General features: G+C 46.6%; 1 protein-coding gene across 1 annotated transcript; it reads left to right on the top strand.

The window, feature by feature from the left end:
- The first annotated feature begins 46227 nt into the window (after positions 1 to 46227).
- On the top strand, positions 46228 to 122745 carry LOC146788894 (receptor activity-modifying protein 1-like). The gene is made up of 3 exons (XM_085629952.1): positions 46228 to 46485; positions 93280 to 93418; positions 122371 to 122745. The coding sequence occupies exons 1-3, from the start codon at positions 46440 to 46442 to the stop codon at positions 122642 to 122644; spliced, it is 459 nt and encodes a 152-aa protein (XP_085486078.1). The 5' UTR covers positions 46228 to 46439; the 3' UTR covers positions 122645 to 122745.
- The last annotated feature ends 21434 nt before the right edge of the window (positions 122746 to 144179 follow it).

Genomic DNA, 144179 nt, shown 5'->3' with positions numbered 1-144179 from the left:
GCGGAAGTGACATCACCCACTGTTCACTCAAACACACATGCTTACACATAAACACACTCTCACCGGCAGGCATGCACACAAAATACATTTTAAATCATTTTTAACTTACCTCCTCTGCGAGAGAGGATCATAGTCCAGCTAATTGTACTCCATTTTGTATTACATTAATACAGAATAATAGTGAATCGTATATTGTTATTCACCATTAGCATAATAAAACATTGACAACAAACAAAGATATTGGAGCCCCAGACGGTATTCATGGGCGGCCCCTGTGATCCTAGCACTTATTTTACTACTTCTAAGGCCAGGTGCCGCAAATGCAGTGCCAGGGATTGTAAGGGATAAACCAGGGATCACAACTGTGGCCCCGGTCGACCGCTAAATGACGTCCATGATTTCACAGTAACAAGCTGTCTTCTTCAACGAGGCAGGCCTTCTACTGCACTAACACGTCAGGCAACCAGAGGCTGGCAGGGTTCTCTAACTCTCCCCTTACACCCCAAAGCTTGGGACAGCATGCGGATCTGACTCAAACCTGTCCATGCTCCCAACTTTCTTTACTGGAAGATAAATACAGATCAAACAGCCCCCACTAAACTAAAAACTATGGGGCAGATTTATGTTCCCTGGCGCATCCCTGCAAATCAGCATGGATGCGCCAGGGAAGATGCGTCATGAAAGTTTACCCTTGCGACACAATAGATGCGCCGCATTTACAATGCAGCGCATCGTGGCGCAAGGATAAACAGATGCTTGACGCATCTGATGGCGGAAGGTTGGCGCATTGCTGGAGTTGCGTCACAAGCGCGACGCAGCTCCAGCAAGGCTCGGGGGTGCCCTATCGTGACAATGCTGCGTCAATCCTTACGCCTGCTTCAAGCAGGCACAGGGTTTTGACGCAGCATGGCCGGAAAAGTGACTGAGTGAAATCTTTTAAATTTCACTCAGCCACTTTTCGGAGGCGTTCCTGCGCCGGAATGCCCCTCCCCCTGTGCAGGTACGCCCACATGTGGCGCAAGCTTTACAACGTGACGCATCTCCCTAGATGCGTCACGTTGTAAATGGGGCGCAACATGGCGCAGGGTTTACGCCGCCGCTGCATCACAAAAGTGACGCAACGGAGGTGTAAAAGTGCCGCAAGTCCGTCATAAATCTGCTCCTATGTTCCGTCCACCCAGAGTGGTGCAGAGTGGAACAAGTTATACCTGGATACAAAAGTCATAAGACACACCCGCAGACCCCCCCATCATCCAAACGGGCATCATCATAAAATGGTACTTGTCATACAGATCACAATGGTGCTGGTTGTTCTGTATGTCCTTGGAGGTTAAGCCCAGAGGGCTGAAAGTGTTTGTGTCAATGTGTCTGTTATTTGTATAGTGTGAACCTAGACAGGAAGCAAAAGAGCACTGCAGAGGGTCAGAGGCAAAGATACAATCAAGGAATGACGGGATGAGCAGCAGGTTACTGACAGTGAGAGGGGACGTTACTGCTTCGGGATGTAGAGATCTTAGAAGAGGTGAGTCTTCAACTCTTTCCTAAATTGGAGCAGCGTTGAGGTGGTCTTTGTGGATGTATGGATCCCTTGAATTTATCCTACATTCTACAACATTTCTCAGCAAACCCATCCTGCACCAAGAAACACCAAATAAATAAACTGAATTGGCCCAGAATGGTGCCAAAACGTTTTAGATTTATTGGTCAGGAAAACCAGTCTTGAGGCACAGCTACCTGTACCAAATGCACTTTATAACATTGTCATTAATCTATTCCACAAACCCGGACAACTCTCTTGTGAGAGGCCAAATAATCATTTAACTGGATGACAGGAATGGTGCAAAGATGTTCAGTGATCCCAGTAAAATAACATTTTGCCAATTGAGCACTCCTTGCCGCTCTAATAAAAAAGCCACTTTTTTGGGCCTTGGCTTGTGACTTGATACCACCAAAGGATGGTGCTCTAAGACTTTTGCTGAGTTCAATATCACAATCCATTTTGCCAATGGTAATATCCAGAGTGCATTTGTTTACACGGTCAATTCTCACCAGGGACCATATTATAGAGGGTGCCCCAGGATCGCAATGGACATGTGCTCCCACTTTGTGCACCCATGGTGCACTTTGGTATTATAGAAAGGGCCACAGATGCTTTTGCGGCCCCTCCTCTAATACAAACAGCGCTGGCGCACATGTAGTGCCAGTGCTATCATTAGAGGGTGTTCCCTCAGTTGCATGGGTGCATAGTCCCATGCAAATGAGACAATCAATTTGTCTCTGTGCCCGCACCGTGTTATGGACGTAAGTGCAGAGGCAAACATGCCTTTAGGAAGTGCACTGAAAGTGCGCTACAAAAAGGTGATGCACTTTCAATGCGCTTTCTAAAGGCGGCCATCTTGAGGGGCGAAAGGGGGCCCCATTGAGCCCTCAGACATCTCCTTGAAGGCAGGTGCAGATACTTACTGCACCTGCCTGCAAGGGGATCTCTCTCTCCTTTTGAAAGTGCAAGCGGGTGCTGCCTGCACAGAGAAACACAAAGCGTCTTTTTTTTAAATTGATTTTTCATTGAAAACATTTAACAACATAACAAAGTTATGCCACATTTCTCAATTACAATATAAATCACACATCTAATGTTCTCTTTACTGTTTCATCTTAAAGTGTCTGCACATTCATTTTAGTCTCGGCCATTTTGCGTCTGTACACCAGCCGGGTCCAGAGCATCTGGGTGTTCCAACAGATATACTGCAAGTGGTTTCCAAAAGTCTTTGGGCTTGACATTTTAGGCAATTCTTCTTCATATGTTTTTAGTGTGTCCCTACAGTATATCATGTCCTTTATCCATTTCCGGCAGGTAGGTCTTACCTTGCTCTCCCAGTGTATTGACACCCTCCGTTTTGCTAATAGCAGTGCGGTCACCACTAGTTTCCTCTTTTTTTGGTGGTATCTGATTTAATAGACCTAGCAAACATATTTTTACTGAGCATTTCAAATCACAATCTCTAATACAGCTTAACATCGTTATAATTTGTTCCCAGTACTACCAACCTTCTTACATTTCAATGTTAAGTGCATAAAGTCTGCATCTGGTGCCACACACCTGCGACAATTTGCCTCTGCCCGCAATCCATACCCACATAGCCTTACAGGTGTGTGATATATCTGATGTAAGTATTAATAGTGTATAATGCGCAGATTTCCATTCTGGGTCAACATTCATGTTAGCTTACAGCAGAATTGCCATTCGTCCCTGTTCAGGGGTATATCTAGGTTATGGTTCCATCGCTCTCGTACTTTGTTGGTGTCTTGCGCTATTTCCACCTGCATTGTTCTATACAATTCTGTGACCATATGTGTATTTGTGGTGTCACTTATTATCATCTGCAGCGGTGTCAGTATGGGCGGCTCATTTGGAAAAGTTGGATATAGGACTTTAATTGCCACCCGTAGCCTGTGATATGTGAATTGGAATAATAACATTTGATTATTTACATAATTCAAATGGACAGTTTCTAGAAATGTACCATCTTTATTTAAGTCTCCCATGGTTCTCAGCCCCACCTGGCACAGCATTTCCATATTTCCTTTCTCTTGTGTCACTGAGATGGATGGGTGTTTCGCTAGTGGCAATGCTGGTGCGTATAATGGCAGTTTACGTGTCATCATAACCCCCATTCGGTGCCATCCTGTGTTTTTCGCTTGTATCGTGTTTATTTCTTTTCCGGTCACTTCTGCACTGTCTTGTGTCAAATGGTACTGAGCTATGTGGGGTGTGCGTCCCCTGCCTTCAACGCCAAATGGGGCCTATATCGCACTGGGTGGAACCAATAATGTGCGTACTGTGCTTGCGCACGTAACTAATAAAGCAACAGATAGGGCGCTGCAAAACCCCCTTGCTCGTATGGCAGTGTTAATGTTTTCCAATCGATTCTTGTTTGCTTTCCAGCCCAGACCAGCTTGACCATGAATGCCTTTGGCATTTTAAAGATTTGGGGCCCGATTCACAGAACTAACTTAAGACAAAATCCTAAACTTACTACCATTTTCGTATTCACAGAAGGCACTTACTCATTTTGGTATTCACAGAAGACACTTACTCACTTCGGTATTCACAGAAGTTAGGAGTCCTAAGTTTAGGACTCCTAAATGCCTTCTGTGAATACCGAAAGTCTTAAAATTAGGATTTTTCTCAGTTTAGGAGTCCTAAAGTTAGGACTCCTAACTTTACTACTACTAAACTGAGAAAAATCCTAATTTTATGGCTTTCGGTATTCACAGAAGGCATTTAGGAGTCCTAAAGTTAGGAGTCCTAACTTTAGGACTACGAAATTGAGTAAAATCCTAATTTTAAGACTTTCGGTATTCACAGAAGGTATTTAGGAGTCCTAAAGTGAGGAGTCCTAACTATACTATTACTGAACTGAGAAAAATCGTAATTTTATGGCTTTCGGTATTCACAGAAGGCATTTAGGAGTCCTACAGTTAGGACTCCTAACTTCTGTGAATACCGAAATGAGTAAGTGCCTTCTGTGAGTACCAAAATGGTAGTAAGTTTAGGATTTTGTCTTAAGTTAGTTCTGTAAATCGGGCCCTTGGTTTGGTAGAATTATTGGAATATTATTAAAAACAAATATAAATATTTTGACAGCACAACCATCTCCGCGATGGATATTCTGTCTGCTAAATATAGTGGCATTTGAATCCATTCGCTGACGTGTGTGTCCAGCTGTTCTATCGCTGTCCCATAGTTTGCTCTAATCACTTCCGTTGGATCCCTATGGATCCATATACCTAGATATTTAACCAGACCATTCTGCCATATTAGGGGGGATTCCAGCGGACATGGGTCAGTGGCTACCGTTAATGAGATCACAGTGGACTTGCTCCACTTCATGTTATTTGTTCCGATACCTGCCTATTTAACCGGACACGTGCTAGCGGTTCGGTGTATAGAAGCTTTATCCATTGTATCGACGCTTCTGGCATGCCCATTCTCTGTAGGATTGTGAATAAATAGGTCCACTCTATTGAGTCGAAGGCTTTGGCTGCATCAAGTAATACAGTCGCCGCCCTCAGCTCTGGGTTCGGTTGGTGCTGAAGTGCAGATATAGTTTGTATGTTATGTGATGTGGATCGCGTTGGTATGAACTAAGAATGGTCCGGTAATATAAGGTTTTGCATTAATGGTTGCAGTCTCGTAGCTATTATTTTAGCTAGTATTTTAGCGCCAGTATTGATAAGTGACAGTGGGCGATATGAATCGCAGCTGTCTGGTGCTTTGTCAGGTTTTAGTAGCGCTACTACCATGGCTTCTCGGAGGGTGGGTGGTAATATCTTTTTAGTGTATGCATCCTTGTACATATTCACTAAATGCGGGCTTAGTAAGTCGGCATACTCTTTGTAGAATTCACTTGTGAACCCGTCTGGCCCTGGTGCTTTGCCATTTGGCAATGCCTTAATGGCCTCACTTACGTCTTGCACTCTATTTGGTTGTGCTAGGTATTCCCTTTGGCCATTTGATAGCCATGCTATTGCAGTGTCCTCTAGGTACTCTGTGATCTCAGTCACTCCTGCCGTCTTGCAGGACGCATACAATTTACCATATGTCTCTGCAAATGCCGTCAGTATTCCTTTAGTGTCGTAATGTGCAACATCATGTTCATCCGTTATTTTTATTATTTTCTGGGTCATGCTTTCGGTCCGTATTTTTTTTTGGGCAGTGTGTGACCAGGCCTGCCCCCCTCACAAATGCCCTCACCATCTAGAGTTTCGCCATGTATTTGATTTTGTTTTCTGCAAATTCATTGTAAAGTGTCAACCCTCATAGTTCCTAGTATATCCGCACGGTGCGGTCGGTCATATTCCTCTTCTAGTTTTTTGAGTGTCTTTTCCAATTTCTGCAGCTATGTGCGTATGTCCTTCAGTATTCCTGCACTTGTGCCAATGCAGACTCCTCGAATGGTGGCTTTAAAGGCCTCTCATAACATGCTTGCATCAGTCACTGAGCTATATTTAACTGAAAGTATTCTTACGCTGCGTCCCTGATATCTTTATTGTATACTGGGTCTAACAGTGATGCTCCATTGAATCTCCATATGTACTGTGGTGGTGTGTATGTCGGCACATCTAAGGACAGCAGCACTGGTTTGTGATCTGAGAGTGTATTAGGGAGATGCTGAATGTCAGTCACACAATTGCTGCCCCCCCCCATGCTAGCCAGTAATCACTCCTGGACCAACTGTGTGTACTGTTGAGGTATATGTGCCTTCCTTTTTTGTGGGTTTCGCAGTCGCCATATGTCTACTATGTTGAATTCTTCCATACCATTAAGTATCACCTTCGCTGCTTGCTTGTGGTGTTCTCTTGCTATTAGTGATCTGTCATTGGTAGTATCTAATGCTACATTTAGATCTCCCCCCAACATGATATCCATCTGCGGTACCTCCCTCAGTTCATGTAGAACCCAAGGTCATCTGTGTTAGGCCCATATGTGTTGATCATCCCTATCCTCATACCACGCAATATTCCAATAAGAATAATGTACCTGCCTTGATCGCCCATAATGACACACTCTACTCTGAATTGCACTCCCTTTTTAATCAGAATCATGACACCTCTAGAGTAAGAGGAGTAGGAAGAGGCTATTGCTACTTCCGCCCACCGTTTCTCTACTCCATTTTCAGTATGTTTGGTTAAATGGGTTTTCTGCAACATAGCCATCTCTACCTGGTGCCTATCTAGGAATGCTAACACCTGCCTTATTTTTTGGGGGTTGTTCAGGCCTCTAACGTTCCACGTTATCCATTTCAGCGATGTACTTCAACCTTGACTATGCATTGGTGCGTTTAGTGTACATGCTTATGCGTATCTCAATGTGTGCTTTTCTGTCGTGTAATTCAGAAATGTGGAAATGGGTTTCTAACAGACTAAAGCGCCCCCCCCCCCCAACCACTACTGCATCCCAAACATGTTGCAGAAGTTCCCACAGAACAAAACAACACTTATCCATATATCAAATGGTACTGCATCTTTAAAGTTTCGTATCATCTAGTACACAACATTTCGGGGCTTACCCACTGTGGAGGCATGCCAGAGTCCCATCTCATGCCCCTACTTGGTGAGGGGCGGCCGTGAGCATGTGTTCCGTGTGACCATCCATCATGTTTCCTTTGAACGTATGTCAAGTCCAGTTAGTAGCATCTGTTGTGCTTCACCATTTTGTCTTCCATCCCCTCGTTGCCGTCCTTTCCAACACAGCACTTCCCGTTCCTTGTGAGTTAACAATTCAGCACCATTCCTTCAATCCTCTTCAGTATGCTGTCTCTTTTGCTTGTTGCCAGTTATTAGTGTATCCGTGTAGTGCATGGCTGCTTTTGGTGTTTGGAAAGCTTTTTCTTTGCCTGTATGCATTAGCTTAAATCGGGCAGGGTAAGAGCATTGCCTAGGATATTTCTGCTTTTTGCAGATGCTTTTTGGATTGTAGATACTCTTTCCTGGCCGCCTGCACTGCCATTGTAAAATCTGGAAAAGAATAGCAATGTGTTTCCCTGATGATTGATATCTCTTTTTTCTCTAGCTATCCGTAATATTGCATCTCTGTCCCTACAGTTTAAGAGTCTTGCAACAATAGGGCGTGGTTGTGCCCCAGGTGGTGGTCTGCGTGCCACGATCAACATGAGCCATAGAGCTTCTACTCCAAAGATGTCTTTCAGCAAGCATTCAACATAAGTCTCCATCTGTCCAGTGTTGGTTGAGTCTAGTACGCCTACTATGCGTATATTAATGCGTCTCGACCTCGCATCTAGCTCCTCATTTTTAGCTTGAATTACCGCTATCACTTTTTCCATATTCTGGCTTTTGTTACTCAATTCTTGTGCAGTGTCTTCATTTCGTTCCTTCTGATTATTTGCTTCTTCCATTTTGGTAGTTAAGTGATCAATTTGTGGGTTTAAATTATCTATTTTACCATCGATTAATTGCAGACTTTGTTGCATAGCTGCCACCATGGCTGCAAGGGTGTCTGTGGAGTTGCCTTGCTCTTCCATGTCTTTCGATGTGACTCTGGTCGCTCTTGTGACCTTTCGCGGTTCAAACGTTATCCTGGGCTGGGCTTTATCTATTTTCCCCATTGAGTTGCAAGGGTGACAGCAGGGCCTTTCCCCTCCGTATGTGCAATGTTTATTTCGCCCATATTACGTACTTTCGTCATGTGGTGTTGTTTATTTCCCTGAGTGTGTATAGCAATGGTCTCCTTCGCCTGTCCGCGAGTAGGCAGCTTCTAGTAGCTTTGTGCCTCCCACACTACTTATTTCCACATGGCTTACAAAATTATGTTGCGGTGTCCTCAGTTGTTTTTACATGCTGCAGTTTTACACTTTGGCCCAGCTATATCACCTTCTTGCTGCTTTTGCATTTGCAGATTTTTCAGATTTGCTGTGCTTATGCTGGCTAAATAGTCGCGTGTCCCCCGCCGCTCTCGACATCTCAAAATTTGTCAGCACAGGCTGTATTTGTCCTCACTTCACGGGACTCCAATCCATCCCTGCTCTGCAGTTAATCAGTGGGGGAGTCCAACCTAAACATGAAATTCCATAAAAACTCAAGTGACAATATACATGAGAAGTACACAAGCTATAACTGAGTATACTGCGAAAGTCAAGAGAAGTAGACTGGTGAATTATCTGCATGCCACACACTAGCAACTGTCAAGGGTTGTGCATGATAATAACGTGAACTGAGGAAGCAATTTCAATCATAATGACTTTATTAGTAAGCACTGCAAAACACGCAGGCAAACAAGGCTGAGGAAGAAAACTGATTGGGTGCTTCAGAACATTGATGCAGATGTTTGTCTGCTTTGATTTATCATTTCTGTAGTGTAAACAATGCTAAATACAAGATTTAAGGTAGACGTATTACAGACAAGTGCAAGCAACACCATAAATAACATTGCATGTAGAATAAAAACAAACCCTATCAGCAAGTACCTAATGACAATCTATATACAAACTGTAGTTGGTAAAGCAAAAGAAAAAGTGCAAATACTTTCAAAGTGCAAAATAAGGCAATCACCAGTCCAGCAATATACAAAAATCAAGCATGTTTTGTAAAACAATCCAACTTTCTTCTTGCATCAAGGTGAAAATATTTTCAAAGTGCATGGTAAAAACAAGTCTAGCAGTATGCAAAAATGAAGGCAGGTTAGTTAAACAATTCCCTGTTTGGTGTGCGCATAAAGGCACACATATTTCAAAGTGACTGATAACTACAGCACCATCCAATAATCAAACCAGTTTAAACTAACAATTCCCTTTTTGAAGACTCAAATATTTCAAAGTGACTAGCAAAACAGTAACAAGTACAGCAGATAGCAGCATACATAAATTAAACCTATTTAGTCAGACTAATTCCCCTTTTGTTTGTGCATGAAGGCATAAATATTTCAAAGTGCCTGGTAAAGTAATAACAATATAGCAGCATAAATATCAAACCCGTCCAGTCAAACAATGCCCCTTTTATTTGTGTATAAAGGTGCAAATATGTCAACGTGAGTGATAAAAACAATAAGTTTAGGAGCATAAACATTAAACCAGTTTCGACAAAGTGTGCCCCTTTAGTTTGTGCATAAAGGCGCAAATATTTAAGTGGCCCGCAAAACAATAACAAGCTCAGCAGCAAAATAAACAAAGCTGTTTACTCAAATAATGCCCTTTTGTCTGTGCAAAAGAAAGTGTCTGGTTAAACTGAATTCATTTCTTCTTGCCTCTATAAACGTATGTTCAGAATATTGAGGTAGCCTATATATAAGCAAACAATATTTAAAGTATGATATACTGGCAGAATACCATATTACTTACTGCTTCCTCATGGAACTCAAAGCAGATATATTTAGAAAATCAGACTTGAAGTAGGAACAGTACTTGCAGGAGCCTGATGAAATGTATTGCAGAGTTTGAAGGCTGGTACAGCAGAAAAAAATACTTAAAGAGTGAACACAAGGCCGAAGACTGCTTACACCAGGAAGAGTGACTGGCAAATTAGACTGGTGGCTGAAGGCTACTACTGCTTGGTTCACTGAGTTGGATAGATGCACTTGACTGAAAGAATGTTTGCGTCTTTGCCTTTCTTTGTGCAAACTCTTCTGTTAAAGCTTTCACATTTATTTTTTTTGCTCGATCACTCTCAATGCTTAAGGTTGCAAGCCCCGACAGCCTTTCCTGCGTCATTGTGCTTCGGAGATAGTTTTTGATTAATTTTAACTTTGAAAAGGACCTTTCTGCACTGGCTACAGTAACTGTAATTGTTAGAAAAAGTTTCAGTGCTGTTGCAACATCCAAAACACTGGGCAGAATTGCATGGTTTCTCAAAAATAAAAGGTCTGCCAGATCCTTTATGTGCCACCTGAGATAAGTTGTATTTGTTCTTTCAGCACTGCTTTGAAAGCGATGAGTTGTTGTGGAAACTCTAGGGACAAGTCTTTTTCGTAATGAGCTGCCAGGGTCATGGCTGCTTCAAACAACTCCTCCTCACTAGCTCTGAGCATTTCTGAAGGCATCATGAAATTAAAGCATTGGATTATGGTGTTCATACCCGCAAATCGAGTTTTTATCTGATTTACAACAATATCTATGTTAGCATAAAACACAGACACCTTAAAATTGTCTTCAGGATTGCACAGTCTTTGGTCTTCACAGAGTTCATCGAAGTGCTTTTTTTTGCGCCGTGGTCGTTTTTGTGTAAAATGCAATTGAATTCCCCATGCAGATGCAAGTAAAGATGCTGAGCTTTTAACATCTTCAAACTGTTCTCTGAAATTGGCAAACGTATTCGCTGCGCTACTTAACATATTTGATGCTTGTAAAAGGTCCAGATCTGTAGACTGAAGCAGTTTGGACACAATATTTATTGTCTCCAGCACTTTGGACTGGATTACAACCATTACCACAATCTCAAAAGTCTCCATGCACTTCCTAAGACCCTGAGCTTCTGTGCGCTCCTCAACCTTTTTAGACTGCAGTAAAATGGTAGTGAGTGCTTTCATGATGTCCATAAACCGATAGCGTACAGCATGGTGAGCATCATGTCTGGATGCCCAACGTGTTGGACAGAGTCTCTTCAGTGTTGGCTTTGAATGAGTTGTGCTCTCTATTGTAATGGTAAGAAGTTCCCACCGTTTGATGCTTTGGCTGAAAAATAAATATAATTTCTGTATAATGTCATAAAATTCTGCAATCTCAGGAATGTGCATGCATGCGTCATTCAACACTAAATTTAGATTATGGGCAGCACAGTGTACATAGACTGCATTGGGTTCTTTCTGTTGTATTCTGGTTTGCACTCCTCTATATTAGGCCTGGGCGAAGCACTACGCTACGCTCGCGTAGTTTGCGAAGTTCGCGCTACTTCGCGCTACGCGAACTGCACGTAGCACAGTGCGAACACGCGTAGCGTAGTGTTGCGTAGTGCTGCGGTCATTTTTTGCTTGCTCGCGGTCCTCAACGTCAAGTTGGCGACCGCGAGCAAGCAAAATGACATCCTGGCGAGACTTTTTCCTTGTTCGCGATCGCGAGCATGGAAAATAAACCTCCCGGCGAGATTCCCAACGCGAGAAGGTCAGGTTTCTCATTGCGAGGGGTCGCGTATGCTCGCGACCGCTCGCGATGAGAAACTACCAGTTCGCGTTGAGAAAGCTGCAGCTCGAGTAAAAATCTACTCGAGCAGCAGAAAACTACAGCTCGCACTGTGCAAGATGCCATTTTCAATGATTGCACAGTGCTGGTTGCTTGTCCGCACTGTGCAATCATTGAAAAAAACATCTTGCACAGTGCGAACATGTTACTTCGCAGTTCGCGAAGTGCTACGCGTAGCTCGCGTAGTGCGAACTTCACTTTGCGTAGCTTCGCGAAGTGCTACTTCGCGAACTACGCCCATCCTTACTCTATATATACCACTCATTGTGCTGGCACCATCATATCCCTGACCTCTACATTTATTAAGGACTAGGCCTTTGTCCTCTATAAGGTTTACAAGTTCCGTTGCTATCCCCTCAGCACTTTGGTCTGTAATTTGATAGAAACCAACAAAGCTTTCATTCATTTTGATTTCAGTTGGAATTTCATCAATATTAAGGCACAGTGTTACATATCGGATAACCAGGCTTAATTGGTCTTCTTTTTTAATGTCCTGTGTTGTGTCCATTATAACAGAGTAAAATGGTGCTTTTTTTATTTCACTTACTATCTCACTTTGCACTTTATTCGAAAGCATTTCAATCAGCTCATTTTGAATAGCAGGACTCAAGTATTTAACTCTACTCTCTGTTGTAATCAGATGGTTTAAAACAGGATCATATTTGGCCAAAAGTTCAATGACTGCCAAAAAGTTCCCACCATCTTTTTCTTTCAGTTTTTCTCTATGTCCTCTGAAAGGTAAATTGCAAGTTGACAACAGAAGTGTAACATCGATGATCCTACTCAGAATTTGTGTCCAATAGTTCACCTGCTCTTTGTAGTCTGATTCTAGTTGTGTATCGATCGTCTCGTCTTGCCTCCATCTTCCATGTACAGCACAAGCAGCTAAATGTGAGCGCGTCATTTCAGGTTCTAAATCGGACTACATTAACTGTACATGTATTCTAAAAATCTAGCAGCAGGCCCGGCCCTTATGGTCCCGTCCTACAACAGGGTAGACTGGACCTAACACAGCAGCTTCGTAATCCTTGGAACCATATTACCTTACACTTAATTTATTTATTTAACATAGTTTTGCATCTAGACCAATTGCAGGATTTCGCTCACTTTTCGGTGCAAATCTGACATGAGATGAGGGGTCAGGGGTGAGTGTGTGTAAGACGTCTTTCCCAGGGGGTGTCCATAGACAAGCCTGTTAGCCAATGTAAAACGAAGCAATGGGCGGGCAGCTCTTCACCGACTAGTCTCTATGATTTAACATCTCATTAGCTCAGCCAAAGAGAAGTCCCAGATCTGTGAGGGCGGAGCTATCAGCCATCTTGGCGCGTCACTTTCCCAGTAATTTTCAGCAGGTGATGAAAGGTGGAGAAGGTTAACTGCTTGCCCAATGCCCAGGATAACACAATGTGGTCAACTGTGTGAACGTTGGGATTTGAACCCTGGTTCTCCGTTCATGCTGCCTTCTTTTTCTATGTTAATGATACCTTGCTGTTGTTTCACCCCTTTTAAGAGCCCCTGCAGCTCCACTCTGCCTATTGCTTAAAGATTCAGCCCCCCCCCCGAAATGTTTTCTTAGCCCCCCCCCGCCCGAATTTTGTCTCTAGTTGCTGACTCGAAGGCATCTGTCTACTCACTGGCAGCGCAGCGGCAGGCAGCTCATCGCGCGCAGCATTGCTTACGGTAAAATGCTGAGGTTATGTTTCCTATGCATGGGTTCTGATGAGCAACAAGTGGTGGTAGGGCCCTGGCCTTCAGTAGAGTAGAAATAGCCTTAGGGTTTGACTTAGCATGTTTAACATTGTTATTATATATCTCTCTGTACGACAGGCCCGGCTCCAGGAATTTTTATTTGGGTGGGCCAAGGGTGCATTCGGGTCGGCCACTGCTGGCCTGATTTATCGCTTATATATCTAGCCAGGCCTGCTTCTGGGCCCTCTTTTATCTCTACTTAGTCTTACAAGGCCCAGTAAAATGCACTATTTTCCAAGTCTCTTTCTAAATGTTATCACTCTCAAAAAGTGTTTTTTTCCATGTAATGTCCCTTTGATGGGAAGAGCAGGTTTCTAAGGTGGGAGTATCAGGCAAGTGACACTACTCGGGCTCCCTCTGTGCGAGCCTTCAGGCAGAAACCCTCTTCATTACTACCTCCACCTGACCCCTGATTCTGCAGCGCGCTCCATTACAGGCTTGATTATCCACTTTTCTACCACCCCTCTCCATTGCACCTTATCTCACAGCTGACCTTGGGCCCCAGCCCAATATCAGCCACCATCCAGTTCCTCTTTCATTATTCCCAGTAGAAAACAATAGTAAAATCACCTTCAAACTTAAAAAATTGAATATAGCAGTGAATGTAATTAGCACGCACTTTAAAGTATGCTCCAAAGTTGTCCTAATCACCTGACTGTTAATTAAATAAACGAAAACAGAAAGGCCATGACAGGGCCGGCTTTAGTACTCTTTTTTGGCACACCACCAATGACCTCTTTCTCTGTAGATAACTTAACTACCACCCTCCAACATTGCCCTTCATCTCTCCGTAGCCCCTCCCCCTCATGGCCTCCTCCTCGGCTTCCCTCACTGCCATCCTTCACTAGTGCCCCTCATCTCTCTGTAGTCCCCCACCCCATGCCCCCCCCCAGATTACCTCACTGCCACCTTCCACCAGCACCCCTCATCTCTCCATAGCTCCCCCCACCCCATGACATCCTCCTCGGCTTCCCTCACTGTCACCCTCCACCAGTGCCCCTCATCTCTCCGTTGCCCCTCTCTCATATCCATTTCATTTGTTGTATAGCGCTACTCATATCAGTGTAGGGTGTCACAGTGCTTTACATAACAGCACACATTATACAGAGACAATAAATCAGTCTATGGGGAATGTTATATAAGCCAATGAGGATTACAGAGTGTAGGAATCGCATGTAATCCATACTGGTGGGCAATATATTTTATGAGGGTCTGGTCTGGAGAAGCACAAACACAAACTAAAGAGTACTCCAGTGGTTGGGGGTTGGCTTTACTGATAAAAATGTATAACTGCCCAAACAAACTCCTTTTAGTAACATTAGAATAATGAAAGACTGGAGAAGTTCTAACTATATCACAACACAAAAAAGCAAAGTTTGTATGCAGCTCTTTGATGACAGTTCATTGGTCACTGTCCTATGTTAGGATTGTAACTTCTGAACTGCAAGTAACACGAGGATCTCTATGACAAAGGCAGTAACCCACTGAGCTATTCTCATAAAATTCAGTTTATCAGCATTTAAAAACTACCAACAGACACATGGTTGCTCTGCAGCAGGATCGTAAATCACAAGTTATCTGTATTTGTTTTATTGTTGTTGTGCATCATTGGCAGATTCACTGCGAGGGGCAAGGCTCATGTTTGGGTGGGCCAGGCTCATTTTGATTGAGCCTGGCCCACCTGGCCCACCCTCTAGAACCGGGCCTGCTGTACGACCTTCAATTAAGCATGATTGAGCATAGGAAAGCGCAACCTGGCGCAAATGTATAACTAACAGAAACAGAATAAATCTGCATTGGAGTGTCAGGGCCCCATGCCCGGCCGGCGGCCGGATTCCATTAACCACCACCCCACCACCCACCTCTCTGAGGCAGAGGCGCTCCACTCAATCCACTATATCCTGACCTGCCTCCTCGGACATATTCAATTTCTCACCTCCTTAGGCCTGGCTGGCCTGCAGCTTCGGGGGAGGCGAGCGGGCAGCAGAAGACAGGGCGACTTGGCGAGACTAGCCACCAGGCAGGGGCTAGTAGTACTGTCCTCTACTTCTATAAATTAATTATCCTCCTGGCACGTCGGCGGCCGCACCCAACTACTAAAGTCACGCGCACTTTTAAATTACAATGCGCATGACAATGGCACGATTTAGTCACAAGCCCCGCCCCCACCCTGAAGATCGCGGCACCACGCAGACGTATTGACAACAGCTTCTGCGCGCCGCCACGTCCATGCATGCACCATTTTAATTATGAAGAGCCGGCCCCGCCCGGGCGCACGTACTGCTCACCAACTATTGTTTTAAATTAATTTTAAAAGGCCTAGGCAGGCCGGCGCCGGCAGGGCGTGCGCACGCACATGGCACCATAATTATGAAGCGAGGCATAGTGGCCGTCACATTGGCATGCAACCAACGTTTAATTTATGGGGACTTGGGGAGGAGGCAGACAGTGCGTGCGGGCGGTGCGGGCGTGCGCAGTTTTGAGCACCATTTATTATTTTATTTCCGAACACTGTTGAGGCTTGCCTTGCTCTGCCTCTTGCCAGCCCAGAGTGAGGGGTCGGGGGCCCCTGGAGCGTGGGGGCCCCGAGGAGGCAGACCGTGCGTGCGGCATGCGCGCAGTTTTGCCCGTCTCCCAGAGTGAGGGGGCCCCTTGAGCGTGGTGGGGGCCCCAAGGAGGCAGACCGTGCGTGCGGCGTGCGCGCAGTTTCGAGCACCATAACCATTTATTTCCGATTGAGATTCCCGAAGACTCTTATGAGGCAGAGGCTTGCCTTGCTCTTGCAGCCGTCTCCCAGTGTGAGGGGGCCCCTGGAGCGTGGGGGCCCCCCGCACCACGGGGGCTGCGGGGGCCTGTGTTACGCCCCTGCTCCTTTCGCCGCAGTATTCATCAGCCCTACAGCGCGTTCTACGAATGGTGCAAGCAGGCTAGACTGCAGCCGCGGCCTGCCCTTCCAGTGCTATCTGCGATATTAGCAAGAGTTGTTGGTCCAAGGCTCTCGTCCGGGTTACTCGGGCTCTCCTTTCTGCCCGTGGTCACAGTCCCCAGATCCGTTTATGTTTCAGTAGGCTCCTCTGCAATTGCTGATCAGTACTTTAGTCGGGTAACATCACCATTTTGCCTAGCCTCGCCTGGCACGGTCTCCGATTTCAGTATATAGCACAACTTCTTCTTGGTAATTTTCAGCTATATCGAGCCCTTTTTTGCTCCGGTAATATCGCCCAGCGTTTATTCTCATTTGCGCTGGCTGATGTCAGGATTATGATGGATTGCAAGATCACAGCCAGCTGAGCTGCACTAGGTTGCGGCCATCTTGCCGTGGGCTCTCTAGTGCCCCCAAGAAACACAAAGCGTCTTTGAAGCAGCCTCCCTATTTTCACTTGAGTGCGATGCCCCCAGGGCAGTGCGACTTCATAGCTGTGGTGCAAACAGAGAACGTGTACCCTTATGACAATACGGGCCATGGTGGTAATTGCCATTCAGACATAGGAATGAGAACTGGTTGTGTATAGCTCCTAATCAGCATTAGTGCAAAATTCAGTCCAAATACTACATGTGTCTGTTTTATTATTAGCACTAGGTCTAAATGAACCCAATTGTGGTTACGTTTTCTGATAGAAAACCCTGGCTTCATTTCCGTTCAAGTGTAAAGTGAACTGAGTTCTGCCTCCTTAGATAGACTTTTGCGGTTGTCCAAGTTCGTTGTACATTGTAACAAGGCCCCCTGGAACGATAGCAGTGTCAACTATTCAAGGTCTCAGCCCGTGCTTAATCTGCATAAAAATAAGAGCAGGTGCCCAAAAATGTACTTCAGAGTTAGCTTCCACCACTACCCAAGGCCAAGACTGTGTAATAGCAAGGCTAGGTTAGCTTTGTTTCCACCTCCTGTCTCTTTATCTCACTGTTGCTAATTCTCCCTGCTTTCCCCCTTTGGGGAATATTTTGCTAACGCCATGCTCCGGCATTCTGAAAATGCAGGGATGCACCGTATTTAAAATGGTACGGCACATCCCTGCGTATTCACTAGCACTGGCACTAAACTCAACTGCCTAGTGAAAGCACAGGCACCCTTGCACCATAGTGCCTGCATTGAGGGAGTGATTGTTTATGTGCAGGAAGGTGTCCCTTTCCGGCACATAAACAATCACTAATGGTGATTTGTACTTCTATATGTTCATACATGTGTGCATACATAGTTGCAAATCGTCTTTTTTATATGATTGTTTATGTGCAGGAAGACAATCATTAATGGCTTTTTGCTCTTTCTATGTGTGCTGCAGAATGCAAGCTGGGTGGGTGGGTGGCACAACCAGTGCTGAAAGCCGACCAGCAGCATTTGATTTACAAGCCCTGGGCACACATGGTGCACTGTACTAGGGTCTGACAAGTAAATAAAATAACCCAATCATGGAGTCATTAATCAATACATCAATTTAACATAGGGAGCACTTGCACTGTGCACTGAATAGCAGTGGCACAGTGCCCAAAGCATCTAAACCAGCAAAACATATCAAAAGCAGAGGAGGCAATCAGAAAAAATGGAAGGGAAACCCACGCCAGTGGTACCAGGTCTAACACGTGTCCCCTCAGCTGAAATGTGCGGAGAACTACCCTTCCCCTTGGGAGTTCTCTTCACCAGGGCGGAAAAATCTGGACAGACCATCAGCGTTGGGGAGTCTGTACCAGGGCGGTGTTCCACCGTAAAGTCCATCCCCTGTAGGGAAATGGACCACCTCAACAACTTTGGGTTCTCACCCCTCATCTGCATCAACCATCTGAGGGGCCTGTGGTCTGTATGAACACGGAAGTGAGTCCCAACCAAGTATGGTCTCAACTTCTTCAGCGCCCAGACCACAGCAAATACCTTACGCTCAATTGCACTCCACCTCTGTTCCCGTGAAAGTAACCTCCTACTGATGAAGGCTACAGGTTGGTCTAGGCCCTCTTCGTTAATCTGTGATAGAACAGTCCCCACACCATGCTCTGAAGCGTCTGTTTGAACAATGAATTATTTTGAGAAGTTGGGTGCCTGAAGCACGGGTGCTGTGCACATGGCAGTCTTCAAGGTGTCAAAAGCCTTCTGACAGGTGTCAGTCCAGTTCACTTTCTTGGGCTGCTTCCTGGAAGTCAGCTCAGTCAAGGGTGCAACAATGTTGCCATACCCCTTGACAAACCTCCTGTAGTACCCAGTGAGTCCTAAAAAGGCTCTTACCTGTATCTGAGTCTTTGGGGGTTCCCATGACAGGATGGTATCAATCTTGGGTTGCAGGGGTGCCACCTGGCCGCTCCCTACCTGGGCCCCAAGTACACCACAGAACCCTGCCCGATCTGTCACTTACTCGCCTTGATTGTGAGGTCTGCCTTGCGCAGTGCCATCAACACTTCCCAGAGGTGACACAGATGTTCTTCCCAACTGGCGCTGAGCACTGCAATGTCATCCAGGTAGGTGGCCCTGAATCTTCCAGTCCAGCCAATACCTAGTTGACCAACCTCTGAAAGGTGGCAGAGGCATTCTTCATCCCAAAGGGCATAACCCAGAATTGGTAGTGCCCATCTGGTGTGGAGAATGCTGACCTCTCTTTGGCCCCATCAGTCAAGGCAATCTGCCAGTACCCAGACGTCAAATCAAACGTGCTGAGGTACCGTGCAGCCCAAGACTGATCAATGAGCTCATCAGCTCTGGGGAAAGGGTGCGCGTCAGTCCTGGTGACTGAATTGAGCCCTCGGTAGTCCACACAGAACCTGAGTTCAGGTGTTGCACCAGGCGAGGCACCCTTTGGGACCAAGACCACTGGGCTGGCCCAAGGACTGTTGGAGGACTCAATCACCCCTAAGGCAAACATCTTGGAGACTTCCTCCTTGATGTAAGTCTTGACCTTGTCAGTCACTCTGTAAGCTTTGTGCTTCACAGGAGGACTGTCTCCAGTGTCATCATCATGGACGCACCACTCAGTGACACCAGGAACAAAGGAAAACAAATCAGAGAATTGTCCCAACAGTTGGCGACAATCTTACTGCTGATCAGGGGTCAGTGTGGCAGAGAGGCTGACACCATCCACTGACCCATCTTGCTCTGTTGCAGACAGGAGGTCAGGAAGAGGCTCAGTCTCTTCCTCCATTCCATCATCCGTTGCTAGGAGCATGGCCACTTCGGACCTTTCTAAGTGGGGCTTCAGATTGTTAACATGTAGGACCCGCAAAGTGTTCCTTGGAGACCGCAAGTTCACCAGGTAGGTGAAATCACTCTTGCGCTCCACCACCTCAAATGGACCGGTCCACCTGTCCTGGAGCACACAAGGCTCTACAGGGGCCATGACCCAAACTTTCTGTCCAGGTTGAAGCTCAATCAAAGTGGCATTCTGATCGTACCACCGCTTCATCTCTTCCTGGCTGGCTTCCAGATTTGCCTGAGCGAGCTCTCTGAATCGCCGAGTCTGGTTCCTTAAGGCCAGCATGTAACTATATACATCCTGGGGAGGGTTCCTGGGAGATTGCTCCTAGCCTTCCTTGACCAGACCCAAAGGTCCTCTTACCGGGTGTCCATACAAAGGTTCACAGGGGCTGAACCCTAGGGACTTTTGTGGCACCTCAAGGTAAGCAAACAGAAGGCATGGCAAGAGGATGTCCCACTTACGCCTCATTGGTTCTTCAAGACCCATGATCATGCCTTTAAGGGTCGGGTTGAGCCTTTCAACCAACCCATTACCTTTGGGGTGGTAAGGAGTGGTGAACTTTTAGGTAACACCACACTCCTTCCACAGGGACTTCATGTAACTAGATATGAAATTGGTATCACGGTCTAACACCACCTCTCTGGGGAACCCCACACGGGAGAAAATCCCCATCAGTGCACATCCCACCATGGGGCCGTCACTGTCCTGAGTGGGATGGATTCCGGGTATCGGGTAGCATGGTCCACCAAGACCAGGATAAACCTGTTGCCCATGGCTGTCTTGGGGTCCAGTGGCCCCACAATGTCAATTTCCACCCGTTCAAAGGGGGCACTGACTACAGGGAAAGGTTGGAGAGGAGCCTTGTGCTTCCTTCCACTTTTCCCACTTGCCTGGCAAGTTTGACAGGTCCTACAATGAGTATCTGAACTCTTCTGCATCTGGGGCCAATAAAAGTGGGTGACAAGCCTTTCAAAGGTCTTGTCCTGCCCCAGATGTCCAGCTAAAGGTACATCATGAGCCAACCCCAGTAGGAAGGCTCTGAAGCGCTGGGGTACCACCAGCACACGGACTGACCCAGGCTCAGCAACCTTTTGCTCTGTATACATGAGGTCGTTCTCCCAGTAGATCCAATGTGATCCAGACTGATCACCTGCTGCCTGGTCTGTGGCCTGTTGCCGCAAACCCACAAGAGAAGGGCAGTTCTTCTGTTCTGCACAAAATTCCTCCACGAGCAGACAGGCTTATCTCAGAGGCAGTGTGTTAAGCATTTGTGAATACATTCAGTAATACAGTGAAAACACTACAGATGGACACCACACAGGTTTTATAAAAAATAAGTATTCTTTATAGAGGTTTAACACAAGACCACAAACGACAAAAATCCACAATACTGTACTCAAAATTGACTTAAAGATGGTAGAGTTAACTTAGTTCAAGTTGTTGGTAAATGCGACACAGTTCTCACAAAAGTACCTGGATTCGTAACGCAAAATAAACAAAAGGCTCGCAGCGTTGGAGATGCGTCGGGGCCTTGCTTCGGGGGAGACGATGCGTCGCGCCTCCATGCTTCCGCAGAGTAGGGGATGCGTCTTGATCCTTACCGGAGAGGAGGTGATGCGTAGATTCTCGTGCTGCAGCCCAGTTGCGATGCGGCAAGATGGTGCCTCGATGCGATGCAAGAATCCGGTGCGATGTGATAAGATGGCGCCCTTGATGCGACGATGTGACACGCCCTGGCAGCCTTGCGGCGACTCTGTACTTTGGAGCCGTGACAGGCCCTGCGACACGCTTCTCCGATGATGCGACAGCAGACAGCTGCGACAAAGGCACGCTTCTGGGAGATGCGGCAGTGGCACGCTTCTCCGGCGATGCGATGACTACAGCTGCGGCGGCGACACGCTTCTTCTAGTTGCGTCGCGCTTCCAGCTCCCAGCGACACACAGGCTTCTGCAGATAGAATTCCCAGCAAGGGAAATTCAGAGGGGAGCTGGTGGAGTCTGTTGTCCCTGAGACTTCAGCAGGAGGCATGCACAAGTTCAAGCCCTTGGAGAAATATTCTGCAAGATGATGAAAGTTCTGTAAAAGTTCCTTCTCCTCTCCTTGTCAATGAAGACACCACTGCAGGCCAACCCAACAACACAGCACACTGGCAGGGGGGCAGTCCAACTCCTACAGCTTCCTTTGGTTCTTCTCCTTGGCAGAGGTTTCTTCGTGTTGTTCCAGAAGTGATCTAAAGTCTTGGGGTTTGGGTCCTCATATTTATACTACTTTTCTCTTTGTTCTCTGAAGGCAGAGAGGCCTTTACCTAGTCCAAACCAGTTGTGGTCAGTCCTGGAGCACATTGTTTACCTGACTCCTTCTTTCCTTTCAGAGTGCAGGGCAGAGACATCAGACACACCACAGGAGGTGGAGCCAGCATTGTGGAGGGAAGGCACAGCCCTATTCAGGTCCCAGGTGCAACTCCTCCCACCCATCTACATGCAGATGTTCCTATTCAGCCGTGTGCTGATTCACCCTCCTCCCTGGAATCCCCAGCCCCTGTCACTCACAGAACCAGACACACAATACAGAACCTAGCAGAGGCAGGCTTGGACAGTTAGGCAAGAAATTACCTACTTTCTAAAAGTGGTATTTTCAAACACAGAATGTTAAAACCAACTTCACTAAAAGAAGTATTTTATCATTCTGAGATCGGGCATACAAAATTCAAATTTTTACCATGTTCCCTGAGTCAGTTAGGACTATAAGATGTAATAATCAAACTGCCCATTCTAGCCTATGGAGAACAGGTAGCCTTGCAATAGTGAAAAATGAAAATGGCTGTAATTCACTATTAGGAAATGCCACACACACACCAGGGCATGTCCTACCTTATACTTACAATGTGCCCTGCCCTTAGGTCTACCATAGGGGTGTCTTATATGAAGATAAGGAAGGTTTAGGGACTGGCAAGTAGGTGCACTTGGTCAGTCAGCATGGCAGTACCAGACTGCACACAGGCTCTGCAATGGCAGACCTGAGACACACTTTACAAGCTGCTTCTGTGGGTGGCACAACCAGTGCTGTAAGCCCACCAGCAGCATTTGATTTACGAGCCCTGGGCACACATGGTACACTGTACTAGGGTCTGACAAGTAAATCAAATAACCCAATCATGGAGTCACTAATCAATACATCAATTTAACATAGGGAGCACTTGCACTGTGCACTGAATGGCAGTGGCACAGTGCCTAAAGCATCTAAACCAGTAAAACATATCAAAAACAGAAGAGGCAATCAGAAAAAATGGAAGGGAGACCCACGCCAATGGTACCAGGTCTAACAGTAGCGTGAAAGGGGGCCTTATTTACAATGTGACATTAAGCCACGTTAAGTGGCTTAACACCTCCTTCTAAATAGAGCAAGGGGCTTATCGCCACAGCAACGTCACAAAAAGTGACGTTCCTGTGGCGAATAAGCCCCTGTAAATATATTCTTTTTTTCCCCATGTTTTTCTGCATATTTTTGCCTTTTCTGCGCCCTTTTTCTTACTCTGGATCAAGGTTTCATGCTGAAAAATGAGTACTGGAGACCAAAACCTTCCCTCACATGCATAAAGTGAGCACTGGTTTCAGCGTGTGCTCTTCTAGTTCTGGCAGTATCAGTGCACGGGCAGAGGCCAAGTGCACGGGCAGAGGCCAGGCTTCCCAGGTAAAGTTTATCTTAAAAGTGATGTTTTTTATTGCCTTTATGAAGAGTTTGAAGGCTGTGCCTTCAAGCCTCTTGTGGCATTTCCCAAGAATATTTAATCTAGGGGGTTCACTTTTCTGGGCTCCTGGACAGTTTCTATGTGCTGTGTAGTGCCTGGGTGCTTGTGTAAGTCTGAGAAATGTTGAACATTTATGGAGCATTGCTTTGTAGGTGAGGCTGTCTATAATGATAACACAGCTGGCCATGACTGCGAGCCATTGTAAGGACATAAGACCTGGTGTTCTGTGGTAGGGGTGGTGAGTGCCCGAGATATGTCAGGTCAGTCTGCATTGATAAAAACCAGCCAGCATTGCCTTTCATTGTCTATCCCTGGCATGACCAGTGCCTGCACTAAGATGTGCAAGTTAGCCCCAGGGATGTAGGCTCTTATGTCTCTAAAAACATGTCTCTATAGATTCAGAATATATACACCAAGTTATACACGAGTGTAAGCAATTGGATTACTGGTTGAGGGGGTTGAACACCTACTTAAGCAACAACCACAATCCTTGTAGGGGTGCACCACAAAAGTCACTACATTTGCCTGTGCTTAACCCTCTGTTAGCGTGGCACAAAAGCAGTGAGGGGTTTAAGTATTGATGTAGCATACAAACAGTAATAAAGCGACAGCACAACACAAGAAAAGTCTCAAACCAATGTACAAAAATGGGATAGATTTTAATAAATAAAATGAGACCAGAACTACAGAAACCCGATCAGTAGAACCAGAGATATGCAGTTTCAAAAGTATAGCACATAAAAGCACAAAGCGCTACTTGCGGTTTTCTGGTCATGGTAGACTGGGGGAAAAGCACAAGTTCAGGCCAACGACGATGGAGCGTGGACCAGATACAGGGGCTGGGGCAGTTCCACTGAAAAAGTTACTGTTTCAAAGTCCGGTGAGAAGAGTCTAGTTCACGGTGAAGAAGGCCACGGAGAGAAGGGAGAGTGGTGCGCATGGTTGTCACTGTAGCATGAAGAGCCGGCCTGGCATCACAGTCAGTCATTGCTGTAGCACCCAGATGATTTCGGGAGTCACGGAAAGTGGTTGCCGGAGCTTCGCATTGGCAGTGACCACAGACCGCTGTTTCTTTAGTGTGAAGTGCAGATCACGCATTGCCGGTTGTGGCTGTCGGTTTATGTATCATGAAGAGTCGGGTTCACCAGAGCTGTGTGTTAGTGGTCATTATGGTGACGTGTCACAAAGGCCCCAAAACTTCAGAAGTTCTTCCTTGCTTTAAGAGGAGTACACTCTGATGCCAGCCAATCAACTAGGACCTGGTGAGTCACCTTTTGGGGATCAGAGACTCACTCTAGCAGAGGCCAGCAGGGCTCAGGCAGGTGTAGTTGCAGGTTCAGGCAGATCCAGTTGCAACAGCTTAGCAGGGAAATTGCAGAGAGGCCTCTGGAGCTTGTTGTGTCCCTGTAGCTCAGAGCAGGAGGCCGGTAAACTGCCCCTTGGAATCACCCAGGTCTTCCTGGGAACAAAGAGTTGGCCTGGTTATCCTTTAGAAGGGCAAGCACCAAACAGCAGGAGAGTTCTCTGGGGTCCAGGCAGGCCTCTAGAAGCAGTCCACTGGTAGTAGCAAGGTAGTCTGCTGGAGGTCCACACTAGCCTTTAGCAGCAGGACAGTCCCCTGGGGGACAAGGCAGTCATTCTGCAGTCTTCCTCAAGTCTAGGAGTGTACTGAAGAGTGGCTCATGAGGTCCAATATTTATACCTGGTGCTAGTCTTTGAAGTGGGAGAAACTCCTGCGTTGCCTCCACATCTGGTTTTGGAATGTTTCTTCCTTTCCCTGCCCAGGCTCCAATTGGTCTAGGGTGACAATAGGTTGGTGTCAAGTTCCTTTCTGAGTTTGCTGAAGGCACCCCTTTGAAATGTAAGTGGGGCAAAGTCCTTCTTCGAGGATAAGATCAGGACGATCTTAAAAGACATCAACAGCTCTCAGGAGTCGGAGATACCTCCTTTGAATGGAATTACTGCAGTTTCTGACTCCATTCCACCCAACAATTCCATTCCTGAATCTCTTAGCCTCTGGAACGACAAGTGACAGCCTCATGAAATCCCCATAGCTAGGTTGGACAGTTTTGATTTTATGTCCAAGGAAGGCTTTCACACTCTGTTTATGTCTATCAGATCCGGCTCTCCCTTGGACCTGCTTCCTCCCAATCAATGGAAAAATTGGGAGGATAAGTTACTGCCTCCAATGTTTCAACAGGCCAATTTCCCTCCTCCCATTTCCAATAAAGATCTTGGAATGATACATCAGTAAAATATTTTCCCATCATTTGGAGGACCACTTATTGTTAGAGGATGAGCAATTTGGCTTTAGACCAGACCACGTCACTGAGATTGCCTTACTGTGTGGCACTGATGAAATTCGTAGAATGGTGGACAATGGCCAATCAGTGGTGCTCCTCCTCCTCAATCTGTCAGAGGTCTTTGACATGGTGAACTGCCACACCCTGCTCACTAGATTAGCCTCAGTAGGTGCTGGTGGTCTCGTGTCAAAATGGATAAAATCATACCTACAAACCCCAGCTTTTGCTTGCTTCCTTCTGCTCTAGTTTTAGGAATATTCTACATGGAGTCCCACGGGGCTCCTCACTCAGTCCAATCTTGTTTAATGTCTATATCAAGCCATTGATCTTGCTTATCAAACCCTATAAGATCACTGCAATCAACTATGCAGACGATACTCAGCTGATTCTGTCACTCAATAGCAATCAGTCTGACACTACAAACAGCTTTCAGGCCTGTGTACTGGACATTTCAAATAGGATGAGTTCAAATTTGGTGAAACTAAATGGAAGTAAAACAGAGCTTTTCTGCTGCTCACCCAGTAAGGTTCCGGTGCCTCTGTCCTCCAATCTTTGGCCTTTCCCCATTTGGACTCCGCTCGGTTTTTCAGAGAAGCTTAGGAACCTGTAAATTTTCTAGATGATCATCTTTCTCTTGAAAAGCATGTCAACGGAGTAGCAGGAGTTTGCTTTGCTCTCCTTTCGGAGTCTTAGAAAGCTTTTCCAATGCTACCTGTCCAAGCCAAATTTCTAATTGCCGGGTGTTTCTCAATAAAAGCTGCCCAGGTCTGGAATAAGTTCCCGCCTCACCTAAGATATCAGGCTGACCTGCTTAAGTTTCAGAAAGCCTCTAAGACCTGGCTTTTCCCAAAATAATAATGATCTGATGACAGCTATCCCCCCTACCAGGACTTAAGCGAACCTAGCGCCAGGATACCAATCTGGTCACAGTCTTGTCTATAAATACACCATACATACATACATACATACATGCAGGGAACAGTTCTGCCTCACCTATCCTGGCAGGATGGCCCATCCTGCAAACACTTAGTCCAGTTTTCTCACTGTCTGGGAGGAATACACAGAGGGCAATTGCCAATTATTCACAGTCATGTGACCCAGGGCAAAGCCTGCAGGCACCAAATGGGTACATAACCCATGCTGCAACGGACGCGCAGCGGATTAGACTCTGACGATCACCTGTGTAAATGCTCTCCTCGGTGTTCTATCCTTAAAGTCATTTGCTGGGGAATTCTTAATAGCGCTTTTAGCCTTTGTTTTTAACCTGATGCTGCTAATTACTTTGATTGTTGTATTACTGTGTGCCGGGTGTCCCTTGAGGAACCGCGCTGTGTTTTTAAAAGCTCCAATTGCTTTTCTATTTTAATCATTGTGCTGCGTGTTTACCCCCATTCACTTACTTTGTTAAACTCACACACTTCCCCCCTGAGCCGCTTTCCGGTCCACCACAGCTGGTGCTGATTGTGTGGAGAAAGCTTTGGCTCTGCCCCGCCCCCTCAGGGTGGCGCTCTAGTTTCTCTCGTGCCTACATAACCCATGCTGCAACGGACGCGCAGCGGACGCGCGCCGCGGGTGCGCCGAAGGCGCGCCTAAGGCAAGCCCGTCTGCGCCCGTCCGCGCCCGACCGCGTCCAGAGGCCAGGATTCCTGGCCGGTTTAAGCACTACTCTAAGAAGGACCTGCTGCAGCTAAGACCCTTACCTTCGGGGACTGTCCTTCCTGTCCAGATGGGTAAGGCGCTGGCTGACGAGAATTTACTGCGGCTTCCAGTCGATAAGCCACACCAGTTGCAACCAGCTGCGCCGCTGGGACTGAAGACGGTCCTCCTAAACACAAGATCTCTCACCAAACATTGTCTCGAGGTTTTCACTCTGCTGCAAGATTCTGATGTGGATATCTTTGCACTGTCTGAGACTTGGTTGAATGACTCTACGCTACCTGACTTAGTGGCCTCCCTTCCCCCTGAGTTTACCGTTCTGACGAGCAATCGCCGAGGTTACAAAAGAGGTGGCGGGGTCGCATTGTTTAGTCGTGGCACCTTTGCCTCGGAAAACATTGTGGAGGAATGTCTGGACGGGGCGGAGGTGCTGGGCATTAAGCTTAATCTTACTTCATACTGCCTGATAGTGATAGTGGTGTACCGCCCCCCCCAACCTTCGCCTTTGTTTAATGATTTATTTTTTGATATTATGAGTGATCTCCGAACCAGGTATCAACATATCCTGGTTCTCGGAGACTTCAATTATCATTGGGATGTATTGCCAAGAGAAGGTGCGGCCAGCAGACTGGACGATGATTTGTCATCCTTAGGACTGCAGCAAGTTGTGAAATCCCCCACACATGAGAAGGGCCACATCTTAGACTTGATTTGGACTACGTCGACGGCCGATTTGCGGGCCGATTGTACTCCCTGCAGCTGGTCCGATCATTTACTGGTCAGCCTTCTGCTCCCTTTTGAGAACCGCCCTAAGCAAGCGCCAGTGGGGTGGAAGTCATTTCGGAATTGGAAGGCCTTAGATCCCACCACCTTAGAAGACGCCCTTAGGATGACGTCAGCACTCAGGCCGGGGTCTACAGACCCAGATTCGGCCTCGGCAGAGCTCTCTACCTGGCTGACAACAGCCATAGACGTAGTCATCCCCACCCAGAGGACTAAGTCCCTGCACAAAACTTCTAGAGTCCCATGGTACACTTGTGAGCTCAAAGGAGAAAAACAGGCCCTTCGTCGGGCGGAACGAGCTTGGAGGAAATCACTAGCTTCAGCCGATAAGGAGCGTTTTAAATCCAAATTAGCCCATTATAAGGACTCCCTTATCAAAACTAAATCAGCTTTTTATGAAGATAGGATTTGTAAGGCCAGTAACACGCTGTTAGATCTGGGGGTCTCTAGTTGGCAGAGGTAAGCACCTTAGACCAAATAGGGACCCTTGCTTCTAGTCAGGGTACAGGGACACACACGGTAGATAACCCCTGCTCACCCTCTAGGTAGCTTGGCTCGAGCAGACAGGCTTATCCCCCAGGCAATGTGTAAAGTATTTGCACGTAATCACCACAATGACCCCCCTAGTACCCCACAAACTGAGACCACACAGGTGAGTATATCAAAAATATAGCTTTATCTAGTTTCAGCAGTAAAACTCTATTATCATAGCATTGCACATTAATCTTCTGTTTCTCTTTCAGCTTCCTTGGATCGTTAGGTACGCAAAATAATTAGTCTCTAGTCTATTGAATGAATTCCACAAAGAATATGATCGCAGGTTCTGAGTTCTTAATACACGTTGTTCTGTTGTGCCCTTGCGCTCGCGACTGTAGCGCTCTTCTCCGGCGGTCCCCTCGATGGGAACCAGCTGATTAGACCTACGCGGCAGTCACCGAGCCCCCCCACGCTACGCGGGCTGTTCGGGACTGGCGAAGGATGCTACTACGTCACGGATCCCCTTTCCCTCTACAGACTCACCAGGATGGGGCCCGGGGTGTGAGGAATCGGCGCGTTGGAAGGTTTCTTCGGTGCAGGGCTCCTGCAACTCGCTAGCGCTGGCCAATCCGGTCGCGGCTTGTTCGTCGAGCCCCCAGTGACGTCGACAGAGGTCCCCGGGCAACAACCAATCGCAGCGCAGCTCCTCCGGCCAAGCCTCCACGAACCACCAATCGGGTCGCGGCCTTCTCGCTTCTTCCTTCGCGGCTTTACGGAGCGAGTGGGTCGATACGCCGCCGGGCTTCACAGCGGCTCAGGAGGCACCCACGATCTTTTAGGCTGGCAGGAATGCACGTGCCGATGGGCACGCCGATCTCCTCTCCACGGCAGCCGGTTTCAGGCAGGACTCGGTGCGGCGCTCTCAAGCAGAGCGGAGAGCAGCCAGCGCAGTTCACGGGCAGAACAGAATCTTGTAGTCACGGCAACCTTGATGTCCCTGGGTTGCCAAACAGGAGGCCAGTTCTTCTCAGGCCCTTGGAGATTCAGAGTTTGAAGACACAGCACACAGCAAAGTCTTGTTTGTAGGTCAAGCAGGTAGGGTCACAGCACACAGCAAAGTCCCTTCTCCTCCTCAGCTTCAGTTGTACAGCAGGACAGGTCAGCCCTTAGAGCACACAGCAAGGCAATCTTCCTTTAGTCCTTCAGCAGTCCGTCTTTCAGCAGAGGTTCCTCTTGATTGTAGAATCTAAAAATCTGTTGTCAGGGGTCTTGTACTTATACCCCTAAAAGTCTTTGAAGTCTTTGTGCAAGTGGGTCCTGAGCCCGGTCTGATCCAGTTCTGGGTGTTGCGGGAGCACTTTGTTTTCCTGGCTTCTGCTTTCTTTTCAGAGTGAGGGGCAGAGTCGTCAGCCGCCCAGCAGGAGGTGGAGCCAGCAGTGGGGCAGGCTGGCACAGCCCTATTCACTCCCAGGTGCTATCTCCTCCCTCCACTCTACTTGCAAATGTCGCCATTCAGCGAAGGGCTGACTCAGCCAACCTCCTGGGGGATCCCCAGCCCCTGTCACTCTCAAGCCAGACAGTCAATCCACAAGCATGCCAAACAACCTCTCCTAAAAGATGTGTTATTAAATGCTGAGCTCAGAGATATCAAACACTCATGTCTTATCTTGTTCCTATGGGAAGATAGGCGGATAGCCATTGGCACCAGCCTCCCCCATGTTAGCCTATGGAGCAAGATAACCTTGCAGCAGTGAACACACAAAATGTCCGCTGTTCACTACCAGAGCATGGTACCTGCACTAGTACATGCTCTACCTCTTACATACACTGCACCCTGCCCAGGGGGGTACCTCGGGCCTTCCAGAGGGATGACTGATGTGCACAAAAAGGGACGGGTTAGGCCTAGTCAGTGGGGACACTGACCAGGGTGACATGGCAGTCCGGGGACTGCAGGCAGGCCTGCGGTGGCAGGCCTGAGACATCATTTTAGGGCTACACAGGTGGGTGGCGCAATCAGCGCTGCAGACCCACTAGTAGCATCTGTCATCACCAGCCCTGGCACACACAGTGCACTTTACTAGGGACTTCATGGTGATACAGATATGCCAATAAGGTATATCCAATCAATATGATATTTTACACAGGGAGCACTTACACTCTGGCACTGGTTAGCAGTGGCAGAGTGTCCAAAGCATCTAAACCAGCAAAACGAAATCCATCACAGCATCAAAAATCCAGGTAGTAGAGGCAAAAGATAGGGGAAAAACCCACGCCAAGGATGTCAGGTCTAACACGTGTCCCCTCCAGCTGAAAGTGGGGAGAACTACCCACCCTCTTGGGAGTTCTCATCACTAAGGCGGAAAAACCTGGACAGACCATCAGCATTGGCGTGTTCTGTACCGGGACGGTGTTCCACCGTAAAGTCCATTCCCTGTAGGGAGATGGACCACCTCAACAGTTTTGGATTCTCACCCCTCATCTGCATTAACCATCTGAGGGGCCTGTGGTCGGTCTGAACACGGAAGTGAGTCCCAAACAGGTAGGGCCTCAGCTTCTTCAGGGCCCAGACCACAGCAAATGCTTCCCTTTCAATAGCGCTCCACCTCTGTTCCCTGGGGAGTAGCCTCCTACTAATGAAAGCTACAGGTTGGTCCCTGCCCTCGTCGTCCATCTGTGAGAGTACTGCTCCCACACCTTGCTCTGAAGCGTCTGTTTGCACAACGAACTCACTCGAAAAGTCAGGTGCCTTCAGCACTGGCGCTGTGCACATTGCAGTTTTTAGGGCATCAAAAGCAGTTTGACAGGCCTCGGTCCAATTCACTTTCCTGGGCTGATTTCTAGAGGTTAGTTCTGTCAAGGGGGCAACAATGGTGCCGTATCCCTTGATGAACCGTCTGTAATACCCGCTGAGTCCTAGAAAGGCTCTCACCTCTGTCTGGGTCTTGGGGGGTTCCCAAGCCAAAATGGTATCAATCTTCGCCTGTAGGGGCGCCACCTGGCCGCTCCCCACCTGGTGTCCCAAATACACCACCGATCCCTGCCCTATCTGGCACTTACTGGCCTTGATAGTGAGGCCTGCCTTTTGCAGCGCCCTCAACACTTCACAGAGGTGTTGCAAGTGTTCCTCCCAAGTGGAGCTGAACACAGCAATGTCATCCAAGTACGCGGCGCTGAATTGCTCCAGCCCGGTCAGTACCCGGTTGACCAGTCTCTGGAAGGTGGCAGGGGCATTTTTCAATCCAAAGGGCATGACGCGAAACTGGAAGTGCCCCTCTGGTGTTGAAAATGCCGACCTCTCCTTAGCCCCTTCAGTTAAGGCAATCTGCCAGTACCCAAATCGAAGGTGCTGAGATACCTGGCAGCTCCCAACCGATCCACGAGCTCATCAGCTCTGGGGATGGGGTGCGCGTCAGTCTTGGTGACCGCATTGAGCCCACGGTAGTCCACGCAAAACCGAAGTTCTGGCGGGTCACCGGGTGTAGCAGCTTTCTTGGGAACTAGGACCACTGGGCTAGCCCAGGGACTGCTGGAGGGCTCAATCACCCCTAACGCCAACATCTTGGAAACTTCTTCCTTGATGCTGGCCCTGACCTTGTCAGCTACTCTGTAAAACTTCTGTTTCACAGGTAGACTATCTCCAGTGTCCACATCATGGACGCACCAATTGGTGACACCTGGGGTCAGGGAGAACAGGGAGGCGAACTGACCCAACACCTGGCGACAGTCTCTCTGCTGTTCTGGGGTCAGGGTGGGCGAGAGGACCACCCCATCCACTGACCCGTCTTGCTCCTTGGTTGCCAGGAGGTCAGGGAGAGGATCACTATCCTCTTCCCCACCATCATCTGTAGCCATGAGCATTGTCACTTCAGACCTCTCAAAGTGGGGCTTGAGGCGGTTCACATGCAAGACTCTCAGGGGCTGCCTAGGAGTCTTCATGTTGATCAGGTAGGTCACCTCACTCTTGCGCTCTACCACCTCGTATGGCCCGGTCCACTTGTCACGGAGCGCACAAGGCTCCACCGGCGCCATCACCCACACTTTCTGCCCAGGATGAAATTCAACCAGAGTGGTATTCTGGTCGTACCATCTTTTCATCTCCTCCTGGCTGGCTTCTAGGTTCTCCTGAGCGAGCTTCCTGAAGCGCTGCGTCTGGTTGCGGATGGCCAGCACATAGCTGAACACATCCTGGGGGGTTTTCCCACGGGATTTCTCCCACCCCTCTTTCACCAGTGTGAGAGGTTCTCTAACAGGGTGGTCATACAGCAGTTCAAAGGGGCTGAACCCTAAGGACTTCTGAGGCACCTCCCTGTAGGCAAACAACAGGCATGGTAATAAGACGTCCCACTTCCGTCTCATGGGCTCCGCTAGGCCCATAATCATACCTTTCAGGGTGCGGTTGAACCTTTCAACCAACCCATTTCCTTGAGGGTGGTAAGGAGTGGTGAACTTATAAGTTACCCCGCACTCCTCCCACAGAGACTTCATGTACCTAGAGATGAAGTTGGTACCCCGGTCGGAGACCACCTCTCTGGGGAACCCCACACGGGAAAAGATCCCCATCAATGCACGGCCCACCACGGGTGCTGTGATTGTCCTGAGAGGGACTGCTTCCGGGTACCGAGTGGCGTGATCCACCAAGACCAGGATAAACCTGTTGCCTAAGGCGGTCTTGGGATCCAGGGGCCCTACGATATCAATGCCCACCCGCTCGAAAGGGGTGCTCACTACAGGAAACGGCTGGAGGGGCGCCACGCACTTCCCTCCGCTATTACCACTGGCTTGACAGGTTTGGCAAGACTTACAAAAGGTACCGACGTGCTTCTTCATCTGGGGCCAGTAGAAGTGGGTGACAAGCCTGTGATAGGTCTTGTCTTGCCCCAGATGTCCTGCGAGAGGCACGTCATGAGCCAGACCCAGTAAGAAGTTCCTGAAGCGCTCGGGTACCACCAGCACACGGGCTGCACCGGGCTCAGCAAACTTAGGCTCACTATAAAGTAAGTCATCCTCCCAGTAAATCAAATGTTCCTTGGACCCTAGGCCCGCTGCCTGGTCTGCAGCCTGCTGCCGCACACCAATGAGAGAAGGGCACTCCTTCTGAGCCTGGCAGAATTCCTCCCTGGAGGGACCACCCTCTTGCTGCCAATGGGTCAGCTCAGGCAATTCCCCCAGTTCGGCCACCTGTTCCCCTGTAGGTTCCAGGGCATCCCCCTCAAGTTCTGCTTCCTCCTGGACCGTGGGAACAGTGGGGGCCGGTTTCCCGCGCCCTCTGCCTCTTCCTCTCCTGACAGGTTCCTGGGCCATTGTTCCAGGCTCCGGTTCTACTAATCCACCCTTATTGGCTGTCATGGCACGTGTGGATACACAGATCCACGCTGGCAGTCCTAACATCTCCAAGTGAGTTCTGTGCTCTACGTCCTTCCATGGAGAACTCTCCAGGTCGTTACCCAACAGACAATCTACTGGCAAGGCATCACTGACACAGACTTCCAAGGTACCAGAGACCCCCCCCCCATGTAAAGGGAACACGCGCCATCTTGCAGAGGCGCACTGAAGTGTCAGCTGCCACTACTGGGCGGAGCACATTGGGAATAACTTGCTCTTCAGACACCCATTGACACCTGACAGATGTCACACTAGCCCCGGTGTCTCTCAGAGCCTCTATTTCCCTCCCATTGATGGTCACCTTTTGCCCGTATTTCTTAGTGTTAGCGGGTATCAAGGTATCCTGGACCATCTCTTGGTCTCCTAAAGAGAAAAGGGTCATCATAGCTAATCCCTCCTCCCCACTGGAAATCAAATCCCCTCCCAAAGCTACACTAGCTAACCCTGGGACTGGAGCAGCAGCTGGTGCTCGGGGTTTCTTGGGACATTTAGGGGCGATGTGCCCCACTTCCCTACAAGCATAGCAAGTAGGCGGTGGTCTGTTATCCTGTCTGCCCTTATGGGGCCAAGACTTCTTAGGCTTGGGGGCTTGGGACTCCTTTTCCTGGGAACTGTTTTGGGGCCCTTTAGAGAACTCCTTATTGTTACCCTTGTTCTCCCCACCTTTCTGCTGGGGACCCTGTCCACCCTTGGCTGGGATACTTACCACCCCTTTGTTGACCCTGGTGCTAGTCCAGCGGTCTGCCTCTTTAGCAAGCTCACTGGGATCAGTTAACTTGCTGTCTAAAAGATGCTGGCGCAGCTCTGGAACACATAGACTACTCAAGTGCTCCCAACTAATCAAGTGACACAACCCCACATAATCAGTAACTTTGCTGCCCTTTATCCAACCTTCCAGTGCACGCGTGTACATACTCACACACTCCACCCAAGTACTTGAATCAAGCTTCTTGAAGTTCCTAAACTTCTGGCGGTACTGTTCTGGTGTAAGCCCATACCTGAGGCATAAGGCCTCCTTCATAGTGGGGTAGCTTAAGGTACCTGCTGCTTCTAAGGGTGCTAAGACATCCCTCCCAGAGGCCTCAAAATGCTTCCACAAACCTGCCCCCCAACTCTTCTCAGGCACTTCATTCATCTTCAAGGCAAGCTCATAGGATCTAAACCATGCATAGATATCCTCACCCCTCTGATAATTCTGCTCCAAATCTTTCGGTATGTATACTTTACCCGCCTGTACTGGTTGTGCGCTGCCACCATTCGGACTGGACTCCACCTGTTTAGCTTTAATGTCCAGCTCCCTCATGCTCAACTCATGAGCCAACTGGAGTTTTCTCTCTTCCAAAGCGAGAGCATTCCTCCTCTCCTCCGCCTTCTTCTCACTGTCAAGGCGCAGTTTCCTCTCTTCTGCTTGAGCTTTGAGCTTAAAAAGTTCAATCTCATGGGCCCTAATCCTCTGATTCTCCTCCAGTTCCTCTGGAGAAAGGCCCCTACTGGAATGGGTGCTGCTCGCCCTCGAAGGCGACACATTTACTGGCAAATCATTGGATCCAAATCCATGCTCCTGTGTATCATCCTCTCCAGTAGTATCTTCTGTTACAAAATTTTTGGCCTCCCACCAGGCCCTTAGAGCTTTCTGTAGCTCATCTTTGTTAGCGCTGCCCTTCACTGGGCATCCAAGCTGTTTGCAGAATTGCATTAGTTGATCCTTCTTATATGTGAGCAACTTTTCTACTTCAAATTGCAATTCCACCTCCTTGCCTACTCCATTCAGAGACATGATGCTTCCTAGGTCTTCCAAAAGTAGGTTTCAAAAACTTTTGTGCAATGCAACTGCTAACTAGACTAGTGATGTACAAAGAATCACTGCAGGTCAAGTGCAAATACTGGTTCTAATCCGCACCGCTGACCACCAATGTTAGATCTGGGGGTCTCTAGTTGGCAGAGGTAAGCACCTTAGACCAAATAGGGACCCTTGCTTCTAGTCAGGGTACAGGGACACACACGGTAGATAACCCCTGCTCACCCTCTAGGTAGCTTGGCTCGAGCAGACAGGCTTATCCCCAAGGCAATGTGTAAAGTATTTGCACGTAATCACCACAATGACCCCCCTAGTACCCCACAAACTGAGACCACACAGGTGAGTATATCAAAAATATAGCTTTATCTAGTTTCAGCAGTAAAACTCTATTATCATAGCATTGCACATTAATCTTCTGTTTCTCTTTCAGCTTTCTTGGATCGTTAGGTACACAAAATAATTAGTCTCTAGTCTATTGAATGAATTCCACAAAGAATATGATCGCAGGTTCTGAGTTCTTAGTACACGTTGTTCTGTTGTGCCCTTGCGCTCGCGACTGTAGCGCTCTTCTCCGGCGGTCCCCTCGATGGGAACCAGCTGATTAGCAAAAACCAAAGGAAATGATGGACGGAGTGTTGAACATTGCAAGCACTCACCCCCAGTCAACCGATCTGGGTTTAATCCATCACCGTTCTTTAGCCCACTCTGCCACCCCAGTTCAGACATGGCCATATGCAAATCAGTCTGACCCTGTGCCTCATGGGAACAGTCCAGCCCGAACTGCCAAGCCATGTCTTCCCTCGACCGGAAACAAGCTTCCTATGACCGGTTTCTGGCATTTCAGCCGTCTTCAGCCAGGCTTGCTTGAATCCAGTGGCAAAGTGAGCAAGGGACTCACGTCTGAGCATACCCTGCCAACTTATGGCGAACAAAGCAAAAACCAAAGGAAATGATGGACGGAGTGTTGAACATTGCAAGCACTCACCCCCAGTCAACCGATCTGGGTTTCCGGTCCAGGGAAGACATGGCTTGGCAGTTCGGGCTGGACTGTTCCCATGAGGCACAGGGTCAGACTGATTTGCGTATGGCCATGTCTGAACTGGGGTGGCAGAGTGGGCTAAAGAACGGTGATGGATTAAACCCAGATCAGTTGACTGGGGGTGAGTGCTTGCAATGTTCAACACTCCGTCCATCATTTCCTTTGGTTTTAACCAGCTGATTAGACCTACGCGGCAGTCACCGAGCCCCCCCACGCTACGCGGGCTGTTCGGGACTGGCGAAGGATGCTACTACGCCACGGATCCCCTTTCCCTCTACAGACTCACCAGGATGGGGCCCGGGGTGCGAGGAATCGGCGCGTTGGAAGGTTTCTTCGGTGCAGGGCTCCTGCAACTCGCTAGCGCTGGCCAATCCGGTCGCGGCTCGTTCGTCGAGCCCCCAGTGACGTCGACAGAGGTCCCCGGGCAACAACCAATCGCAGCGCAGCTCCTCCGGCCATGCCTCCACGAACCACCAATCGGGTCGCGGCCTTCTCGCTTCTTCCTTCGCGGCTTTACGGAGCGAGTGGGTCGATACGCCGCCGGGCTTCACAGCGGCTCAGGAGGCACCCACGATCTTTTAGGCTGGCAGGAATGCACGTGCCGATGAGCACGCCGATCTCCTCTCCACGGCAGCCGGTTTCAGGCAGGACTCGGTGCGGCGCTCTCAAGCAGAGCGGAGAGCAGCCAGCGCAGTTCACGGGCAGAACAGATTCTTGTAGTCACGGCAACCTTGATGTCCCTGGGTTGCCAAACAGGAGGCCAGTTCTTCGCAGGCCCTTGGAGATTCAGAGTTTGAAGACACAGCACACAGCAAAGTCTTGTTTATAGGTCAAGCAGGTAGGGTCACAGCACACAGCAAAGTCCCTTCTCCTCCTCAGCTTCAGTTGTACAGCAGGACAGGTCAGCCCTTAGAGCACACAGCAAGGCAATCTTCCTTTAGTCCTTCAGCAGTCCGTCCTTCAGCAGAGGTTCCTCTTGATTGTAGAATCTAAAAATCTGTTGTCAGGGGTCTTGTACTTATACCCCTAAAAGTCTTTGAAGTCTTTGTGCAAGTGGGTCCTGAGCCCGGTCTGATCCAGTTCTGGGTGTTGCGGGAGCACTTTGTTTTCCTGGCTTCTGCTTTCTTTTCAGAGTGAGGGGCAGAGTCGTCAGCCGCCCAGCAGGAGGTGGAGCCTGCAGTGGGGCAGGCAGGCACAGCCCTATTCACTCCCAGGTGCTATCTCCTCCCTCCACTCTACTTGCAAATGTCGCCATTCAGCGAAGGGCTGACTCAGCCAACCTCCTGGGGGATCCCCAGCCCCTGTCACTCTCAAGCCAGACAGTCAATCCACAAGCATGCCCAGGCACACAGAAGGGTCAGACAAGAGAACAGCTACTCTCTAAAAAGTACTATTCTCCAACTCAGGATTTAAAAACAACCTCTCCTAAAAGATGTGTTATTAAATGCTGAGCTCAGGGATATCAAACACTCATGTCTTATCTTGTTCCTATGGGAAGATAGGCGGATAGCCATTGGCACCAGCCTCCCCCATGTTAGCCTATGGAGCAAGATAACCTTGCAGCAGTGAACACACAAAATGGCCGCTGTTCACTACCAGGGCATAGTACCTGCACTAGTACATGCTCTACCTCTTACATACACTGCACCCTGCCCAGGGGGGTACCTCGGGCCTTCCAGAGGGATGACTGATGTGCACAAAAAGGGAAGGGTTAGGCCTAGTCAGTGGGGACACTGACCAGGGTGACATGGCAGTCCGGGGACTGCAGGCAGGCCTGCGGTGGCAGGCCTGAGACATCATTTTAGGGCTACACAGGTGGGTGGCGCCATCAGCGCTGCAGACCCACTAGTAGCATCTGTCATCACCAGCCCTGGCACACACAGTGCACTTTACTAGGGACTTCATGGTGATACAGATATGCCAATAAGGTATATCCAATCAATATGATATTTTACACAGGGAGCACTTACACCCTGGCACTGGTTAGCAGTGGCAGAGTGTCCAAAGCATCTAAACCAGCAAAACGAAATCCATCACAGCATCAAAAAACCAGGTAGTAGAGGCAAAAGATAGGGGAAAAACCCACGCCAAGGATGTCAGGTCTAACACACGCAAAAAGAGACCTTCACTATTCTTAAAGAACTGAGTAGGCTGGCCGAACAGAAGCCAACCGCTACTCAAGTCGATTGTGATAAAATCCAGAAATATTTCCTATCTAAAGTTGAAGATATTATTCTGGCTATTAAAAACACATGTGTCGCCACGTGCCCATTAACAGTGGTGGAGGCACCCTTCGATCCTCCTAAGACCCCTTTCGCTCAGCTCCCGCTGCTTGAACCTGAGGCCCTAGCCCGGATAGTGTCTAGGGTGAAGTCTGGGTCCCCAGAGGACTTCTGCCCCCCTAGAGTGTTCAAGACGCTCTTCCCTCTGATCGAGACCGAGGTCTTGGCCATTTTGAACCTATCCCTTAGTTCCGGACTGGTTCCCCGGAAGTTCAAGGAGGCTATAGTACTCCCATTGCTGAAGAAAGCGGGTGCTGATGCTAAAAATTTGAAGAACTTCCGCCTCATTTCCCAACTCCCGTTCCTGGCTAAAGTCCTCGAATAGCATGTGCTCAGAGCTCTGACATCGTATACCGAGCAACACAACCTATTGCATCATCAGCAAGCAGGGTTCCGTGCACATAACAGCACCGAACTGGTCATGCTTTCAGTTTTGGACGACCTGCGGCTTGCAGCTGACAGAAAGGCCCACTCTGCTTTGATCCTGCTTGATCTCCCAGCCGCTTTTGATACGGTAAATCATGGGTGACTACTCTCCCGTATGCAGCGGCTGGGAGTTACAGGTACGGCTCTCCAGTGTTTTTTTTCCTTTCTGGAAGACCGCCAGCAGAAGGTCCAGCTTGGGGCTCTTATGTCCAAGCAGGGCTCCTTGCCCTGGGGGGTCCCGCAGGGTTCGGCACTGTCCCCCCTGCTTTTTAACATCTACCTCCAACCCTTGGTTGAGGCCCTGGCTGGGCTAGATTGTCAGGTGTTTAACAATGCGGACGACACTCAGTTAATAGTTCGCATCAACCACTCTTGTGACTCTCAACAGAATGTTCAGAACATCCTCAGGTACACCATGAATTGGATGACTCTGAACTCGCTAAAAGTAAACCCTGACAAAACTGAAGTCCTGGTACTCTTTCCAGATTCCTCCCCTTGGTCTGATCTGTTTTGGCCCCAAGAGTTGGGCCCTACCCCCATTCCGGTACCTACCGTAAATAGCCTAGGGATTATACTGGATTCCGGAGTGACAATGAAGAACCAGGTTTCCGCTGTGGTGGGAAGCTGTGTCGGATTACTACGTCAGCTCCGGAAACTATCGGCCCTTCTATCATTCACTACCATGCAAAGGGTGGTAACTGCCTTGGTATTGTCTCGGCTTGACTATGGAAATACAGTCTACATTGGGCTCCCTGCATCACTCCTGAGGAAACTCCAGGTAGTCATGAACGATGCAGCTAGATTGATTTTCAAGCTGCCTCGTAAAACACATGCCACCCCTCTGCTGCGGCAGCTGCACTGGCTCCCTATTAAACAAAGGGTATGCTTCAAGGGCTTGTGTATTGCTCATAAGTCCCTATTCGGCAGAGCACCCAATTATATCAAAGACCGTCTGAAGCCCTACATCCCAGGTCGCCACCTCCGTTCTTCGCAGGCCAGTTTTCTTACTTGCCCCCGCTTCAATTTATCGACACTTGGGGGTCGTGCCTTTTCTGTTTGTGTCCCGCAGCTGTGGAACAAACTCCCTGAGGTGCTCCGGAAAGATCTACATCTACTCTCATTTCGGAGGAGGCTGAAGACTATGCTATTCTCGGAGGCCTATGCGTAGGCTTACGGGATGGGGCCATGTTCAGAGTGTTACCTCGATTGTCTGTTGTCTAAATGTGAAGCGCTTAGAGACCTTGGGTGATTAGCGCTATATAAATTACAATAAACATAAACATAGGACAAGAACATGCCAATTTTTGGAAAATGGCATTTTCAGAATTCAGACTTGAAATCCAACTTTACCATTAAAGAGGATTTTAAATTACACTACTTTTGAGGCCAAACACGATATATCTACCTGTTCCAAATCAAACATTAGCCCTTATTAAATGTAATAAGGTAAACCAATGTTATCCTGTGCGAAGGGTAGGCCACACAGAAGTGAAAAATGATTTGAGGAGTTTTTCATTACCAAGATATGTAAAACTACAAACACATGCCATACCATTTAAATACAATACACCCTGCGCAATGGGCTGTTTCGAGCCTACCTTAGGGATAACTTAGATGTATTAAACAAGTAGGTTTCCGCTTGGCAAAAAAGGTTAAGTTTGCAAGTTCGCATTGCCAGTTTTAAAACTGCACTACAGGGTGCAATGGGAGGCCTGATACATGTTTTAAAGGGCTACTTAAGTGGGTGGCCCAGTGATTTCTGCAGGTCCACTATTAGCATTTAATTTACAGGCCCTGTGTACACGTAGTACCACTTTACTAGCGACAAGTATATTAAATGTACCAATTGGGTGTCAGTCAGTTTTACCATGTCTTAGGAAGAGAGCACAAGCCCTTTAGCACTGGCTAGCAATTGTAAAGTGCAGAGTCCTTGTGAGAAGTTGGCCTGGCATATGCTGTCCTCTAGTTATAGGGGACACCTTGCACCAGTCCAATTCGACTCTTAAGGTGATAGGTTAAAAGACAACCTTTAAAGAAAGCTATCCTAGTGGTAGCTGTGGAGAGCAGCCTTCAGGCTAAGTCTTGAAGGAGTGTTAAGCTTATTGTTTTACCATAGATAACCTCTTGAATGACCAAATGAAAGAGTAGTCCACACAGGTATATATATAAAATGTATGTATTTATTCTAAGAATAGTCCCACTAGTTTCTTTATGAGGCTAGAGGTAAAGTTACAATTCAAACAAGCATTGATAATTACAATAAATAGCACTGGAATCATAGGGCCCCAGGGGGGGATCAAACCATATATTAAAAAAGTGGTATAAGAACCACGACAATTCTACAGACAATGCCTAGGGCATTGAGGGTCTCTGGCCCCTTAAGAAACCACCCATAGTAGTGAGGAAGGGGGCCCATGGGAGACGCGTGCAGTGGTATAAGCTGCTATCGGCATCTCTACTAAACCCTATGGAGAATGTCGCAGTTGAACTTTACAAGATTAAAAACACTTCTAGCAGGAGTTCAAGTTCAAGAGTTTAGAGTTAAGCTTTTGAAGGGCCCACACCCACGAGAGTACCGAGGTACCACTGTTACCTGCCCCAGGGAAGCCGGGTGCATAGGTCGTCTTCGATGTCGAGTCGTGGGCTGGTCTTCAATGGGAAAACGTGAAGAACTGCTGCTAGCAAGAAGCGTTGTCGATGTCGTGAAGATTGAAGATGTAGATTTTGAAGAGGAGGACCTGAAAGCAGATGGGACAGAGTCTGGGTCACGGCACAGTGACCAGGGAGCTCAGGAGAAAGAGCCCTTCAATGTCGGGTGCTTCAGGTGGAAGATGAGTAGCTTGGATCAGCAGCCACGGGCTCCGGGAGGCTTCAAGGAAGGCCAGCTTCTGGAGGGAAACTGTCCCACGCAGGATGAGGGTTGCTGCGGTGTTAGTGTCTGGATTGGATCCACTAAGCCTTGGCAACCACAACCCACGCAAGAATCAAAAACAGCTACTGGTGCAGACCCACGAGGTCTGAGCGAGGTCTCCAGCAAGGATATTGAAGAGCAGGCCTGGGGCAACCAGGGGAACTCTTGAAAGTAAAGATTGACCTCTGCCAGGGCCCACCAGTCGAGAGACAAGGGACTGCGGGAGGCAGCAATTTGGCATGCGTAAAGATGCGCCCACGGGTCGCTGGAGCAGGCTAGGGCATCGATCTTTGGCACAGATGATTCTGATAGGTTGGCTCAGTAATGGGCCAAAGCACAACTTCCCCACTTGTCGGGGTCGGGTGCTGTGCAAGAGGTGGCCGGTGTCCTGGGGTATTGGAGATCTCGGCACCCACGGGGTCCACGGTGCTCAGTCTTGCTGTGCACACTCACTGGCCTCTGGGATGCTTTAGAAACCCACCTCAAGGTAGATAGGAGTCATTGAAGTCCGTAGGAGCAGCAAAGTTCCAACCGGGTCACTTGCAGTGTTTCAGGTGCCTGACAAGCAGGGGGGTAACTCCTTTACCCCAAGGGAGATTTCTTCAGTCAGCTGGGCAGCAGCTCATCGAAGGTCAAGTCTGTGAAGTCCAAGATTAATCTGAGGCTCTGGGGACCCTGCACCCACCTTTATCCAGAGGTAGAGGGGGGTGGCTAAATCAGAGCCCACCAATGAGAGTTCAGGCGGGAAAGGATGGCTACACCCTCTCCCCTTTGTGTGTTTCCCGCCTGGGCAGGGGACAGGATGCCCCTGAACTGGTTCCAGGCGGTGTATGCAGAATGTAGGCGCTGTAGCAGCCTACGTGCAACTTTGAACGGCATCCTATGGTGCACCCACCCAGTTCCAATCCACATAGTCTGTCTGGGGAGGTGGGAACACCTCCCTGCAACAAGATCCCTATTGTCCAGCTGCCGTGGCTGGAGTTCTGCCCAGCAACAGGCAGCCAGAGTCGTGTGGGTGGCGGGTAGCATCCATTTTGTATTACGTGTGCACTTTTAAATTGGTGTCTAAATTCTGCCGCTTTTCCCATATCGCCCCTCTAGCAGGGGGGAATCATGCCCTCATGCCCATGGCTGGACTGGGGGTATGATTCCTTCATGTTTGACACCAAACACGACATGGTTCTGTGCAGCCACTCTCAAGTTATCACGCTATCGCGATTACTTATAATGCGGTTAAGAGTATATGGTATGGCTGCCCTACAAACAACCTTGCACTAGTTTTAATGAAGGTTGCAGAGGGGCCCTACTCAGGTAGGGGTTCCCCCTCACACATATCTCAGCACCCTGCCTTGTAGGATTAGCAAGACCTGCTTTAGGGGTGACCTATGAGATTATATGTGTTGTAAATAGGTGGGATACAGGGTACCTGTATCCCTGTAAGGGGTGAAAGCACCACCTTACCCAGTCTACAGTAGTGGTCTGGTGGTGTCAGTTTTTTATGGCTGTCCCAGGGTGGCACAATAAGTGCTGCAGCCCTGGTAGGCCTCTGAGGGACTCATGCCCTGGGTACCTAGGGTACCATCTACAAGGGACTGACAGGGCATCCTCAGTATCCAATTGGTTTGTACCTAGGATACTCACATCGGTTTAGAGAGGAAGCAGATAGGCTGGGGTCCTGGATAGCAGGGCCACAGCCTGGCTAGAGTCATAAAACAGTCAAAACATCAGCAAAAAGTAGGGGGCAACTATGCAGTCGATGCCACTCTCCTACAGTCCTACAGCCAACAAAAACGAAATCCAGACAATAGGAGGGGAGAAGGCAACAAGTTTGGGGGAAGATCACACCAAGGATGTCAGGTCTAACAATGTGGCGTTTATGTTGTCAGGATTTAAAGCAGGCATTTTGGGCAATGTGCAAGGATCTCCCATCAATGGCTAATGCTGGCAGCAAGTTCTGGAGGTGAAGGTTTGATGTAGAAAGTGTCTGACGGAGAAGTTCCTTCTTGTATATATTCAGTTTGAAGGGGTGTGGGGACGATTTCACATCAACCAAGTAGAGGCAGCAAAAAACATCACCCAAGTAGAAGCAGCAATAAAGTAGAGACCTGTATCAGAGCTCCTAGATATGATATGCATAGTATTTATTTTGGGGCTCAAAGGTTTCCTTGGGAGGCTGCTGCTGGCACTGCCGAATGCTTGCTTTGCTGAAAACTAAGGCTGTCTAGTCTTGATTTTATCCCATACCTCTATATTGCACCACCTCCCACTTCCTCTTTCTTTATCTCACCCTTGCAGTGTCCTTTTCACACCTACTTTCTTTCTTTGTCACTGTTTTCCTTTCTTTCTGTGTTTTTTCTCCTTAGTTCCTGTTTGGTCTTTCTCATGGTTCCTCTGGGTCATGAGACTGATGATGAAAAATAAGTCTGGGCTCCAAAATTGAGTGTTGGTGCTCACCACTGGCAACAAGTGGCACAAATCAAGCTCTGGATATACTCCTCAAAGACCACAGCCAACAATATCGGTGCCATCTTGAAATGGGCAGAATTGAGAAAATGCTAAGCATTTTAGTGGAGCTTAGGGCCTGTCTTGTTAGAGAGATCCACCAGGTGAAATCATTCAACACTCAGGGTCCTTGTGCGCATGGCCGGAGCATTGAGATCTGACACAGAACTCCCACCCACCCACCACCAATCAGGAGCTGTGTTTTTTCATCTCGTCTTTTTGTCTGACCTTTGTTTTTGTGCAGCGATAAAAGAGCTTTTGGAGACCATTATATGGTTCGAAGAGTAATTAAGCCCTGTCAAAGCGAACTGCTGGAAGGTAAAAACGGGCACTTTGCAATATACGGGTGAGACAACACACATGCCCAACACACAGAGACAGTGAGGCGATGCCCTTCAGCTCCCAGTGAATCAGAGAAAGGATATTCTTTGACTCCAGAGACATTGTGACAAAGGTACAGGTCAACATTGCCCTCTCCATTAGCAGTTCTGAGTTTAGCCTCCCTGATGTGCCCTGCCGTGCATTGAGTTCCAGCGCCACCTCAGTGAATTTGAGTGACCTTGTGCCTTCTTCCAAGGATACCCCAGTTTTCAGACACCAAACTGCAGGTAGGTACCGCCATTTAAAGGTAATAGAGCTGAGACAGAGAGATGCCTTAGCAAAGAGAACCATGTTTCCGGTCCTGCAGCCAAGTTAGTGTATCCGGTGGTGGCCACCGCAAAAGTAAATTCGGGGGAGGAGGGGGCGGGAAATATTAATAATAAAATAAACGTGCCTATCACCGATACTGACAAACACCTATGTGGTTCTCTGCACCCAGTGGTCACTGCAAAAGCACAGGCTCCCTGCCCAATCAAGACGCTGCTCTCACTAGATGAGCGCAGCCCCATGATTGGTCTGAGCGGCCTGGTCTGCCACTCAGACAGTGCATGCGAGTCTGTGCTCTTTCTCCAACCCAGGCTGCATCTGTGCAACACAGCTGGGTTGGCAAAATAGAAGTGTGCATGTGGGTTTGGCCAGCCTAAGAGGGCTGGCCAAACAGGCATGTACACTTTACTGTGGCGATCACTCCTCTCCCTGCCATGGCCTGGCCCCGCCCCCACCCTACACCGGCATTGGCTCAGTCAGTCACAGAAAAATAAAATGATATTATTGTTTTATTATCATTTTATTTTTCTGTGGCTGACTTTGACCAGTGGGGCGACGCTCCTCTGCAATTAGTGTGGCTGTGAAAAATCGCCCCCGCCTTCCGCCTTCCGCCTCCCGAGGTGTCTCAGTCAACAGGCTTTGCCCTTTGTTTTTTCCTGTGTTGAGGCTGTTCTAGCAAGATGAGATGCGACTTGCCTTCTACAAGCTATTAGTGAAAAGGAAGTGACATCATCTGCAATATTTGGTGAAAGCGTGACACTCTAGAGTGCAGGGACATAAAAAGTGTACATACTCACAGCACCCCTTGACTTCTGATCGTGCTCACACAGGAGAGATCTGGCGCCATCCAAGAAGAGTGACCAGGGCTTCTAATGAAGAATCTCAGCTGTGCTTTGTTTTTCCTTCTCATATTCTTGGGTAAGTAAGAAATGTTAGAATGTTTTTTTTCGTCTTCCCATTCATAAGTTCGGGCGTGCCTGGGCTCAAATGCTGTTAGCGCCGCTCAGTGCCTGAAGGGCGATCGGTGCCTAAGGTTTGGAAATATTTCCTATTGGAGTTTCGCATTCTGTACAACTCTCTGCAATTGTTACTGCAGGATTGTCGTGAACTGGCAGAACTTTTAAAAAACAGGGTTCAGTCTGTGCTTTAATGCAAGTTAAAGTAGATATTTGGCAGAGCTGATAGGTACTTTAGAAGTACAATGTGTACATACGTATCCCAGTGCTAGCAGCATTTGTTTATGAGTATCTGAACGTGCACTTCTTGAACCCTCACAGGGGACTTACTTATCATCATTTCACACAACGCAACACAGCAAGACGCCCTGCTGCGCTGCATTAAAGGGAGGGGGCAGGGATGCACCATGTCTTTCAAGATATGGTGCGTTCCTGCTCTCTGCCTGCGCTGGTGCACAAACGGCTGCCTAGTGCCAATGCAGGCACGCTTGCGTCATGGTGCAAGACTGCATGTGTGACGGGCAGGATTGTATTTGTGCAGGAAGGGATCCTCTGGGGCTTTTTCCGCTTTCTATGTGTGCTGCAAAATGTAGCAAACATACAAAAAGGTCAAGAGGGAAAAAGAAGGAGAAATAAAGCTATGTCTTCTCGTTGCGCCTCCCCTGTGAAGGCGTAGGATTCGGATGCATTCCCAGGTCTACCAGTGTTGGTAAATCTGGGAATGCTTCAGAATACATGGGTGGGTGTGTGGGAACCCCCACGCTCCACCCATGGGATGCCTCAGTGGCCTGGCTTGGTAAATCTCATAATAGATTTTGTGTCACCCTGTGACCGCTTGCGTGGCACAAGGGCGACACAAAGCCCTTGATAGATATGCCCCAGGGTCTTTTGAGTTTTCCTGGTGCGTGCTCACATCAGTCAGTGGATGTTCTTTATGATGCTTACCATATGTACATCTTGTACGACTGCCATACTCAAGTTTTGGAATTCAATGAAATTCTCTGTGTTTCTTTCCGTGACAATGGATGACCAATGGGAAATCCAGGAATAGCCTTACATTGTAATCACGCCCTTGTGGTTTGAACTCTTTAGTTTCTACGTGGACTCTGGGAATTAAATAATTGTTTATAGGTGTAGCTCATAGTGAACATTTATCAACGGCACTTAAAAAACATTTGCTGATAAAGACACCTCGTCTTGCATCCACCACTGAGCAGGGTATTCCAGGAGGTGCATTGGTTGTAAAAAACTGCATTAAACTCAGCTTGACTGCAGCAGCATAGTAAGCTGTCAGGGGCCCTAATGAAAGCTGTTTTGATGGTACAAATAATCCATAATCAGGTGCAGCGGGCCCCTAACACTGCTGGACACTAATGTCACTGCCCCTATTCCACTAGGGCTAGTTATGCTCATGCGTGGCTGTGTTCTAAGGAGCGAGGGAGCCCAGTAGTATTTAAGGGACCATGGGTATAAGCATTTTGAGGAACAAGGGTCCTTTACTATGAAATACCTTAAAACTAATTGCACAGAGATATAATGAAATCTATGTTAATTGTCCAAATGGAGTTGCAGATGCATTTATTAAAACATATAACACATTAATGAGGTGGGAAGCACAATAGAAAAAAGGTCAGAAACCTTTAAGACTCAGCCATTTTACATGTGACCCTAATGAAGACAAGAAAATCATGTCACATATTGCAGAAAGTATCAATGCTCACATATCAAATTATATATCAGTCTTAAGAGTCATAGTAATGTTTGTCAATGACGTTTCGATCCCTTCACAGAGTATTGGGACCATCATCACGACATAAGGAATTATGCCTGAGATGAAAAAAAACTAAATGAAGAGGGCGGTCTCCCACTCTTGGCGTTCACGGCCAAAGTACACCTTACAATCCGGATGGCAGGTTATCTCGCCCTGTCTCGATCTGGTTCCTACAATGGCTAATTTTTTACGCTCTACTCAGATCTCACTGTGCCACTTTGGGACTGCTCGGGCTCGCGTCCTGGCTTGTCATTCGACCACTACAATTGGGTTGCTTCATCTCTGTATTACTCGCCTCAGGCATAATTCTTTATGTATATGTAAAATATATATACATGATTTCTGATTTCTCAATTTTTACTTTGCAACACAAAATTATAAGTCTTGCAGTAACTGTTACATTAACAGAAGTGTAATAATTTGTGCGATGCTCAGTATAAACATTATGTAGGACTGTAATCTGTAAATATCTCGGCTCCGCATGTTATACACACACATACCAGTACAGGGTGAATGAAAGGTTACAATTAAACCAAACCAAGCAATCGAGGAAGGGAAAAGATTAAAATGAGGTGTGGAAAATCCTCAAATAAAAGAAAGAGTGAAAAAATAGAATAAAAGAAAACAAATCAGATCTGGTGATAATTTCATGTTATGTGCTCTTCTGTGATATCAAGAGACCAAAGGTAGTGCAGGTAACGCCATCATTATGCCCATCTGTTTGGAAACCTGGAAAATTCTGCCCCCCCCCTTTGTCACAGAATGATTACTAGCCCGGGAAGAGTGCGCGGCAAGCTCGAACCATGTCCTTCCAGGCCAAAGTGTATCATTCAAATTACAGATTGCAAAGAATAATTTGTGGAAGCAAATATTGTCACCTTATGCTCACTCACACGGGAAATCCGTGACCCTCATCCACTTCTGAAGTCAAATGTGTACTTTTAATTTCTCACTGCAGGGTCTGGGGACCTATCATATGGAAATACAGACGACACAGGCAAGTTGTGTTTCTCATTAGGTCTCGCGTTTGGCAGCGCATGCGCTGCATGCGCTGTCTCAGCGAGACCTAAAGTAATCTATATGTTGGCTGAAACTTAGTCTATTTTGTTTTTCTGCTTGTGATTGGTTTAACTGAGGCATTGTGTTTGTGTTTGTGCTTTCTGTTGGCTGTTGATCCTCAAGTTACTTCCGTGTAGTTCCAAAGCAGCGGCGCTTAACTACAGTTTTCGTCCGCAACTCGCACTTGTTTTCATTAACTGCAGTGTGCCATCTGTTTCTCATGCCACGTTTGTTTATTTATTTAAGACGTGCTCCCCGTGTTCGCGATAGAACGGCGGCCTTCCTCCAGCCCAGCATGCTACTTTCAAGCCTGTTTTTTTATTTCCTACTCACAGCCGGGTCTGTTTCTTCTCACTTCCAGCCACCCTCGGCTCTCCCCTCTCTTTTTAATCTTTCTCTTCTGCGAGGCGCGGGCGCTCGTTTAGAACTTGTGACCTGCTTCCATGTAATTTGGCGCTTGAACACACTGAGCCCACGCCGAATTCATGCAGACGCTAACATTGACATTTATCAAAGGACAGAGCATGACTCCGCCTAACGCTGCGTCTGGTAAACACTGCACCGTTGACGGTCACTTTGTGCACACTCACCATCGTTATGCCAACAGATAAATCCTGCACAGTCAAAGGACTTGTTCTCAGGAGTGTTCTGGTTTTCGCTGCCCATGTACACAGATCGCTGTTCTCATTGTCTAAAACGTTTCATTGGTTTGAGATAGCGCATACACAGACAGTCAGGCCTGTCGCTTTAAAGAGCATGGCATTTTGGCAGTGTGTATGAAAGCGAAAAAGGTGTTAAACGAAACCAATATTTAATAATCTTTAACTGAAAGTAATGCATCCAAGGGCAGTCAGGTGTCAGAGCTGCCGACCTTGGAGCTGGGGAGCCAGGTTCTAGTCTTGGCGTCGACTCAGCGTCCTGCGATTCTAGGTACATCACTTAACCTACCCGTGCCTGCCAACAATGAATGTGTTCTTGTGTAATGTAACAGGTGCTCATTCAAAGCCCTCTAATACCTTGATGTCGTGTTCGCCCTATATAAAACTGAAAAAAAGGCTGTAAGTAAAGAACCAGGGCTCGATTCAGAAATACTTTTCTGTGACTTGTTCGTGGCTTATTCCACCAATCCAAAAGTGAGACAGATATACTCCTGCAATTGAGGCGTAAATCAGTAGTACTACAGGAGTAAGTCAGATGTAGTTGCCGAATCATCGATGACGCATTACTTTTCAGAGATGTCCTTAATGCTGTCTTCTTCCCTGGTGGCTTTAGCTTGTGTTTGTTTCAGCAGCTGCTTTTTTTTATATGTCAGCTGCTGTCTTGTTTTAGGAGCGTCCAACATGTTGAGAAAGGTCAATCCAAGCCGGGATTTCAGTAGATCCACATATGCTAATATTACATACAATGACTGGAATTTATTTGCATAGTCAGTGGTTACCATGAAAATCTCTTGTGCATCGGCCCCTACTGGACCAGGGTTGGACACCCTGAAAAAGCCCCTAATCATTGAATCTGCCCTGGACTCTTAGGCAACAGGGCCTGATACTGGCAAGCAAGCATCTGGGAAGGTGTCCCCTCCCGCCGAGGTATGTGGGTGCCTGCTTGAACTTGGCCTTTAGACCAGTGATAGCGCTGTGTGTCGCCCAGATATTTTAAAGTGACTTCGGTAATCCTTTAATGTATCTCACCTTTATACCCACGAGAAACCCTCCTTATTTTCGTTGCTGTAGGAAGCAAAGCTCTATCAACCCCTGCAACTCTCCTCGACTCCTCCAAACAACCATATATTACCAGAATTAACAGCAAATGGACACCCGAAAATAGTACTCGTGCAACAAACAGAGAGGATGGAACCCGGTGATAGTGCTTTCAGTGTATATGTGTTGAAGCGCTAGAATGTTATGCTGGGAACTCATGCCCGGAAGCAGCATGTGTAATAATAATCATGATCAGGGCCACTGGAATTATGCGGCAGGGAGGACTAAATTGTGCGATACAGCTGGATATTTTATGCAGCGTGAAAATGCTAATTATGTGGCATTACGTGGCACATTTTGTTGATTACCTCATTATTTTTGAATTGGTAGAAGTGTTAACACTTTCCATGTAAGGTTTCACCCCATCAGCACCACTTTGAAACACAAATACAGAAATAAGCAGCAGAAGAGTGAGCAGTCAACCTGACGCATTTTTAGTAACTTTGGCTAGAAACATGCCAGTCCTTGCCCCCTGCCAACTCCCGTCATTTGTAAATTGCTTATTCCCCTAATTGCTTGTTTTATTTAGGTTCAGGCATTTGAACACAGGAGGGTCCGGGACATGCTGGCTGAGCTGTGTTACCTGCTCATGTTTGTGTGTGTCTGCACCCCTCCCCGCCTCGCCACACATCAGTTCTTGTTATTATTCACGCTTCTCTTTACAAAGGTACAAGATATGTATCTTGGCACCTTTATAAGAGAGAGTACGGTAGTTGGTACGGTCCTGTTTTTCGTCTGCATGTCTACTAAAGACAGTATCAGGGCTGCTGTAGGGACACATTTGTGGTGTGCATGTATTAGGTGCCTTACGGGTGCTCCCTGCTCAGCAGTTTCTGGCCCCTCTCTGGGGACTTGCCACATACTACACAATCCTTGCAGTAGACTTGCCGCAGTGGCCGTTAGAGAGCATGCTAGCTCAGGGTGTGCTGCTCCGGCAATGGCTTCCCGCTGCTTCCCAGGTCTCTCTGAGATGTGTGCCGAAAGCTGCCTGCTCCTCTCTCGGCTCCGCTCAGCAGGGCCACCTGTATAAATGCAGGGAAGTCTCGATACCTCTGGTCACCCTGCGCACCGTCTGGATCCGGCCTCCTTCCAGCGCCACATACAGGGCAAGTGTGATCTGCGACACCACACACAGATAGCCCTGGCTTCTTGTTCTATATCTCTTCTGCCTCGTCACTAATGCCTTCTATTCTCTCTTCTCCCTCTCTCCTCGCCAGTGTTTTAGCTAATTTTTAGGTCGAGCCTGTAGCAACGCTCATGCAAAAAAAGCATTTGCAATGCAATAGCTATTGCTATTGGTGTTGCATTATTATGAGCAATGTCAAGATCTCAAACTTTAATAATGCGAGACCTATTGCATTGCAAATGCTTGTTTTTGAAGAATGCTGTTTACATGTATGTTTCAGCACCCGTTGGCTCTGTGCACCGCCCTGATTGCCTCTTTCCTACACACAGTTTCCTTCTCACTCAATGCTGCTTCCACCCATGTCCACTATCGACAAGATTCCCACGGAGCCAGCAGGGCAGATTAATAAAATGTTCCCGCCTGTAAAAGTGCTGGACAGCTATGGTTTAACAAGCATTTGCAATGCAATGGGTCTCGCATTTGTGGAAGTTTGAATTTTTGGCGTTGTAAATGATTTAGTTTTTTTATTTATGTTTAGTTGTTTGGAGTGGAGTGGATGGATGTTGTTTGAAGTGGAATTATGTGGTTTGAATTGGAATTATTAGTTGTTGAATTGTGTGAGGTGGAATTCGGTAGTATGTAGTGTATTTGTGTGTTGTAAATATGTGGTATGGTGAATAGATAGGGGTGAGAGCTGTATAAAATACATAGGGGCATATCAACAACAACCGGCGATAATTATCTCTAAGCGCACTTAGCGCTAGGATAATTATCGCCGGCTAGCATGAATTTTTATCGCTGAGATAGCGTGCTATTAGCAACGCTTATCTCAATAGCGATAAAAATCCTCACGCTAACAGGCTAACATGAGATTATCGCTGGAAACCCAGCGATAATCTCACGTTAGCTTGTTGATAGGGACAGACAAACTTAGCCATGATATCCTCCTTCCGTAGGATATCATGGCTAAGTCAGAAAAATACCAGACGTAAAAAAGCAGTGTTAACCGCGGTTAGCGCTGCTTTTTTTGTCTTTAACAGGGTTAGCGACATTCTTGATAATAGGAGAAATGTCGCTTAGCGACATTTCTCCTATTATTTTACTCTGGAACGCCCCCTTTGCATCTCATTAGAGATGCAAGGGGAAGCGTAGAGAGGGTGCTAACATGCAAATTTGCATGTTAGCACCCTGTTGTTGATAGGGCGCTAGTTTTATCTCTGCTTTTTTGGCTTTTAAAGCCAAAAAAGCAGAGATAAAGCCCTTGTTGATATGCCCCATAGAAAGTAAGAATGAGAGGGATAGGTAGTTTGTGTATGAAGAGGTTTAGCAAAGGAAGAAAATGAAAGGAGACAAAAGAAGGAATTGGTGAAAGAGAAGGACAGGGAGTATGTGGAGAAGAAGAGTGGGGTTGAGGTGATGTAAGTAATGAAGAGAAGGGAAGGAGGTAAGGAAAAGTGAAAGGAGTGAAGGAAGAGAAGGAGCGAGGAATGAAGCGACTGTAAGCAAGTAATATCTGATGAAAAGGTAGGACATAATGTGTTAGAGCGTGGATGGAATGGAGAAGAATGAGAGAGAAAAGAGGACTAGAAGATAGTATCATAGAAAGGCAGGAAAGGAGTGGAGTGGAGTGGAGTGGAGTGGAGTGGAGTGGAGTGGAGTGGAGTGGAGGCAGAAGGATGCCAGTAATGCTGTACGAGTATTGTGCTTCATACTTTGATTTTTGTTTTTAGGCTGACATATCGGTTCTCCTGTTCTAAATCTTACTTTCACAGAATTTAAGCCCAATTGTAATTATATGCCATGTCTAATCCCTGTTTCTGAATTTCTTTTTGAGGTCAGAGCCACAACATATAAACCAGCAGACATAGTGGAACTATAGAAACTGCATAAGAGACAAAGATATTGACAGAAAAATATCCCTAGAAATTAGGTTCTCATCCACAATTTAATTTAGCATTTAATGTATGTCCTATGTTTTCTACACTTAGAAGTGACAGCTGAAAATTTAGGAAGCGAGCAGCGATGCTGTGGCCAGGCGTCATGTTAAATTTGCAGTGGCTCGAGGAAAATTCCTTTACTAGCTAATTAACAGCTGTGTTGGATTATGGGTATTTTGTGACACTCATTTAGGGTTAATGTCTACAAGCACTGCTCACTTCAATGACACATAGGTGCAGTGGAGGAGTGCATAACAGGTGGTGCAGTGACAGGGCTGCAGTATTTGAAATGGCGAGTGCCCCAGAGTTGGTATTTACATTACGTATGAGTAGAGCCACTGAAAATATGCGTTAAGGGACGACCAAATTATGCGTTGGGTCTAACTAAATTAGGCACAAAGAAAAGGCAAATTCTGCAGCATAATGCAGCACATTTTGTGTTAGTATTGGCGATTTTACAGGTTCACATTACCTCATTTTGAGCAACGAGTTGAAGCATGCCTCGGGGCGCCAACAGCTCTTGAGATCAGCCGGAACCAATGACTGCATCTTGACGAGGCCGGATTATTTCTGACCTTTTGCCTGGTTCAGAGAAAGAGCTGAAATCAGTCCAGGGGAGAGGGGTGGGCTACTGCCTGCGATTGTGATTGGAGACCATAGAATGCAATGCAGGAAGTGGTTACCATGGCATTTGATAAGGTGCTATGGTGAGATGGCACAATGGGGCGTGGGGCAGGGGTAGAGGTGCAGAGGGCATTAGGTGGTAGAAGCGAATATCGAGGAGTGACCGCCCTAGGATAGTGATGTTGTAGATGTGTGGTAGATGTAGTGCTTTTATTGCTGAAGCACTAAGCATGGCGCTCCCCCGACAGAACATGGTGTGCGTGTGTGGGTCTGAACGCTAGGTTGCATAAGACACGGAGATAAGGGGCAACGTGCACGGGTGCGGGTGTCATGCACCAGGAGGCAGTACAGACTTTGTACTATGATAGGCCCCAGCATACCCCTGCGCTGCTGATAGGTTTTCAGGGCGTGTAGTGTAAGTAGGGAGGTGAGGGCCTGCCGGTCGTCTCCTGTGGCCTCCCCTCTTCTCACTGCTCCTCACCCTCACTACTAAGCACAAGACGGAGCCTCAGGCGGCAACATTCGAGAGGTCCTGGACTTTAATGGAGTAACTGGAGCATAATTGAAAGAAGAACTTGTACCCTCTTTGCCATATAAGATCTGCTAGACAAGAGGCAATAATGTATTAGTAAATCTTTGGTATTAGCAATGCTGCGAGATTTATAGGTGCAAGCAAGAGGTGCCCCCTCCTTTTGGGGTGCAAAAGGGGAGCAATTGTCGGGCCACGGGGGGCCCTGGTGCTTCTGCACCTGCTGCACTAAGGCGACAGTGGTCCCTGTGGAGCCGGATCTACGGATTGCCTTAGGGAGTAGAGCACCAGGGGTCCAATGACATTTGGAAGGTAGGAGAGGGTCTCTCCTTTCTCTGGTTCATTATTTCCCAGGATGCAAAGGTAGCTCGTAGTGAAAGGTTTTGGGCTTCATGCTGCTTAGCCGGCGTTTTTCTATGGGGAGAGTGTTTCCTGAAAGGGGGGTGGCTTGGACAGAAAGGCATACATGGATGCATCAAATGTTTTTTTTAAGTCCCTTAATTTAGCTGGGTTTTGTGGTGCCTTTCACAGTATTTTTAGGTGTCGTTCTATGGGCCGCGTTTCTTTTAGGTATCACAGCGATTTACACCAGCACAAGTTGCGTTACAGACTGATAGATTCTTTTCTTTAGACGCAGGGACAGAGCCTGGCTTAAAGTACTAGGGCGGCCGACATTGGAGCTGAGGAACCAGGTTCCAGCCTGACGGAGGCTCAAGCATCCTCTGATTCGGGGCAAATCCCTTCATTTCCCCGTGCCGAAAATGAATGTGTTCATCTGTAATGCAAATGGTGCCCATGTAAAGCGTTCCGATACCTTCCAGTCTAGTTCACGGTTAAAATATATATATATATATATATATATGTTCCACACGCACACCTTCGTAGTTCCGAAAGAAATTCCAGGACTCTCAGGATTCGTTAGAAAAGGATTTATTGGGCTGTGTCACGCCTCACCAACGCGTTTCGCTTGATAGCTTTTTCACGGTATGGCGGCAGTCTCATTTTCCCTGTTTACATACTGCCTCAAAAGGCTGACATAAAAGTAGGACTGAATTAATACAATGTTATTATGTTATAAATACAAGCGCCATCTTGGCATGTTGTTAACAGAAGCGAAGTTAATGCGCATTCTCAGAGATACAACAGCATAACATGGGTCATGAATAAAATATTAAGACCTAGTTACAAAAACAAAACAATATCGCAACATTTTATGTTGGCAATGTAATATATTCATCGTGAATTCGGAAAATTGAGTTCAATGTCAATCGCTAATTGTCAATAAAGCATTATTGACAATTTGAATTTCGTGCCCAAGTGGGCTTTAGTTACACTGAATCACAATGCCAGAGAAGGAATTCAGTCTGATGCGACTGATCACGTTTTAAAATAAAGTTGTCTCAAACTTTTGCAATTAATCACGTAATTAAGTTATGTACACGATTAAACCACCTATTTCGTGAGTGGTACTCATATTAAATCTTTTCACAACTGCGCATGAAAAACGATATCCTTCTATAATCAACACAAAAATATCAACTCAAGGAACTTTAAACCACAATAAGTTTACGTTTCACTTGATCTTGGTGTTGACTTAAGGCACAAGTGTTATGTTCTTTCGGTGCTGTTACTAACCTACATCATTCAGTCTCGCCCAAGTGGGCCAAAATGACATTGGGCTCATTATCTATGCAAACTGATGTCAGTAATCAATTGCTGTTGAAATCTCTTAAACAATTCATCTTTTACATTTTAACATTGTCCTACATTATGGGAAATAGAGGCATCCACCTCAATAAAAATTCATTTTAACTGCACAGGCTAAGATCCCTTATCCTAAAGTAGTTCTAAATAAATCAAAAAACACAATACAAAAATATATGTGTTAATAGCAAGATAACATCTAAATAAGCAGAAAATAGATCAGCACATGATTCTGACAACAATTCCAATTATCATAAGTGTACAGCCATTTCTTCACTCGAATTGAGTCCCTCGGGCATCATAGTGTCAAGATCGATTATGTATCTTGATTCCAGGCGTCTTAAAAGGCGCTGTCTGTCACCTCCTCTGTCTTGCCATACAATTGCATCTATAACGACATAGGATAAAAGTTTTTCATTTTGCCCATGTACATTAAAGAAATGACGGGCTACAGGGTACTGCATATCATGTTTTTTAATCGCGCGTAGATGTTCTAAGACTCGTTTCTTGGCTGGATGTATCGAGCTACCTATATACAATTTACCACATGGGCAAATTAAACAGTACACACAATAATCGGTTTTACAACTGAAATTTCCTCTGATTTCAAAATCTCTCTTGTTGCCTGATACTCTGAGTTTTTTGCAATCTACATTTTGGGTACACGCCTTACATCGTTTACAAGTAACAAAACCACTTGATGTTGATTGGAAACCCGTATTTTTGGCACTGATCATATTATTGCACAATTCATCTTTCAAGGATTGACATCTGCGAAAAGTTATCTGTGGTGAATCATTTAAATATTCACTTAGAGTCAAATCACTTTTTAAGATATGCCAACTTCTCTCAAAAAGCTTCCTGATTTGAAAAGCATTTTTTGAAAAAGTGGTAATAAATCTGACAGAATCTTTAGATTCAGGTAATACAGGTTTAGAGTGTAAGAGATTAGATCTAATTAATGAATCTGCCTTGGTGATCGCTTGTTTGATTATCTTATCAGAGTAACCACGTTGTTTGAATCTTATGCTCATTACAATTTTCTCTTGTTCATATTCTTCAGTGGTACTACAATTGCGCTTTGCTCTGATTAGTTCCCCATAGGGGATACTTCGAATCAGGCTGGATGGATGAGCGCTCTGAGCATTGAGTAAACTGTTTCCGGCTGTTTGCTTTCTATGCAATTTTGTAACCAATGAGTTGTTTAAAACCAAAATCTCCACATCCAAAAATACAATCATAGACTCACTAATTTGGGAGGTAAATTGTAAGTTCTTGTCATTGTTATTGAGAGAGTCAATGAAGGTTAAAACTGACTCCTCATCACCTTTCCAAATTAAAAATATGTCGTCTATGAACCTTGCCCATATAACGATCTTATCTTCCTGAGCTTCCCAATTTTGGGACACCTGCTCCTCCCACCAGCCCATGTACAGATTGGCATAGCTGGGGGCGAAGCAGGTGCCCATTGCGGTGCCTTGGATTTGTTTGTAAATGTTATTGTTAAATAGGAAGTAATTGTTTGTCAAACAATACCTCGTCATTTGCAACAACATTTCAGTGTGGGCTAGTAATGAAATCGGTCTGGCTCTTAAAAAATGTCTAATGGCCTGGATCCCCAGGTCATGTGGTATGCTTGTATACAGACTGGTAACATCCAAGGTTACCAGTAAAAAGTCATCTTCCCATACCACCCCATCAATTAGTGTCAGGAAATGTGTGGTATCCTTGAGGTATGCTGGTAAAGCACTGACAAAGGGTCGTAAATAATGGTCAATGAACTTAGATGTTGCTTCAAGTTGAGAGCCCATAGAAGACACTATGGGTCTCCCTGGAGGTTTCTTCGGATTTTTATGCAACTTGGGGAGCAAGTACAATACTGGAAGTTTAGGGTGTTTACAATAGAGACTACGAAATTCATCCCATTCAATTAAACCTGCATCATTCCAATTAACCAACATTTCATTATATTTGGTATATGAAGCTGACACTTCCGAATGATTGCTGATCATGTAACAGGTATTATCATCAAGTTGTCTTTGCCCTTCCTTCAAGTAATCAACTTTGCTCCACACCACCACATTGCCCCCCTTATCACGATTCCTGATAACAATAGAATTGTCATTTCGTAATTCCTCAATAGCTTTGTATTGTTTAGGGCTCAAATTACCTTTAGAGTTATTTCCTAACTTGAATCTCATTTTTTTGAGTTCCTTAGTGATGGTTCTATCAAACACCTCGATTGCATCACAATGTATAGATGGTATGAAGGTTGATTTAGGTTTAAATTTACTTGGTTCAGCATGGTCCACCACTGTGCCAAGTGCTTCCAAATTCCTTACTGGATCTTCATCATAAGGAATATTGGTATCTAACTGTGCCAAAGTATGTAAATTTTCAATATCCGAAATACACAGTGATCCCGGGTCTCGTGGGTTAATGTTAGGCTTAGTGGTTGCTTGAGCGTGAAACCATTTTTTTAATTTAAGTTTTCTCAGAAAACAAAAAACATCAATGCGAGTCTGAACGTAATCCAGGCGTCTAGATGGGCAAAAAGATAGGCCTAAGGAGAGTAAATTAGTATCAAGAACTGATAACTTACGATCCGATAGGTTCACCACATTCATTTGGCACCCCTCCTGGCTCGTGTTGACAATGATGTTGTTTTGTTTAGTTCTCCTCTTTCTTCTCCTTGACCGGGCTTTCTTGTTCCTGCGGTTCCGCCGCGCCCTCTGGTTCTCCCTCGAGCGCCACTTCCTCGGCCCCGCCGAAAATCCTGTTCACCTTGTGCTGCATTCATTTTGGCTCTTGTCATCATTTGGAATTGTTTTAGAAAGTTGTTCTTCCCCAGGTCGCTATCTTGTATGCTCCGTGCTAGAGTTTCTCCTGAGATTTCAGAGACATTGCTATCCGATACATCACTCTCCTCAGTGAGTTCTTCCCTTGCTGGTTTTTGAGGAAGTTGATTTGATTTTGATGATGATTCATTGAAGAGGTGGTCATATTTTTTATGGAATGTTAAAGTTCTACCTGCCTGGTAGTCTTTATAGTCTCTGATAAACTTTCTTTGTTTTTTGCAGGTAATTTCGTCTTCCAATTTGATGAGCTTTATTTGAACCTTGGCCATAAATCCATCGAATGCTTCCTTAGAGATCAACTTTAAAAGTTCTTCATTAATTTTATCAATTTCTTTAAAGATCTCAGCCCGATCTTTTAGGGCATATTTGATAAGAATTCTCATCATTACTGTAGAGCATTCTTTAGAGTTGCCTGCCCATTCTTCAAGCATCTCTGGATCTGGATTCTCGTGCGTGGGGACTGTGTAGATACGAAGTCCTCTAGGAACGCGTCCTACATCGATGTATTTTTGCAGTGATTCAGCCTCCCACCACTTCGACAGTTCTTTTTTATGCAGCTTTTCCAATTTGTCATAAAGAACCTGGATCAGAACTTCCTGATTGATAGCCGTATGTTCCTGGCTCGGTAGATTAACATTTGATGATCCATCTGATATTTGTGTGAAGAATAATCTGTTAGATGTTTCTTTTCGTTTGGCTTCTATTAGGGATGCCATTGCAACAAAGGCGTATGCGACACCTGCTCCAAAAAGTCCTTAATTCGCGTTATCCTGTGCCCGCTGACTAGCTTGTCAGCTTACAGTCAGCAAGGCTCCACTCCGCACGACATGCATCAGCGCGTCCATAGCCACCCAGGTTCCAGTTCGGACGAATCCACCTCCGTGGCGTCGCCCTCCGGTTCCCTTAGTTCGGCTGTAATCAACTTGTTGGAAATCCACACCTCCGATTGTGATAGCGCCGCGTTCACTCCTGTTTTAGATGCATAGATAATGAGCCCAATGTCATTTTGGCCCACTTGGGCGAGACTGAATGATGTAGGTTAGTAACAGCACCGAAAGAACATAACACTTGTGCCTTAAGTCAACACCAAGATCAAGTGAAACGTAAACTTATTGTGGTTTAAAGTTCCTTGAGTTGATATTTTTGTGTTGATTATAGAAGGATATCGTTTTTCATGCGCAGTTGTGAAAAGATTTAATATGAGTACCACTCACGAAATAGGTGGTTTAATCGTATATATAACTTAATTACGTGATTAATTGCAAAAGTTTGAGACAACTTTATTTTAAAACGTGATCAGTCGCATCAGACTGAATTCCTTCTCTGGCATTGTGATTCAGTGTAACTAAAGCCCACTTGGGCACGAAATTCAAATTGTCAATAATGCTTTATTGACAATTAGCGATTGACATTGAACTCAATTTTCCGAATTCACGATGAATATATTACATTGCCAACATAAAATGTTGCGATATTGTTTTGTTTTTGTAACTAGGTCTTAATATTATATACATGACCCATGTTATGCTGTTGTATCTCTGAGAATGCGCATTAACTTCGCTTCTGTTAACAACATGCCAAGATGGCGCTTGTATTTATAACATAATAACATTGTATTAATTCAGTCCTACTTTTATGTCAGCCTTTTGAGGCAGTATGTAAACAGGGAAAATGAGACTGCCGCCATACCGTGAAAAAGCTATCAAGCGAAACGCGTTGGTGAGGCGTGACACAGCCCAATAAATCCTTTTCTAACGAATCCTGAGAGTCCTGGAATTTCTTTCGGAACTACGAAGGTGTGCGTGTGGAATATAAGGGAAACGGAGCCCATCCGGGACCGCCACGTGAGAAGCTCCAGACTTCCGTATCTTAGCGTTCGGATATATATATGTGTGTGTGTGTGTGTGTGTGTATATATATATTCACTGAAAAAACCATAGGTTTCACACACGTTATAGTTACGAATCAGCATTTAAAAAACCTTGCAAATTCACTTAAAAAACCATAGGTTTCACACATGTTATAGTTAGCTGGACATTTCACTCGTAAAAAACCAATGAAATTTCCCCGTTATAGTTAGTGCAGGCAACTATAACTCACGCGACCGCAATCCTCTGCTGATGACGTCAGATATTACATCACTGTATTTAGACACTTATTTACCCATGTCTTCTTCCATTAATCTTTAGCTATACATATATTACAAATATTTATTTTTCAGAAAGACACATACGTCATCAGTGATGTAATATCTGACGTCATCAGCAGAGGATTGCGATTTTTAATAAATTAATATTTTTTTTTTTTCTCCCTTGGGGGTCCTTCTGTGACCCCCTGAGCAAGGCTAGGGGGTCAGGAACTGTCCACTCTGCCCCCTTTTCACGTTCTCCACCTTTGTTTTTCACCCCCTCAGACTGCGAGATACAAAATGGCGGCCGACACTTCCTGGTTTCGACTGATTCGAATGTTTACCGACATCTAACAACCAATCAGAATTGCGCTCGCGCACGGCAGGGTGCGCGCACTGTGCACGCACGGTGCGCGCGTGTAGATATTGATATGCTTTTAAATGCTATTTTCTCAGGAAATACTGAACAGATTTACACCAGACCTGCAAAAGGCACTTCCTTGACCTTATGGCTACCTCTCTGCCAAATTTCAAGTAATTCTGTTCAGCCGTTCGGGCTGTAGCTGTGTCTAAAGGTCCTATGGAAAAATGCATGGGGAAAATGCGTTTTGGGACCCCCCTTTTTTCTCGTCCCCCACTTTACGAATCACCCCGAGACTTTCAGGGTAGGAGCTGAGCGGAGCGCCCCATTAGTTTTGAAAATTTCGCAAGGATTCGTCAACCGGTGCCAAAGTTATTCAAAATAGAATTTTGAGATTTCCTATGGAAACTAGGTTGTAACTATAACTATCTACTGGCGACCGCCAGTAGATAATATATTATCTACTGGCGGTCGCCAGTAGATAGTTATAGTTAGGACCGTGTTTCCATAGGAAATCTGCAACATTCTATTTGGAATAACTTTGGCGCCGGTTGACGAATCCTCGCGAAATTTTCAAAATAGGTGGGGCGCTCCGCTCCGCTCCTACCCTGAAAGTCTCGGGGGGATTCGTCAAGCGGGGGCTGAGAAAAAAGGGGGGTCCCAAAACGCGTTTTCCCCATGCGTTTTCCCATAGGACCTTTAGTCCGAGCTACAGCCCGAACGGCTGAACAGAATTACTTGAAATTTGGCAGAGAGGTAGTCCTCAGGTCAGAGATGTGCCTTTTGCAGGTCTGGTGTAAGTCTGTTCAGTAGGCCCTGAGAAAATAGCATTTAAATCAATATATATATCTGTAAGCGCGCTCCGTGCGCTCACGGTAAGCTTACGGTAAGCCGTGCGCGAGCTCAATTCTGATTGGTGGTTACATGACTGTAAACATTCGAATCGGTCGAAATCAGAAAGTGTCGACCGCCATTTTCTGTCTCTCGCACTGAAAAACAAAGGTGGATAACGTGAAAAGGGGGCAACGGAGAGAGTTGCAGACCCCCTAGCGTTTGTCAGGGGGTCCACAAAGGACCAAAAAGTACGAAAAATACATTTAATAATTTTTAAAAAAAATCGCGGAGTGCGCGTACGGTAAGCTTACCGTACGCGCACGGCAAAAAAAAAAAATAAGAAAAAAAACCGAAATAACAATCACATTTATTAAATAAATTGAAGGACCCGCAAGGGAAAAAAAAAATTGTTACTGTGTAAAAAAAGGCGAGGCGCGCACGGTATGAACTGCGCAACGTGGGCGCTCGGTGCGCGAAGCGCACCAAGTGCCCACAGCGCGCGCAAGGTGCACGAAGCGCACCGTGCGCGCAGGGTGTGCGCTCTGTGAAAAACCAGAAAAAAAAATAAAAAAAAAATACATAACTTAGCATTTAAAAAACCGTACAAATTCACTGAAAAAAACATAGGTTTCACACACGTTATAGTTAGGAATTAGCATTTAAAAAACCTTGCAAATTCACTTAAAAAACCATAGGTTTCACACATGTTATAGTTAGCTGTACATTTCAATCGTAAAAAACCAATGAAATTCCACGTTATAGTTAGATCAGGTAACTATAACTTGCGCGACCGCAATCCACAATGTGTCATTTCAGATGTCATCATTGATGTGATGAGTGATGTCACTGACCATGTCATGAGTGATGTAATATGTGACGTCATCAGCAGTTTATTGTGGGCGCGCAAGTTATAGTTACCTGATCTAACTATAACGTGGAATTTCATTGGTTTTTTACGAGTGAAATGTACAGCTAACTATAACATGTGTGAAACCTATGGTTTTTTAAGTGAATCTATATATATATATATATATATATATATATATATATATATATAGCTTTGCCTAGAATCACAGGATGTTTTAGCCTGCCGCCAGACTCGAACCTGGTTCCCCAGCTCGGAGGTCGGCCGCTTTAGCCATTAAGCCACACCCTCTAAGATCAGCCGTGTGTCTGGAATGTCGGTGGCCTTCAATGTACAGAAAGACAATTGTAACTTTCAAGTTAAAAGAGCAGATAATGGTGTAAATTAGCTAACAATAGCATGTGCCGTTCACACACACTGACTCTTGCCTGACTGCAGCCGAGACGCGCAGATGTGACGCTGAAGTAGTCTCAATGAGTACGATGAGTTTGAGGTGCACAATCACAACGCACAGGGGTTGTGTGTGCGTTTGATGTAGTCTGTGGGTGTTAGGATGCTCGCTCATGACGCACAGATGTGGGGTGTCGCACTCACTGTACGCAGATGTGGGTGGACTATTTGTATTGTTCCCATGTTAGATGCATGCTTGGGGCAAGCAAAGCAAAATGAATCAGCACGCAAGGGCAGTCCATCTCCCCGGAGCCAGATGGCTAAGTGTCGAAACGGAGACCAGAGAGAGAGAGTTCCGCGGGCTCCAGCAGGGAACATTCCAGATGGTTCTTAATGTCAAAGTGCCTCAACCTGGGAGCTTAAGTCCCCCACAGCTCCGATCTCACCAGTAGGCTCATGCCATTTTGTTTATAAACTTCCCTTTCCTGGCATCCTTCAACTGAAATGAAGACAGAAACACACTAACAGTTAACCCAAATATGGTAGCAGCTTATAAGCCTGAGAGCTCAGCAATCTTACAAGAGGTGGACAGAAATAATAAGCAGCCTTGCTTCACAGGGCGCAATCTCTGTGACAGCACAAACTTTATGAGCGACCGGGCCTCTTCTTGCGCCAGTTTTCATATTGCATCTTCACAATAAACCTAACAAGCTATGGAATGCAAATGTTGCTTTGAAAGGCTGTGCACTTCAGCTGGCACTCGGTGCGTTAGCATCAGTGATGGTGAAAAACAATTTAAATTTGTTCTTTTGTCCAAGTACCTCTCACTGTAAATCAGTGACTGAGGAAATGCAGGAGTCTCTAACTGACAGTGTTTTGTGAGTGCGATTACTATAACTTTGTATGTGCATGAGTACAGATGTATGTACACACACACACACACGTGCACAAACACCCTTCACGAATGCCCATTATAGGGGGTTCCAAGAATTATATTTGTGGCCAGTTGCATCTCCTTCCCCTGTCCCCAAGCCCTTAGAAATCACTTCTAGAGATACCGCTGTGGCTGTAAACATCTGCGCTGTTTCAGGTCCACATCCCCCTGAAGTCTACTCTGACTTTCATCCTTCGGAGGTCGATAAAACGAGTGCTCTGTCTTTCATGCGAGCGTAGCTCTGCAGCACCGTTTGTAAAGCGCCTAGGCACTTTGGAAAGAGTGTGCCCAGAGCAGTGGCACCCAGCTGAGAACAGATGTGAATGCTTGGAGCAGTGAATTGGTAGCTGTATGCCTGAGAGGGAGGAGGATGTCTTCTCTCAGGAGTTCACCGATATTTAACCACAAGGGCAGGCGCCCACTTTGGGACAGAGTGCTGCGCTCACAAGCACATGCCTCTTTACTTAAAAATGCACGGCATGCAGGGGAACGTGTGGCAAAAACAGTTTACAAAGACTAAAATATATATTTTTTTTATATATATAATTTCTTTATTCGGCTTTACACATTGGAAAACCATAAAAGCAACATTTTTCTACAACGCTCCCGGTGATTCAGGACGCTACGCTGCTTTTGGGGTCCTCAGACCTACAAACCCACGGGACTGCGAGGACCACGGAGCATTGCGCTCCGCTAACTGTGCTCACCTGTTCCTCTTCCCGATGGTCTCTCCTCAACGCCACGCCTCGCGGCCCCCGCTGCGCGGGCGCCGCTCGTAGGCTTCAGCATTTAAAATCTTGGCTGGTGCACTTCAGGCTGGGTTTCTACAACGCTCCCGGTGATTCAGGACGCTACGCTGCTTTTGGGGGCCTCAGACCTACAAACCCACGGGACTGCGAGGACCACGGAGCATTGCCAAGGGCGGGCCCGTTGTATCCCGTTCAAGCCCACAAGAGTCCGGACCGGGCCACCTCTCTTTCATCCACGGACTTGTGTGTAGGTTCTAACTGGGCTCATTATTCACAGTGTTTGCATTGTTTGCTGGGTGACAGGGTTTAGCGGGTACAGCGGGAGCTAGGCATTGCATGATATAGTTGTGGGTGCTTCAACGCTTTTTTTCCCTATATTTCGATTTAAGCGCAATGGCTACCAAAGTGGGCAGGAATCTTGCTCGTAATGACAACCTCACGGGCACTCTAGACAATTTCATTATCAGAGCTAACTCAGTGATAGATCAGGGCATAGTTCTTATGGAACGCAGAGTTTCGCAAGAACTTGCTCAGGCCAGACGTTCTTCTCTGGGTCCTCTAGCCTCTGCTTGTACCCCCCGAGCCATCGAGGGTACTCCCAACTGCCCAGGCGCCAAATCATCCATACTCCCACTGACCCAATTCATAGATGACACACCACAAAGTGACACCACGAGCTGTGATGAATTGCTAACATCACCGAAAGCTAGATCCCCCCCACCGCTGTGTTCAGGCCCTACCCTGCGAAATAAGAAGGATAAAACTCTGATAATGCCTCCGAAAAACAAATCCAAAGCTCCTAGCGGGAAAAGAACCCATCCTGGGGGTACTAAAACTTCAAAGCGTCGGGATAATCTAACCACTGTAGCTCCCACTATGTTAAGTGAAGATTCCGAGTCATGTACCCCGCACCCAGCTGCTCCTACTGTTACGGTTGATGCAAGTGCCTCTCCCAACACTTCGCTTCAAACTGAAGGGGTTGCAACAATGTTGCAACTTAACTCATTGCTGCACACCCTACTTGATCCTATTATTAAAAGGTTAGATAGCATAACAACCCACCTGGCACAGCTTGAGATTCATATCAATGGTGCATTTGGTAACGTCCACAATACCACACATTTGCAATGCTCCTGCCAATGCACCCACAATAGTAGGACGGATGGGATAACACTAGCTGCACCTCCCAATCACCCAAATACTCAGCCACTGTCTAACCACCCTGCAACAGTTCAGGTAGCTCCTGATCTTATTGTCAACCCAGCACCTTTACAACTTGAAGACAGGCTCACTAACACCCAACAACCAGTTCCTAATATTCCAGTATCTGTTCTTGTGGCAAAAGGTAGTGATAGTGGAAGATCGTCAAGGAGGGGAGATCTGGGAGTGGTACTTGGGCCCACTTCGACAATTGATTTACCTCCCGAATCATGCCCCCTTGTGGTCATACTCACAGGCGTTCCTGAAATTAGTGAAGCTACCACAGAAGATTTTAATTCCCTAAAGAACAAGACGATGCAATGGTTGTGTATCCACAGGCCCCTGCCCCCCCACGTTAGTAGTGAGATTATCATGGTCAGAAGGGTGGGTTGGATAGGTCACACCCCCAAAACTATACAAGGTGACTGCGTCATAGTCAACTTCAGGGACCCCAGAACAGTGGAGTACATTTGCAGGTGGGGATCCTCCCACATTGAAACCAAAATCGCAATCTGCCCACTTACCTCTTTTTACCCTAGTGAATCTGCGATACGGCAAGAAACTGAATGGACCCTTGTACCCCACTCCCGATGGGGGCGTGTAGGAAAATCAAGGCGAGAAGCCCATACCTTGCCCCGCCCTTCTATCCCCCTCTATAACAGGTTCAGCCAGTTAGATCAGGTGGACTGACTGGTTAGGCCGATAGATGGAACCCAGGTTTCCAACCAGATTGAGGTAACTCGTGAAGGTAACATGCTTCCCTGTAACAGGGAGGTTCCTTCTCCTCCTGGAGGGATCAGCTCTGGTCATTCCCCAGAGAGAATTGGCTGTAGTCTCAGTGAGCAACACCTCACAGAAAAATCAGCCAACGATAGTATTGCTCCCGCAGACCCCATTGAATCTAATCCACCGGAGAGTCTATCCCATTCGCCTGTTCTCATATCCTCACCTATGAGCCACGATCAGCACATGACTATAACATCCTGGAACGTGGCGGGAATAAGCACCAAACTCAAGTGCCCTGAATGGGGCACCTTTGTAGATACCTTCGATGTGATCTTATTTCAAGAGACTTGGGCCAGGGAGGGAGCCCACAGACTGGGGTTTGTTGTCTTTAATACCCTGGCGCGATGGGGAGGCATCGGGAGGCCGTCCGGTGGCCTGATCACGTGGGTTGGTATCCACCTGGGCTGCAAAGCAGAATCAATTCAGACCAACTCAGCTGACATCCTATGTGTCTTATTGACATGGCCATCCTCCTTTAAACTAGCACTAATCAATGTCTATTCCCGCCCTACAGCACTGGCAAGGGAATCCAACACCATCAGGGAACTATCAGCTTTTCTCGATTCTCTGAATCGGGAAACTCAGTATATAATTGCAGGCGATTTCAACTGCCACTATGAGCCCTTAATAGGGATGAACGAGGGGGCCCTGATGGAAGAGGATGAGTTCTGGGGAATCCCTCCCTGCAACTCTGTTCCTGCTAAGGCTTGGTCTCCACTAGCCACACAGATTATGTCCCTTACCCTCCACAACTCAGTTAGGGCGGTTAATGGTAGGAAACCTTCGGACATCCCTTCCAGGTGTACGTATAATAAAAAAGACCACGAATCTCACCTAGACTATGTCATGGTCGAGACCAGGCTTTGGCCAAAGATCGTGGATCTGGAGGTACTGCCCAGGACGGACAGTGATCACAACGCCCTGGTGTTAAAGATGCTATCCCCCCTTGTTTTAAGGCGACAAACTGAAGTGCCAACTGACCCTGGCCTTGTTTTATCCAATAATAGGCGGCGAGTCAAATGGGCGAAACTGCGAGAGAAGAGGGATGCACTCTCCAGCCTATATTCAACTATCCTCCCTTTCCTCACCATGGCAAGGGACATCCTGATTGCAGGAGAGCATCCTGTTCCTCCTGTGAACTTGCTTACTCTTCACCAGGATCTGGTGGACACGTTAGCCGATATTTTTAATCCAACTGTAACAACCAACAAACCTATGGTGCCCCGCCTTTCCTCCTGGTATAATGCTGCGTGCAGGAAGTCAAAAACTAAACTGGTAAATGCAATTAAGGATGGTACTGATAGCTTAACTATTCGTGCTCTTAGACGCTCTTACAAGGAAGTAATGGAACAGGCAAAAATTGCCTGGGACTGGGAGCGCTGGCACAATCTTGCCTCTGCACTCACTAGTAAGGAATCGCGGAGATTCTGGGCAATTGTGAATAATGGGACTGCTGAACCCCGCAATGCAATAGAAGTAAATCTAGATCCTGGGGTTTGGGAATCCCATTTTAAGTCTCTTTATGCAGCATCCCCCGACCTAGACGTTCTGCATTTACATTCCTATATATCTGGAGACGATGAGGATGAGACCCTGGTTTTCACCCACGAGGATATCACCATTGCCCTGGGAAAACTGATGTGGGGCAAAGCACCAGGATTGGATAAACTTCCCGGAGATATGTTTAAGGATCAGCCCTTGATTTGGGCACCGTACCTGTGCGCTCTATTCAATACTATCCTGCGAGGCGCAGAAGTTCCAGGTTCATGGTTGGGAGCTGAAATTATACCTATTTTCAAAAAGGGATCACCCTTGCTCCCAGTAAATTACAGACCCATCAGCCTCATTGATGTCCCCCCAAAAATATGTGCGCGACTTATTCTAGATCGTTTGCAAGAGTGGATCAATGAGAACGAAATTCTGTCACCCTACCAGGCTGGTTTCAGGAGTAAAACATCTACTACGGATCAGTTATTCCGCCTAGCTATGCTGTACTGGAAGACTGTCACAATAGAGGGTGGCAGCCTCTATATGGTGTTTGTTGATCTCCGTTCAGCATTTGATACCGTGCCAAGGGGGAAATTGTGGGCTGTTCTCCGGGATCTGGGAGTACCCAATGCTCTGTTGGATATACTAGTGAGATTGCATACACAGAATTTTGCACAGGTCAGGTGTGCGAGGGGAGGAGTTTTGTCTGCGAGGTTCCCGGTAAACAAGGGAGTTAGGCAAGGGTGTGTCCTTGCCCCCACCTTGTTCTGCCTATACGTGAATGGGTTGATTTCCTGCCTGGATGCAGTATTAAACAACGACGCACCTAGGCTGGCAGGTAAGAAAGTCGCGGCCATAATGTTTGCCGACGACACTCTTTTACTATCTAAATCACCCATGGGGATACAGCGCATACTGGATGGGTTTCATGAATTTTGCATTGATCATGGTCTACAGATCAACGTAGACAAAACCAAATTCATGATTTTTAATCCCTCATGACGCACCAGACCCCCTCCTATCTTGGATACAGTCTCGCTTGAGAGAGTGCAGACCTTTCAATATCTAGGTGTCACATTGAGCGAAAACCTTTCCTGGGTGCCCCATCTCCTAAAATCTCAGCTCAAACTGACTCAAATAGCGGGCGGAATATTGAAAATGAATAATGCCTCAACATACAGGCCCATAAGCCCAGGGCTCGAAATCTATAAATCCAGGGCAAGAGCAGCGGCCTTGTATGGTGGGGAACTATGGGGGCACGTTGTGAGTCCCGAATTAACCAAAGCGGAGAACAGATTCTTGAGGCAGCTGCTATTGCTCCCACAAAGTACTCCCCTCATTCCTTTAAGGCTCGATCTGGGTTTATTCCCAATTCAGGAGGGACTATCTATAAAACCCCTTAGATTCTGGAGGAGATTATGGCTAATCTCCGAATTTATACAATATAGAACTGAACTTCAGGAAGTACTAAATTTGAGCAAAGCTGTGCACATTCCCTGGCTCTCCTATGTCAAACAGGAACTAATGTTAATGGGTCTTGCAGACATGTGGCATCAGCCAGCGATTGCCTGCAGTGAGATTTCAGGGAAACTGCTCACCCAGTCATATAGATCTAGACGTACTAGTGCATGGTTGCATGACTCATGTAATGGTTCTATGGTAAATTCATTCCTAGAGATAAAAACTGTATACTCTTTTGAGGATTATTTGAATGTAATTTACCCTGTAGTGGCTAGAAAGTTATATATTCAATGGAGGTTTGGCTGCCTCCCTCTTGCATGCTTTACTAACAAGTGGTCTAGCACCGGGGTTTCCAAATGCCCAGGCTGCGGCACGGACATAGAGAATGATTGTCACATCCTATTCTTCTGTCCCATGTACAGCAGAGCCCGGAAGCATTGGATTGCACCAGTATGTAGGAACCTGGGCTTCCGCAAATATGCAGATGCACTTAGAATCTTTAAATCAAACACAGCAGGTTATATTGTGTTTGCACTCTCTAAGTATCTCCATGCATTTTGGATAAAAAGGAGTTTTATAATTCGAAACAGTGCCTAGACAAACTTGGGTTATTAGCCGTAAATTTTAGTATTGATGTTTTCTATTGTGTATTTTAATGTACTGTGTTTTATATGCTGCTTTTATGGCCGAAACAGGTCGAAATAAAGTATTATTGAAAGATAAAAGCAACATTTGATAATACAATTTCATATTAAAAGAGAGATCATCTTACAAGATAAAATTCAGACAGACACAGATTAATATGTTAAAAACAAGGAATCAAGTTATTTCGTTACGTCTTCTGGGACTAGATCCAGCATAATTTTTACAGATTTTTCCTATGCTTCATAATGCATTTAAAAAAATTAAGGACATGACAGCAAACCGGTTCAGATTCTAACAGTTGGAGACGTAGCATTGCGGGGCGACATTGTCTAAGTCCCCATTGCCTTAATAGTGGTAGTAGCCAAATTTTCCGGTGTGGATGATGGAATTTACAAAGCAATATTGTATGTAAGTTGGTCTGTATTGATTCCTCATCACAGGAACAAGCAGTGAGAATTGAGTCCCACCTATTTCTCTCTGGAAAAGCTACTAGTCTATAAAAAAAGTCTAATCTGAATCTTGTCAATAACATTCTATCATATGTACTAATCTGTAGTGTTAAATAAGGCTGGATAAAGTAAGTGGTCTGGATCATGTTGGCATGGAGGACCGAGGGTTTTGTCGGCTCAGAGGTCTGCCTCAGGGATTCTAGGTGACTCAGAGCCAGTTGTTTCAACGCTCTCTTTGGTAGATCAATAATATCTTCGGGTTCAAGATAATACTTCTCCATGCCAATATCTTTGAGGAAGTTTCTGACATACTGAAGCCATGTTATTTTTAAGGATTGATCAAGACAGAGCCATTGAGTCCGCCACGATTGCCTGTGTCAGCGCATTTTTGTCAGAGGTCCAAATGCGCCGCCAGAGCAATAATGGTTGGATCCTTAACAAATCCTCTAAGTAAGGGATTCCAAGTTCCAAGTGGGATGCGTAGATTGATGTACGTCTCGGTGTAGCTAAAAGGAAACTGAGGAAGGTGTTTTCTGCCACCTGAAGGGCGCTAACATCTATGTGTCCCCAGACTCCCGCCCCATACAGCGCAATCGCCTGACACTTGGCGCTATAGATTTTTAGTAGCTCCACTGGTGCCCTCCCCCAGTCTCTGGGAGAATCTCATCAGGGCCACTATGGCTCTTTTAAAAAGATGGCACCTGGCCTCTACTGCTGGCCTCCAGTTTAGCCTTTCGTCGATCATGATACCCAAATACGGATACTGGGCAGTTACCTCAAGTTTTTGGTCTTTGAGATAGATATCCTTTGCTCGATTTTTCCCACTGCCTGCTATCATGACAAACGTTTTTTTGACATTCACATGTAGGTCCAGCCCGCCCATAAAATCCGCGTACCTATTCAGGGACTTCTGTAATTCACGCGGAGTGCGCGCCAAAATGACAGCATCATCTGCATAGAGCAGAGCGGGAATCAGGCGCTGTTTTACCCGCAGGAGATCCTGGCCCCCCCTCAACATCTCTTCCTCCAAGCCATTCGTATACAATGAGAAGAGAAAGGGGGCCAGGACACACCCCTGCCTGACTCCACGCTCCACTCCGAAAGACGCTGTCAGCTCCCCCTTCACGCCAAAGCGCACCCTCGCAGAGGCTTTGGAATAGAGCTCTCACAAAAAATCTAAAAGAGGGGGATCCACTCCCATTTGTCTCAAAACCATCCAGAGTTTTGCGTGTGAAACGCAATCAAAAGCAGCGGGCAGGTCTACATACACCATATAGACCGTGTCCTTCTTTGCTTGGATATATTTACCCACTATCAAACTAAGATTAAGGGCCTGCTCCACCGTTCCAAACCCCTCCCGGAATCCAAATTGGAGATCGGAAATAATGCCTCCCTCCTCAGCCCACCGCTGGAGTCGCTCAAGCACCACCCTGCCAACGACCTTGCCCAGAGAATCCAGCAGTGAGATGGGGCGGTAGCATTTGGCGTCCTGACGATCCCCCTTTTTAAAAATTGGGACCATGATAGATTTAGTCCAAGATTTTATCAGTCCCACTTTTGCGGCTGCAGTGCACACTCTAGTGAGAATGGGGGCCCAGAGATCCAGATTGAATTTAAAAAGATCCACTGGGACCCCATCTGGGCCTGGGGCTATCCCGTTTTTACTTGTTTCCAGTGCCACTAATACCTCGGAAATGTCAAAATGCAGGGATATTGGGTATTCAACTGTTGAATGTGTGATTGATGTCCCTACTGATGTTACTGTGTTTTTAAAGATTTTAGAAAAGTGGGACACCCAAGTATCTTCCCCTATGGCCAGTTCTATCTTGGGACTGTTATCGTCTGTTAGGTAGGGGGATTTGACTGTTCGCCAGAAAGCCTCACTGTTTTTAGAGACAGCACTAGTGTGCAGGTCGTTCCATAGTTTCTGTTTTAGTTCTTGTATTCTTTGTTTACGTGCCCTTCCATATTGCTGTCTAAGGAGTTGGATCTGCTCCGAATCTCTGACTGTTTTATTCAGGGCCACCTTTAGCTTAGTTAGGGCCACGGTACAACTATGGTTAAACCACCCTTTAGTAGTTGGGTTCGAGCTCTTTGGATTTACTGTGAGAAGTCCCTTAATTTTCTCTAATATCTGGGTAAAATTATTTAGGACTTCTTCATCCGTTTCTAGTAGATCCAGGCATTTAATTATGTTTGAGTGTGCCGCTTTTACCAATTTTTCAGTAATTTCGGCTGGGTTTATCTTCCCCCACTTTAATGTATATCCATTTTGTTTACCTAACTCCAATTTGTTCTGGGCAAGAGTTTTAGCTATGACTGCAGTTAGGGGTTGAGAGTTAATTAAATAAAGATCCATCCTCAGGGCAGAATGATCGCTTAGTGTGTTAGTCAGGACCTCAAGGGACCTAGCTCTGCGCAACAATCCAGGCAAAAGGAGGATGTAGTCGACTGTCGTTTTGTATCCCCTTCCCACATATGTTGGTTGCAGGAAGTTTGAGCCTAAACTTGGCTCGTTAGCTATTGAGAGTTCCAAGTCAGATAACACGTTGTTCATAGCAATCTCCACCTTGGTATGGGCAAAGTGCATGAGGGGAGCATCATGTTCATCCACTATCCCACAACAATTTTTCCCAGCATGTGGGCATGGATGCAGATTAAAATCTCCTCCCCATAGAAGATGAACCACCCCTTTTCCTGCCTTGAATTGATAAAAATGGGTTAGTTTCTCCTGGATGTTAAAGAGAAAGGTCAATAATTGGTCCTCCTCTAAATTATTGTAGAGGTTGAGCAAAAGGATAGACTCTTTGTTTTTAAAAGAAAGGGAAAGTAATTGAAAATTTGGATCAGAATCGACTATGGATACTTTTAAGTGGTTCACAGTATTTGCAATATACGTGGTCAGCCCTCCCTTAGGTCTGCCTGCAACACTGCCCAGAGCTGGGGTGAAGTATGTTTTATAACCCAGGAGGTGGAGCTCCGTCATGGACCATGTCTCCTGGAGGCAGATGATTTTACCCGGCTCCACGAAGTTCATGGCAGTCCCATCCTCAATTTTGGGGCGAAGACCCGCAACATTCCAGAAGAGGATAGGTATGGGCTGCAGTTCTGTGTTAATCGCCGCATCTTCATTTGCTAGGCAAATTGTTTTTACTTTAGGCGTTAAATGGGGTGTCTTAGGATTAGTAGATTCGGTCGCCGTTAGTGGTCAGTCGACCGTTTCAAGGCCACTAAACCTATTCATCGTCGGGATGCTGGACCAGGCATCCCAGCGAGGCAGCTCTCTATAGGCCGTCCTCTGTGTGTGCGGACCCCAATCATCCCATCCTCCTCCCAAATGACGTGGCCCCACTGTGTGCCAGGAACTATCATAATCATGGTGACGAGGGTCCACTATTTGCCTTGGGTTGCCATATTCACAGTGACGGGGAGCTGCTACTTCCCTGGGGCTGTCATGATCATTAAAAGAACCATTGCGATGTCTTGAAGGGTAGAAAAAGGAAAGTCGCTTGGTGCCTATACCTCCATTTACACTCGGGTACTCCCAAGAGCAAATATAATCTACCACTCGGGGGTCTTCGAATGTAATCACAATACAATCTCCCGGTATTGTTTTTCTGCCGTTTCCCACCTAGGGAGTCCTACGTACCATCAGAATCCTACATGGCCAAGTTGCTGGAATAGGGCGATTGGTATTTAGCCAATGTTGGGCCTTGTTTTTCAGTGACCACGTAGGTTCTGCATTGTAATCCACTAACTCGGGCACACCTGTCATTACAACTACAAAGGGACATGCTTCCGGTGGCATATCAACAGCGAATCTAGCTTCGGGAGGTCCCCTAGGGTCACCTCTGTTGGAAACTGGGGCCAAAGTTTTTGGGGCAGGTGTTTTGGGAGCCGGAGTTTTAGGCGCCGATTTTTTGGGTGCCGATGTTTTAGGCGCCGGTGTTGTTGCTGACAGAGCATTACCCTGGGGTAAGGTTATGGTAGCATTAGTGGAAGGTTTCGCTACTCTGTTAATATTTAATGTTTCAGGGGGTGTTGGTTTAGGTGCTACATTTAAAGGTATAGGTACATTCTTTTGTATGGCTGCGGGCTTGAGAAGAGTCTGTTTGTTTCCCCCCATTTTTTGGGCCCCTGGCACTTGCTTGGACTTTGTGAGGTTTATAAAATTAGATAGCTGGTTCTCTATCTGTAATAATCTTGCTTCTACTGGTGCAAGGAAAGATTTCAATAGATCTGCAATATTATTTAGCAGTTGTGAGTTATTGCTATCGCTTATTTCCTTCCTACAGGGTGAATGAGTGGAGAATTCCAGGCTAAAGGGGTCTGGAGTATCATGTGCGGACTGATTTATGATCACAGAATCTACTACCTGTTCAGCTCTAGGGGGTGCGTTCTCTTTCCTACTAGGCGTGTCACTGATCTCATTGGGGATGGGATTTTTCAGATCATTCTTTCTTTTCCTTATAGCGCCCTCCCTCCTCCCTCTTGCTTGCCTTGTTTCATCCGGTGTGATTTGGGGTATCAGCTCTGATGTCCTTTCTAAGTCTGAGCTTATCTGGAGATCGGAAAGCTGGGAGGCCGACAGGTCCACATTGTTTGGTAGGCTACGCCTACCCTCACAAAGCGTCCTTCGCCCAGAGTTGTTGTCTATTACGGGGGTTCTTGCATCCGCTAAGTTGCCCATGGAGGATCTCTTAGCGAGCGCTAAATCCAAAGACACCCTACCTTCCATCAGACTAATACTTTGGTCTATGAATGAGTTTGACTTGGTGATGAAGTCGTCCATGGGACCTAAAAGCTTGCCTCCACCCCCGATACTTTGGTTTTATTTCCTCTAGTTAAGACCATTGTTCCTGTTAGACCAATACAAGGAGTTAACGTCTTATATAAACAGATAGTCAGTAAAGCTGAATCTTTGGGAACTCACAGGTGCAATGTCAATAAGGTAACAGTACGTACGATTTTAGTGTAAGTTCCGGATGAATGGAAGTTAGAGAGATGGCCCGGTCCGGTCTCTCCCGTCCTCGAACGGCCTCAAACGGCCCACCCTTTGCCCGGGCTTAGCCACGGGCGCTCCCGCGCAGCAGGGAACTACGCTCCTGAATTAGAGAAAATAATGAGCGGTGGGGGCGTGGCGGTCAGGGAGAGCAGCCCAGGTGTGACTGGTTGGGCTCGCAGGGACTCCTGGGCAATGGAGTCCCCGCTGCTCGCAGCCCTGGTCAGGATACACTCGCCCCAGGTATCAGGCAGCCCCTTCTGGCAACTCCCGCGATAGTCTGGCGCGCTGCGGGACCCGCGCAGCGGGTCCGGCGAGTTGCTGGCTGGAAGACGACAAAGAAGAACAAAAGGACAACCCGACGGCAATCCAAGGGCCTCAAGATGCGGTTAGTGTCCCGCTGGTGGAGGGTTGACAGTCCGCTTTTACTCCCGTGGGCGGGGGGGCGTGGCGGTCAGGGAGAGCAGCCCAGGTGTGACTGGTTGGGCTCGCAGGGACTCCTGGGCAATGGAGTCCCCACTGCTCGCAGCCCTGGTCAGGATACACTCGCCCCAGGTATCAGGCAGCCCCTTCTCACAACTCCCGCGATAGTCTGGCGAGTTGCTGGCTGGAAGACGACAAAGAAGAACAAAAGGACAACCCGACGGCAATCCAAGGGCCTCAAGATGCGGTTAGTGTATATATTTTTAAAAAAGAGCACTGCATTGTCACCAATACACCGGGATTAAATGTGGGCGAAAGTGCGTTTTTTCTCCACTTGAGATATGCACCACTTTCGTAAAACATGAGTGTAATATGTGAAATACTCCTGGGCTGTTGTCTGCACGAAAGCTGAGCTCGAGCCTGCCCTTGCATGCAAATCCCAGGCCGGACACCAGCTCCACATATCTCCCATACAGAAGCTACAACGCACAGCCAGGTACATAGTTTGTGTAAGACATTTTCAGCTGCAGGAAGAAGAAGAGCGAGGACCGTCTCCCTCTTCCTGCCACACTGAAGTGCAAAACTGCGCCCACGCCCAACTCTTCCACAAATACCCCCAGTACCCTAAGATACTGGGGCAGCGGTGTGGACAGACACTAGATCGAGTGAGGCCAGGACAGTGGTGGTGGTGGGTAGCAATGGATGTTAGAAGCACGGAGACCCTCAGCGGCACAGTCACAGCTCACAAACACGCTGCACAAGCAGACACAAAGAGCAGACACAAAGTAGCATCCCTTGGCACATGTTAAAACAGAACCCCATTATAAATAGTAGAATTACTTGTGAACATGTGACTGTTAAGAGGCTCACAACACCGCAAGTGTTTGCCTGTTCTCAAATGTGATTTCACAAGGTTAGGAATTTGTTCTTTACTGCCCCAATAAACTTTGGCGAGCAACCATGTGTCGGAGCGTGACGAGCTCCGAAGGCTCCTTTCGCCGTTTCGTCCGGCGAAGCACTTTCTTATCTTTAGGGAGAGCAGTTATGGTCATTGGTTGTTATTTAAGGCCGCTGGGGAAGAAGAAGAATGGGTTGAAGCGACAGGAGCGATAAGTGCAGCCTAGGAAAGGTATTATATACGCTGCTGGAGGGAGTATATAGAGTGGGAGGGGCGCCTGCTGCAACCTGGAGAGGAGAAGGTATGCGCTACATACAGCATGGGAAGGTGGGGTGGAGGCCAGGACTGCTGGGCAGGTAGGAGCTGGCAACTGCAGTTTTAACAAGTCAGATCCCGGAGGCATTATGGAGAAGTATCTCGCCACACAGGCAGAGCAGGGGAAGCCGATGGTCTCCCGCTGCCCAGGAGCTGCAGAACTGCCGCAGGGCAGCGGCAGGAGGTCTTCTTGGATGTAGTGGGAGCAGCGTCAGCACAAGCGCTGCTCCCCAGATGGCAATCCAGGATCTGGGTGCGACAGGATTCCCAGCAGAGACTGCATCATGGGACAAACAAGGAAGTAGTCCCTACAGGAACAGATAACGCCGAGCAGCAGAACAAAACTATAGTTGGTCGGTGCTGCTTCCAGCCGAAGGGAAGCAAAACGGAAGTGCCGCATTGGACCGCAAGCCAACCATAAGCCCGCTAACAAAATAAATGCCACAGTTAAGGAATGGCAAGCAGCAGGAGAAACTACCGGCAAGAGGCGGAGTGTCACCGAAGTATACAGATTATGTAATGCCTCGTAGAGGCAGCGCATGCGCTGCCTATATGCGAGACCTAAAAATGGTTGTTTCTTTAAATGGCAACAAAAAGAGCTGGACCCAACACACACTCAAGTCTTAAAATAAAATGGTTAATGCATTGGATAAAAGTATTTCTGGTGGTCCAGTCGCCTATTTTGTGCTGCATTATACAAGTAAAAGCAAAGAATTTGCACAGAAATATTTTCCTCATAAAAGGCATATATAAAGTGAGCCCTTCTTTTAGTCCGGGCAGGTGAAGCACCACCCCTCCATTTCTAAAACTCACGTTTAATCCAACATTAGAACAAGGACAGAGAGCCCCTTGAACTCTACTGGCAGGCCGGCCGTGGGCATGTGCATTCTAGGACAACCACCCCCACAGTGATGGCCCTGTTGCAGTCCTAAGCCATGCATGGCCTCTTGGCCAACACCATAGCTGCTGGACTCCACATACTGCCGCCCAGCTTTGAAGAATCTCCAGGTTTCCCAATTGCACCAAAGTTCTTACACTGCAGTGCAAGGGAATCCCAGGGATTCTCTGGGATGGGAAATCACATGTTACCTTCTGTTGGATGCACAAACACCACCACATACACTGTATCAGCCAGGTAATCACAAAGACTCCCATTTTTATGGTCTGGTTTGACAGCGCGGCTGTTGCCAGACAATTATGTTACCATCACTACGAGAGGGACTTTGGCTTCGTCCTCATGTTGGGAGCCAGGAGTACATGTTTTGATTGGGCAGAAGTTGTGTGCTTCCACGCAGAAAAGTGCTTGCCTTCCACGCAGCTTTGATCAGGTTGTTTATTTATTCAGCTGCCTGAACTTGAACTTTCAGGGACACACGAATGACATTGTAATGCTATTAAATGTTTTTAAAAATATATGCAGTTTTTCTCTGGGAGCAGCACAGATGGGAGGAGGAAAGTCATTAACCTACATATAATTTTAGTCTGGCTTGGCAGTGAAACTGTCACCTGATCTTATAACCTACACCAATATTATTCTACAAGCTATTTGCTTGTATTGCTACACATTACAAAACAACGTTCCTTTATAACCAGCCCTATTGACATTGCCAGTGCTTTTTATGGAGCGTTGTGGCAACATGACTAAAGTAGTCCTAGAGGGTATTTCAGTACCTGAGAGTGCTGATGTGATGAAAATCTTGTCTTTGAAGCTCACAGAATCTCTTGCTCATCCTCCTGAAGCCTGCCATGCAAACAAGGCAGGAGAGCGAGGATCCCAGAATCCTGTTGTTCACTGAAGAAGTCTTGTGTATTGAGTTTATGCTAAATATGTGTTGGACCTGGCACCTTGGCGTGAGTTTCACTTCCACTTTTTGATGGTGTGCCTCGATTGTTTTGCTGGTGTTGTCCGCTCAGGGCGCCGCGCCACGGCTAATCCGTGTCGCAGCGCAAGTGCTCCCTAGATAAAGTGCTCATAATTGATATACATGATTGGTTTATTGGATTCACTGTCAGTCCCCAGTAAAGTGCACCCGGAGTGCCAGGGCTTGTGAGTGCCAATGCCGCTAGTGGGCTGCAGCGCTGGTTGCGCCACCCACACCAGCGGCCATGTAAAATGTGTCCTGGGTCTGCCACTGCAGACCCCGCGTGCAGTCCCGTACTGTCACGCTGGCCGGACAAGTGCACACACTTGCCAGCCTCCAAAACCTTCCCTTCGTCTCATGTTAGTCACCCCTCTGGTAGGCCCACGGGCAGGGTGCATTGAAGGTGTAAGGTAGGACAAGCCCTGAGTGTGTGGCCTGTCCTAGTAGTAAATTACCGCCATATTCGTGGTTCACTATTGCAAGGCTGCCTGTTCCCCTTAGGTCAGATGAGCTGCTGGAATTATTACATTCTATAATCCCAGCAGGCTCAGGGAACATGGTAGAGAGATATGTTTCATATGCCTGAACTTGGAATGATAAAATACTTCTTGTACCCAAGTTTATTTTACTATCCTGGGTTTGTAAATACGACTTTTAGAAAGTTAGTCTTAAAATTAGGATTTTTCTGAATTTAGTAGTCCTAAATTTAGACTTAGGACTACTAAATTGAGAAAAATCCTAATTTTATGAATTTCGGTATTCACAGAAGGCATTTAGGAGTCCTAAAGTTAGGAGTCCTAACTATACTACTACTAAACTGAGAAAAATCCTAATTTTAAGACTTTCGGTAGTCACAGAAGGCATTTAGGAGTCCTAAAGTTAGGAGTCCTAACTTCTGTGAATACCGAAATGAGTAAGTGCCTTCTGTGAATACCAAAATGAGTAAGTGCCTTCTGTGAATACCAAAATGGTAGTAAGTTTAGGATTTTCTCTTAAGTTAGTTCTGTGAATCGGGCCCGCAGTCTCACAGGAACCCTTTGAGGGTCCTACATGTTAACCGCCTTAAGCCCCACTTAGAGAGGACTGAAGTGGGCATGCTGCTGGCCACTGATGATGGAATGGAGGAGGAGACTGAGCCTCTTCCTGACCTCTTAGTAGCCTCTGAGAAAGATGGGTCAGTGGATGGAGTTAACCTCTCACCCACCCTGACGCCTGAACAACAGGAAGATTGCCGCCACTTGCTGGGGCAGTTTCCAGATAGGTTCTCCCTGGTTCCTGGTGTCACAGATTGGTGCGTCCATGATGTGGACACAGGAGACAGCTTACCTGTGAAGCACAAGGCTTACAGGGTAACTGACAGGGTCAGAGCTTGCATCAAGGAGGAGGTCTCCAAAATGCTTGCGTTAGGGGTGGTTGAGTCCTCCAGCAGTCCTTGGTCCAGCCCCGTGGTCTTGGTCCCCAAAGCTGCTGCGCCGGGAGCCACACCTGAACTCTGGTTCTGTGTGGACTACAGAGGACTCAATTCAGTAACTAAGACTGACGTGCACCCCATCCCCAGAGCTGATGAGCTCATTGATCGGCTGGGGGCTGCCCGGTTCCTCAGCACGTTTGATTTAACGTCTGGGTACTGGCAGATCGCCTTGACTGATGGGGCCAAAGAGAGGTCAGCATTCTCCACACCAGATGGGCACTTCCAGTTCCGGGTCATGCCATTTGGAATGAAGAATGCCCCTGCCACCTTTCAGAGGTTGGTCAACCAGGTATTGGTTGGGCTGGATGAGTTCAGTGCCGCCTACCTGGATGACATCGCAGTGTTCAGTGCCACCTGGCCCGAGCACCTGCGCCACCTCTGGGAAGTGTTGATGGCTCTGCGCCAAGCAGGCCTCACGATCAAGGCAAGCAAGTGCCAGATCGGGCAGGGTTCCGTGGTGTACTTGGGACACCAAGTGGGGAGTGGCAAGGTGGCACCCTTGCAACCCAAAATTGAGACCATCCTGACTTGGGAACCCCCCAAGACGCAGACCGCAGTGAGGGCCTTCCTGGGGCTCACTGGGTACTACAGGAGGTTTGTCAAGGGCTATGGAATGATTGTTGCCCCCTTGACAGAGCTGACTTCCAAGAAGCAGCCCCGGAAAGTGATCTGGACTGACACCTGTCAGAAAGCTTTTGACACCCTGAAGACTGCCATGTGCACGGCGCCCGTGCTCTTGGCCCCTGACTTCTCCAAGGAATTCCTAGTGCAGACAGACGCTTCAGAGCATGGTGTAGGGGCTGTTCTCTCACAGATGACTGAGGAGGGCTGGGACCAACCCGTAGCCTTCATCAGTAGGAGGTTACTTCCACGGGAAAGTAGGTGGAGTGCAATTGAGCGAGAAGCATTTGCTGTGGTCTGGGCGCTGAAGAAGCTAAGACCCTACTTGTTTGGGTCTCACTTCCGGGTTCAGACGGACTACAGGCCCCTCAGATGGTTGATGCAAATGAGGGGTGAGAACCCAAAGCTGTTGAGGTGGTCCATCTCCCTACAGGGTATGGACTTTACGGTGGAACACCGTCCTGGTACAGATCACGCCAACGCTGACGGTCTGTCCAGGTATTTCCGCCTTAGTGACGAGGAACCCCTTGGGCAAGGGTAGTTCTCCCCATATTTCTGCTGGAGGGGACACGTGTTAGACCTGGCACCTTGGCGTGAGTTTCCCTTCCACTTTTTGATGGTGTGCCTCGATTGTTTTGCTGGTGTTGTCCGCTCAGGGCGCCGCGCCACGGCTAATCCGTGTCGCAGCGCAAGTGCTCCCTAGATAAAGTGCTCATAATTGATATACATGATTGGTTTATTGGATTCACTGTCAGTCCCCAGTAAAGTGCACCCGGAGTGCCAGGGCTTGTCAGTGCCAATGCCGCTAGTGGGCTGCAGCGCTGGTTGCGCCACCCACACCAGCGGCCATGTAAAATGTGTCCTGGGTCTGCCACTGCAGACCCCGCGTGCAGTCCCGTACTGTCACGCTGGCCGGACAAGTGCACACACTTGCCCGCCTCCAAAACCTTCCCTTTGCCTCATGTTAGTCACCCCTCTGGTAGGCCCACGGGCAGGGTGCATTGAAGGTGTAAGGTAGGACAAGCCCTGAGTGTGTGGCCTGTCCTAGTAGTGAATTACCGCCATATTCGTGGTTCACTATTGCAAGGCTGCCTGTTCCCCTTAGGCCAGATGAGCTGCTGGAATTATTACATTCTATAATCCCAGCAGGCTCAGGGAACATGGTAGAGAGATAAGTTTCATATGCCTGAACTCGGAATGATAAAATACTTCTTGTAGCCAAGTTTAGTTTACTATCCTGGGTTTGTAAATACGACTTTTAGAAAGTTAGTATTTACTCGCTTGACCATTTCAGCCCGCCTCTGCTGTGCGTGTATCTGACTGTCTGGGCTATGTGAGTGACAGGGCTGGGGGGACGACAGGTAGCGAATGGCAGGAGGACACCTTGGTGGGAGGTGGGAGTGCCCCTTGGACTCTGAATAGGGCAGTGCTCCACTACCACAATGCTGGCTCCGCCCCCTGGGGAGCGACTGATGACTCAGCCTGCACCTGGCCCAGGACGGGCGAAGCGCTGTCCACAAGGTGCTCCTGCAAGTACTTGCCCCCTGAATGCCGGCTCCACCTCCTGTGGAGCGGCTGATGTGCCTGCCCCTCATACTGAAAGCAGAAGTCAGAGTACCCCCAACAAAGTGCTCAGGACTGAGAACGGTTATGCGAAGGCCCCCCTCGGCCTGAAAGAACAAAAAGAAATGTGGTATAAAAGTAGGAGCCCTGCTCCTTGCAAATCAGAATCCTGTTTACCACAAAGAACCTCTGCCCGACTAGGAGGAGAAGAAGACGCTGGAAGGACTGGCCTGCTGCTTCCCTTGCTGAGAAAGGAGAGGAAAAGACTTGCTGAAAAGACTTTGCTGCTTTGTGCTTGAACATTCTCCAAGGGCTTGTTCTGTGCTTGCCCCCTGAACTGAACCCCAGGACCAGTGGGTTCTCTGTGCTTTTGCTCGTCCTCCAATTCGAGCCGTGTGTGCATCCCGCTGGAAAGGGGCTGCGCCCCTCATCGCCCCCTCCTAGGGCCGTGACACTCGGGAGCTCGCCGCCTTAACCCCGTGAGAGCCCCGCTCCGTCCGGAGCCGCTCTCTGTCCCCGGGCTAGGTTGTCTGTGCCCCTGTCACCGCCTGTCACTGAAGCGTGCTGAAAGCGCTGTCATCCCTCCCGCCGGAATCCTTCCGACGATCGTGATCTTCGCCGGGCAACCAGCTGCACGGACCGTGCCCTGTGACCCCGCTTCGCTATCCTCGGAACACCTCAGGCCGCGCCGCCCCGCTGTGGAGACCCCCCCCCTGCACCGCCGTGCTAAGGGTCGCTGGCCGCGCCGGCCTACCTGCCCACACCCGCTGATTGAGGACCCAAGAACACTTCCCAAAGCTGAGCGTCGCACCGACCCGTGCCGACTCTCCACACAACATTGCTAAAGGAGTTCCAGTATCGGGATCGGGGCCCGCACCGCCTTACTTACCCGTAAATCCTCACCGCACCGCTCGCCCGTCTCACCTCCCGCTGCCCCGGAGCCGCCGGGGGGAGCTGTGCACGGCGCAGGCGCGCCCACGACAGATGCGTGAGCCGCGGTAGGCCTGAAGTAAGTCAAGACTGGAATCCCCCAAGTGACATTGGTAAAAGACTAAAGAAGCATCCGCTTAAGGAACCGTTTTGCCTGCTTTATAATCTGGTGGCATAGAAACAACGTTACTAGTCTTGTGATAAGTCTGCATATTGAGATAACTATTTTTATATAAAGAAGCGTATTTTCACATACCTAAGCCTGGTGTCCGTTTCTGGGGGAGATTAATGTCTTTACTGTGTGTATGATTATAATTGCTTAACCAACAACGCCTGAAGAATCGCCTTGGCTGCTCACACCACGCACCTAGAGGGTGAACAAGGGTCATTCCAAAAGGGGTTATCCTTTGCCCTGACGTGGAGGAGAGGGTACCTGCTTGACACAAGGACATCCTTGCGCCAATCAGAGATCCCCGATTCTAACAATATGGAAAAAGTAAAGAGGGGGAAACACATGTTGCCTGTTTGTGTCTGTAAAACTGTTGTTGATAAATAAGGAATGAGGAAGACTATGTCACAGAAATGAACGAGTAAAGAATAAGTCCAGAATTGCTTTTACATTTTTGCCAACAAGGTGTCTGGAATAGCCACAAGTGAAATCTTGATTGTAAGGTGAATACCAGGGGATTAAGAGGGGGATTAATAGGTAAAGGCGAGGAGAGTTAATATTGCTACTGTTGCATCTTGAGGTTAGGAGAATCACCAGTAGTATAGTCACAAACGTCAACAATGATTTTATTATAGGGATGAAAGACTGATCAGAACAAATGAGACGGACATGATTTGCTTATCATGTCAGTGGGATTGATGTATTTGATAGAGGAGTTCAAATGATTCAGGCATTACAAACTGGTCACATCATTTAAGATGGTCTAGATATGCCTGGTGGAGGAGATCAGAAGAGATAAACATGGCTGGCTGATCCTATCTTGTTGAGTGAGATCTTTATTTTTGGCACAGGAGGTCATATGAGGTAGACATAACGTTAGGAAACAAATAGGAAATAAGCATTTGGCTATTGAGGAAAAAAAACCTTGCCACTTTTGCACATTGAAATGCTGTTGAGGTCCGGTTTTTATCCTTTTTTACCAATCCCTTTAACAATGTGTCTCTTTGTACATAGTGTTTTATTCTGAAACATAGTCCATTTTTAGATACATTTATGATCAATTTTATAATTCATCAAATGTTTTACTTGATCCTTTTTATCCTGTATTGTATGTTGTGTTTTTATGATATTTTTTATCGAATAAAGCTTTACCTACCTAAATAAGCAGCAGAATCACGCGAAGGCCAGGCAAGCCGCGTCGAAAGATGTTTGAACTTTATCAGAGAGAGAGACTGGCATCACCTCACTCTCTGGGAATGCTGTTAACCTCACAAGATACGAGCGCACAGTGTACCAGCCGGCCTCCGGCGAGCTTTCATCAATCCTGTAAAGACAGCACATGCCAGTAGTTAGTATTACAGAGTATCTGAACAGAATATTACAATTTGCCATAAGTTATGTACAACAACAGGGAACGCGTTGTGGATACAATACAATGATCTGCTATACCTGGATTGCCTCTTTTCAGCAGAGGTCTGGACATAAGGCATGTGTTCCTTTGTGAAAATGTTAGTGCTCGTAATAACTTGTTCTCCAACCCATTTGGGAAAACACACACAATCAGTTCAAGTCCAATGAATCTGTGATGTCCCTGTCTCACCTGGAACACTCGCAATGGACAATACCTGTTCCTTTACAGGATACCCGTATCTGTCATCCCAAAGTCTCAATATTTACATTTTCTATCAGGGCTATTGAAGCGTTTTAATAGTTTGATTCTGTGGTCCATTACGAGAAGATTGAGAACCAAGGTGAATGCACTTCACGAGACACCTGTGTTTTACCTTGTTCCACGTAGCGACTTCTTTTGATTTTGTCGAGCTTCTTCTTGTCTTTCATATTCTCTTCGATTTCCAGTTGATATTAAGAAGAGATATGAGACTTGCAGGCTCTGGACTGGATCTATGGTAGAGGGAAAAGCAGGGTCCTTCTTGCTTGAAAATCTGTCTGTAAAGCAAGTTTGGGAAGCCTAAACGTGGCTTATATACCTGGTCCCATGTAGGAGGTCTGCCTTCCATGCAGGACTTATGAACCGTGCAGTAGTACGGTAAATCAAACAAAGAGCATTTGGGATGAGCCACATGCTAGCTCCACAGCCTTCATAAATCACTCAGGGAAGACCTACAGGTGATGAGACTAGAGGTAGGTCTGACACAGTGGTATTGATTGGTTGCTCGCTGTCCTTGATAGGGGAACCTTGGGCATGATACTACCATTAGATGAATGGTGATTGTGGGCAGAGAAATAAATGACATCTACACACATGGAGTAAAATCCCTGCAGTCTAACCCACTCCTTTGTTGTTTACCAGTAAGAACCTCCCACTTTGGGGATTTATTTCCCAAAACCAAAATTGAAGATGATTTAGCGGCCATGATATGGTGGCCCGCCTGGCATTACATTTATGATGAAAGTACTCTTGCTGTGTCACCTAATGCACTTTTGTCCGAAATACCTCAACAGAGTGGCAGGGACCTCCAAATATGGCAGATGGGGTACTGCAGTGCATTGGAAGTGAGTGAATTTTCATAGAAGAATTATAGGTCTGGGTTAAGATAAGATAGTTGTGCCTGTTGGACAAGAGTAAATGAAAGAAGCATGGCTAGGTGATTATATCATATGATGTAAATAGGCCAGGTGGGTAACCATGGGGAAGTAGCTATGAAATGGGAGAGTAAGAAATGGACCCAGAGCCTTCACCCTTGTAGTAAAGCAGTGTGAGAAATAATATCACATCTTAAATTGATCTTCCCTCACTACAGGGATGATTGGAAGAGGTGGCAACTTTACTTTTTTTTGCACATTAATATAAGCTGAGCTGCAGATGCCATTAAGTCTCGCTTCTCAACCAAGCTATATTCATCTGTATCAAACTTTTAAAGGGTTAAATGCTCTCTGTCGAGTACATTTTTAAAGATTGACTTGAAGAGCATTGGTTATGATCGTGGGGGTGTGGGCCGTCCAGGATGCTTATTCCATGAAACTGCGGACAAATAGTTTTTCTGTGCCCTGAACCTTGTGAATCTTATGATATTGTTTGTGTCCAGTAATCCTTCTGTATGCATGACATCATTCATGTCATATGATACCAAGCAGTTTTACATTGACTACAAGAATGGCTCGGCTTTCGCTGGGAGAGGCCCATATTGCTTTCTTGTTTGAATCAACACTTTACTTTCGTATAATGCCTATTGTGCGAGACTTGTTTTTATGGATAATGCTTGTCCAAAATGAACAAATTAATCATAATAGGTAAGCAGACTTTACAATCTGGTCACATAGATGGGCAATGCACAATTGTACTTAAGAGGGCCTGGAAGATATCTTCAAGCGAGACAAATGTGCGCTGTAGAGTTCCGTACACAGTTCATTTGCTCTCTGCTCTGATGTTACAGTTACATATCACTACATTGAGTGCCTCTACATAAAACCAGACCATTACATTCACTTTGTTATTACCTCGACCTGTCATGTCCTCATTCTGCCATGACCTTGACCTGGCACCTTTACTATTCTGACTTCAATTCTCCCAATGTGGACATTAAAACCATGACCTGGCAGTTTTACTACTCTATCTTCAGTTATCCCAGAGTAGGTGCTAGAGTCAAGACTCTCATGTGACCCATTTACTACTCTATCTTCAGTTCTCCTAGTGTAGATGCTAGAACCATGACCTGTCAGCTTTAGTACTCTATCTTCAGATCTCCCAGTGTAGATTCTAGGACCATCACATCTCAGTTTTACTACTTTGTCTTCAGTTTTCCTAATTTGGATACTAGAACCATGACCTGGCAGTTTTACTACTCTATCTTCAGTTCTCCCAGAGTAGGTGCTAGAGTCAAGACTCTCATGTGACCCATTTACTACTCTATCTTCATTTCTCCTAGTGTAGATGCTAGAACCATGACCTGTCAGCTTTAGTACTCTATCTTCAGATCTCCCAGTGTAGATTCTAGGACCATCACATCTCAGTTTCACTACTTTGTCTTCAGTTTTCCTAATTTGGATACTAGAACCATGACCTGGCAGTTTTACTACTCTATCTTCAGTTATCCCAGAGTAGGTGCTAGAGTCACGACTCTCATGTGACCCATTTACTATTCTATCTTCAGTTCTCCTAGTGTAGATGCTAGAACCATGACCTGTCAGCTTTAGTACTCTATCTTCAGATCTCCCAGTGTAGATTCTAGGACCATCACCTCTCAGTTTTACTACTTTGTCTTCAGTTTTCCTAATTTGGATACTAGAACCATGACCTGGCAGTTTTACTACTCTATCTTCATTTATCCCAGAGTAGGTGATAGAGTAAAGACTCTCATGTGACCCATTTACTACTCTATCTTCAGTTCTCCTAGTGTAGATGCTAGAACCATGACCTGTCAGCATTAGTACTCTATCTTCTGATCTCCCAGTGTAGATTCTAGGACCATCACCTCTCAGTTTTACTACTTTGTCTTCAGTTTTCCTAATTTGGATACTAGAACCATGACCTGGCAGTTTTACTACTCTATATTCATTTATCCCAGAGTAGGTGCTAGAGTCAAGACTCTCATGTGACCCATTTACTACTCTATCTAAAGTTCTCCTAGTGTAGATGCTAGAACCATGACCTGTCAGCTTTAGTACTGTATCTTTAGTTATCCCAGAGTACATGCTAGAACCATGACCATAACCTGGCAGTTTTGAAACTCTATCTTCATTTATCCCAATGTGGATGCTAGAACATGACCCTCATGTGACACATTTACTACTTTAACTTCAGTTCTCCCAATGTGGATGCTCGAACCATGACCCTAATTTAGCAGATTTGCTGTTCTAAATTCAGATCGTCATGTGCGACTGCTAGAGCTCTGACCCAGCTGAGTTACTATTCTACATTCAATTCTCCCAATGGGAACGCTAAAGCTATGTTGAGGTCATGGAAAGCACAGGAAATGGTCAGGCTGACGTATGGTTAGTGTTGTGGCTGCTGATGTGACAAGGCAGTGCTATGATATGGTATTAAAAGTAAAATTATCTTCTGCTGATGAATGCTACAACCCAGTTGCCACAGCTATCTATTGACAGAGGTGCTCCTTTCTTCCTCTCCTCTGTTCTCTAATAGAACCTATCAGCATTTTGCTTTAACTTCCGCAAAACAAGATCTATGTTTCTAGAGAACTGCAAACATTTACTTACTTAAGCACATGTCTGATTCTTCTTATATTTAACGATTGCTCTTGCAGGGGATGCTGAGACATCATTCGAAGAAGATGAAGCAGATCGTAGTTATTAGAAAAGTTTGTCTACTAAAGCAATACAGACTAATATATTCATGTACAACAGACCAGAAGTGCGGCTTACACAAAACAAGTGCCGTGGAAGTAGGACTCCAAGGGTAGAAATAATCTGACTTCCTAAGATCTTTGCCCCTGAAAAGTTTCTGTTTCTATATGGGGACCATACTTTAGTACCAGTTTGTAAGCTTTTTCTGGAGCATAAGGTAGGTACCCAGGTGGGAAAATATTATCAGGGCTTGCAAATTCTGCTCACTAAACAATTGGAATGAGATGATATCCGTGTCTGAAATGTGGGCAAAACATGCAGTGGTTGTAAAAGCTACTGATGTGGGTTACCAGGTGCACAGAAGAGTCATGGCTCCCGATGTGGTCATAGATGTATCCACACGTAGTACCTGCTGAGCTTGTGGTCTTTATTAGCAATAGGTCGGCTAGAAATAGGTGAGAGTCAGGCTTGCCACATCTCTAATTTTAACTTCAAAAGAAAAATGCACTTTTGCACCCTTTCCAGCTCCAGATGGCCAGTCTCAGGCCAGCAGTCAATGTCATATATTTCCCCGTGTAGCACCGGATTACAACACATGTGCGATGAATGGTACAAATTGCTCACCCAGTATCTATTATTTAATATTGACTTGCAGACCAAGGAATGAGAAATTATATGCTAACTATGCATGTTTCCTTCATCCTGAGGTATACAAAATGGGATGATGACCTATTTACCTGCCCTATTTACAGCAAATGTTATCTGCCGCAAACAGTGAGCTCACACCACACCTAGCATATTAGGAGCAATTTGTGTCATACAATTTCAGATGAGTGTCTCATTTTGGACCCAAATCTGTATCAGGGGTTTCCAAAAATCAGGGTAATGGAACTCATACATGGAAAGTACCAAAGTGACACCAAAAAATGGTGGACAGAATGCTTGATTTAATCGCAGCCACTGGTAATTACTCAGGCCACAGCCCAGCCCATCGTTATTTTGCACAACATTCCACCTCAGTTTGGACCCAGCTATATGCAAATCAGTCTTGACCCTGCTCCAATCAGAACAGTGCAGCCCAAACTGCCAAGCCAGGTCCTCCCTTAACCAAGCAAACTAGGACAGGTTTTGCCCTAGATATGGGCTCATCAGCCGGGTAAAGCTTGGTTCCAGTGACACAGTGTGCACTAGACCCACGTCTGGGCATACCCGTTCCATTTAGGGCATCACACTTAGGTATACTAAAATTGGTCCTGGGTTCCTTGTGTTCCGGTTCAGGGAGAACCTGGCTTGGCAGTTCGGGCTGGACTGTTCCCATGAGGAGCAGGGTCAGGATTGATTTGCATATGGCTGGGTCCAAACTGAGGTAGCTTGGTGAGCAAAAGAACGATGGGTTGGAGCGCTACCCCGAGTGATTGCTAGTGGTCAGGCTTATTGCAAGCAGCCTCCCATCACCTTTTGTGTGTTTCAAGCACCAAAGTGGCATCACGCTCACAGTAAGTGTATGCAAATTTCTTATTACATGAGACAAAATTAACGCGCTTCCTTATTACTGACCTAGGTCTAATTCCTATAGTTCCCTGATTTTCCTTTCCCTCTGTAATGAGCATAGGTTTTCTGTCACAAGTACCAGCTGGTTTTGAAAACTGCATGTGTTTTTTTTTCTTGCAACTATTGTATAATACAGTAATTTGTGGGCCTTTGGTAGGCATAGGGATCCCTTGCGTCCCTTTTAACTCTGAATGATCCAAATCACTCAGCAGGTGTGACGGAAAGGTACGGAAAATTACACTTGCATACAAAATCACACTTGCATACAATTACACTCTCATAGGAAAACATCACAAGTGTTGTTAAACCGTGTGTCACTAGTTGCCTGTAAGCGTCTTGCACAAAAGTGCATGCTTGGTGCAGAGGTTCCTCACAAGCGGTTCAACACTCACAAGGGCCCGGTCCTTGATGCTCAGATAGGCCACCTGGGGATGCAGTCTGTGTGAAGCAGATGTTCCCGCTGTTAGAGGGGCTTAGGTTATAGAACCCAATGACGACTGGTCCTACAGAATCAAGCTCCACGCAGTAGGATCACCCTATAGGTTACAGCTGGTGCCATGATGCCAGTGTCCATGTTGTCCTTTGTCATGCCTGTTTCATCAGCACACCAGTGTGTAGTAGAGCATCGTAGCCACGTCAGTTTTCACAACGTGCATATACATAAAGCACCCTAAATAGGCATATATCGACCTTGACCCAGTATGTACTTTAACACCAGAGTAACATCAATTTTCGTACTTTTCCATAATTCCCCAGAATGCACAGCACTGTGCCCTGCAGGTAAAGCCCCAGAGCCAGGCCAGTATTTGCCTGGTATGGAAAGTACCAAAGATATGATACAGGTACGAGCTAATTGCAGATCATGAGAGACTGAGATCCCAAGGAATTTCTGTGATATTTGGACTTCACTCACCTCTTCTAAGCAGACACATAATTCAATGTTTTATTCATAGAATTGTTTTGTAGAGCGCCTGTGATGGAAGTCACTGTACCGTGAATAAGTTGCTCCCCTTTCCTGCATCTCTCCTCAGCCTACTTCCGGCCGGCGGACGGGGACAGGGTTTGCTCTGAAGTCTACCCGGAGACGCTGCTGCTCTGTTGGACGGCCTTCAACGCAGCCATGGCAGCGGTACAGGAAGAGAACTGGTGCCGCTGGCCTCTTGTCGCCAGGTCTGTAAGAGAAATGATTTCTTGACACTACCTTGGTAGAGTTCAAGCTGCGTTTCCTTGAAGCTACTTTGTGAAACCCACTAGAGTGAGGCTGGATGAAGGGATGGATGCATATCTGTGACAGCCCACACTGATGATACTCTGTAAATGTGGATAGTGTTTCAAGTGTGACGTAATTCCCTACCCCCACGTGATGACGACACTGCAAAATCTCTGCTTCCTTATTTAATGCATAAAGGAATGTCCACTCGATGGAAACGTATTGAAAGTTCATTCAGAGGCAGAGATGAGGACCATAACGGTCCAGGCTGACCAACAGCTCGCAGAAGGACCACCAAAGCCAAACAATTCTAAATGACGTAGGCAGATTCAAAAGATATACCCATAATCTCCATACCATAAACAATATGCACATACAACAAAAACTGTAGCGTGAGCAATTAGAATACGATTAGGAAAACAATGGGGCATATCAACAACAACCGGCGATAATTATCGCTCGGCGCTCTTAGCGTGAGGATAATTATCGCCGGCTAGCGTGAATTTTTATCGCTGAGATAGCGTGCTATTAGCAACGCTTATCTCAATAGCGATAACAATCTACACGCTAACAGGCTAACGTGTGATTATCGCTGGAAACCCAGCGATAATCACATGTTACCTTGTTGATAGGGACAGGCAAACTTAGCCATGATATCCTCCTTCCATAGGATATCATGGCTAAGTCTGAAAAATACCAGACGTAAAAAAGCAGCGTTAACCGCGGTTAGCGCTGCTTTTTTTGTCTCTAACAGGGTTAGCGACATTCTTGATAATAGGAGAAATGTTACTCTGGAACGCCCCCTTTGCATCTCATTAGAGATGCAAAGGGAAGCGTAGAGTAAAAGGGTGCTAACATGCAAATTTGCGTGTTAGCACCCTGTTGTTGATAGGGCGCTAGTTTTATCTCTGCTTTTTTGGCTTTTAAAGCCAAAAAAGCAGAGATAAATCCCTTGTTGATATGCCCCAATGTGAATAATAAATATTGATCAGGGGCAGTATTACACAAGCACCCCCCCTCCCCCCAGGGCACAATGAGAGTTTGCGCCTGCTTTACATGCCACCAGGCACTTAGGTATTGGCCTGGGCGAAAATTTCGTTCCGTTCGTGGAAATTGCGATAATTTGACATTTTCGCGTTCCGCGAAGAGCGCGAAAATGTCAAAAATTCCGGTTTCCGCAGCTTGGCGATAATTTGTTGCTTGCTCGCGCTGTAAAATAATACATTCTCGCGCGCGCGCGATCGCCTTACCTGAATCCCTGCGTTCGCCGACAAGTTTTCTTGATCCGGTCGCGTTCTCCATGAGATGTTGTATTGTTTTTAGCCATTTGCGCTGTCTTGCGACAGTTCGCGCCCGCAGTGACGTCATGCGTCGCGCGATCGCGTCTTTCTTCTCGCGATCATGCACCGCGAGACAACTCAAAACAAGATGGCCGCGCCCGCAAGCAACCACATGGGTAAGTTGGCGACCCGCAACCATGCAGAAAATCTCGCGAACATGCCGGAAAAAAACTTCCGCATCTTCGCAATATTTCCGCTTGTTTGCGATAATTTTAAACATTTTCGCGATAATTTGCGAAAGTTAATTTCGCAAATTCCGCCCACCCCTACTTAGGTATACATATCCTTGTGCGGCCTCTTTTGTAATACAGATAGCACTTGCGCACACACAGCACCGGTGCTATCATTACAAGGCATTCCCTCAATTGCATGGGGGCGTGTCCACCTGCAAATGAGGGAATCACTGTGCCCACGCCGTATTATCAATGTGGGCACAGATGCAAACATGCCTTTATAAGGCGCACTTTCAGTGCACCACAAAAAGGTGGCTCTCTTTCAGTGCCCTTTCTAAATGCAGCCTTCTACAGGGATAAAAGGGGGTTGCTTGGACCTCCCAGATACCCCCTTGCAGTCACTCACTGCACCCGCCTGCAAGGAGATCTCTAATCCCTTTTAAAAGTGCTGGCACATTGTCGCCTACACAGAGAAACACTGAGCATCTTTTATACAGCGGCTCCGTATTTCTCTTGAATGTGCTGCCCGGGGGGCAGCGCGAGTTTGCGGCTGCCACGAAGGCAGCACATTCTTCCTGATCGGGTGCACTTCCATGCTTGTACTCGGCGCACCTGCTTTAAGGTGCACCCTAGCGCAAATATGCAAAGTGCGCCCTATCTGTAATACGAGTCCAGGTATTTAAAAATTAAAGTAACCATGTGCACTGTGCATGAGATGCATACCACGCATAGTAATCTTGCTCTACAAAAATTATATTGCAACAGAAATTACAAATCATTGACAGTTCAATATAACTCATCCAAACTGGTCTTCTCCTTGCATGCTTGGAGTTCTATGGCAGGACTGGAGGCTTCAGATTAGGCTGTATCTTTCTCCCATTTATTACACTCCAGCAGCCTTACAAAGAACCACAACGTATATTGAAACTACATTTCCAATGAACACAGGAAAAAGGGAAACAGAATACAAAGTCTAAACAGCATCAAGCCAATCCTGTGCAAGGACGCCTCATAACTTCCCCTGCGGACACTCTATCTCCCTCTTTCTTCGCTGCTCCAGCAGCATTAAGACGAGTGACTTTATTTTTCTTCATTCTGATTCTTAGATTACTGTGTTTTTATCTGTATTGCCTTCGCGATATAGTGAAACTTGTGGGTCTTTGCCTTGTGTGTCTTTTGATCTGCCATTAACACCATTCCATTTAGAAGTTCGGCCGCAGGAGCGTTTTTCCGCTCCTTCGAGGCCGCGACTAGGCGGAATTTGCGAAATTAACTTTCGCAAATTATCGCGAAAATGTTTAAAATTATCGCAAACAAGCGGAAATATCGCGAAGATGCGGAAGTTTTTTTCCCGCATGTTCGCGAGATTTTCTGCATGCTTGCGGGTCGCCAACTTACCCATGTGGTTGCTTGCGGGCGCGGCCATCTTGTTTTGAGTTGTCTCGCGGTGCATGATCGCGAGAAGAAAGACGTGATCGTGCGACGCATGACGTCACTGCGGGCGCGAACTGTCGCGAGACAGCGTGAATGGCTAAAAACAATACAACATCTCATGGAGAACGCGACTGGATCAAGAAAACTTGTCGGCGAACGCAGGGATTCAAGTAAGGCGATCGCGCGTGCGCGAGAATGTATTATTTTACAGCGCGAGCAAGAAACAAATTATCGCCAAGCTGTGGAAACCGGAAATTTTGACATTTTCGCGCTCTCCGCGGAACGCGAAAATGTCAAATTATCGCAATTTCCGCGAACGGAACAAAATTTTCGCCCCGGCCTAATGAAAATGACATGAAAGAAGCAGTCTATACCGTCCACGAATACTTACATCAGAAGATTTAGCCTGAAAAACACTCTTAAAACAGCTCCATTTATGTTTTACAGCCAGAGTTCCTGATTTAGATTTTGCCAAATATCATGTCTGTCGAAATATAGATCCCATTATATCCTATGGTATTTATATTTCGGCAGACATGATATCCATCACTGTTGTGACGGAGTAACCCATCCGCCAAGATTTAATACCTTCGCTGCAAAGGAACCATTCTCAGGACTTACTACATTTTTGCAATTTGATTGCATGTCTCCAACATCTCCGAACAAATCTATAAAACTCATTGTGCCATTTACCTCTGGATGATGCTGTCACTGCCACTCTTGCTAAATTATTTTCTGTGATCCTTCCTGAAACTCATCCAGTGTCTCATCCTTCATTACACATTTCATGACACATTGTACATTCCATACACGTCCATCCTGAGTTACTACTGTGTGGCATCTGACCGTAACTACTTTAATGGACTTGCCAAGCTTACAACAACCTTTGCAGATCCAGTCAGATTTCAAGATGCTCACCCAGCTGTCAGTGTTTTTTTTATATTTAAAGGACTGATTGATGGTTTTGGGCCTATGTGCAAGTCTTTAAAGATGAGAGCCCTAAACAAAAATACAGTATTTCATGAAATCCAGAGAAACCACATAGGAAAATCTACACTGTAAAATCCACACAAATCAAGGTTTAAAGTGCAAACTATGAAGGCGTATTTTGTCTAAGTATGATTACAGAAGACATAATGATTTATTTTAGTCAATCAATTTAAAATACCCAAATATGTAAATCAATTTAAACCAGCATGGGCAGTGAAAGCTGAGCCCTATCTAGATAATAATTAGAATTGAATATGGTCTAAGACAAAGCAAACAATGAGACAAATGGCTTTCTTTCATAAGGACTGCTCTATAAAATTGGAGGAGCGGATATAGATGCATTCTAAGTACATAATGATAAACAGACTAACATGGAGTCTGCTCCCTTAGGATCCAGAATCGTAGTTGTGTTTCACATCCAAAAAGGAGCCTTAATATACATTTTAAACAAAGAAAACTGTACGGTCAGTGTAGTTTGACATAAAGATACATTAAACTAACCAATAATAAAACAGATGACTAACCCTGCATTATGTTTTATAAGAGAAAACAAAAGTACATTCACAATATAAACAGCACCTCTGTCCGGTTGTAGGAAATGGCCTTTAATTGTTCCAGACAGACCTGTTCTTTCCTCAGGAACAACATGATCAGAAAATATTGCATTTACAAATGTTACAGTGCGAGCAAGACTGTAGAACAAATAGAATTTAATATAATTAATAAAACGCTGGAGGTCACAATTGCAACTCTCAGTGCACAGGCAGAGAAACATGAAAGCATACCATCTTTTAACTTGCACATCACACGCACTGGAAGGTGCATTTGAAAACTTGACTCGCCCGCTCATGTCAATTTAAGAACTCCATTATATTTAATACAGTGCAAACACTACATTTACGATTCTATCATGTTAATTAAAGCACATAATTATTGTTTTGAAATTTGCTACCACTCTGTGTTCCATCTTAAATCATGTTTTAAAACACGGTAGCTTAGCTGCTACTCTTCAGGAATCTTATCTGTTTCACAGCTGGAGATTACTCTTGATGTTATCTCTTTTTTTACCACTATTGATTCAACTTTGGCACAATAGCCATATCTTTTATCTCACAAACTGTTTCCATTCCACCTCATAGCTTTATACCAAAACCACACAATCTTTGAGGACTACTAAAACCAAAGTGTCCTTTGGTGCCTCTCCCTACTAAAAACTTCCGTAAGCCATTCAAAGACAATTCCTATGGTTTTATGGCTGACAAATGTCTCCTCCCACAAAGGCCCGTAAGCTCCCCAACAACTCTCTTTCTATCACTGTATATCTTCTTTCAGTGGCATTGAGAGTTCTGGAAGCAAATGTCATACTCCATTCACCCTTTCCTGACCCCCGAAACTGAACTATCCTCACACCATTGAAACTGGAATCTACTACCCAATAGACTATTTTCCTGCACAGAATGGTTTGAAATTTGGTGCCTCAATTTTATCCCACTTGACTTGTTCAAAGGTTCTTTGCTCTATATCTGTCACAAATTCGGTGTTCTTACTTAACAATAGTCTCAAATGCTGCAGGTTGTCTGAAAACTTGTTCACAAATGTGTTGGAGTACTTACATAAGTCTGCAAATGTGCAGTTGGGTCTCACATCCAAATTGGAACCTTATTAAACTTTTTAAACAAAGAAAATTGTTCAGTCAGTGTAGTTTGACATAAAGATACGTTAAACTAACCAATAATAAAACAGAAAATACATCATATGGTAAAATGACTTTTGCTCCATATCTAATGACCAAATGAGAGCAATGTTTCTAAATTATCTGGGGCCGACGATTTGAGTCAGGGATCTGCCAAAGCAAATTTAGGAATAACACCTCCACCTGAAAATCAGGTGGCCTAAATAATCTACTTTATCTTGGAATATATTACATTTCTCAATTCTGAGGGTTAATCTATACCAGTTCATATGCTTACAAACCTCCTGTATATGCTCCACATGTTCCCTTTCAGTTTTGGAGAACACAGATATGTCATCCTGAAAGCACTTAACATAGGTCTCAACATTTCTGAAAAGGTGAAATATGGCCCTTTGAAATACAAAGGTCGCTGAGTCTAATCCAAAAGGCATCCTCAAGAATTGAAACAGGCCAAAAGATGTAAGAAAAGCAGTGAGATGCTTAGAATCTGAAGTCAGTGGCACTTGATGATCCACAGAGCACAGATACAGAATGGAAAATCACTTAACCCCTTCAAAGGTGGATACAAACTCATTTATTTTAGGTAACAGATGACAATCAATAAAAATGCTGTTGTTTACAGTTTTCTCAACTTATTGTCTGCTTTCTCACTAAAACAATTGGTGAAAACCCTTTCAGTCAAATCCACCTCTTCAATCACCTTTTCATGTACCAGGCTCTCCAAAGACCCTTTAGTTCTCACCTAACGCTTATCGATATATCTCTCAACTTCTATTTTATTGGTTCTGCACTGGATTTCAATTTAATTTTGTGCAATAAGCCTTTCAATAATTCACGCTCTTTAGAGAACACATTGGAATCTGTCCCCTTAGCCATTCTTCTCTCCTGTATTTTATCAAAACCGGGACCTGTTTCTCACTTCTTGAGTTCAAGATGATGTCTGGCTTCCATGAGTCTTTTCATCCAAGTACATTTAGCCATTTTATGGGGCCATACATTTTTCTGCCAGAAGTTCTGTAATAAAAACTAAGATTAATCCTGCAAAACCCCATTATATCATTTTAACTCCCATCAAAGGCTTCAGCCACAGCATCGGATGGTTCCAGATCATTTTTAGAAATAAATTCACCAAAGGTTTCCTTGAACAAATCTATGGTAGAGCTCCTCCATGTAGATGCGGTATCAGCCACAAGAGCCAATGTCTTCCCTAAAACAACACTTGACACATAGGTGGTGTCCTTACTTTGGTCCTCTATCTCACTCCGTGCTTCCTTACAGTCATTAACAGCTAATATAAAACCTTTCAAAGCACAATGACGTTCAATGTATTAGGCTGAGCCACAACATCCTTACCCTCATTCACCTAGGCCATTCTTCCTCTTCTTGCTTTATTTATTTTCTTAGAAGCTCTGCACATTTTAGCAAAGTGTCAAGGCCTACCACCATTTTTCACTCTTTGTCAATGACAGGATACAATTTTGATGATGCCAGATGGCTTATACTGCCAAATTCGTACCACATAGGACTATGGTCATTTGGTTTTTTACACAGTGTTCCGATTTGTTTATTTCAAATCCACATTCATCTTTTGGACTGCTCACTCACCTCAGCAGTCAGATTCACATCTTGTGACTTAGGATGCCCTATTACCCAAAGTTGCTCCTGATTCTTCTTACTCCTCACATACACAACACTCTGATCCCTGATCAATATGTTTGTCATGGACCCACAATTACATGGCATGGAAAGACCCTCCAGGGCAGGTAAAATTTGTCAAAGGATTTACCTTCATGTTTTACTGTAGTGTAAAATTAATATCTATCAATTGCCAAGCTAACATTGGATTTAAATCTCTTTAAATAACAACTTCGACAACTTATATAAATTAAGTTTCATCTCTCCTATTCAATGGAATAGGTGAGTCTTACTTAGCCTGCAGAAATATTGGTGGAGACCCCAACTGCAGGATGAAACCAAACCCCTACACAAGGGAAAGAGAGCAAACAATCCATTAAAGATATGAGCAGATACCAATCAGCAGTATCAGTAGCAATAGCAGTAGCAATAGAGAGTCAATACAACAGTATCCTGACACCAAAGCACTCTCCTTCAAGAGCAGTATAGTCACTGCAAGTTATAAGATGTGTAATTGTAACGATGTGTGCACATCACAGATTGTTGAAACACTACATAAAAAAATAACACTCAGAAAGTTATATACATTAAAAGAATGGAGCTCAGTAAGGACCAAAGCATTTTTCATAATTCCATCAATACTAGACAACCTACAAAATTCACAGACCTTGCATTACTCTTGGAGAGCTGACAACATGCGATGACCTGGAAGAACCCTTGTGGTGCTAGCCTTGTACTGTGGTGTTCAGAGGTAGACAAATGGGTGGAGTGCAAAAGCACAACCCTGCAGTGGGAGGCATAGCACAGACTTTGATCACTGGACCATGCGCAGGCATGGGACACTACACTATGGGACTGTCTCCAGGTGGATGACTCTTCAGTCTTTAGTTGCTCCCCGAGAGTTCAGAGGGAGACTTAGAATGAGTGCGTGTACCTCTTCCTACCAACGGGGCGTGCTCATCAAATGTGCTCACCAAACTTACACATTCCCCTATTTTGCTAAGCCCTACCTCTCCTCACTTTTCCCCTTTTCTCTTTGTTGCTCTTTATTGATTTTGTTTGTGGTTTTTCTTGCAATAGTGGGTAAACCTCGTACATTGATCCATCTCCCCTAAGAGACACTGCTGCTTGACCAGGGTCAGACTATATTGGACCCTCACCACTCGCATCGCGAGACTGTTGTACAGATCTTGTTGTTTGATTTGTGCAAAATTGGGCGGGAAAACAGAGCGGTGTGACTGTATAGTAACTTATCCTATGTGCATGGAAGCTAATAAATTATGTTTTTAAAAAAAAAAAAACATTGTTATCTTCTTATGAATAGAAGATGGCCTTGATGGTTGTCACAAAATAACTTTAGGCTGCACAGAACGTTCTGTGAATACTAGAGGAAGCCTCAGTCCTCACACATAGCAAAGGTCCATGGGAAGATTGAAACAGCTCCACTTCGATGGCTCCATGGATCAGCAATCAGGTTGATCAAATGCAGTGCTGAGGTATACTTGAGAATGATCCCACTGTGCAGGCTTCAGGAAGGTGGCCTCAGACCACAGAGAACATCCGCGCCTGATTCCGTCGAAGTTAATAAACATCAATTTCTTGCAGAGTTCACTGCACCCACACCTGTGCCGGAACCGCCAGATAGGCACAGCTACAAATTGACATTTTCCATCACCCCAACTGTGAAATTGTGGTAAATTTAAATTACCTAGACTTAATTTATGCGGTAAAATACAATACGAATAACTCAGTAAAAATAAGAGGCAGAATCCGTGGTATTCGAGGGTATAATAGGGAATTTATTCCTTACAAAGGAATGATGGTTCGAACCAGGCAATCGAGTTCCGTCACCACGAAGGTTCAGGAAGGGATCAGCAATACATTATTGACAGGTTATAGCATATATAGTAATGCATTACAGTAAAGACAGATGCAGGAGGCGTAACAGCTGATAAGAATACACATACGTAATAGAAAAGGCGTTACAATAGGCGTGCATAGAGGCGTATACTAAAAACGTCATTATGATGATGACACAAGTGGGTGGATCCATAAGGGAATCCTGCAAAGTCAGCAAAAATACATGGCAGAGATGCGCGCGCAGCCGCATGACGTGTGATTGACGTGTAACTAGAGGGTGAAGGGAACTTGACATTTAGCCCTACATGAGGAGACAGAAGTCTGGGGTGTCAGGACAACCTAATCCTAAATCATATCTAATATCTTGTGTTTAAGGAACTATATTATCTGGAAGGAAAGGTCTTCTCGGACAGATCCTATTCTATACTGACTGCTAGTGCGTGTACAAGCGTCTAAGTGTCTACATGAGATGCGAGGGGGCATGGGCCTACCATGGTAACGAAAGTCATGAATTACTTGCACGGAGGCAGTAAGGCCGGGCCCTTTGCTCTGCAGCTGGAGGGATGTTTACCTAAGCTACTAGACAGGAATGCATTTCTTGAGGAGCGGAACAGATAACTTGAAGGCTGAATACAGTTTTGGCAGGCAACAGGCCGGGCTAGGCACCGTTAGCCGCGCAGGAAGTGTGACAAAGTTCATGGATACAGATGCAGGTCCAGGCTGGAGCATTCAGAGGCAGAAGCAGGAAAAAGCTCGATGGCAGAATTCAGGGCCTACCTTGCCAGAGCTGGAAAACGTGAAAAGTATACCATATAAAGACGGTGGCAAGGCATACTTAGGAACGGAATATCTGGCCCATTCATGGCAGATATGAAAGAGTACATATTAACGTTGGACACAATTGTATTTGCGTCTTCATAGCTTGAAGTGGAGGGAACATACATGTACTTGTAGCATGTACATGGAGTCGTTGGGGTCTAGATAGGGGACACAATTGACCATAAAAATTCATATTTCCTCATTCCCTCCTTGTCCCCTACGGACCCTCATGAAATATCGATCTTCAGGAATCCATCAATCTGTTCATGTAACATCATTTGCTCTTCTTTCTTCTTCCGGGATCTTGAATGAAAACTTGAACGTGGAATACACGATGTGGCACACAGGCCGCAAATCGCTGGTCCACATTGTAGACATAGGCAGCAACTGAATACTATGAGAAGGCCAATACCTAGGAAGGATAGGACTTTCCATCCCCAGGCTGACAACACGCTCCAGAACCAACCGGACCATGTCCAAGTGCCTGCATTCTGATGTATCTGGTTTGCAATCTTGTGAAGACGAGTTATAGCTTTATATACGGATGGCGCGTTTTCTGGAATGAAAACACAGCAACTTGATCCGATGACCCTACAAGCTCCGCCCCTATCTGCTAGGATGACGTCAAGGACAAGACGATTTTGGAGAACAACAATCCGCATCGCAGACTGCTCCTCTGTTAAGTTGCCTAGGGCAGAGGTAGTTTCATTCACTACTGCTTCAAGGGTTCTGGTTAATCTACGTATCAGTTTACTGTTTGAGACAACACCTATGTAAGGAAAGAGACCTTTATTGAAGTCTGTATATTGTTCCCATGCTGTTTCGGTGTAGTCAACAATCGGGATATCTCTCTGGGGTCTATGGTGTACTAGATTGGTATTTCTATGATAATCAGGAGGGGCTAGGAAAACAGGTGGTAGAAGAAATGCAATGTAACAGGTGCCATCCCAGTCTAAAGGTAGGCGTATATATGCGGTGTGACCACAGATGAAGTAGGAGTGACGGGAAGCTCTAAATGTAGACTTGCCTTTATCACTGAATTCGATCACAGTAGTACATTTACTATGACCCAGGTGTACTGAACCATTCTTTCTTACACATAATTCACCTTTGACTGGTAATACGGACATAGCAGGCAAGACCAGTGTAGCTCCAGATTCAATATTTAGAATCATGAGGTTAAGTGTAAAATTACCTAATCCATATACTTCATTTTCTAGGTCAGTTCCTGTTCTTTTGGGAAGTCCCTCCTTGTTAGGATAACAGGCTTTAAGCAAAACTAAGTTCAGGTTTCCCCATACCCAGTTGCTTTGGTAAACTACAGTGTTTGAATCTAAAGAGTTAATCAAACTAAACCATGCTCCACAGGAACCATTGTGTGTAAACGGGTACGGAAAGAGAGGCAGAACTCCTTTGTATTTCTGATAGGGAGGGAGTCGGCCACATATCCAACAATTTGTAGCATTGCTGGTCTGATGGGAATGATGTAACATACTAATGAATGTGTTGTTGCGCAGCGCAAATCTATAGGACAACTCATGTGGAGGTAGTTCACTAAAAGAATGTTCGGCTGTAACATTGTAAGCACGCTTGAAAATAGGATAGTACATGTGTAACAGTATACTTGCAGCAATAATAAAAAGACTTAGAAAAAACATAATCAACAATGTCACTATACAGTGACTATGAAGTGATTTACAGTATGCATGTTTCTTGAGCTGTTTCTGTCTATTTCTCTCTCTCATTCGGTCTAGAGGATACATGTCAAAGACTTAATTCAACCGATTCACCTTGGAGAGGACTTAAACAATCGAATTGTCTGACTTGCTAGACCTTAGTTTCAGTTTATAGTTTTGAGATTCGGTCTGTTCAACCAGGGGGAGTTTTGAATCAGTCTCTGGAAGGGGGCAGGGCTGAGAATTCAGATCGGATGGTAGTCCATGAAATTTCTTGATATGACTCGAGTGTAACCAACCCTTGCGACCCTCGACCTTCACTGCTGTCCTCGTCGTTAGAAGAACCAGTTTTGGTTGTTGCCAGCGAGGCTCCAACGGGCTCCTCCTGTCGAAGTTTCTGACGAAAACTAGATCTCCAGGAACCACTTCATGGGGCTTTACCTCGGTGTTGTCGGGAAAGGCTGCAGCTACCTGTGAACGGCAAGATTGTAGTGCAGACATCAAGGAAGCAAGGTAATCTGTCAGCATATTACAATCAACATCAGTTATTTTACGAGGTATAGGCGTCCCCCACATATTTGGTGGCCTACCGAAGACCACCTCGTACGGGGATAGCCCTGTGCGAGAATGTGCTACCATTCTCATGTAAAATAGTGCAACCGGTAATGCTACTATCCAGTCGACACCTTTCTCTCTACAGATTTTAGAAAGTCGTATTTTCAGTGTCTGATTATGACGTTCCACGAGACCTGCTGCCTCGGGATGTCGGACACAGTGGAATTTCCATTGATAGCCTAACAAGAGTGAAATGTGTTTCATTAGCTCGGATGAGAACGGCTGGCCATTATCTGAGTACACGATACGGGGCAAACCATACCGTGGGAAGAATTCACGAACTAATTGTTTGGCAGTAGTCGGGGCAGTGTAATCTGAGACGGGATACGCCTCTGTCCAACGGGAAAGAGCGCATACAACTACGAGGACATATTTGAATCCTCGACAACGTTCCATCTGGATATAATCCATCTGGAGGACTTCAAAAGGGTGATCGGGAGGTTGAAATCCACCCTGCTCTACAGGTACGCCTTTACCTGGATTGAACTGACAACAAATCATACAAGTTCGGACTTTCTGTTTGGCTGCAGCTCGTAAGTGTTTGTTGAACCAAATGTGTTGAATACTGTCTAACATGGCTTTTTCTCCTAGATGTGCTGGACTATGTATTGTGTTAATGATAACTTGAACCATTGAGTCGGGGAGAAACCATATAGATTTTCCCTTCGTCATCCATCCCTGATCTGTTTGGATCCCTCCTAATTCAGTCCATTTCTTTATTTCCTCTGGTGTAGCATGTGTCTGTATGTCAATTACATCAAGGGCGGGATCCTTAACTGTCATGCAGTGTGTCGGCGTCGGAACTATTGTCTTTGTCAAGTCAGTTGCATGGGTCTGATTCTGTGCTGTTTGCTTAGCTGTTCGGTCTGCTAGGTCGTTACCCTGGGAAATAATATCGGTGACTTTTGTATGAGCTTTACACTTCATGATAGATATTGAAGTAGGTAGATGTATTGCATCTAATAAAGCTTGAATGAGGGGACCGTGTTGAATGTTGGCACCGTGAGAAGTCAAATAACCTCTCTCTCGCCAAAGGACTCCGAAGTCGTGTACAACTCCGAAAGCATAACGTGAATCTGTGTATATGTTAACTTTTCTATTCTTGGCTTGAATACAGGCTTGTGTCAGAGCAATAAGCTATGCTGCTTGAGCTGATAATGTGTCGATACAATTTGTTTCAATGACTTCGGCGTCTGTCGTGACTGCATAAGCGGCCACTAACTTTCCTGTACTTGTTCTCATACATGAACCATCTACATAAAGTGTCAGGTCTGGGTCTGGTAATGGGACATCTGTCAAGTCTTGTCTGGGTTTCGTCGTAATAGTAATGACTTCAATACAATCATGTGCCAGTGGGTCTGTTCCACTTAATGGCAAAAGTGTGGCAGGATTCAATGTACTACAACGTCTGATTTCTATGTGTGGCTGAAACAATGTGAGTTCGTAACCGGTCAGTCGTGCTATAGTCAAGTGTTGTGTCTGTGTCCGGTTCAAGAGAACTTCTACTGCGTGTGGTACCTGTACTGTCAATTGATGTCCTAATACTATGGAATCACTTTGTCTGATCGCTAGAGCTGTTGCTGCAACTGATTTCAGACACGCAGGAAGAGCTTGAGCTACGGGATCTAACGTGCTAGAAAAGTAAGCACATGGCTTGTGTGATCCTGCTTGTTCCTGCGTGAGTACTGACAATGCAGTACCTTCACGTTCTGTAACAAAGAGTGTAAAAGGCTTACTGTAACATGGTGTCGCTAAAACAGGTGCTTGGCATAAAGCTTTCTTTAAGTCTTCAAAAGCTTGTGTATGTTCTGGAGTCCAAAGGAGGACAGTCGATGTCGCTGCCTCCTGGGTTGTCAACTGAATGAGAGGTTTTGCTAAAAATGCATATTGGGGAATCCACTGCCTGCAGTACGAAGTGAGGCCTATAAAGGCCCGTACCTCCTTTTGTATCTTGGGTGGTGGCATGTTTACAATTAACTGGATGCGATCAGGTGTGAGCTGTCTCCCCCATTTGGACAGCAAGTGCCCTAGGTACACAACTTGCTGGGCACAGAATTGCAGCTTTGAAGGGGACACCTTGTGCCCCTTGTCGGCCAGAAAATGTAAAACCGTCAGTGATGCTTTTTCACATTCGGGTTCGCTTCGGGCGGTGATCAGCAGATCATCGACATACTGAAGCAGTGCAGTGTTAACGGGCATGTGGATACTGTCAAGTTGTCTTTTCAGTGCTTGGCTGTAGATGCTAGGACTTTCTGTAAATCCTTGAGGTGCGCGTGCGAATTTAAAACTTCGTCCATTTAAACTGAATCCGAACAAATATTGGCTTTCCGGATCGATTGGGACGCTAAAGAAGGCGTTCTTGAGGTCAATTACAGTAAAGAACGTTGCCTCTGAATCAATAGCTGTCAGTAATGAAGAGATATCTGGGACCACGGGATATTGTGGTACAATGCATTTATTCAATTCGCGCAGATCAATAACTAATCGATATACTGGGGGTGCTTTCGGATCAGTTCGTTTAAGAATTGGAATAATCGGGGAATTACATACATTGGAGTCCGTTTCTACAACCACTCCTTGTGCAATGAGCTCGTCAATGATTTGCAGTAAAGCCACTACAGCATCTGGCGGTAACTTGTATTGTCGCATTCGTGGTAGTACCACTCCTGTTTTGAGTGTAACTCGATATGGTGTAATGTGCATACAACCTACATCAGTGGGGCCCTGTGCCCATAAATGTGCAGGTAGATTCTGTAACCGGTGATCCATGTCTCTAGACACGTAGTGACCTTTAAAGTCACGCAAAAATTGTCGTACTCCGTCCGGAGAACAACATATTATAGCTCCTAGAGCTTTCAATGTTTTTATACCTAACAAGTTTTCTGGACATGATTTCGTAAGCAATAGATCTGTAGTCCGTGTCAATGGACCGACTGTAAATGCAAGTGGTTGTGATACTTCGTTAATAGTGGGCTTTCCTGAAAAACCAAGGGAAATATTTTGTGAGCCTGAGAGGGGTGCCCCTGGGACTTCATCGTGACTTATAGTTGTTCTGCTTGCCCCTGTATCAAGTAGAAACTTTCTGTTTTTCCCTAATACTTGACTCTGCACATAGGGACCCTCTTGATCTACAGGAACCTCAATAAGGGGTAAGCCAACTTCCCTCTCTAGGCTGTTTCATGTGTAGCGCTGATACTCTGGATAGTCATTTTGTGCATACTGGTACATCTGTTGTGTCGTGTTTTGTGTTGCAGCAATAGGCTGTGGCTGTTGTTGTGGAACCACTACGGTCTGTTGTGGAACCGGCATAGGCTGTGCATGTTGAGGTGCTTGTTGTTGGATCTGATCCTGTCTAGGCGGACGTGGTCTCTCCTTCGTTTTACCCGTGGAGATATTATGTTTCAGAACTGCACAATCGTTTATATAATGACCTGGCTGTTTACAATAGTTGCATGTCCCTTTAACGGGAACCGCTGAGTTACTGGACTGTGTCGCACCCTTTTTATGACCGTCAGCTGGAATTGACTGAGCGACAAGCATTTTCATTTTCGTGTCTTTCATACGTCTTTGTTCGTGTTCTTGTTCTTCTCTAATTCTATTCTGGTGATACTGTAACATTTGTAACATTTGTGAAGGAGTGTTAGCTTGCCAAGTGCTCTCAACTTTCAATACTCTGTTTTTAACCTGTGGCAGGGAATTCTCGACTAGTTTTGTTACAAAAAGATGTGGATATGATTCGCTATTTGCTTTCAGGCCGCTATTGATACCAAAACATTTTTCAAATCGGGAATAAAAATCACTAGTGTCTTCATCAGGTTTCTGTTTACAAGCTGAGATTGCTCCCCAATCTTCCTTTTTCGTAGTTAATAAACGTGGCAATACTTGCACTAATAATCCTGGCAATGCTTTTGTTTTGTCCCCAAGCCCTACGCCTGCAGTTCTGTTATTTTCTTCAGTTTCTAATGCGGTCCAATCAATCTTTTGGTCTCCCACCTCCCATTCTTTTTCTTTGAGTTTCTCATAAATACCGGCAGGCAATAATACTTTCAATATTTTCATAATGTCAGGATAGGTATAATCACCCATGAGTAACATGTCCTTTAGTTCACGGTGAAAACCTGCTGGATCTTTGTCATGGCTGGGCACTAATTTTTTCATTTCCAATAGTTCTATTTTAGTTATGGGCGTGTACACAAACACGCGTCTAAATGTATTGTCATCATTTATGACTGGGTGTACTTCGCGTAAGGGATTCTGTCTGTCTATGTAATACGTTTTTCTCTCCATGGAAGGAGCTGGATCATGTTCTGGACACAAAAAGGCACTATATCTATGTCTGTATTCTAGAATTACTTTAATTAGATCGGTACCTAAACCTCTCCATTTATTCATGAGTAGTTCTATCAATATATCAGGTAGGGGACCAGGATCGGAGTGTTGGCCTTTATATAATATAAGGAGATGTTGTATCATGTATATACTAGCTAAACGCTGTTCGTCTGGGGCGAGATTCAGAAACGTGTGTGCTAGCGCATCATCACTGTATTTTTCAGGGCTGTCAGCCCATTGTACTGCGGACCTAGCTAATTCTTGTTCATCCATAGAATCGAGCACATGGTACCCCCTTCGTTCTCGAAGTAATTTATCAGTAGCCTGGAATAAGTGTTCAGGGGTCCTTGGATTTGTAATAACTGTTTGAAAAATTCTGTTACATTCTGGACGTATCGGACGTATTGTTTTATTAAAAGATCTTCCTTTTCCTACATAAGCTATCATTTGTTTAGCTGGTAATTCAAATTGTCCTGTGTTCATTTCTGACTGTTCCTCCTCCTCTTCCTCTGATTCAGTTTTATCTGCTTCTACTCTGCTTTCATGTATTCGTTCTACTTCTTTTCTGATCCTTCGGCACATGGCTTCTATACACTTCTGTTTATCATGTCTCCCGTCTGTTATATTCTGACCCCATTTGGTAAGTACTTGCATTTCCTCCGAATCTACCTCAGGCCTATCTCTGTTTCTGATCAAGCAGTTTATGAAAAAGCGTAACAATAATTTTTGCATGTCTACTTTCTGGTATTCCATGGCTTCGGCAATACTTTCAGGACCTTGCCCTGTTTGGATAAAGCGATATATTTTGTCTAGATGTTCAATCATTCCTGGTAACGTCATTAAATAGTTTGCAGCTCGTCGTAAACGTACTGAAGATAGCAACATTCTGTCGAGTTTTCCTGGCACTGGATCATATCTACAATCTGAAAGAGGCTCATTTAATATATTGTCTGATATTCTTTGGGGTGTACGTTGGTATGCTAAATCCCTATAAGTCAATCTAGTTGTTGGCGGTGGCGTGGAAAAACCTCCTGTCGCACCTCCTGAGGTGCCAAGTCCAAAAGGATTTGTTGGATGTAGGGTAGAGAGTGTGGGTGCAGGAAGGACTGTAGAAACAGATGGAATGGTTAGAACTTGAGTAGGAGTTTGTTGCTGCGGAGGTGGGTGCAGCTGATTTTGGGGTTGAGCGTCGTTAACGGGTGGTGTGCGTGGCTGCACATCATTAGCATATTCGGGGGCTGCATCGTCTAAATAGGAAGAAAGGAAAATGTCTTTTGCGGTCTTGGGATGTACTTTAATCGGGAGTAACGGAGGTGGCAGATCTTTTGGTACCTCCAAGGTGGCCTTAGGCAAACCCTCGGCCAGAAGAGGATACATACCATTCATAAGAGTGTTTCGTTGCCTATCTACTTGTTCTGTTTTTACCCCGGTACCTTCGTCAATTAAAATGTTTTCTCGGGCCTTTTCTGAATCTTCCCTACTCTTCTCTTCCTTTCTGAGCGCTTTCTCTGTGCGTCTATGCGATTCTTTACGCCATAGTTCAATGGCATCTTTCTGTGACTGTCTGGCTTTCTTTTTCCATAACGCTTCTTCTATTCTCATGATGCAATCTGCATCCCATGTTCCAGCAGAGGGCCATCTCTGACTCTCTGCTAAATCCTTGGTGTAGTCCACCCATAGATCAAGATATAATACGGCATCTAGGCCATGTTTATGGTACATAAAGTACCCTGGAGTGTCCCTAGGTGGGATGGGAACAGCTTCCTCGAGTATCCCTTTTCTAGTTTTTATCTGTCTTAATTTTGAAAATAACGGCATCTTGAACCTTGTTACTTAATTCTTACTCGGTTTTTGAACACAATAATTACAATAAACACAATAATGAAGATCGAACAATCACTCATACCACGACATTTAAAACATATCAAACATTTTAGAACGAACAATAATAATTAGAATAAAACTAGTTAACTGCATAATACTAAATATACTGTATGTACTGCTAAACAGCACAGATACACTGCTAACACAGTGCAGACCAGGTCTGTGTACCCAGACCCGTCTTGGCCGGCACAAACTAATGTGCACGTCTAGATGCGTCCCCAGCAACGGTACTCACCGGGAAGCACGGAACGGAAGGCCTCGGAAGTCTGGACTGGACTAGACCAAACTGGACTGGACTCGACTCGTGACTTAGATACTTCGGAACTTCGGAATCTGGTGGGCCTTAGTATACCTCGGATCTTGCTCTCTCAGCTAGGCTCTGGTCGGGATTCTCCGCACTCCTCACCGCCTCGTCTGGGTGTTGATCGCAGCCTCAGTCGCCCCCGTTGGCCTGAGGGAGATACAGGAAATCCTGCGGGTACGCGTAATTGTCCGTCCGGCTGTGGCAGGAGACCGGGTCTGCAACGCACCTCCGGCGCGTGGGGTGTGAGAGGGGTCCCTATTCGGGCGCCAATTATGTGGTAAATTTAAATTACCTAGACTTAATTTATGCGGTAAAATACAATACGAATAACTCAGTAAAAATAAGAGGCAGAATCCGTGGTATTCGAGGGTATAATAGGGAATTTATTCCTTACAAAGGAATGATGGTTCGAACCAGGCAATCGAGTTCCGTCACCACGAAGGTTCAGGAAGGGATCAGCAATACATTATTGACAGGTTATAGCATATATAGTAATGCATTACAGTAAAGACAGATGCAGGAGGCGTAACAGCTGATAAGAATACACATACGTAATAGAAAAGGCGTTACAATAGGCGTGCATAGAGGCGTATACTAAAAACGTCATTATGATGATGACACAAGTGGGTGGATCCATAAGGGAATCCTGCAAAGTCAGCAAAAATACATGGCAGAGATGCGCGCGCAGCCGCATGACGTGTGATTGACGTGTAACTAGAGGGTGAAGGGAACTTGACATTTAGCCCTACATGAGGAGACAGAAGTCTGGGGTGTCAGGACAACCTAATCCTAAATCATATCTAATATCTTGTGTTTAAGGAACTATATTATCTGGAAGGAAAGGTCTTCTCGGACAGATCCTATTCTATACTGACTGCTAGTGCGTGTACAAGCGTCTAAGTGTCTACATGAGATGCGAGGGGGCATGGGCCTACCATGGTAACGAAAGTCATGAATTACTTGCACGGAGGCAGTAAGGCCGGGCCCTTTGCTCTGCAGCTGGAGGGATGTTTACCTAAGCTACTAGACAGGAATGCATTTCTTGAGGAGCGGAACAGATAACTTGAAGGCTGAATACAGTTTTGGCAGGCAACAGGCCGGGCTAGGCACCGTTAGCCGCGCAGGAAGTGTGACAAAGTTCATGGATACAGATGCAGGTCCAGGCTGGAGCATTCAGAGGCAGAAGCAGGAAAAAGCTCGATGGCAGAATTCAGGGCCTACCTTGCCAGAGCTGGAAAACGTGAAAAGTATACCATATAAAGACGGTGGCAAGGCATACATAGGAACGGAATATCTGGCCCATTCATGGCAGATATGAAAGAGTACATATTAACGTTGGACACAATTGTATTTGCGTCTTCATAGCTTGAAGTGGAGGGAACATACATGTACTTGTAGCATGTACATGGAGTCGTTGGGGTCTAGATAGGGGACACAATTGACCATAAAAATTCATATTTCCTCAAAATGATGACATTGAGGTGGCAGGAACTGGTAAATTTCTTATTCCAACAAATAATTTACAATGGCAAAAGCAAACCATAGCATTTTAAGAACACGCGCACATAGCAAAGGGCCTAAGAAACAAACCCTGATGTATCACAAAGCCTTTTCAAAGGGTCAGTGTGCAGTAACGTAATCCTCGCGTGCCTCTCCTATGGGCATGCAGTGTTTTGCTGGTCTGCTCACAAAACTTTGGCCAGATTCTCAGAAGCGGTTGTATGGCAATACAACGCATTGCATACCTTTACTGCGCATCATTTACCATGCAATTTTTTAACACTCATTGCCTTTACCATGAATGCCTTTACCACGTAAGGTAAGTTTATTAAAGATAGGTTAAATCCATATGTATGTATATATTTTTACATTATTAAAATGTTTCCTTTTTATTTTTATTTGGAGGAGACCCCTATACTTTCCTTTTAAAGATTATTTTAATTGTCTTTTTTTTCAAATTGGAGGAAACTGCTAACAACCCCCTGTTTTTAACCTTACCACCCTATGCCCCTACCTGCCCCATAACCCTAAAACACCCTTACCACCCTATACCCCTACCCACCCCTAAAACACCCATACCCCGCTATACCTTTATCCAACCTATATCCTATAACACATTTACCACCATATATCTCTACCCACTCCTAAACACTAAACTGCCCTTACTACCCTATACCCCCACCCACCCCTAAACCCTAAAACACCCATACCATCCTATAGCCCTACCCACTTATAAACCCTAAAACAGCCATACCACCGTATACCCATACCCACCCCTAAACTCTAAAATATCCTTACCAATTTATACCCCTACCCACCCCTAAACCCTATTGATATATGTATGTATATACATACAAACACACATACCTTACATATACTTACCTTTAATGGTAAAGGCATGCGTGGTAAAGGCATATACCTTACATTACCTTACTTTAAATATACTTACCATGCATGTTAAAGGCATGCATGGCAAGGTCCTGATATTGTGTTGTGTCGTCCCTTATTTGGGTGCTGCCCTTTCCAGTATTTTTCATGACTATGATAATATTGAATTTATCTGTCTGTGCTCTCTGAACAAGTGTAAAGTGCTCTGATACCCAAAAGGGTCATGTTCACGCTATATAAAACTTTCACAATAAAAATAAATAAAAATATGTGTGGCATTGCATGGTAAAGGCATTGTGTGGTAAAGGATGCTTGGTAAAGGCATGCAGGGTATTGCTTGGATTGTAAAGGCTGTTTCCAGTCAGTGGCCCTCTCTCCAATCCCTGTAGAATCCACTCCAGTTATGCATAAGGGGTGGGGTATGGTGGAGTGTTCCACTGCCTCTTTCTCCCTTGTTCCCACCATTCTGCCATCGCTCACACAGAATCTACCTCAGACTTCCCATGGGGCAAAGAAGGATGTGCACTCCCTCCACTCCCAACGGTCCCACCTAAAGAATGAGAGCAGTGGCCCCTGTGTCACTACTTCAATAGTGATGGTGACATCAAGCATGGCTGCTCTTGGATGCCCACTCTGCTGATTGCTTTCATAGGAGATGGAGGACCTCTCTAAGCTGACAACTGCCCTGGTGTGGCTGGCTACAGTACTCCATCCTCACCCCTCAGGAAAAGGGGTGGAAAACATCCATTCAACCTATCCCTTGAATAAACATGGGGATGAGTTATATGTTGGCGTACATGGGTGTGTAGCTCATAAAGCCCTATGGCCCCTGGGAAGCATGCAATTCAGTGTAAACTTTTTTCTTTTTAAATCCTTCTTAGTTTTTGGGAACAATGGGAGATATTAAAAATGGAAACACTTTTGAAAGTGCTGAACTACATCAATTTTGTAACTGTAGATTGAGAACAATTATTGAAGTTCTTTAAATGTCATACGTTGTCACTTTTAAGAGTGTTCGATTTTACTAATCTCACAGAGTGATCGCAAACACTGAGCAAACTCATTATTAATTTTTAGAGGTATAATGCTGGAACCATTGATGCTTTATTGCAGCTATTGAAGATGCATACTTTCTGGGACTTCCCGGCACCAGTATTGATGCCCAATACTGCCTGAGACCATCGGTACTCATCAATAGGTGGGCAATTCAGCCTCAGTGCCTGGGGCTAGTAATCTTTATTGCTTCCAAGGGGCCACCAAGCCACCTTATTGTCTTGACTAAAGCTACCATAAAAGGATACAATCAATAATACAAGCAGCTGAGTAAAACACACATGTGATTCAGATAAAAATCCAATGAACAATGAATCATTTTAAGAACATCATATACAGTAAATCGGTATTCAGTCAGGTCTCGACTGCCTTGACATCCAGGCAGCCTGTAAAAAAATGATCACTGCAAATAAAACGTGAACGTTAGGCAGCATCTGCAAATAAACGAGACACACCTGGGTAAATTTTGAATTTTTAGCAGAGGGCCTTAAAACTGCTTCCTGGGCCTGCTAAAATAATCCCAAAACATTACAAAATGTAGGGTGTCCTGGGGAGACCGGTTGTCGCAGCCGCAGGGCAACCTACATCCTGAATGAACCCAACCACAAGGTGAGACCAAGAGGTGTGACAATTGACCAAATCAAAATCTTGCCAATAATAATCTGTCTTGCCTGTTGGAGACCAGTACTAAATAGTGCTCCATGCCATGAACTGTTTTAAGGAGCAAATGGTGTCTCACCAAGGCCCGCTCAAGAAACAACCCTTTTACAACCTTTAAATCTTGGGATGTCAATGAATGGGGACTCATAAATATGTCCTCTCTTCCTAAGGAGGCAAAAGCTCCCTTCACATAGGTTAACCAAGGGATTCTGTGGGCAGCATTGAAGGACAAGCAATCCGATAAAATCAGCCTATTAAGCTGTAGATCCTCCTTAGTCCAGATTGTTATCCAGCAATGTAAGGGACTAAGAGCGACTAGTTCTGCTATGCAAAGGCAACCCAGCTATAGATGGACTGAAAAAGCCGGTGTGGATTGTGGAACTTGGACAAGTCCTGGCTCTTTGACTGAACTGGAGGAGACCCAACCTACCCCACTCCCCCCCAAGCGATTGATTAATTGGAACCTGGACCAGTCACCTTAAAATTTCTATTACCCCGATTGTGTCCGTTTTTGCGTACCCCCAGATCTCGCTACCATACTGAGTGTGAGACAAGCATTTCGTTTGGTAGATCTGAAGTGAGACCTGGGGTCACCATGAGCCCATCCTGCTTGCAAAACTGGCCACACCCCGATGGTTTTGGCAAGATCAGCACACTTTCCCTCCAAAATGGGTTTCCAGTACTCTTTTAGTTTAAAAGATCTCCAGATAGGGGAATGGCAAAAGTTTTCCTAGAGTGTGTGGGCCCACTTTAATGGACTTAGTGGATCATGGGCCAAATGTCATGACATAGGATGTGGAGAGGTTCACCGTCAGGTGTAAACTGCCCATATAGGCCACAAATTGGTTCAGAAGGAGCTGCAGCCCCCGACTATACAGGCCAGGAGGACCACATAATCGGCATATAACAAAACCGGCAGTGACTTGGCACCTACCCTTGGGCAATCTGTCTTAACTAAAAGAAATGCAAAAACAACAATTGATGGACAGAATGCAGAACAATGTCATACATTCACCCCAGTACAGAGATCTGGGCCTAAATCCATCGTTTTTTTGTTCACCATGCCGTTCCAGTTTGAACGGTGATGGATCAAACCCGGATCTGTTGACTGGGTGTGAGTGTTTGATTGGTTCTGATGCTCCGTCCATCACCACCCCTTTTTGTACCGCTTTGTTCGCCATAAGTTGGCAGGGTATGCTCAGACGTGAGTCCCTTGCTCACTTTGCCACTGGATTCAAGCAAGCCTGGCTGAAGACGGCTGAAATTTCAGAAACCGGTCCTAGGAAGCTTGTTTCCGGTCCAGGGAAGGCATGGCTTGGCAGTTCGGGCTGGACTGTTCCCATGAGGCACAGGGTCAGACTGATTTGCATATGGCCATGTCTGAACTGGGGTGGCAGAGTGGGCTAAAGAACGGTGATGGATCAAACCCGGATCTGTTGACTGGGTGTGAGTGTTTGATTGGTTCTGATGCTCCGTCCATCACCACCCCTTTTTGTACCGCTTTGTTCGCCATAAGTTGGCAGGGTATGCTCAGACGTGAGTCCCTTGCTCACTTTGCCACTGGATTCAAGCAAGCCTGGCTGAAGACGGCTGAAATGTCAGAAACCGGTCCTAGGAAGCTTGTTTCCGGTCCAGGGAAGGCATGGCTTGGCAGTTCGGGCTGGACTGTTCCCATGAGGCACAGGGTCAGACTGATTTGCATATGGCCATGTCTGAACTGGGGTGGCAGAGTGGGCTAAAGAACGGTGATGGATCAAACCCGGATCTGTTGACTGGGTGTGAGTGTTTGATTGGTTCTGATGCTCCGTCCATCACCACCCCTTTTTGTACCGCTTTGTTCGCCATAAGTTGGCAGGGTATGCTCAGACGTGAGTCCCTTGCTCACTTTGCCACTTTTTGTACCGCTTAACTAAAAGAAAGGCATTCTCAAGCCCATTAGCATAGAGGTGAACAAGAACTGGGCAAGGATGCAGGCCTGCCTGACTGTCCTGCTGGTTGGGAAGGATCGGGTACAAGCAGCGACATTGGAAAAACATACTAAAGTGGAGGTGTCAGCGTAACGATTATCAAATAACAGCACTATGATCGGATCCACCCCTAGTTCAGGTAACAGGGACCATACTTTCCCACGATTCACCTGGTCGAATGTGGACATTAAGTCCATGAATGCCAGGTGGAAGGATTCTGACCGGACTACTGTATACTTCTTGATGGTCAGAGGTGGACCTACCTGTCCTAAAACCTTACTGAACATTTGACAATGGGCTGATGTTATCCTCCACCCATACCAATTGAGAATAAGCCTCCCAAGGACTGCATCAATCAGGAAGATGGGGCAGTAGCACTGGGGGTTATCCTTATCCCCCTTCTTTAACACAGGTACAATAACAGCTGTTGACCAGGAGGACAGGACCCCTCCTCTTACTGCTGCATTCAGAACCTGTGTCAGTAGGGGCCCCAGAGTTCAATGTCCTCCTGGAACAGGTCCGGGGGAATGACGTTGAGTCCAGCAGCCTTATTACGTGTAAGCGAGCTAATACCTGCCATTACTTCATCCAGGGTGAGGCCCATGGGGGTCCTTGCCAATGCGCCATCTACTGTGGCCTCTCTCACCGCTACCTCACCAAAATTATAGACCCCTGAAAAATGATCAATACTTTGGAGCTCAGAGATATGAGTGCATATTGCTGGATCCGTCGCTCCCCCAAAGCAAGGCCTATTAACAACTCTCCAAAAAGGAGAACTGTGTCCACTCTTGCTAGCCTGGGCAAGGTCTTTCCAGACTAGATCCTGCTAGGCGTGTTTACGCGTGCCTATCGCCTTCCAATATGTCTGCATAGCATGCTGATACAATGCTCCTATCTCTTGGGATCTGCCTCAGAGCTGCCTTCAGCTGCCGAAGACCCCTAAAGCAGTCTCTGGCAAACCACTTGGGGTCCCACCTACCCATATTGGTTTGGGGTACTGACAGTACAGCCAGAACTTTGCGGGCAATACCCTCAAATGCTGTCACGACAACCTTATCCAGGACATCTGCTTCCAAACAGGTGGCAACCTCCTGGGCACAACCTGAAACTAAAGACTCTTTAAAGAGTAACAGGTCCTCCTGGGACCACTTTAGTCTCCTTCCTTGATCGACAAAAGAAAGCCCACAGTGAACTACTGCCCTTGAATTAGTAGCAAACATAAAGCCAATGGATTATGATCACTGGATGTGGTGTGAATAATACTAAAATCAGAAATATACAAGAAAAGGGGAGCAGAAACAAAAATAAAATCAATAATCAAAGTACATCCCCTACCCTTAAAAGTTGGGACAAGGCAGGGATTTGGCAAGTTGAGCAATTTATCCAGTCCAAACACAAGGTTGGGTATTTCAGGAATCGCACCAAGCCAGCTTTAGAGTGAACCTTTGGATAGCATTCATTTAGATATAGGAGAGTCAGATGCTAAGGGGCTTTCACACGGATAGTCCCCGCTAGCATGATCAACTCACTCCCTCTGCCCTCCCCAATATCCATCCTGGATGTCAATTTCATATTAAAACCTTGGTGGCTGGAGGTCCCATCAATACCAACATTAGCATTGTAGAAAGTTTACGAGTAAAATATTAGCAAATCCTGGAAGTGAAATAATCATCAGGATCGAGAAACTTGGCAAATAACCAGCCAACATTTCATGACAATATACCTAAATGTGAATCAGTGAGGGGCACCACGCGGGGAAAGACAGGGGAGGTGGGGAGGTTGGAAGGGCATGGGGGCAGCTGCCAAAGAGTTGAGGGACAGAGACAAAGAGGGTGATAAATCTTTACCTCCCAGTCAGTCACACTGCTCCATATTGCCCAAAGTGGCAAATTGATTTGAAAGGTTCACAGGTAAAAGCTGCCCAGTTGTCATTCAAAACCTCCCCTGTTACCCTTGCCTCTGCCACCTCTGTGCCACAAAAGGATGACACACTGTTGTGTTCTGTGGTAGAGGTAGACACTGGTAGCCAAGTAGATTTAACATGTACCTTTAATCTGTAGTCGGTTCAAGTACATCCAGATGGTAGGTAAGTACATCAGACAGGTAGTCCAGGTAACAGGTGAAGTGTAAGTAGATTAGCCAGTAGTCAAGCCATTAGTTCCAGGTAGTAGGAAACCCCTTGTAGTAGCAAACCCCACCAGGAGCAGCCTGCCTACTGCTCAGCCCCTCTCTCTCTAACTGTCATTCCTCACTCACACAGACACCCAACATTCCATGCATCACTGCATTCCCAACATTCTACAGTAAACATGCACATTGGCTGAGCAGCAGGAAGAAAGGATGAAGTGTTGAAAATAGAATAACTATGCAGGGCATAACACACACCTTGTCAGGTTTATAAAAAAACAATGGGAGACCTACAATGCCAAGTGGATCAAGAGGCCTGTGTTAAGAAGAGGCATCCAAAATGTATGACTCAACCAAGGGATTATCAAAATTAACCACTACTCAGTCCCCCGCCCATTTCTTGCTGTCCTCGCCGACCCAGCTGGACTAGATATTCATTAGTACCTCAGCCCAGATTTGATATTTGTTACTGACTGGAACCAATGGTTGCCCTTACTCATTGTGGCCAGAGATTCCGACTACTGCCTGGGCCCAAAATTGAAACTCTCCACTGACTGGGGCTAATAAGTATCATCATTACTGTCTTTGGCTTTCCAGACTTATTAATGACAGAGAAATTAATGCTCATTAATTCCTGTAGCTATTGATACTAAACTGCTGCCTGGGGCCATTGATGCTTATTAATGTAATGTGCCATGGAAACTCTTTTTGTGGCTTAGGGTGCTGAATACTGGCCATGACCATTTATGTTCATTACACGATTGATGGTTTTCACTGTCTGTGGCCACTGGCAGCCATAATGATTTAAGCCACTGATACTCCTTATTGCCTTGGGCCATTGATGTTCATTACTGACAGCTCTTGAATTTTCATTTCTGGCTCGTGTAGTACTCTTGTTAATGCTTGTAGGAAGTAAAACTAATTTCTACCTGGTGACTTTGAGGTACATTCCTACACACTTTAATACCTAGGGCGGATAAAAAAACAAATTAAAAGTTTACTTTACTTTGTTTGGGACAATAATGGCAACAACACAAACCCTTACCAATAAAGGAAATTAACTGGGTAAGGGCAAGCTGACATACTCGATTTGTAATGTCACTTGCTGGATAGTCTCTCAATCCACCATTGATGTACTGTGCTCCATTGCATCCTACTTTCCTTTGCTTATCTCTATTTGAACATTTTCTGTAGCACTCCAGTCAGGTGTAATTTGGCATCATACACATAGAACAATAGATTACATGTAACAGCAGTAGTAATAATAACAACAATTCAACATGGGTATTAGAGAAGGGAAATCAATATACAAGACAAATGGCAGTCTTCATCTAAATATGCGAGGAAAGGGACAACAAGTGTATATCGGATGGAGTTAGCATTGAGGATCACTATGTTAGGAAGGTCTATTCTGAAAAGATGAGTTTTTAATTGTGTGCAGAATGACATAACGCTGAGGTTTTATCTTAATTTGCTGAGAAATTAATTCCAGAAGTTGGTAGCCACACCTTACAATGAATGATGTTGTGCATGTGATGGTCTGAAATTAGGGCAATCCGAGAGTAGTGTATTCTTACTGACCAGATCTCTTTTACTACCAAAGATTTTGAGCAAGTCAGTGAGGTAGGATGAAGTGTTGGGACCATTGCTTTGTACACGAGACAGCCCTGTTTGAACATACTTCTCTCCTTTTGGGAGCTAATTACAAGCAACAAATATGGAATGTGATGGAATGTGATCATACTTTCTTGAGGAAGGATGAAAAGAGTCTGGCTGCAAAATGGAATGTGGCTTTCAGGTGCTTAAAGGATTATCAGGGCAGACCTGCCAGGACTCCATTACAAAAGTTTAGTGATGATATAACTAAAGTGTATGCAATAATAGTAATAAAATATGGTAAAGGAGCATGACATCCGAGGGATTCATACCTGCTGACAATCTCCTCTCTCTCATTTATTCCCACAGAATTTATAGCGATCTCTCCGAATGTACTGAATATGCCGCCCTTCAACTGCACTGTTACTGGCCCAATCCTGAGATGGAGCGCTTCTTCCTTCAGATCCACATTGACTTCTTTTCATCCTGCCCTTCTCCAAGTGCTCCATTCAGTGATCCACCAATGGGCCACATCATAGCCATGACCCTTGTACCGACTTGTCTGATCGCCCCAGCCATTGCGCTTCTCACTTGGAAGAACAGCAGACCGCATGTAGTGAACATGGACCTCATGAAACGTTAGGTTACATCATTATGCCTGAGACTTTGTTATTGTGGTCTTACAGTGGGACAGAATAGAATATAACACGCCTCCTTTCTTACACAATAAATCACATAACAGAATACCTCTTAAAATAATAGCTCACGGTTCTTAAAGGAAATGCTGTCCAAGATCAAAGGTGTATGCATCAGGAATTCAAGGCCAGCACACTGATGTGCTCCAAGCCTGGAACTTCAAGTCAGTGAGAGACATAAGTCAAATGTCCAGAGTGCCTTAAATAAGGCATTTCCTATGTAGGCATGAAGCAGTCACCTGGTATATAGCAGACAGTCTCCCTTGGATGACCTCATGGGCTATGACTTCACCACGAAAAACGCGTGGGTATATCAGCATGTTAAAGAGAGAGAAAACTCCATTGTCCTACTTCCCATGTGAAGGATCAAGTGTATAAAACAAAGATATCCCTGTGAGTACTTTAAATGAAATGAAATGAAATGGTATTTGTATAGCGCATGGCTACCCAGAGGCATCCCAGCGCTCCGGGGTTGGCTAGAGAGCAGGTGGAATTACGGGAAAAGCCAGGTTTTCAGAAGTTTGCGGAATGTAAGGAGGTTGGTTTCCCTGCGGATGGTGAGAGGCAGGGTATTCCAAAGCCTGGAGGCGTTGTAGGAAAAGAGGCGGCCCCCTGTCCGAGTTTTCTTGATTCTTGGGGTGTCGGCCAGGTGAAGGTCATCGGAGCGTAGCTTTCTATTGGCTTTGTATGGTTTGATCAGGTTTCTTAGGATGGGGGGACCCTTGCCCTGGAAGATTTTATGCGTGATGCAGAGGGCTTTGAAGTTAACTCTCTCCTGAATCGGGAGCCAATGGAGTGATCTTAAGGCAGGCTTAGCCGAGCACCAATTTTTAGTGCCTGTGAGAAGTCTTGCTGCCAAATTCTGGACTACCTAAAGCTTAGAGATGACTGTTTTGGGGGCGCCCAGATAGAGGGCATTGCCGTAGTCCAGTCTGGAGAGGATAAGCCCCTGAATTAGGAGCTTTCTTGAGTGGCAAGGTTAGAGGGGGAGTATTTTTTGTGTAGTTCGAAGCAGACCGTAGCAGACACCAGCGGTTTTCCTTGCTTGGGTTTGGAAAGTGAGGTCCTGGTCGAGCCAGATGCCCAGGCTTTTTATCCCTTTTTTAGGGGGAGGCGCCGGTCCCATACAGGTCGACCACATAGATTTGGGAATGAAGTTTGACTGGTTGTCCAGCAGTAAAAGCTCTGTTTTTTCGCTGTTAAGTTTAAGGTGTGATCTGTTCATCCAGCTAGTAACTTCTTTGACGCAGGAGCATAAGTCCACCGGGAACTGATCCGCCTGATTCAAAGTTACGATTAGTTAGGTGTCATCTGGATAGGTAACCAGTTTAATTCCAAAAGGGGCTACTATTTCCTCCAGTGGGGACATATACACAACAAAAAGTGTAGGGCTCAGGGACGAGCCCTGGGGGACCCCACAGTGAAGCGAAATGGGTTGGGATCGAGTGTTACCTTTGAATACCTGGAAGGTTCTCTTTTCCAGGAACGATTTCAGCCAGGATAAGGCCATGCCTGTCACTCCTGCTTTGTTGAGACGGTGTACCAGGGTGGAGTGGTTCACCGTGTCAAAGGCTGCACTTAGGTCCAGGAGGATAACGGCTGCGGATCCTCCCGAGTCAAGAATCTTTCTCGCCTCCTCCACAACTGCTATCAGTGCGGTTTCGGTGCCCTGACCAGGGCGGAAACCCGTCTGGGAAGTCTGGAGTAGTCCACCGGACTCGAGGTGAGCAGAGAGTTGGTGATTGACGAATTTTTCTGTCACCTTACTGATTCCCGGTAGTAAGGAGATGGGACGGTAGTTGCCCATCTCAGTGGGATCTCGATGTTTTTTTTTTAGTAGTGCCTCTACCATGGCCTTTTTCCAGTCCAGGGGAACGGTGCCCCTTGTTAGGGAGGCATTGATTAAATTAATAATGGGGGAGTTGATGGTAGGTGTAGCTGACTTCAAGATGTTAAGTGGTGCCGGGTCGAGCGGGGAGCCGCTCTTGATCAATTCTAATATGGGGGGAAATAGTTCCTCTGTGAGAGGGGTGAATGATTCTAAACAATGGGTATTATTCTGAGGTTCAGGTTTGTGGGGCTCTAGGTAGTGATCATTGTTGTTAGGTGGGAGGTGTTTTAGGATATTTTGAATTTTGGTGGAGAAGAATTCTGCCAATTCATCGCATCGATGGCCGGAAGAGTCAGGGGCTGGGGATGGGTCAGGAACTTTCAGGAGTTTTTTGACTATGAGAAATGTTTCCCTGGAGGAGTTAGAGGAGGATCGAATTTTTTCTTCGTAGAAGGCAGCCTGTGTTGTTTTTAGAGCTGCTTTATAGGATGCAATGGATGATCTATATTCGTTTTTTTTATTGCTGGCAAAGTCATTCCTCCATGCTCTTTCTAATCTCTTGCATTGTTGTTTTAGTTTATGGAGTTCCGGAGTGAACCAGGGGGATTTGTTCGTCCCACTTTTTTTTTATAAGATCTTTCTGGGCAGTACTATCTCCAGTGTGTTCTCGACCCATGAGGAGAATTTCTTATCTGCTACTGAGGGGTCAGGATCATGTGTGGGTTTGGTTAATTCTAGTTCGCGCGTCCAGTCCTCTATATCCAGTTTGGGCCTGGGCCGTTCTAGGGTGTGTGCGGCTGGCGTGTGGGGGCCCTCAGTGAGTAGGTGCCAGATGAATGGTATTAAAAAATGATCTGACCAGGGGACGGGGATAGGTTCCATTCCTTTAAGTTCTGTTATGTTTGAAAAAATAGGGTCTAGGAGATGACCTTTCATGTGTGTAGCTTGATGGATCTTAAGGTGGAGTTGGTAGGCTGCGAGGTCAAGTGCTAATTCGGCAGCTACTTTGTCCAGTGGGTTGTCAAAGTGCAAATTTAAGTCTCCAAGAAGACTAAAGTTGGGTGAGGTACTGGCCAGGGAAAGTACAGTTGCCAGTAGCGAGCTGCAGAATTGTCCCAGTGCTCCCGGGGGGCGGTATAGGAGGATGCCAGAAAAAGATCTAGACGGGGAGATTTCAATGGTGAAGTGGGCGTTTTCACAATCTAGAAGGGGGCTGTCCAGGATGCGACAAGTTAGGTGTTCTTTGTAAATGATTGCTATTCCACCACCCTTGCCACTTGTTCTGTCAAGGCGTTGAATCAAGTATCCCGGGGCGAGAGCCTGCACAACGTCTGGGTCAGAGCTTGGAGAAAGCCAGGTCTCTGTAAGAAACAGAACGTCACATTTTGTGTCCTGTAGGAGAATGGAGATTTCCAGGGAGTGTTTAGGTAGAGATTTGCAGTTCAGCAGGGCCATGCTAAATGGATTCCCTGCTGGGTGTTGGATTCCTATTGATGAAAGTTCGTATGGGCAATAGGTGCCGTTGTTTTGCAGTTTCTCAATGGAAACTGAGTGAGAGCATAATATCTTTGGGGCCTGCATTAATTGGAGTAGTTTTTCCCTGGAGTAGTGTAGGGGGGCTGTGGGAGTAGGAACAAGAGTTCCTGGCCCTGGGCCCGATCTGGTGTGGACGGGCGCAGATGGGCTTGCCTTTGGCGCACCTTCGGCGCGCCAGAAGCGTGCCCGCAGCGCGCATCTGCTGCGCGTCGAGGCGTGCATCGGGCTTTATGTAGGTGCTCTGGCAACTAGACCGCTAACCGTTCCAGTTGCAATGAGGCACTTCCGGTCTGCGTTGACCTTCCCTCCACTCAACCGGAACAATCCGTGGTGGACTGTGGAAGACGCAGACCTGGTGCACGTGTGGGATACAGTGAACAGTGAGTGATTATAAAATCAAATGCGGCGAGTTAAGAACGGCGAATTAAAACAGTTAGGACTGGTGTTTCATGCAATGGGCATCAGTTAGACTTGATACAATGCAAAAGCAGTAGGTTAAAACAATGTGTGCAGAGCGATTCGGGAGCCCTTTACCAGGCGCTCCTTCCCTTAGTCTAATTACCCGGTTTAGGATCCTCTAGCGCATCTATAGATGCTGAACATATAACTGCCTGTGTTTCTAATTATACTTTTTATAAGTGTGCTGGCCATGTCTCTTCTCTATATTAGAACATTGGAATGTGGAGCACTCCATTGTAGACAATGGAGTGCTCCATGCTTCTACGGGCCGGTAAAGGCCCGCAGAGCAACATTCCAATGTTTTACAAAAGCCTCTCAAAGCGCGAGGTAATTTAAATCCCCTCGAGCTTCGAGAAGCCTTTGTTTAATTTGTTAGAACATTCTGCCCTCTAGTGGTAGAATGTTCTAATAGCCTTATAGCCTTTCGTAGCAGGGCTATACCGCTATTAAAGTCCCGCTGCTTTTGTTAAAGTCCCTTGCCTTCGGCTCGGGCCTTTAACGCTGTAGCGGGCCTTTAATAGCCGGTATAGCCCGCTACGGCGGGCTATAAGGCTATAGTATGCCCTTTTCCAGGGGCTCTAGTTTCAGAAAACAAATCTCATAGAAAAATTAGGTTGCAGGGTAAAATCTGTGATAATTACACTAGCGATCCCCTAGGGAGCTTAATTCAAATCCTCTACACATCATTTCTACATTATCTAAAGTCTTTAAACCATGATGAGTAAGTCTGTACTGGATTCTCATGATGCAACATTTATTAGGGCCATAAAAGTACTTGAATATAGAGAATATGCATAAAGAGAAATGAAAGTGATACCTGTTTCATCATAAAATTCATAAATATGATCTATTACAATCAGTTAAAATACTTTAATATAATCAAGTTGAGAGAGACGTAGGCAAATAAAGTACAATTATGGACAGGAATTCAAGAACACATAACACCTTTTTCAAAGGCTGTTCATGAAATGCAGCTTGCTATACTTTTTACAAAACTGTAATATTAAATGCCGTATCAAATGTATTTTTTGTCATCTGATGGCCCAAGTCAGTCAGTGGGTTTCTCAACCATTAGATGATGAGAACAATTTTCAGGATAATTAAATTGATGCTTTTCTACAATATCAATACAAAAAATTAAGTAACAATAACAATTTGTTATTATATATCTCTAACACATATCCTTGTTTTTTTTTTTTTTTAAAAAAGGACTTTTCATTAACAATTTACCAAGTTTTGCTCAAACATCTTATTATGCTCGCACCATGAAGGGCTCATTTTGCTAGTGGAAAAATACCAAATTAGGGTTTAAATTGAATAGAGAATCTTATAATTGCAATTAGGTTCTGGCCATTTCGGTAAAGGCAAAAAATCTTTAAAAACTGTATTGAAGTTACCTGCACATCATATCATTTAGAATGCATTCTGGTTTGAACTTGAGCCTAAGGGGGTGCGGCCTGGACAGTCAAGGGGGTGTGGCCTAGATATGAAGGATGACAGATTTGTTTTCCACTGCCCCTAGTCGGGGATGAGATGAACTCCCTGGTATACCCAGGGTTGGATTGGGATCTAAAAGCAGCCCGGGCACACCAAAGAAAAGTGGCCCACATTTGCGTATTGCCTTTCCTCAAAACACTGCTTCAGGAAAGTTTTATGAAAAGAAAGGGGTGGGGGGCATGTTTTATTAACTTCACTTAGATAGAAAAAATGCAGATTAGTCCACACTGCTCAGCCACACATGAATGCAAATGAGACCACTTCTCCTCAGGCTCCCTGCCCCCGCTCAATCAGCATACATTAATGGGCCAGCCCTGTGAGAGAAAGGGAGTGATACCTCCACTTATCTGCCTCTAGAAAGGCCACTCAGGCACCCATTGGGCCGCTGGCGGCATCCTAACAGCACAGGCAGCCCCAAAAAGCAGCCCACAGCTGGAACTCAGCTACCGGCCGTTCGGCCATTTCCCGAGTGCCCACCTTACCAATCCGACCCTAGAACCTATCTGTAATTTGAAGTTTTTCAGAAGCACAGCACGAGCAGTAAGCAGCAAGGAATAGATGCAACACATGAGGAACAGCGCTCTAGGTAGAACACTGAAGAAGAGATGCCCTTCTTATCTGCCTGGGGTCACACAGAGGTGGCTATGGCCACGGGCTTGACTGGGGAACTAGGCCTAGCATAATATGCCTGGAGCCATGATACACAAATTGGGTAGAATTGAAGCAGCGCCTAGGAGATAGAAACATGCAGTGGTGGTAGTGGGAGCTGAGCTGGTTGTGTGAAGGAACGCAGCCTCCAGTAAGTGTGAGGGCCATGGAGAATGGCAAGGGGAAGAGGCAGCCCAGAACTGGCTTGGCCCAGAGGGATCACAGGAGCCCAGACGAAGAGGAACTTGAAAGCCAACTGTGCTTTCTGCACCACCAGGTGAGCTGAAAACCTGATGACGTAGAGCAATCTTTTGAACCACAAGCAGTGCACAGGATGGGAGGCAGCACCGTGGGAGATGCCATTTGCCATCACATGCAAGGCTGATTTAGTATTCATGAGCAACTGACACAAGGAGATACGAAGATCTGGAAAATTGCTCTAGATGTGGCAAAATCAGGAATGCAACATCAAAAATGAAGGGGAAGAAAATGGTATACGGGACTATGGCAAGGTTCGACTTGAATCTTAATGAAGGAGAAGAAGTAGGAATAGTGAGAATAAATTGAGAAGGGCCTAAGACTGCAGGCCAGACATCCATGTCATATCTCAAAAAGAATGAGAGGAGCCCCTTTACCACCAAAGGAGTAGGGCACCAAGTAGACCTCAGTCAAAAAAGTTTGGGCCTTCGATGGTGGTGGTATTATGTTCTGGTGATATGATTATGTGTATGAATGTATGTGTTTTGGTGAATTAGGTTGCCCAAAGGGGATTTCTTTATGACTGAGATCCATGTCAAAATTACTTCCTTCTCCCAAAAGGAATCACTGCTGAAAAAGTCCGATGCAAGTGCCCCATAGTGTCCCACAGTGATAGTATCATACTGCTTCAGGAACCCCAACAACCCACCTTTAAGAAAAAAAGGGCTTTTACACACTGACGGGAAACCTGCGGACTCCAATCCAGGGGAAGTACAACATTGATGGAAGTAGGAATAGGCTTGGTAGGCATCAAAACCCAAATGGACACTGCCACCCAGACTTTTGACAGAGAGTGGAAATGACACACATCAGTTGCAGCTGAGGAGGAAAACACAGGATGAGAAAGATGGACCCTGCAACTACTGAACAAGAACCACCTGATTTTCTTTGAACCTCACAGCAGCCACATATCTTAAGGAAAACGATGATTGCATCTGCTACGAAACACTAAATACAGCTTAAGAGTGGGGGGCATTTTATGGCCCTTAGAAGGGAAGTTAGATGGTCACTGAAGCCTATGGAAATTCAGTTCAAGTTGGCAATTAATTTTCCGATGTTTTATGTTCCAATCATTGGTGGTGGTAGTTAGGGAAATGTTTATTCAGAGATGGGAATTTGGTTGGGGGGACGTTACTTTATGCTGGCAAATGGAGCACATATTGAAAGATGAATAACTGAAGCCAATGATTGATAGAAGAGATGGCTGGGTTGGGGACATTTAATGTATTGTGATGTAGGGTTCTTTAAAGAGGTGAGTTTTTTAACTCTTTCCAAATTTGGTGCAGTCCTGATGGATACAGAAATGTTGTTCCACATCCTGGGTGCATAGATTAAAAAGCCCTGCTGTCTTGTTTATCCTTTTTTATACTCCTTAATCTGCACTCTGATGGTGTTCTAGCTGAGGGTGTGCCACCACCACCACCACCAGAAATAGTGAGATTGTCTGGAAGTTAAACTGGGTGTTGGACATGATGGCTTTGTAAATTATGAAGCTGGTTTCGAAGATAGTGTGGGCCAACAAAGGGAGCCTATGAAGTTCCATCAGAATGGGGGTGATGTCATCAAATTTCTTGAAGCCTTGGCTGAAACATGCTGTTACATGTAGGATGCCCCTAAGAGGTGCCAGTGTTGAGTTAAATATAGCATGTTACAACGCATGCTATTACATCGCGTTCCTTGACAACACGGTCGTTACAATGACCGCGTTGTTAGAACGTGATACCTTTACAACGCAAGTCATTAGATCGACATGCTGTAGGGGGCGCTCTAACCTAAGGAATAGTATAATTTACGAGCAGGGACTTGCGTTTAGATGGCGGCTATCTATTCGGGAGGGAGCAGTTGAGGAAAAGGACTTTTAGGTGTTTTTTTAATTTTGGGAAGGACGATATAGTCCTGATACCGACTGGGATGGCGTTCCAGATTTTGGGTGCGTTTCCGGCGAAGGACCGTGCAGCAGTTTTTTGTTTGCGTGTTTTCATAGGGATGAGTAGTAGGGTGCTGGAGCTCCTGAGGTTCCTTGTCTGACCAGCCCTTTTGAGTTTAGCAGCCAAATACTCAGGTTTTCCAGTGTGCAGGGCTTTGTGTGTGAGGCAGGCAGTTCTGAAACTGGCACGCAGTTCGATTGGGAGCCATTTTAGTTCTCTGAGTGCTGGTGAGATGTGGTCGTATTTCCTGATTCCAGTGACCATTCTAGCTGCTGCGTTGAGAGTAGTTTTGAGGGGAGCTAGGTGAGATTTTGTTGTACCAGTGAGGATGGCATTCCCATAGTCAAGTCTGGATAGCACCAGTGATTGGGTGGCTTGTTTGAGGTCGTTGGTTGGGATGAATGGTTTTATTTTGTTAAGTAGCTTCAGGTTGATGAAGGCACTCTTTGCAGAGTTCTTGATGTGTTTTGCCATGTCTAGTTTTGAGTCTAGGGTGATTCCTAATGATTTAGTGGAGTGGGTCAGAGTGTGATTGTCGTTAAGAGCATCCAAAGCTTTTAGCCATTCTGAGATGTGAGGGTTCTCTTCTTTGTTGGAGATGAGGAGTATTTCGGTTGCGACAGCCAATGTTGGATTTCTTTTAGAGTGACATTTAGTCTGTGAATGTCATCAATGGAGGACCTTTCTAGATAGATCTGGGTGTCATCTGCATAGAGGTGGAAAGGGATGTTGGTATTTTTGAGTAGGGTGGTAAGGGGTTCCATGTATATGTTGAACAGTTGGGGTGAGAGTACTGAACCTTGGGGGACGCCCCTGTTGACGGGGTGTAGGTCGTAGGAAAAGTTTTTTTTATCCTTTGTGAGCGGCTGTGTAAGAAGGAGGAAAACCAGCGGAGGACCACCTCATCAACTCCTACCCTTTCTTGTAAAGCCCTGATGAGAAGTTGGTCAGTATCGAGGGATTTGTGGATGTCATCTGTGATGTTAAGGATCGCGGTCTTGGTGCTATAGCCTTTTCTGAAACCTGATTGGAGGGGGTCAAGAAAGGTTGATGCTATCCATGTGCTGAGTCAGTTGTTGGAGGACGCATTTTTCTAGGATTTTTGATAGGAGGGGGAGATTGGAGACGGGTCGGAAGTTATTCAGTTCCTTGGAGTCAAGGCCTGTTTTTTTTCAGTAGTAGTGTGACTTGGCCAACTTTGAGGCATTCAGGTATGACGCCGGTTCTCAGGGAGCTGTTTATGATATTGTACCAGGACGGGGCTATGCAGAGTTTCAGTTTTTTGGTCAGTTCGGTGGGTAACGGGTCAAGGATGTGAGAGGCTGGTTTGGAGGTAGTGATCAGTTTGAGGATCTCGGTTTACGGGATGGGGTTCAAGGACTTTGTGAGGTGCTTGGGCGTGCTATCTACTGTCACTGGGGGCAGGCTTTTACAGACTGGGTTGACGTTGATGTCCAGTGAGAGCTCAATCTTGGTTATTTTTTCTTTGAAGAAGTTGGCAAAGTTTTCACATAAGTCCTTGGATGCCTGTAGGGAGGATTCCGGGGGTTTGGAGGTTTGTTGCCTGATGATTTTGAACAGTTCGTTGGGCCTGTTTTTTGCGTTGTCCAGGGCGGCACAGAAGAAGGTGGATTTTTCGCTGCTGATGTATTTTTTGTATTTCCTTTGGGCTGCTATCAGTTGTCCAAGATCTGGATGGGATGTTCCTGGTTTTTTTTAGTTTCTAGGGGAATTATTTAATCAAGAATGGATGTCATGTGTGTGTTGTAGTAGGAGGTGAGTTCTGTTGTGGATAGATCGTCCATGGAGGCAGTGAGGAGAGAGTTAACACTTCCCTCTAGGTCAGTCATGTTAATCTGAGTGAAGTTTCTGGTCCATTTCAGAGGGTCTTGGGTGGGGGGGTTTAAGTGTCATTGGCTGAGTTAGGTGGAAAAGGATAAAGTGTTGGCCGGACCAGTCCACAGGCAGGGTACGGTCTATCGTGACAGTGTTGTGTTGGGCGATAAGGGCATCTAGGATTGCTCCTTTGTTGTGGGTTTCCTCTAAGCAGTGATGGGTAAGGTTGTTGTCGTGAAGCAGCTCCTTCAGGTTCTGGATTAGCAGGTTGTTTTCTTCATTCCAGTGTAGATTGAGGTCGCCCAGAATAAGGTTGTTCGTGTCTCGGAGAGAGCAGTGGGCAATCAGGTCGGACAGGTGTTCAGTGAATGTGGTGGTTTTGCCTGCGGGGTGGTAAATAAGGTGGCAGATGAGTGTTTTGTTGTTGCTAGTGTTGATGTTGGTGGTTAGGCACTCAAAGGTATTGTAGTTGAAGGAAATATTGTTTTTGTGGATGATTGCTATTCCTTCACCTTTTTGATCTTTTCTATCTTTAATTGGTGATTATAAAGCCAGGGGGGACAAGAGTATCCATGAGTGGAAATGAGGAGTCATTTAGCCATGTCTCGGTGATGAATGCTATGTCTATGTCGTGGGTGAGGATGGATTTCGCTAGCTCTGTGGCATGCTTTGTGGCTGATCTGCAGTTTATGAGCATGCAGTTTGTGGGGGACATCTCTGTTGTGGGTTTTTCCGTTCGGGGGATGATAGTGCTGGTGGTCAGGGGTCTGGGGGATTTCGGAGGGGCCTGTTCTCTTCCCAGTCCCGTGATCACCTGTATTTTGGATTGGAGGGTGTCAGTAATAGGATTGTCGTACGAGGAAGCGAGAGCTGCAGCTTCACTCGCAGACGTTTCATCTCTAGTTCTTTTTGGTCTCTGTGTCTGATTAGAGAGGGGGGTAGAGGTCCCTTTCGGGTGGGGAGCCTTGGAGAGCCTCTGTTTAGAGAGAGAGGGGAAGGAAGGGAAATGGTGTGGCTTTAGGGTACGGCGAGGTTGGTAAGGATTTCACGAAGACCCTGGACTATGGTTGTTATCTGGCTTTGTACTAGATTGTCATAGAGTGGAGTGGCATAGAGTATTGTAGTAGAGTGTGATGGCACACGGTGGAGTGGAGTGTTGTAGAGTGGAGTGGCTTAGAGTGGAGCAGAGTGTCATAGAGTGGAGTGACATAGAATGTCATAGAGTAGAGAAGCATAGAGTGATGTGTAGGCGAGTGGTGTCGATTAGAGTGGTGGAGTGGAGTAGAGTGGAGTAGTGTGTCATAGAATAGAGTGGAGGAAAGTGGAATGGAGTGGTGATGAGGGATTTGCATAGAGCATTGTGGAGTAGAGTTGTGCATTGAGTGGCATAGAGTGGAGTAGACTATCAGCGTGGAGTAGAGTTTAATGGAGTTATTGTAGAGTCGAGTGTTGTAGATTGGAGTGTCGTAAAGTGGAGCAGAGTGGCCTAGAGTGAAGTGGCATAAAGTACAGTTGTGCAGAGAAGATTGGCATAGAGTGCATTGGTTTTGAGTTCAGTGGCATGGAGTTCAGTGGCAAGAGTAGAGTGGTGCAGAGTAGAGTAGAGTGGAGTGGTGCACCGTAGATTGCAGTGGCGTAGAGTGCAATGGCGTAGAGTGGAGTGGCGTGGAGTGGTGCAGAGTGCAGTGGCATAGAGTGTAATGGCAAAGAGTGAAGTGGTGCACGGTAGAGTGCAGAGGTGTAGAGTATAGTGGCGTAGAGTGCAGTGGGGTATAGCAGCATAGAGTGCAGAGGTGCAGAGAAGATGAGAGTTGGGTAGAGTGTAGTGACATTCAGTGTACTGCTGTTGAGTGAATTGGTGTAGAGTGCAGTAGAGAAGCGCAGATTTGAGTGGTGCAGAGTAGAGTGCAGTGGTGCAGATTAGAAGAGCATAGAGTTCAGTAGCGGAGAGTGCATGCTTGCAGAGTAGCGTTCATAGAGTGCAGTGGCATAGAGTGCAGTGGTGTAAAGTGCATTGGCATAGAGTGGAGTGGCATAGAGTGTTGCGGAGTAGAGTGCTGTAGCGAGCAGTGGCATATAGTAGAGTGGTGCAGGGCAGAATAGAGTGCCCTAGAGTGCAGTGACAAACTGTGCAATGGTGTAGAGCGGCTTAGCTTGCAGTGGTGTGGAGTGGCATAGAGTGTTGCACATTAGAGTACAGTGGTGCAGAGTAGTTGCCATAGAGTGCACTAGTTTTGAGTAAAGTGGTGTAAAGTACATTGGCGTAGAGGACAATGGTTTAGAGTAGAGTGGCATAGAGCACAGTGACATAGAGTAGAGTGGTGTAGAGTAAAGCGACCTAGAGTAGCGTAGCATAGAGTGGAGTGGAGTAGAGTGCAGTGGACTTGAGTGTAGTGTCGTAGAATACATTGTTTCAGAGTAGAGTGAAGTGGCGTAAAGTGGAGCGGTGCAGAGCAGAGTGGAATAGCATACAGTAGTGGTGTAAAGTGCCCTGACGTAGAGTGAAGTGGTGTAAAGTTGAGTGGAGTGGCCTAGTCTAGAGTGGTGTAGAGTGCATTAGCGAAGATTGCATTGGTGCATAGTAGAATAGAGTGCATTGGCACATTGTAGTGTGGTGTAGAGTACAGAGGTGTAGAGAGGATTGTTATAAAGTGCGGTGGCATAGAGTGCAGTGGCATAGAGTATAGTGGCATAGAGTGTAGTGGCATAGAGGGGAAACAACCTTTACAACGCGGGCATTACACCATGATACCTTTACAACGCGGTCGTTAAAATGACCGTGTTGTTACAACGCAGTACCATTACAATGCAAGTCGTTACAACGACTTGCTCTAGCTGGCACTGTAAACTAAGAAATAGTATAATTTACTATTCCAATACCTTCCCTACTGTTGCACACACTGGAGTTGGAATAGTAAATTATACTATTCCTAAGTCCAGCGCGCCATCTAGAGCAAGTCGTTGTAACGACTTGAGTTGTAATGGTACTGCGTTGTAACAACGTGGTCGTTGTAACAACCGAGTTGGAAAAGCACGCGATGTAGTAACTGGCGTTGTAAAGAGACATATTTGGCTTAGAGCGTAGTGGCATAGAGTGCATTGGCATAGAGTGGCATAAAGTGGTGCAGTGGCATTGAGTGAAGTGGCGCAGAGTAGAGTGGTGTAGAGTTCAGTGTTGCAGAGTAGAGTGTTGTAGGGTGCAGTGGTATTGTGTGAATTAGTGTAGAGTGCAGTTGCATAGAATTGCGCAGAATAAAGTGGTGTAGAGAGCAGTGGCATAGAGGACAATGGTTCATAGTAAAATAGAGTGGTGTAGAGGTCAGTGACATAAAGTTCAGTAGTGTTGAGTGCAGTGGCACTGAGTGCAGAGGCATAGAGTAGAGTGTTGCAGAGTAGAGTATATTGGCATACAGTGCAGTGGCATAAAGTGTATTGGTGTAGAGTAAAGTGGTTTAGAGGGCTTTAACACAGAGTGCAGTGCTGTAGAGTGCAGTTGTGTTGAGTCGTGAAAAGTAAAGTGGAGTTGCACAGGGTAGATTGCAGTGGGGTGGAGTGGAGTGGCATAGAGTGGAATAGCACTCAGTGGAATAGTGTGGTGTAGAGTGCAGTGGCATAGAGTAGATTGTGAAGTGGTGTGGTGCAGTGGCATGGAATAGAGTGGTGGAGGGTGTAGTAGTGCATAGTAAATTAGAGTAGTTTACAGTGGATTGGCATAAAGTGCAGTGGCCTAAAGTGTAGTGATGCAGAGTAGAGTGGTATAGTGTTGTGATGCACAGTGCCCCAGCAAGACCCCCTACACTGCCCCAACACCACTGCACTGCCCTAAACCCTGAAACACCACCCCCTGCACCACGTCCTACACTGCCCTAACACCACTGCTCTGCCCTAAACCATGAAACACCACCCCCCCCATTACCTCCTACACTGCCGGAACACCACTGCTCTGCCCTAAACCCTGAAACACCACCCCAGCACGTCCCCCTACACTACCCAAAAACCACTGCACTGCCCTAAACCCTGAAACACCAGCCCCAGCATGACCCCCTACACTGCCCGAACATCACTGCCCTTTACCCTGAAACACCTCCCCCTGCAAGACTCCCTACACTGCCCGAACACCACTGCACCACTGCCCTAAACCCTGTAACACCACCCCCAGCACGACTCCCTACACTGCCCGAACACCACTGCCCTAAACCCTGAAACACCACCCCCTACAAGACCCCCTGCACGGCCCGAACACCACTGCACTGCCCTAAACCCTGAAATACTACCCCCAGCATGAGCCCCTACACCACCCAAACACCACTGCACTCCCCTAAACCCTAAAACACCACCCCAGCATGACCCCCTACACAACACGAACACCACTGCACTACCCTAAAGCCTAAAACACCACCCCCAGCACGACTCCCTACACTGCCCAAACACTACAGCACTACCCTAAACCCTAAAAAACCAGCCCCAGCACGACCCCTCACACTGCCCAAACTCCACTGCACTGCCCTAAACCCTGAAACTCCACACCCAGCATGACCCCTACACTGCACGAACACCACAGCACTGCCCTAAACCCTGAAACACCACCCCCAGCACGACCCCCTACACTGCCCGAACACCACTGCACTGCCCTAAACCCTGAAACACCATTCCCAAGCATGAACCCCTACACTTCCCAAACACCACTGCACTGCCCTAAACCCTAAAACACCAGCCCCAGCACGACCCCTCACACTGCTCAAACACCACTGCACTGCCGTAAACCCTATAACACCACACCCAGCACGATCCCCCTACACTGCCCGAACACCACTGCACTGCCCTAAGCCCTGAAACACCAACCCCAGCAAGACCCCATACACTCCCCGAACACCACTGCTCTAAACCCTGAAACACCACCCCCAGCAAGACCCCCTACACTGCCCCAACACCACTGCACTGCCCTAAACCCTGAAACACCACACCCAGCAAGACCCTGTATACTACCCGAAAACTACTGCACTAAACCCTGAAACATCACCCCCTGCAAGCTCCCTTCACTGCCCGAACACCACTACACTGCCCTAAACCCTGAAATACCATCCCCTGCAGGCCCCCCACACTGCCCGAACACCACTGCACTGCCATAAACCCTGAAATAATACCCCCAGCATGAGCCCCTACACTGCCCAAACACCACTGCACTACCCTAAACCCTGAAACACCACCCCCAGCATGACTCCCTACACTGCCCAAACACTACAGCACTACCCTAAACCCTAAAACACCAGCCCCAGCATGACCCCCTACACTTCCCAAACACCACTGCACTGCCCTAAACCCTAAAACACCAGCCCCAGCATGACCCCTCACACTGCCCAAACACCACTGCACTTCCCTAAACCCTGAAACTTCACACCCAGAATGACCCGCTCCACTGCACGAACACCACAGCACTGCCCTAAACCCTGAAACACCACCCCCAGCACGACCCCCTACACTGCCGAACACCACTGCACTGCCCTAAACCCTGAAACACCAGCCCCCAGCATGAACCCCTACACTTCCCAAACACCACTGCAATGCCCTAAACCCTAAAACACCAGCCCCAGCATGATCCCTCACACTGCCCAAACACCACTGCACTGCCCTAAACCCTGAAACACCACCCCCAGCAAGACCCACTACACTGCCTGAACACCATTGTGCTGCCATAAACCCTGAAACACTACCTCCAGCAAGACCCCCTACACTGCTTGTAAACCACTGCCCTACACTCTGAAATACCACCCCGAGCAAGACCCCCTACGCTGCCCGAAAACCACTGCACTGCCCTATACCCTGAAACACCACCCCCAGCAAGACCCCCTATGCTGCCCGAACACCACTGCTCTGCCCTAAACCGAGAAATACCACCACCTGCACAACCTTCTAAACTGCCCTAACACCACTGCACTGCCTTAAACCCTTAAACACCACCCCCAGCACGACCCCCTACACTGCCCGAACACCACTGCTCTGCCCTAAACCCTGAAAACCCATCCCTAGCATGTCCCCCTACACTGCCCGAACACCACTGCACTGTCCTACACCCTGAAACACCAGCCCCAGTATGGCCCCCTACACTGCCCGACCACCACGGCACTGCCCTAAACCCTGAAACACCAGACCCAGCACAACCCCCTACACTGCCCGAACACCACTGCACTGCCCTAAACCCTGAAACACCAGCCCCAGCACGACCCCCTACACTGCCTGACCACAACTGCACTGCCCTAAACCCTGAAACACGAGCCCTAGCACGACCCCCTACACTGCCCGAACACCACGGCACTGCCCTAAACCCTGAAACACGAGCCCCAGCACTACCGCCTTCACTGCCTGAACACCACTGCACTGCCCTAAACCCTGAAACACTACCCCCAGCACGACCCCCTTCACTGCCCGAACTCCACTGTACTGCCCTAAACCCTGAAACACCAGCCTCAGCAAGAACCCCTACACTGCCCGAACACCACTGCACTGCCCTAAACCCTGAAACACTACCCCCAGCACGACCCCCTTCACTGCCCAAACTCCACTGTACTGCCCTAAACCCTGAAACACCAGCCTCAGCAAGAACCCCTACACTGCCCGAACACCACTGCAGTGCCCTAAACCCTGAAACACAACCCCCAGCATGGCCTCCACACTGCCCGAAAAACATTGTACTGCCCTAAACCCTGAAACACCACCCCCCTGCACGACCCCCCACACTGCCTGAACACCAATGCACTGCCCAAAACCCTGAAACACCACCCCAGTACGACACCCCACACTGCCCTAACACGACTGCACTGCCCTAAACCCTGAAACACCACCCCCCTGCACAACCCCCCATACTGCCTGAACACCACTGCACTGCCCTAAACCCTGAAACACCACCCCCAGCAAGACCCCCTACACTGCCCGAACACCACTGCCCTCAACCCTAAAAGACTACCTCCAGCAAAACCCCCAACACTGCCCGAACACCACTGCACTGCCCTACACCCTGAAACACCAGCCCCAGCATGGTCCCCTACACTGCCCGACCACCACGGCACTGCCCTAAACCCTGAAACACCAGACCCAGCACAACCCCCTACACTGCCCAAACACCACTGCACTGCCCTAAACCCTGAAACACCAGTCCCAGCACGACCCCCTACACTGCCTGACCACATCTGCACTGCCCTAAACCCTGAAACACGAGCCCCAGCACGACCCCCTACACTGCCCGAACACCACGGCACTGCCCTAAACCCTGAAACACGAGCCCCAGCACTACCGCCTTCACTGCCCGAACACCACTGCACTGCCCTAAACCCTGAAACACTACCCCCAGCACGACCCCCTTCACTGCCCGAACTCCACTGCACTGCCCTAAACCCTGAAACACCAGCCTCAGCACGAACCCTTACACTGCCCGAACACCACTGCAGTGCCCTAAACCCTGAAACACCACCCTAGTATGACCACCCACACTGCCCGAACACCACTGCAGTGCCCTAAACCCTGAAACACAACCCCCAGCATGACCTCCACACTGACCGAAAAACATTGTACTGCCCTAAACCCTGAAACACCACCCCCCTGCATGACCCCCCACACTGCCTGAACACCAATGCACTGCCCTAAACCCTGAAACACCACCCCAGCACGACACCCCACACTGCCCTAAAACGACTGCACTGCCCTAAACGCTGAAACACCACCCCCCTGCACAACCCCCCATACTGCCCGAACACCACTGCGATGCCCTAAACCATGAAACACCACCCCAGCAAGACCCCCTACAATGCCCGAACACCACTGCACTGCCCTAAACCCTGAAACACCACCCCCAGCAAGACCCCCTACACTGCCCGAACACCACTGCCCTCAACCCTAAAAGACTACCTCCAGCAAAACCCCCAACACTGCCCGAACACCACTGCACTGCCCTACACCCTGAAACAACGGCCCCAGCATGGTCCCCTACACTGCCCGACCACCACAGCACTGCCCTAAACCCTGAAACACCAGACCCAGCACAACCCCCTACACTGCCCGAACACCACTGCACTGCCCTAAACCCTGAAACACCAGTCCCAGCACGACCCCCTACACTGCCTGACCACAACTGCACTGCCCTAAACCCTGAAACACGAGCCCCAGCACGACCCCATACACTGCCCGAACACCACGGCACTGCCCTAAACCCTGAAACACGAGCCCCAGCACTACCGCCTTCACTGCCCGAACACCACTGCACTGCCCTAAACCCTGAAACACTACCCCCAGCACGACCCCCTTCACTGCCCGAACTCCACTGCACTGCCCTAAACCCTGAAACACCAGCCTCAGCACGAACCCCTACACTGCCCGAACACCACTGCAGTGCCCTAAACCCTGAAACACCACCCTAGTATGACCCCCCACACTGCCCGAACACCACTGCAGTGCCCTAAACCCTGAAACACAACCCCCAGCATGACCTCCACACTGCCCGAAAAACATTGTACTGCCCTAAACCCTGAAACAGCACCCCCTGCATGACCCCCCACACTGCCTGAACACCAATGCACTGCCCTAAACCCTGAAACACCACCCCAGCACGACACCCCACACTGCCCTAAAACGACTGCACTGCCCTAAACTCTGAAACACCACCCCCCTGCACAACCCCCCATACTGCCCGAACACCACTGCGCTGCCCTAAACCATGAAACACCACCCCAGCAAGACCCCCTACAATGCCCGAACACCACTGCACTGCCCTAAACCCTGAAACACCACCCCCAGCAAGACCCCCTACACTGCCCGAACACCACTGCCCTCAACCCTAAAAGACCACCTCCATCAAAAACCCCAACACTGCCCGAACACCACTGCACTGCCCTAAACCCTAAAACACCACTCCCTGCACAACCCCCTACACTGCCCGAACACCACTGCTCTGCCCTAAACCCTGAAACACCACCCCCACACATCCCCTACAACGCCCGTACACCACTGCTCTGCCCTAAACCCTGAAACACCGCCCCCCGCACAACCCTCTTCACTGCCTGAACACCACTGCTCTGCCCTAAACCCTGAAACACCATCCAACGCATGACCCCCTACAATGCCCGAACATCATTGCTCTGCCCTAACCCTGAAAAACCAGCCCCAGCGAAACCTCCTACACTGCTCTAACAACACTACTCTGCCCTAAACCCTGAAACACCAGCCAGCACGACCCCCTACACTGCCCGAACAACACTGCACTGCCTTAAACCCTGAAATACCAGCCCCAGCACGACCCCCTACACTGCCCGAACTCCACTTCACTGCCCTAAACCCTGAAACACCAACCCCAGCACGACCCCCTACACTGCCCGAACTCCACTTCACTGCCCTAAACCCTGAAACACCAGCCCCAGCACGACCCCTACACTGCCCGAACACACTGCACTGCCCTAAATGCTGAAGCACCACCCCCAGCATCCCCCCTACACTGTCCGATCACCACTGCCCTAAACCCTGAAAAGCCACCACCTGCAAGCCGTCCTACACTGCACGAACACCGCTGCACCACTGCCCTAAACCCAAAAACACCACCCCCAGCAAGACCCCCTACACTGCCCGAAAACCACTGCCCTAAACGCTGAAAGACCACCACCTGTAAGACCCCCTAAACTGCCCAAACACCACTGCACTGCCCTAAACCCTGAAACACCACACCCTGCAGGCCCCAAACACTGCCCGAACACCACTGCACTGCCCTAAACCCAGAAACACCACCCCCAGCATGACCCCCAACACTGCACAAACACCACTGCACTTCCCTAAACCCTAAAACACCACCCCCAGCACGACCTCCTACACTACCCGAACACCACTGCACTACCCTAAACCCTAAAACACAACCCCTAGCACGAGCCCCTACACTGCCCGAACACCACTACACTACCCTAAACCATAAAGCACCAGCCCCAGCATGAGTCCCTACACTTCCGGAACACCACTGCACTGCAGTAAACTTTAAAACACCACACCCAGCACGACCCGCTACACTGCCCGAACACCACTGCACTGCCCTAAGCCCTGAAACACCACCCCCAGCATGACCCCCTACACTGCCCGAACACCACAGCACTCCCCTAAACCCTGAAACACCACCCCCAGCAAGACCCCATACACTGCCTGAACACCAAAGCCCTAAACCCTGAAACACCACCCCAACAAGACCCCCTACACTGCCCCAACACCACTGCACTGCCCTAAACCCTGAAACACCACCCCAGCACCACCCCCTACACTGCCCGAAGACCACTGCTCTTCCCTTAACCCTGAAACACCACCCCCAGCACGACCCCTACACTGCCCGAACACCACTGCTCTGCCCTAAACCCTGAAACACTACTCTCAGCACGTCCCCTAAACTGCCCGAACACGACTGCGCTGCCCTAAACCCTGAAACACCAGCCCCAGCATGACCCCCTACACTGCCTGAACAGCACTGCACAGCACTAATCCCTGAAACTCCACCCACTGCACGACCCCCTACACTGTCAGAACACCACTGCACTGCCCTAAACCCTGAAACACCACCCCCTGCACCACCCCCTACACCGCCCAAACACCACTGCACTGCCCTAATCCCTAAAACACCAGACCCAGCATGACCCCTCACACTGCCCAAATACCACTGCACTTCCCTAAACCCTGAAACACCACACCCAGGACGACCCCCTACACAGCCAAAACACCACTGCACTGCCCTAAACCCTAAAACACCACACCCAGCACGACTCCCTACACTGCTCGAACACCACTGCACTGCCCTAAACCCTGAAACACCCCCCCAGCATGACCCCCTACACCGCCCGAACACCACTGCACTACCTTAAACCATAAAACACCAGCCCCAGCATGACCCCCTATAATTCCCGAACACCACTGCACTGCCCTAAACCCTAAAACTCCAGCCCCAGCACGACCCCCTACCCTGCCCAAACACCACTGCACTGCCCTAAACCCTAAAACACCAGCCCCAGCAAGACCCCTCACACTGCCCAAACACTACTGCGCTGCCCTAAACCCTGAAACACCACACCCAGCACGACTCCCTACACTGCTCGAACACCACTGCACTGCCCTCACCCCTGAAACACCACCCCCAGCACGACCCCCTACACTGCCCGAATACCACTGCACTGCCCTAAACCCTGAAACACCACCCCCAGCACGACCCCTACACTGCCCGAACACCACTGCACTGCCCTAAACCCTGAAACACCACCCCCAGCACGTCCCCTACACTGCCCGAACACCACTGCACTGCCCTAAACTCTGAAACATCACCCCCAGCAAGACCCCCTACACTGCCTGAAAACCTTTGCCCTAAACCCTGAAACACCACCCCCAGGAAGACCCCCTACGCTGCCCGAAAACCACTGCACAGCCTTAAACCCTGAAACACCACCCCCTGCACGACCCCCTATGGTGCCCGAACACCACCGCACT

This window comes from Triturus cristatus, chromosome 10, assembly GCF_964204655.1.
Source record: "Triturus cristatus chromosome 10, aTriCri1.1, whole genome shotgun sequence".
In the NCBI taxonomy this organism is placed as follows: Eukaryota; Metazoa; Chordata; class Amphibia; order Caudata; family Salamandridae; genus Triturus; species Triturus cristatus.
This window is presented reverse-complemented; position numbering and strand designations above follow the sequence as displayed.

Coding starts and splice junctions, on each gene's coding strand:
- LOC146788894 (XM_085629952.1), top strand. CDS start 46,440: ATGAAGAATCTCAGCTGTGCTTTGTTTTTCCTTCTCATATTCTTGG. Junction 46,486..93,279: donor TTTCCTTCTCATATTCTTGG/GTAAGTAAGAAA, acceptor ATCTCTCCTCAG/CCTACTTCCGGCCGGCGGAC. Junction 93,419..122,370: donor CGCTGGCCTCTTGTCGCCAG/GTCTGTAAGAGA, acceptor TTATTCCCACAG/AATTTATAGCGATCTCTCCG.